The sequence below is a fragment of the Oncorhynchus mykiss genome, chromosome 32 (genome assembly GCF_013265735.2).
Source record: "Oncorhynchus mykiss isolate Arlee chromosome 32, USDA_OmykA_1.1, whole genome shotgun sequence".
NCBI lineage: Eukaryota > Metazoa > Chordata > Actinopteri > Salmoniformes > Salmonidae > Oncorhynchus > Oncorhynchus mykiss.
In genome coordinates, this window is record NC_050572.1 from 41,308,876 (window position 1) to 41,453,054 (window position 144,179).

The window sequence follows — 144,179 nt, forward strand, 5'->3', positions numbered from 1 at the left end:
CATCTTACAACCAGGCCAAGCTGAGTATGCATGACCGGGCTCTGAAGGTGTCAGCAGTGGTAGAAAGTCTGGAGAGGGAGATGGAGCTTCTGTGTTTGACTGGGGTTGAGGTCGACATCAGGCCAACCCTGGAGCTCCTCAGCAATGCTGGAATCAAACTGTGAACGTACTGTTCATGTTGGCTGCATTTATATTGTGCTGTTGTTTCCATGTACAGTATAATGTTAGCTGTGAAAAAGAGGCACTCCATAGAATTTGACTGGTCCTTGTATAATATGAAATGCTGCAAGATGGTCCTTTGCGGATACTCTGTCCCTGATTCCTTGTCATGGTTTTGTTTTCTGTTCAGATATGGATGCTTTACTGGGGATAAGCTGGAGACAGCTACTTGTATCACTAAAAGCTCCCATTTGGTGTCCAGAAATGAAGATTGGCACGTTTCTCTTTCTTTTTAATGTTAAAATAATAATCTCTCACTTTATGAGTGTTTAAAGGGATGAGGAAATGGTCTTGTATCTGTCCTTCCACTGATTGTGTTGCCGGGCTCTCGAGCAGGTCTCCAACGGTGGAGAGGCCCATCTGGAGCTCAATGCCTTCAGAAGGAAACACGACTGTGCTCTGGTCATCTCTGGAGACTCCTTGGCGGTACTACAACACAACACACTTCTCACAAGCCTCTCAAGATGGTACTGTAGATGCAGCCAAAAATATTCTGGTGTCAAAACTAAAACCTTTTGAGTCCAAAACCGCAAGAAGAGCAAAACAAACTACATTTTATCACTGTTGATCTGAAGAGATGGTACAGTAAGTAATATGTGAATGTGCTTGTGGGTCCAGATGTGTTTGCATTTTCCAAATCCATATGTTTATCTTCCCACATAGTCTGCGGGACTATGAGCATGAGTTTGTGGAACTGGCGTGTCAGTGTCCAGCGGTAGTCTGCTGTCGCTGCTCCCCCACTCAGAAAGCCCAGATCGTCCACCTGCTCAAGCAGCACACAGCCAACAGAACCTGCTCCACCTATGGCACAGGTTTTGTAACAACTAACCACTCTCATCCTTTGAGACACAGACCTGCTACAATGATCTGTGTACAATGAATGCCAAATTATAAAATAGATTGTAGAAAATGCCTACCAGTAATATACCTGTATCTCACTATTGACTACTTTGTTTTGAAAATGAAGAAACTAGACCCAGTATGAGAAGGTTAGAAGGCTATTATGTCCACAATCAAAGAGCATAAGCATCTCTGTTAACATTGTTTTGTCCTGGGGCATAAGCCTTATCTCCATATTGCTCTTTTACATGCTATTATTGAACCTGTGGCTGACATGTGGCTCTCTTTCTCTCCCATGTGATGGAGGTAATGATGTCAATATGATCCAGGCAGCAGACTGTGGTATTGGTATTGAAGGAAAGGTTAATAATCCATATTACGCCTCTTACCCAATCCATTTATTATTACATGAAATAGTAAAAACATTATATTTTTTTACAAAAATGCAAAACCTGTTACCCCATATTTAGTCTGATATGGGGTGTGTCCTTTCCTAGAATATGCTCTTATGCTTTTCCCATGCAGGAGGAGAAGCAGGCACCCCTGACTGAAGATTTCTTCATCACTCAGTTTTTAAGCACATTGGTCTGCTGCTCGTGGTCCACGGCAGGAACAGCTACAAGCGCTCAGCAGCCCTGGGCCAGTTTGACAAGCACAGAGGCATTTGTTAATCAGTATTTACCAGAGGGTTGACAGGATACTCCTGTAGCTTTCTGAGTTAGATTTCCTTAACACAGTTCTAATGATGAATACTAACACACAGGGAAGGGTGCTAAGAAACATAATGGATATTAGGAATATAACAGGTGTTGGCCAGGTGCACAAACTCTTATATCCAAAGGATCCATCCTCACAGTATGGCAGCTTTCCTGAAAGCAATCTGAATGACGCGCAGCATAGTGGCTAAACCACATTTTTATTACTCACTGTTTGTCCAGGCAACACACTTCTATTTCATCATTTTTACTATGTGCAAAACTTCAGTCCACTGTCCCCTGACTCTCAGACAGTCCTGTTTCTCAGTAGCTTAGGTTACCAAGAGTCATCCACAGTTACATCCAGACTTTTGTCTGTTCTGTAAATCAATATTTCTGTAATCACTAAGCCATGCAGCGTGTTGAAAAATATCTTATGTTCCTACTGAAGTGTACCTTCCTGACAGCTTTCGTTTTTTAATTAAAGGCCTAATACCATTGAAAAACAGGCCAACCCCGTGTCTCCAGACTTACTGGACTGTCTGGTGTCTCAATGAATAACAGACTTTCAGTGAGCATTGAAGGGGCAGCAGGTAGGGTAGGGACGTTGGGCCAGTAACCGAAAGGTTGCTGGATCGAATCCCTGTGCTGACAATGTAAAAATCTGTCCTTCTGCCCCAGAGCAAGGTAGTTAACCCACTGTTCCCTGGGCGCTGATGATGTGGATGTTAAGGCAGCCTCCCGCACCTCTGATTCAGAGGGGTTTGGTTAAATGCGGATGGCACATTTCAGTTAAATGCATTCAGTTGTACAACTGACTAGGTATCCCTCTTTCCCCATTGGGGATCAAAGTAACTTAAAATAAATAAACCAAAATGTACATATTTCGTCCCCTAAAAGAATAAACCAATTAATTGTATTTTTAGGTCTTATCATCATTAACTAGAAACAAATTGATTTTAGTTGATTACTAGAATACATTCTAGTTGAACCATTCTCTAGTTTCTTTCTCAAGCTGATTAAACAGTTACTCAACCGCTACTACGTCAATAACACTTCTTTGAGGCATCCCCAGGTGGCATCCTGATGTACGGTGCACTGCTGTTGTTTGAGTCGGAGCTTGTACACGTGGTGGCCATCTCCTTCACTGCGCTGATCCTCACCGAGCTGCTCATGATGGCGCTCAACATTTGTACCTGGCTCATGGTGCTAGCAGAGTTCCTCAGTCTAGGCTGCTACATAGCCTCGCTTGCCTTCCACAACGAGTACTTAGGTAAGCAAATATTCTTTACCTGAGGAGAAAAACAACTAAATTCAACTTTCTTTATCCCCCTTTATTTTTTTATTATGCTGTTTGCTATTGTGCTCAGAAGTATTGAGGGGAAATAATAATTTTGTTATGTTGCTTTTTGTTATGTCGAAGGCAGGTTTGCCGAACACTTGTAGTAACAATATCACCCTTTGCACTACACTACACTGCAGCTTTTGTGTTTTAGTTTGATGCACTTTGCACTTATGTTTTTGAGTTAACCCAATTAAACCTTGGAGGTTTGTGCTTAACTTTGCTTGTGTCTGCCGTCTTCTGTCTCTCTCCCTCGCTCTCTTTTGTATCTCTCGCTCCCTGTTTTCTCTCTCTCATGCTGGCACTCACCTTGAAAGTATGTGTACACCTGCTTGTCTAACATCTAATTCCAAAATCATGGGCATTAATAAGGAGATGGTCCCCCATTTGCTGCTATAACTCTTCTGGGAAGGCTTTCTACTAGATGTTGGAACATTGCTGTGGAGACTTCCATTCAGCCACATGAGCATTAGTGAGGTTGTCACTGATGCTGCCCGTTTAGGCCTGGCTTGCAGTGGGAATTCCAATTGATCCCAAAGATGTTTAATGGAGTTGAGGTCAGGGCTCTGTGCAGGCCAGGCAAGTTCTTCCACACCGATCTTCAACAAACCATTTCTGTATGGACCTCGCTTTGTGCACGGGGGCATTGTCATGCTGAAACAGGACAGGGCCTTCCCCAAATTGTTGCCACAAAGTTGGAAGCACAGAATCGTCTAGATTGTCATTATATGCTGTAGTGTTAAGATTTCCCTTGACTGGAACTAATGGGCCCGAGCCATGAAAAACAGCCCCTTCACCGAACTTTACAGTTGGCAATATGCATTCGGGCAGGTAGTGTTCTCCTGGCATCCGCCAAACCCAGATTTGTCCTTTGGCCTGCCAGATGTTGAAGTGTTATTCATCACTCCAGAGAACACATTTCCATTGCTCCAGAGTCCAATGGCGGCAAGCTTTACACCACTCCAGCCAACGCTTGGCATTGCGCATTGTGATCTTAGGCTTGTGTGTGGCTGCTCGGTCAAGGAAACCCATTTCATGAAGCTCCCGATGAACAGTTCTTGTGCTGACCTTGCTTCCAGAGGTAGTTTGGAACTCGGTAGTGAGTGTTGCAATTGAGGACAGACTATTTTTATGCACTTCAGCACTTGGCGGTCCCGTTCTGTGAGTTTGTGTGGCCTACTACTTCACGGCTGAGCTGTTGTTTCTCCTAGACGTTTCCACTTCACAATTGTTGGAAATGTGGCATCCTATGATGGTGTCACATTGAAAGTCGCTGAGCTCTCAGTAAAGCCATTCTACCAGTGGTGTAAAGTACTAAAGTAAAAATACTTTATACCACTACTTAAGTAGTTTTTGGGGGTATCTTTACTTTACTATTTATATTTAAATTTCAATTTACTAAAGAAAATAATTTTTACTTCTTACATTTTCCCTGACACAAAAAAGTACTCGTTACATTTTTAAGGTAAAAAATAGTCCAAATTCACTCACTTATCAAGAGAACATCCCTGGTCATCCCTACTGCCTCTGATCTGGCAGACCCACTAAACACAAATGCTTAGTTTGTAAATTTTGTCTGCGTGTTGAGACTGGAGTGCCCCTGGCTATTCGTAAACAATTTACAACAAGAAAATTGTGCTGTCTGGTTTGCTTAATACAAGCAATTTGAAATGACTTTTACTTTTGAAACTTAAGTATATTTAAAATCAAATACTTTTAGACTTTTACTCAAGTAGTATTTTACTGTGTGACTTTTACTTGAGTAATTTTGTATTAAGGTATCTTTACTTTTACTCAAGTATGACAATTGGCTACTTTTTCCACTGCGTTCTACTGCCAATGTTTGTCTATGGAGATTTCATGGCTGTGTGCTCGCTTTTATACACCTGTCAGCAACGGGTATGGCTGAAATAGCTGAGTCTGCTAATTTGAATGGCACACCAGTCTCAATGTCAACAGTGAAGAGGCGACTCCGGGATGCTGGCCTTCTAGGCAGAGTTCCTCTGTCCAGTGTCTGTGTTCTTTTGCCCATCTTAATATTTTATTGTTATTGGCCATTCTGAGATATTGCTTTTTCTTTGCAACTCTGCCTAGAAGGCCAGCATCCCGGAGTCGCCTCTTCACTGTTGACTTTGAGACTGGTGTTTTGCGAGTACTATTTAATGAAGCTGCCAGTTGAAGACTTGTGAGGCGTCTGTTTCTCAAACTAGACACTCTAATGTACTTGTCTTCTTGCACAGTTGTGCACCGGGGCCTCACACTCCTCTTTCTATTCTTGTTAGAGCCAGTTTGCTCTGTTCTGTGAAGGGAGTAGGTCACAGCGTTATACGAGATCTTCAGTATCTTGGCAATTTCTCGCATGGATAGCCTTCATTTCTCAGAACAAGAATAGACTGATGAGTTTCAGAAGAAAGTTCTTTGTTTCTGGCCATTTTGAGCCTGTAATCGAACCCACAAATGCTGATGCTCCAGATACTCAACTAGTCTAAAGGAGGCCAGTTTTATTGCTTCTTTAATCAGAACAACAGTTTTCAGCTGTGCTAACATAATTGCAAAAGGCTTTTCTAATGATCAATTAGCCTTTTAAATTGATAAACTTGGATTAGCTAACACAATATTCCATTGGAACACAGGAGGGATGGTTGCTGATAATGGTCCTCTGTACACCTATGCAGATATTCCATGAAGAAATCAGACGTTTCCAGCTACGACAGTCATTTACAACATTAACAATGTCTACACTGTATTTCTGATCAATTTTCTGTTATTTTGATGGACAAAAAATGTGCATTTCTTTCAATAACAAGGACATTTCTAAGTGACCCCAAACTTTTGAACGGTATTGTAAGTTATAACAAAATAATGTATATCAACATGTTAGTGTCTGTCACATATTGAATGTGCTGATATTTGGACAGATTTCTAACCTGTGTTGTTTTTTGTTTTTTGTGGCCTTCATCACAACGCCAGCCTTCCTGTGGAAGCTGTCAGTGATCCCCGTCGTCAGCTGTCTTCCTCTCTATATCATCAAATACCTGAAGCGCAAGTTCTCACCACCCAGCTACTCTAAGCTGTCCTCATAGCCATTTTAAGCTCTGTCCTACTTACACGCTTCCTCAAATTATTTTTCTTAGTCTCTCTACAATCCTTCTTTTCAGCGCTTCTTTCTGATCCACAGTAAAGGGAAACTAAAGAGGTCAAGGAACCACTAGAAGCAAAAACATGATGAGAAAATGTTCTGAATTTGTCACTGGAATGTGGTAATACTTGAAATGACTGTGTAAGCACAAAACCAAAAAGGGACTGAGGGAAGATGTAAAAACAGAACAAATTGCCCTTTGATGCACTGGACAGGATCGTTTGGGTCAATTTGCCTTCTGTTTTAAATTGTTTATAACTCGATGACTATGCTTTCCGCATTTAACTTTTTGTATGTTTTTTATTATTATTATTATTATTATTTTATTACATTGAACATTACTGAGTAGAGATACTAGTATGGTGGTTTAATTTGGATTTCTATTTGTGTTGTGATTCCCAAGCACTGTAAATACCAACTTAGCATGTACAGCGTTTTACTACTGTACCCTGACACTTAACTGTACTTACCTAGGGAAAAGTCCATGACTGGAACGAATTGCAAAAATCTCTGAAGCTGGAGACTCACATCTACCTCACTAGCGTTAAGCACCAGCTGTCAGAGCAGCTTACAGATCACTGCACCTGTACATAGCCCATCTGTAAACAGCCCATCTACCTACCTCATCCCCATACTGGTATTTATTTATTTATTTATTTTGCTCCTTTGCACCCCAGTATCTCTACTTGCAAATTCATCTTCTGCCGATCTACCTTTCCAGTGTTTAATTGCTATATTATAATTACTTCGCCACCATGGCCTATTTACTTCCTTAACTTACCTAATTTGCACTCACTGTATATTGACTTTTTGTTTTCTTTTGTTCTACTGTATTATTAACTGTGTGTTTTTGTTTATTCCACGTGTAACTCTGTGTTGTTGTATGTGTAAAATTGCTACGCTTTATCTTGGCCAGGTCGCAGTTGCAAATGAGAACTTGTTCTCAACTAGCCTAGCTGGTAAAATTTTTTTTTAAGTACATTAACCAAAATTAGCTACATTTCCCAAATCGTTTGTTCTGGGAACAACACCCAACTGGCTTAGGATGTTCCATCTTTGTACAACAAGTCCTTTACATTAAGTAAAATAAGTTGAATATCATATAAACTACCTCATAGTATGAAACCAGCATTCCATAGTTACTTTGATTTCAGCAATTGTGCTATGTGCATCCTGTTCTTGAGCGGTTTATTATGCCATAGCGCTTTTGTGCCTCATTGTTTTGATTGTTGCGTTTTGATATCGTCTCTCATAAATCCTGATGTCAATCAGAGGATTAGCTAGTGTGTCCTGTCTTTTATTTGGAAGATCTCCTGGGCCAGCAGTTTGACCACAGGGGATCTACCTTGCTGTAACCACTCACTTCTGACAATGTTTTACAATGACAATACTGTTCTCTCTCAATCACAAACAACCACGGAATATTAAGGCTGTAGTTTTGTAGTCATCCTCTGACAATTACTAATATGACAGTTTCTTTATTAAGCTCTGATCATGTCTTCTGGGCTTGAGATGAAACTACCTATGGATGCAAAGACGAAACCTGACAGCGGTTTGTAGGAATAAGTTGTATCATCCTTGCCATGTGAGTTTGCGTTTAGATATAGGTTCCTAGTCCAAACACAATTTAATAAATGTATCATCATGCTCACACATCTCTTTTCCTGATTGTTTTTGTCTGTACAGTAAGTTGAACTCAGGTAAATCATTCCTGAATAATCTGAATAGAAATGTGGCAACCATATGTACTGTACATGGCAATGCTGCATGAGGCAGACATGGCTGTTATGTTTATTTATGAAGGACGAATGGACATGGCTGTGTCACTTTAATAGAAGTTGGTAACTTGATCCCAATCGTCTGACAATGTGTTTTCTGTTGATACTTGTGCTCTGTTTGTATGGTGTTATACGTGTTTAATCTGTTGAGGACTTGCGTTCCATGCCACAGACTGCAATTTCTAAAAGTATGACTAATTATGGTATATCCAATGCAATAAACTGACATTTTACCAAATAATAGTATCATATGTTGTGATTGCTTAAAAAGGATTCCCCAAAGGCATGCTCAAGGAACTAAGTAGGTGTTTTATAGTTCAGTAATCTCTTCTGGTTAAATTGTTTCTGATTTGAGTGGTAAATGTTATATCAGAGTTTAGAAAGTACAGTAGCTAGGTTGTCTTTGTTTATAATACTGGTAACCCCCAGTATTGTTTGTATTCATGCAGCGGGAGAATAATTGTTGACCACAAGATGGTGGCAAAGACCTGACACTGAATATTTGATTAATTCAGGTAATAGTTACAAGGGAGAGGAATGAGCCAATTGGAAGCTGGGGATGATGAGGTGGACATTCACCAGGACAGCGGGGTTAACACCCCTACTCTTATGACGAGTACCATGGGATCTTTAGTGACCACAGAGAGTTAGGACACCCGTTTAAAGTTCCAGCTGAAGACTGCACCCTACACAGGGTAATGGCCTCAATTGCTGCCTGGGGCATTGGGATATATATTTTTAGACCAGAGGAAAGAGTGCCTCCTACTGGCCCTCCAAACCACATCCAGCAGCATCTGCTCTCCCATCCAGGGACCGAGCAGGATCCACCCTGCTTAGCTTCAGCCAGCAGCGGGATGCAGGGTGGTATGCTGAATCTAAGAAGGTTGGTTAAGAATCAAGTCTTGTAGAGTATATTCGTTTGATTACACATTTGAAGTGTTTGCTTCGTCCTGCAACGAGCCATTCTAAACCATGGCTTGTGGGATGAAGCAATTGAAAATGAAAATTAGTGGTGGAGTATAAGTTCTGCAACTATCTTTGTGGTATGGGCCTATCAGGTTGCCTCATGTTAGTCTGTGGGCTCATCTATTCCTCCTTAGGCACCTCCAGATAATCTGACTAACCTTCATCAATAAGTGCATCGATGATGTCGTCCATACAGTGACCATATGTACATCTCCCAACCAGCAGCCATCGATTACAGGCAACATTCACACTGAGCTAAAGGCTAGAGCTGCCATTTTCAAGGAGCGGGATACGCATAGTCACTTACCTACATGTACATACTACCTCAATAAGCCTGACTAACCGGTGTCTGTATATAGCCTTGCTACTGTTATTTTCTTTTAATTAGCCTTGCTACTGTTATTTTCTTTTTACTGTTGTTTTATTTCTTTACACACACACACACACACACACACGCGCACACACGCGCACACACACACACACACACACACACACACACACACACACACATACACACACACACACACACACACACCTTTTTTTTTGCACTATTGGTTAGAGCCTGTAAGTAAGCATTTCACTGTAAGGTCTACCTGTTGTATTCGGTGCACGTGACAAATAAACTTTGATTTTATTTGATTAACCTGGACACTTATAAGAAATCCCGCTATGCCCTCACGATTCATCAAACAGTGAAAGCGTCAATACAAGACTAAGATTGAGTCCTACTACACCGGTTCTGACGCGTGTCGGATGTGGCAGGGCTTGGAAACTATTACAGACCACAAAGGGAAACCGAGCTGCCCAGTGGCACGAGCCTACCAACGAGCTAAATGCCATTTATGCTCGCTTCGAGGCAAGCAACACTGAAGCATGCATGAGAGCACCAGCTGTTCCGGACGACTGTGTGATCAAGCTCTCCGTAGCCAGCCGATGTGAGCAAGACCTTAAAACAGGTCAACATTCACAAGGCCGCGGGGCCAGACGGATTACCAGGATGTGTACTGGTCAACCTCTCCAAGACAAAGTCTGTAATACGTACGTGTTTCAAGCAGACCACCATAGTCCCTGTGCTCAAGAAAGTGAAAGTAGTCTGCCTAAATGACTACCACCCCGAAGTGCTTTGAAAGGCTGGTCATCGCTCATCATTCCGGAAACCCTAGACCCACTCCAATTCGCATACCAACCCAAAAGATCCACAGATGACGCAAACTCAATCGCACTCCACACTGCTCCACACTGCCCACACTGCTTAATGTAAGTCTGGAAGAAGAGTTTACAGTCTAATCAAACACCTAGTTATTTGTAAATGTCCACATATTCTAAGTTAGAACTGCACAGAGTAGTGATGCTGGATGGGCGGGAGGGTGAGGGCAGCGATCGGTTGAAGAGCATGCATTTAGTTTTACTTGCATTTAAGAGCAGTTGGAGGCATTGAAGCTCGTCTGGAGGTTACTTAACACAGTGTCCAAAGAAGGGCCAGAAGTATACAGAATAGTGTCATCTGGTTTGAGGTGGATCAGAGAATCACCAGCAGCAAGAGCAACAACATTGATGTATACAGAGAAAAGAGTCGGACCGAGAATTGAACACTGTGGCACCCTCTTAAAGACTGCCAGAGTTCCGGACAACAGTCCCTTCGATTTGACACACTGAACTCTGTCTTAGAAGTAATTGGTGAACCAGACGAGGCAGTCGTTTAAGAAACCAAGGCGGTTGAGTCTGCTGATAAGAATGTGGTGATTGACAGAGTTGAAAGCCTTCGCCAAGTCGATGAATATGGCTGCACAGTACTGTCTTTTATCGATGGCGGTTATGATATTGTTTAGTACCTTGAGCGTGGCTGAGGTGCACCCATGACCAGCTCGGAAACAGATTGCATAGCGGAGAAGGTACGGTGGGATTCGAAATGGTCGGTGATCTGTTTGTTAACTTGGCTTTCGAAGACCTTAGAAAGGCAGGTTAGGATAGATATAGGTCTGTAACAGTTTGGGTCTAGAGTGTCTCCCCCTTTGAAGAGGGGAATGACCGCGGCAGCTTTCCAATCTTTGGGGATCTCAGACGATACGAAAGAGAGGTTGAACAGGCTAGTAATAGGGCTTGCAACTATTGCGGTGGATAATTTTAGAAAGTGGGTCCAGATTGTCTAGCCCAGCTGATTTATAGGGGTCCAGATTTTGCAGCTCTTTCAGAACATCAGCTATTTGGATTTGGGTGAAGGAGAAATGGGGGAGTTTTGGGCAAGTTGCTGTGGGGGTGCAGGGCTGTTGACCAGGGTAGGGGTGGCCAGGTGGAAAGCATGGGTAGGGGTGGCCAGGTGGAAAGCATGGCCAGCCGTAGAAAAATGCTTATTGAAATTCTCAATCATCCTCGATTTATAGGTGGTGACAGTGTTTCCTAGCCTCAGTGCAGTGGTCAGCTGGGAGGAGGTGCTCTTATTCTCTATGGACTTTACAGTGTCACAGAACTTTTTGGAGTTTGTGCTGCATGATGCAACTTTCTGTTTGAAAAAGCTAACCTTTGCTTTCCTGACTGCCTGTGTAAATTGGTTCATAACTTCCTGAAAAGTTTCATATCACGGGGGCTATTCGATGCTAAAGTAGTACGCCACAGGAAGTGTTTGTGCTTGTCAAGGGCAGTCAGGTCTGGAGTGAACCAAGGGCTATATCTGTTCCTGGTTCTAAAACTAAGCTAAGGACCCTGGGACTAAACACCTCCCTCTGCAACTGGATCTTGGACTTACTGATGACCGCCCCAGGTGGTAAGGGTAGGCAACAACACATCTGCCACTCTTATCCTCAACACGGGGGCCCCTCAGGGGTGTGTGCTTAGTCCACTCCAGTACTCCCTTTTCACCCACAACTGCGTGGCCAAGCACACCTCCAACACCATCATTAAGTTTGCTGACCACACAACAACAACGATGAGACAGCCTATAGGGATTTAAGATCACCCATGTGGTGCCAGGACAACGACCTCTCCCTCAATGTGAGCAAGACAAAGGAGATGATCGTGGACTACAGAAAAAGGGGGGCTGAACATGCCCTCATTCACATCGATGGGGTTGTAGTCGAGTGGGTTGAGAGTTTCAAGTTCCTTGGTGTCCACATCACCAACAAACTATCATGGTCTAGTCACACTAAGACATTTATGAAGAAGGCACGAAGGCATATTTTCCCCTCAGGAGACTGAACATTTTTGCATGTGTCCCCAAATCCACAAAAAGTTATACAGCCTCACCATCGAGAGCATCCTGACCGGTTGCATCACTGCCTGGTATGGCAACTGCTCATCATCCAAATGTACGGCACTACAGAGGGTAGTGTGTACGGCCCAGTACATCACTTGGGCCAAGCTTCCTGCCATCCAGGATCTATATACTAGGTGGTGTCAGAGGAAGGCCCCAAAAATTGCCAAAGACGCCAGTCATCCAAGTCATAGACTGTTCTCTCTGCTACCACACGGCAAGCGGTACCGGAGTGCAAAGTCTAGGTCCAAAAGGCTTCTTAACAGCTTCTACCCCCAAGCCATAAAACTGCTGAACAATTAATCAAATGGCCACGCGGACTATTTACACTGCTACTACTCAGTGTTTATTATCTATGCATAGTCACTTTACCACTACCTACATGTGCAAATTACCTCGACTAACCTGTACCCCCACACATTGACTCGGTACCGGAAAATATTTACAAAATAAATAATAAAATAAATAAAAAGTAACACAATAAAATAACAATACCGAGGCTATATACAGGGGGTATATAGCCTCGGTATTGTTATTTTATTGTGTTACTTTTTATTTATTTTATTATTTATTTAGTAAATATTTTCCTAACTCTATTTATTGAACTGCATTGTTGGTTAAGGGCTTTTAAATAAGCATTTCACCTGTTGTATTCGGCGCATGTGACAAATAAAATGATTTGTGTTGTGGAAAATCTACACAGGTGAGTGCCCTATGTCAAAGCTACTGTAAGCCCATTACACCCAATAATAGAGTTACCTTCATTAGAATGAAATAGAAGATCCTACGGAGCATCAGTAATTGGTCAGCACAGACTAAAAGGGAGCATTGGAGCAATTTATCAAAGAGCTGTAATAAGTGTCAAAATCAGATTTGACATTAAATTCACGTAATCAATATGTCAAGTCTATTTTCTGTATGATGGTTGTGAATGAGATCATTTTAAATGCTGCAGGATCATGTATCTATTTGACATTTCTTGACAAAATTATGTTAGCCATCCCCTGGGTGGAACACTAAAGCATTTATATCGCAGAAATGTTAGCTGTGTGGAAGAACATTTTGTCATTTGTATTTTCTACAACATTTTCAGATTTGTATATGTGTTGGAAAGACCTACCATTATGCTATTATGCTACTGTATCTTGTTAATAAATGGAGAAACGGCTTTTCTAGCCTAATTACATTTGACTGGGTTTGTTCTGGAATTCCAGTGCACCCTGTTTAAGTAGGAGTGACCAATGCAAATGAAATGACCAGCCATAATGGCCGGGCTTCTGGTTTAAAGATGTCTCCACAGTATTTCCACTATACTCTGTGCTCAAGGAAGATCTGCAAACACATAATAAAATGCTCACGCATGCTCTGTGTTTAGTGGAGATTGTTTTTGGTGCCACGTTAGCAAACTGTTGGTCAGTGTTGTGTTTGGGCTTCATGCTGGCTTTCGGGCCCATTAGCCCTATAAGCTGAACCCCACTCACTATGAGTGCTCTCTCAGCCTTGGGGGAATCGCTGCTTTAGGAAACTCCATCTCCACTGGAGGCCTGCCTTCGTTACCTGGCAACTGCCACACACAACAGGAAACAGACTGGGGGACTCTGTTACAACGCCAGAGAAAAAAGGAGCACATTGATGATGGGAGACAGGAAGGCTGAGTGGTAGGGAGGATAGAGTGTGGGTGGTGCACTTAAATGTACACAAAGAGCTAACATAAATGACATGCATATCATTCTCTACTGGGTCAAAGTAGAGGAGAGATTGACATCATCACTACTTGTCCTTGTGGTAGGCATTGACATGTTGAAAGCAACAAGCTGTCTGATTAAATGACTAGCACACAGCTCAGACACCCATGCATACCCCACAAGACATGCCAACAAGGGTCTCTTCACAGTCCCCAAAACCAGAACACATTTTCAATTGTTGTGAAGAAGGCTTCAGGGCACCCAAGAAAGTCCAGCAAGCACCAGGACCATCTCCTAAAGTTGATTCCGAAGCTGGATCGGGGCACCACCAGTACAGAGCTTGCTCAGGAAGTGAGGCAAATACTTTTGGAGGATGGCCTGGTGTCAAGAAGGGCAGGAAAGAAGCCACTTCTCTCCAGGAAAAACATCAGGGACAGACTGATATTCTGCATAAGGTACAGGGATTGGACTGCTGAGGACTGGGGTAAAGTCATTTTCTCTGATGAATCCCCTTTCCGATTGTTTGGGGCATCCGGCGCAAAAAGCTTGTCTGGAGAAGACAAGGTGAGCGCTACCATCGGTTCTGTGTCATGCCAACAGTAAAGCATCCTGAGACTGTTCAAGTGTGGGGTTGCTTCTCAGCCAAGGGAGTGGGCTCACTCACCATTTTGCCTAAGAACACAGCCATGAATAAAGAATGGTACCAACACATCTTCCCGAGAGCAACTTCTCCCAACCATCCAGGAACAGTTTGGTGACGAACAATGCCTTTTCCAGCATGATGGAGCACCTTGCCATAAGGCAAAAGTGATAACTAAGTGGCTTGGGGAACAAAACATAGATATTTTGGTTCCATGGCTAGGAAACTCCCCAGACCTTAATCCCATTGAGAACTTGTGGTCAATCCTCAAGAGGGCGGGTGGACAAACAAAAACCCACAAATTCTGACAAACTCCAAGCATTGATTAAGTAACAATGGGCTGCCATCAGTCAGGATGTGGCCCAGAAATTAATTGACAGCATGCCAGGGCTGATTGCAGAGGTCTTGAAAAAGAAGGGTCAACACAGCAAATATTGACTCTTTGCATCAACTTCATGTAATTGTCAATAAAAGCCTTTGACACGTATGAAATACTTGTAATTATACTTCAGTATTCCATAGTAACATCTGACACAAATATATAGACACTGAAGCAGCAAACTTTGTGGAAATTAATATTTGTGTCATTCTCAACACTTTTGGCCATGACTGTACACAGAGCCATTACTACATGGAACTCTATTCCACATTAAGTAACTCAGGCAAGCAGTACAATTAGATTAACCCCCCCCCCCCCCCCAGATAAAACTACACCTCATGGAACAATGCAAACTGTAAAGAGACACCCACACAGGCAGATATGTAGTGGTGTAATGATGTTATACACTCAAAAAATTAGGGGTTCAACAAGGGTTCTTCTTAGATCCTCAAAGATCTCCACGAAATATTCTTCCAAGAACCCATAGGAGGTGGAGTTCATCGAGGAACCTCGTTAGTTGGTGTGGGTACTTGCAGGAACTTCATTTCCCAACTGAAACATTTGGATTTGAAAGGACAGCAGGGGCAGGCACTTAACTGAACAATGTAAAGATCTCCTTAATTTAAGGTAAGGTTTGTCCCTTGTATGATCTACATTTATATTGTTTTCTGATGACACCATCTATCTTTTCGTATTTGTGCGAAACTTTCTAAAACACAATTCAATGGATATCATTCAACAAAGAGGTAAGAATATGTTGAAGGCTAGCTTTATTGGTGCAGATGACAGAACTGCTCACGTTTGTGTATGTGTCTGCAGGTATAAAGACAAGGAGGCATACAAATTGGTATTGGTATGTAATGCAGATCGGATTTACCATCCTCCTCCCTTACCTCGTCAGTGAATTTACCCTACCGGTCAAAAGTTTTAGAACACCTACTCATTCAAGGGTTTGAATGAAATAACACATATGGAATCATGTAGTAACCAAAAAAGGGTTAAACAAATCAAAATATATTTTATATTTGAGGTTCTTCAAAAAGCCACCCTTTGCCTCTATGATAGCTTTGCACAGTATTGGCATTCTCTCAACTAGCTTCACCTGGAATGCATTTCCAACAGTCTTGAAGGAATTCCCACATATGCTGAGCACTTGTTGGCTGCTTTTCCTTCATTATTTTTATTTTATTTATTTCACCTTTATTTAACCAGGTAGGCAAGTTGAGAACAAGTTCTCATTTACAATTGCGACCTGGCCAAGATAAAGCAAAGCAGTTCGACACATACAACGACACAGAGTTACACATGGAGTAAAACAAACATACAGTCAATAATATAGTATAAACAAGTCTATATACGATGTGAGCAAATGAGGTGAGATAAGGGAGGTAAAGGCAAAAAGGCCATGGTGGCAAAGTAGATACAATATAGCAAGTAAAACACTGGAACAGTAGATTTGTAATGGGAGAATGTGCAAAGTAGAAATAAAAATAATGGGGGTGCAAAGGAGCAAAATAAATAAATCAATTAAATACAGTAGGGAAAGAGGTAGTTGTTTGGGCTAAATTATAGGTGGGCTATGTACAGGTGCAGTAATCTGTGAGCTGCTCTGACAGTTGGTGCTTAAAGCTAGTGAGGGAGATAAGTGTTTCCAGTTTCAGAGATTTTTGTAGTTCGTTCCAGTCATTGGCAGCAGAGAACTGGAAGGAGAGGCGGCCAAAGAAAGAATTGGTTTTGGGGGTGACTAGAGAGATATACCTGCTGGAGCGTGTGCTACAGGTGGGAGATGCAATGGTGACCAGCGAGCTGAGATAAGGGGGGACTTTACCTAGCAGGGTCTTGTAGATGACATGGAGCCAGTGGGTTTGGCGACGAGTATGAAGCGAGGGCCAGCCAACGAGAGCGTACAGGTCGCAATGGTGGGTAGTATACGGGGCTTTGGTGACAAAACGGATTGCACTGTGATAGACTGCATCCAATTTGTTGAGTAGGGTATTGGAGGCTATTTTGTAAATGACATCGCCAAAGTCGAGGATTGGTAGGATGGTCAGTTTTACAAGGGTATGTTTGGCAGCATGAGTGAAGGATGCTTTGTTGCGAAATAGGAAGCCAATTCTAGATTTAACTTTGGATTGGAGATGTTTGATATGGGTCTGGAAGGAGAGTTTACAGTCTAACCAGACACCTAAGTATTTGTAGTTGTCCACGTATTCTAAGTCGGAGCCGTCCAGAGTAGTAATGTTGGACAGGCGGGTAGGTACAGGTAGCGATCGGTTGAAGAGCATGCATTTAGTTTTACTTGTATTTAAGAGCAATTGGAGGCCACGGAAGGAGAGTTGTATGGCATTGAAGCTTGCCTGGAGGGTTGTTAACACAGTGTCCAAAGAAGGGCCAGAAGTATACAGAATGGTGTCGTCTGCGTAGAGGTGGATCAGAGACTCACCAGCAGCAAGAGCGACCTCATTGATGTATACAGAGAAGAGAGTCGGTCCAAGAATTGAACCCTGTGGCACCCCCATAGAGACTGCCAGAGGTCCGGACAGCAGACCCTCCGATTTGACACACTGAACTCTATCAGAGAAGTAGTTGGTGAACCAGGCGAGGCAATCATTTGAGAAACCAAGGCTGTCGAGTCTGCCGATGAGGATGTGGTGATTGACAGAGTCGAAAGCCTTGGCCAGATCAATGAATATGGCTGCACAGTAATGTTTTTAATGGATGGCGGTTAAGATATCATTTAGGACCTTGAGCGTGGCTGAGGTGCACCCATGACCAGCTCTGAAACCAGATTGCATAGCAGAGAAGGTATGGTGAGATTCGAAATGGTCAGTAATCTGTTTGTTGACTTGGCTTTCGAAGACCTTAGAAAGGCATGGTAGGATAGATATAGGTCTGTAGCAGTTTGGGTCAAGAGTGTCACCCCCTTTGAAGAGGGGGATGACCGCAGCTGCTTTCCAATCTTTGGGAATCTCAGACGACACGAAAGAGAGGTTGAACAGGCTAGTAATAGGGGTGGCAACAATTTTGGCAGATAATTTTAGAAAGAAAGGGTCCAGATTGTCAAGCCCGGCTGATTTGTAGGGGTCCAGATTTTGCAGCTCATTCAGAACATCAGCTGAGCAGATTTGGGAGAAGGAGAAATGGTGGAGGCTTGGGCGAGTTGTTGTGGGGGGTGCAGTGCTGTTGACCGGGGTAGGAGTAGCCAGGTGGAAAGCATGGCCAGCCGTAGAAAAATGCTTATTGAATATCTCAATTATGGTGGATTTATCAGTGGTGACAGTGTTTCCTATCTTCAGTGCAGTGGGCAGCTGGGAGGAGGGGTTGTTATTCTCCATGGACTTTACAGTGTCCCAGAACTTTTTTGAGTTAGTGTTGCAGGAAGCAAATTTCTGCTTGAAAAAGCTAGCCTTGGCTTTTCTAACTGCCTGTGTATAATGGTTTCTAGCTTCCCTGAACAGCTGCATATCACGGGGGCTGTTCGATGCTAATGCAGAACGCCATAGGATGTTTTTTTGTTGGTTAAGGGCAGTCAGGTCTGGGGAGAACCAAGGGCTATATCTATTCCTGGTTCTAAATTTCTTGAATGGGGAATGTTTATTTAAGATGGTTAGGAAGGCATTTAAAAAAAATATCCAGGCATCCTCTACTGACGGGATGAGATCAATATCCTTCCAGGATACCCCGGCCAGGTCGATTAGAAAGGCCTGCTCGCTGAAGTGTTTCAGGGAGCGTTTTACAGTGATGAGTGGAGGTCGTTTGACCGCTGACCCATTACGGATGCAGACAATGAGGCAGTGATCGCTGAGATCTTGGTTGAAAACAGCAGAGGTGTATTTAGAGGGCAAGTTGGTTAAGATGATATCTATGAGGGTGCCCGTGTTTAAGGCTTTGGGGAGGTACCTGGTAGGTTCATTGATAATTTGTGTGAGGTTGAGGGCATCAAGTTTAGATTGTAGGATGGCTGGGGTGTTAAGCATGTTCCAATTTAGGTTGCCTAGCAGCACAAGCTCTGAAGATAGATGGGGGCAATCAGTTCACATATGGTGTCCAGAGCACAGCTGGGGGCAGAGGGTGGTCTATAGCAGGCGGCAACGGTGAGAGACTTGTTTTTAGAGAGGTGGATTTTTAAAAGTAGAAGTTCAAATTGTTTGGGTACAGACCTGGATAGTAGGACAGAACTCTGCAGGCTATCTTTGCAGTAGATTGCAACACTTTGGCAGTTCTATCTTGTCTGAAAATGTTGTAGTTTGGAATTAAAATGTCTGAATTTTTGGTGGTCTTCCTAAGCCAGGATTCAGACACAGCTAGAACATCCGGGTTGGCAGAGTGTGCTAAAGCAGTGAATAGAACAAACTTAGGGAGGAGGCTTCTAATGTTAACATGCATGAAACCAAGGCTATTACGGTTACAGAAGTCGTCAAAAGAGAGCGCCTGGGGAATAGGAGTGGAGCTAGGCACTGCAGGGCCTGGATTCACCTCTACATCGCTAGATGAACAGAGTAGGAGTAGAATAAGGGTGCGGCTAAAAGCAATAAGAATTGGTCGTTTAGAACGTCTGGAACAGAGAGTAAAAGGAGGTTTCTGGGGGCGATAAAATAGCATCAAGGTATAATGTACAGACAAAGGTAAGGTAGGATGTGAATACAGTGGAGGTAAACCTAGGTATTGAGTGATGAAGAGAGAGATTTTGTCTCTAGAAACATCATTGAAACCAGGAGATGTCATTGCATGTGTGGGTGGTGGAACTAATAGGTTGGACAAGGTACAATGAGTAGGACCAGAGGCTCTACAGTGAAATAAGCCAACAAACACCAACCAGAACAGCAATGGACAAGGCATATTGACATGAAGGAGAGGCATGCTCAGTCGAGTGATCAAAAGGGTCCAGTGAGTGGAGAGGTTGGTTGGGGGTCACGGCGATTTAGACAGCTAAATCGGTAGCAAGCTAGCATAGGAGCAAGCTAGCATAAGATGGAGGTCTGTTATTAGCCAACTCTTGCGTTCCGTCAGTAGATCAGTGGGTTTCCGTGTGGTAGAGGGGATGAATCCAAATCACACAACAACAACAAAAATAAAAACAATAGACATAGTTATAGAGGCCCAAGAAGAAAAATAAATAAATAAAAACAAAATAAAAATTGTCTGATTGTCTATTCAGATAGCAGCCGATAAGATAGCCAACGGCTAGCAGGCCGCAGATGGGCGGCTCGAATCATCCCAAACCATCTCAATTTGGTTGAGGTGGGTCTTCCAATCCTGTGGCAGTCCTCACGAGCGTCAGTTTCATCATAGCGCTTGATGGTTTTTGTAACTGCACTTGAAAAAACTTTCAGAGTTCTTGAAATGTTCCGTATTGACTGAACTTCATGTCTTAAACTAATGATGAACTGTAGTTTCTCTTTGCTTATTTGAGCTGTTCTTAACATAATATGGACTTGGTCTTTTGCCAAAGAGGGCTATCTTCTGTAAACCCCTCCTACCTTGTCACAACACAACTGATTGGCTCAAACACATTACAAAGGAAAGAAATTCCACAAATGAACTTTTATGAAGGCTCACCTTGTCACGCCCTGGCCATAGAGAGGCTTTTATTCTCTGTTTTGGGTATGCCAGGGTGTGACTAGGGTGGGCATTCTAGTTTCTTTATTTATATGCTTTCTATTTCTGTGTTTTAGCAGGGTATGGTTCTCAATCAGGGACAGCTGTCTATCGTTGTCTCTGACTGGGAATCACACTTAGGCAGCCTTTTTTCCTTTGTATTTTGTGGGTAGTTGACTTTGTTAGTGGCACTATAGCCCTACTAAGCTTCACGGTCGTTTCTTTGTTTCTTGTTTTGTTGGTGACATTTATATAAATTAAAGGAAAATGTATGCTCACCACACCGCACCTTGGTCCGGTCATTTCCACGACGACGTCCGTGACACACCTGTTAATTTAAATGCATTCCAGGTAACTACCTCATGAAGCTGGTTAAGAGAATGCCAAGAGTGTGCAAAGCTATCACCTAGGCAAAGGGTGGCTATTTGAAGAATCTCAAATTTAAAATATATTTAAAAAATGTAACCCTTTTTTGGTTACTACATTATTCTACATTGTAGAAAATAGTAAAAGTAAAGGAAAAACCCTTGAATGAGTAGATGTTCTAAAACGTTTGATCGGTACTGTATTTATTACATTTTTTATTAAACCTTTATTTAACTAGGCAAGTCAGATAAGAACAAATTCTTATTTACAATGATGGCCTATCCCAGCCAAACACTAACCCGGACGATGCTGAGCCAATTGTGCACCGCCCTATGAGACTCCCAGTCATGGCCAGTTGTGATACAGCCTGGAATCGAACCAGGGTCTGTAGTGACACTTCTAACACTGAGATGCAGTGCCTTAAACTGCTGCTCATCCCATAGGCTTCTACATTATTCACATTGACCACATTAACCAAGGTATGAATACTGTTGTGTGCATGTTTTGTTGATCATCTGTGTAACTACTATTTTTTTGGTTCACAGACTTCACCCTATCTACACTGAATATAACAGGAAAGCTGTTTGATCACCATGCACCCCAAAAGTCATTCTGGCTATGGATTGGGAGAACATCAACACATTAACATCAACATGTCAGAGGATATACACATTGGACTTGGGGCTCTGCTGGGTGTTTACCTCAAATTTGGTTTTTAATTCTGCTTTGCCACTAAAATCATAATAAACACTGAAAACTAAAATAGTGTGTTATTGTTATGCATATTATTATTAATAATAATAGGGGAGGGGGGGACTCCCAGTCATGGGGGGTAGTAAAAATGTTCCCCAAAAGGTTCTTCAAAAGGTTAGGTTCTTTGAGGAGCTATTAAAAGGGATTATTTGAAGAACATATATGGGTCCCCCCACAGTTTCAATTTGAAGAACCCCTAAGGATACTCCAGGAAGCTTTAATCTTTAGATTATAATTTTTTTGTAAATATGATTTTTTTGATAGGCCTTAATGTGTTTGAACCCCAGGAAGAGTAATAGGGATCCCAAAAAATACAAATACAAATGGCATATCCATTATCTGATCTTCCTTCTCATGCTCTTTACATGTAAATATTGCATTTCATTTTCCACTAGCCTGCAGCGCTCTCTGAACAGCAACTGTCGCTGCCAGCTCAGCTAATCAACCACGTGTTGAAGTAGCTGAAAACCCAGTGAGTGGAGTGAATCTCAATTAAACGTATCTGCTGGTCAGACATGGAGATGCATCACTGTCCAATGGGCGGTGCGCTTGCGCTGAAGGTGATCCCGGGTTTATATTCGCCAAGGAGCTCTCTGCAACACATGCCCAGACCAGCTAGGATCCCCTTCCACAAAATCAATCAAGTATCACAAATCAGTCGCTCAAATAATATTTACTCTCCATGGGAATCACACATTGAATCCCGTCCCTGCGTTTTATTTCTTTACTCTATCCAATTGTATCCAAAAGTGTTTCACTCTGCAGATACGATTTGTATTTTTCTACGAGTCGCTTTTAAAATAATCTACATTCATTTTTTTCTTTCTCAATTAAACAGATTTGCCATAGTTTTGAAGTTTTGTTAAAATATAGCGAGAGCGCCTCAACATCATCATTAGAGTCCTAAAGCGAAGCTTTATGGCTATTGGATAACGCAGACCTGTGGCTGTCTTCAAAGTTCGATTTCGGACGTGCGGTTTCCTTGTCTGTAGGAAAAAAATGAAATCTGCTGAAGAGGGTGAGTAGGCTCTTCCTTTTACTTTTGAATGTCAGACTGCGTTTTAGAGTAATATTGCATTCATAAACGATAATTCCATCGACATGGATGATTTTGCGTGTTGGATAGCTGCCTGTCTTGTCTAGTGCTGCACTTTCTCTTCGGGTGTCTGTGAATGGGTTTCTCCTCTGTTTCGATGGCCTACTATTATAAATGTATGACAATGTAGAAGCCTACTGAATACTGAGATGATTATACGATATGTTAACAATAATGACAGCTTAATTTACCCGATCAAAAATATAAACGCAACATACTACAATTTCAAGTTATAGTTCATATAAGTAAATCAGTCAATTGGAATAAATTCATTAGGTCCTAATCTGTGGATATCACATGACTGACAATACATTCATGTGAATTGAAATTGAATTTAAAAAATAGGTAGGAGCATGGATCAGAAAACCAGTCAGTATCTGGTGTGAACCCCATTCGTGACACGTCTCTTTCACATAGAGTTGATCAGGCTGTTGATTGTGGCCTGTGGAATGTTCACCCACTCCTCTTCAATGGTTGTGCAAAGTTGCTGGACATTGTCAGGAACTGGAACACGCTGTAGTACTCGTCGAAACAGACCATCCCAAACATGTTCAATGGGTGATATGTCTGGTGAGAATGCAGGCCATGCTGAAACATGAGGTGATAGCGGTGGATAAATGGTACAACAATGGGCCTCCAGGATCTCGTTACGGTATCTCAGTGCATTCAAATTGCCGTCAATAAAATGCAATTGTGATTGTTGTCTGTAGCTCATTCCTGCCCATAACATAACCCCACCCCCACCATTGGGCACTCTTGATAACGTTGGCATCAGCAAATTGCTGGCCCACACGACCCCATACACGCTGTCTGCCATCTGCCCGGTACAGTTGAAACCGGGGTTCATCCCTGAAGAGCACACTTCTCCAGCTTGCCAGTGGCCACTGAAGGTGAACATTTGCCCACTGAAGTGGGTTAAGACACCGAACTGCAGTCAGGTCAATACCCTGGTGAGGACAACAAGCATGCAGATGAGCTTCCCTGAGACGGTTTCTGACAGTTTGTGTGGAAATTCTTTGATTGTGCTAACCCACTGTCATCAGCTGCCTGGGTGGCTGGTCTAAGATGATCCCGCAGGTGAAGAAGCTGGATGTGGAGGTCCTTGGCTGGCATGGTTACACGTGGTCTGCGGTTATGAGGCCGGTTGGACGAACTTGGCCAAATTTTCAAAAATTAAGTTGGAGGTGGTTTATGGTAAAGAAATTAACATAACATTATCTGACAAAAGCTCTGGTGGACATACCTGCAGTCAGCATGCCAATTGCACACTCCCTCAACATCTGTTGCATTGTGTTGTGAGACTGCACATTTTAGAGTGGTGTTTTGTTGTCCGTCCCCAACACAAGGTGTACCTGTGTAATGATCATGCTGTTTAATCAGATTCTTGACAATCATCACCTGTCAGATGGATGGATTACCTTGGCAAAGGAGAAATGCTCACTAACAGGGATGTAAATAAATGTGTGCACAATTTGAGCTAAGTAATATTTTTGTGTGTGAAAAAAAATCATGGATCTTTTATTTCAGCTCATGAAACATGGGACCAACACTTCACATGTTGCGTGTATATTTTTGTTCAGTATATATCCATGGTAGCTACTTACGTTATGAAATAATTATTTGGTTTCATCAAAAGGTTTATATAGTACCCATTAAAATTGTATGTATTGAGGGGAAAAATGGTTTATACTGTACATATTGGGGATATGTTTATATTGCCTTAAGGAATGATGAACTTTGAAACACATGGGTCTTTATTATGAGAGCTACATTACATTATGAGGCACCCCTCATATGAGTAGGGAGTGGTGGGTGTGGCAGCGGTGGCACAAAAAGCTCTCATTCAGGATGGTTTACTCAAATTGGTAATCCATGCCTCTGTCTTTTCTTGCATGAGTAAACATTTGAAGAGAAATTGACCCAAAATGTACAGTGTTTCAGTGTGTAAGTCTAGATTTAATACAATTCAGTCAGAGAGCGCACACAACTACCAGTGGTTCTCTATGCAATCCAGTAAGAATTGACATGGAAACATTGCAAAGCTGTGACACCACTGTGATGTTAAGGTTGTTACATTGTGATTATGTTGTGGGAGTCATGTGGTGGTGCACTGATGTCATGTCTTTATGGTTGCCTCAGTAGTCTCTTAATTCACAGCAGACAGGAGCTCTGGCGACTGCATGCTGTCTGAGACTGGACTGGTCTTAAGAGCTGACTAGTAAGATTACTCAGGTCCGTGTACCCTTAACCACCTCTTCCCCCATTCTCCTCTGTCTGTGCCACATGGGTAGTCAGTCTGGCTCTTATTCCCTCATACCCAGTAAGGGAGCTGGCATCTTGAACCTCCCCTGTTGGGTACAGATTGCACCTTTAGTCATGCAAACTAGCCATGTGGCACCCCATCATGAGCAACACCATCACAGCAGCTTTCTTTGTAATTAACTGGCAACTACAGTATGTTTTTCAGTGTGTGAGCCAATGAGAGTATTTATGGACCCTAATTCTAACTCATTCTATGTATTTGCTTTTCAGATGCATACAGCCACACCCCCAACACCAGTCTCTCCCTGGGCAAATCCTGCCTGCCCTCCCAGTACCACAGTCTCCATTCTGGCCCCACCATCTCAGTGTCCATCAGCCAGCCTCCCAGCTACAGTGCCCAGAACAACATGAGGACAGTGGGTTACTACTCATCCCCTAGCATCCATCCAACCGAGGCCCCGGTCCTCGAGAGCCCTCGTATTGAGATCACAGCCTATGGGCAGTTTCCTGAGGAGGAGGTGGAAGAGAGCAACAACCTTCCTGTACCTAAACAGGTCAACTCCATTGTGACCCTGACGTTGCCCAACGCAGATGGCTACCGTGACCCCAGCTGCCTCAGCCCGGCCAGCAGTGTGTCGTCACGCAGCTGTCACTCCGAGGCCTCGTCCTACGAGTCGGGCTTCTCCTACAACTACGAAAACTCACCCCAGAACTCGCCCTGGCAGTCGCCCTGCGTCTCTCCCAAGGGCTCCTTCTCTCTCGCCCTGCCGGGTGAAGCTTGCACCCATGCGGGCTCCCCACATAACTCCCCCTCTACCTCCCCCCTTTCTAGTGTCATGGATGACAGCTGGATGGGCCAGCGGGGCTCCAGGCCCAACTCCCCTTGTGGTGGGAAGAGAAAATACAGCTTCAACGGAACCACAACCTCCAAGTCCCTATACTCCCCCAACCACTCCCCTGGGCCTTCCCCTCACACCTCCCCACGCCTCAGTGTCACAGACGAGTCCTGGATGCCTAACAACACCAACCAGTACACCAACTCAGCCATAGTTGCAGCCATCAATGCTCTGACCACAGACGGTGTGGCAGACCTGGGTGAGGGCATCCCTCTGAAGGCCCGGAAGACCAGCCTGGAGCCTGGGGCAGTTTGCCTGAAGGTCGAGCCTGGACGAGAGGATCTCAGCCCTGGGGAGCTTTGTCAGGATGAGTACTCCTCCTCCTGCCTGCCCTTAAAGAAGGAGAACTACTGTGGGGGGTTACTGGATGTGCCATCGCACCCATACTCATGGTCCAAGCTAAAGCAATATGTGAGGTAAGCTGAAGAAGACTTTGCCTGACTGAAATAATATTCATTATAAGGTTGACAGCTCCAGACAGCTAATGTTTATTGAGGTCAATATAAGTCAATTCAGAAATATCCATTATGAGGAAACATCCCAGCAAAGCACTGACAATCTACAGTTGTGTCTTGTTACATAGCAAACTTTAAATGTACCTTCTCCATCTTAGCCCATCTCTGCCAGCCCTTGACTGGCAGCTGCCATCCAGCTCCGGGCCATACAGCTTGCAGATCGAGGTGCAGCCCAAATCTCACCACCGTGCCCACTACGAGACTGAAGGGAGCAGAGGGGCAGTCAAGGCTCTGGCAGGAGGACACCCTGTGGTGCAGGTCTGCTATCCTCCTTATACTAACTGTACTGTAAACTAGAGTAGTCTACATGTAATACCATTAGCCCTATCACTTCTCGGGTTTACCATTTTCTCCAACTTATTTATACGATTACTTTCTCTCCAACTTATATCTCCAGCCCTTACATAGGTTAGTGGGTATGTGTTTTTTACATTTAAAAAAAATTATTACAAGTCTATAATGTTATTCGAAAGACGTCATAGTTCTGAATGAAATACCATAGGTATGCTATTAGACAGACCAGTCTGCTCAGTCAGTTCCTGTCCAGACGAGGGTGACTCAAACTTTTCCATTATGTCTCAAGTGCAGGCAGACAGTTGCAAAGCGAGGTAATGTGACCAGTAAAGCTTAGTCATGAGATTAAACCACAGTGACTTTGGTGGTCGAATCAGAAGTATTGAGTAATAGTAATTATTGGACTACAAGGCCGGTCTTCCCAATCATTTCACCACATCACTGACATGACTTCAACTTCTGAATAAACCACCGAATCTACTGTGAGAAGGGAAAGTAAGTCATCAAAGGTGTCTGCAGGCAAAGTTAGAATGTGTAGAGTGGTATCTACACAGTTGAACATCTCTCATATTCTTGTGCGGTGACACCCCAACGTTTGCGACCACCTTGAGATTCCAACCAGTAGGCTACAGTGGGGCTGAATGGGAACCTGGGTGACGTAGCTAGCTAAGTATATTGAACAATCCCATGTGTCTAAACACCAGCATGCACATCTCTGCTGGGTAGTTTTTCTCTGTGGTTAGGTGCTAATGTTTTAATGACATGGGGTCTAGGTTACTCTCATCATGAAATGGAGAGTGTGCTCTTTTGAAAACCTCCACCTCCCTCCTCTTCCCTCCCTCCCCCAGCTTCTGACCAAACACACAGACTTCCCTTTGTTTAGGAAAGTTCCCGTCTGTAATGCTGACATCATCCACAGTGGCGTCCTATGGAGACAGCCTGACGAGGCCAGGCTCAAACCACACGTTTCTGGCAGCCTGATGGAGATGTTAGAGGAAACCTCAGACAAGGCCGCTCAATCTCCCTACACTCTTAGAAAAAATGGTTCCAAAAGGGTTCTTCAGCTGTCCCCATTAGGATAACACTTTTTGGTTGCAGGTAGAACCGTTTTATGTTCCATATAGAATCCACTATGGAAAGGGTTTTTACTTGGAACCCAAACGGGTTCAGCGAGCACAGCTTTCTGTTCTTTTCGAATGCCACGGCTGCTGCTGCAAGTCACATGCGCCATTTCGCAGATGGCAGACAGAGTAATGCTCTTTTTATGGTGAAAATCATTAAGTGATGTAAAATATAGTGAGTGAAAATATCTAGAACTGGCCAAAGATAATACTGTAAATGAGGATGTGTATTGTGTAACCATCCCTTGGAGCTGGAGGGGTGGAGAGAGAAATAGAGGGTTGCCCTCTTCCCTCTCTCCTTATTTTCCTCCCTCTCTGGTGCCATGAGCGGCCAGTCTTGACATTCCTCTAGTGGGTGATAATACGATCGAGGGAGGGGAGACTGCACTGCCAGTGCCAAAACGATCTACCTCTAACTCCATCACACACTCCCTACAGCCTAAATAAACAGCATTGCTAGGCAGCAACCCATTTCCGTACACAAATATACAGAGCGTTTGCAGGCTCTTAACTTTCAAAGGGATGACATGTTTTGCTTATTGCTTTCCCAACCTAATCCTAGTTAGCGACCCTCTCCACATCCTCCAGTGATGGAGGTTTTAGGAAGGTCCATAGCTCCCTATAACATGTGGTGGTTGCAGAATCAAGGACCCCTGGAGCCCTGCTGTGATGGAGAAGCACCTGAATGCTCACACAGACAAGCCGGTTCTCATTTCCGGGCCTCTACCAACAATAGGTAATGGAACACACATTTTCCGGCAAGATAGAACTGCCAAAGGGGGCAGAGTTCTGTCTTACTATCCAGGTCTGTGCCCAAACAATTCAAGCTTCTACTTTTAAAAAGCCACCTTTCCAGAAACAAGTCTCTAACCATTGCCGCTTGCTATAGACCACCTTCTGCCCCCAGTTGTGCCCTGGACACCATATGTGAATTGATTGCCCCCCATCCATCTTCAGAGCTCATGCTGTTAGGTGACCTAAACTGAACCTACCAGGTACAACCCCAAATCTGTAAACACAGGCACCCCCATAGATATCATCCTAACCAACCTGCCCTACAAACACACCTTTGCTGTCTTTAACCAGGATCTCAGCAATCATTGCCTCATTGCTTGTGTCCGTAATGGGTCTGCGGTCAAACGACCACCCCTCATCACTGTCAAATGCTCCCTAAAACACAACAGAGAGCAGGCCTTTCTAATCGACCTGGCCCGGGTATCCTGGAAGGATATTGACCTTATTCCCTCAGTAGAGGATGCCTGGTTATTCTTTAAAAGTGCTTTCCTCACAATCTTAAATAGGCATGCCCCATTCAAATTTAGAACCAGGAACAGATACAGCCCGTGGTTCATTCCAGACCTGACTGCCCTTGACCGGCACAAAATCATCCTGTGGCGTACTGCATTAACATCGAATAACCCCCTCGATATGAAACTTTTCAGGGAAGTTAGGAATCAACATACACAGGCAGTTAGGAAAGGGAAGGCTAGCTTTTTCAAACAGAAATTTGCATCTTGCAGCACAAACTCCAAAAAGTTCTGGGACACTGTAAAGTCCATGGAGAATGAGAGCACCTCCTCCCAGCTGCTCACTGCACTGAGGCTAGGAAACACTGTCACCACCGATAACGCATTTTTCTATGAATGAACATACTTTCCACCTGGCCACCCCTGCCCTGGTCAACAGCCCTGCACCCCCCACAGCAACTTGCCCAAGCCCCCCCCATTTCTCCTTCACCCCAATCCAAATAGCTGATGTTCTGAAAGAGCTGCAAATTCTGGATCGCTACAAATCAGCAGGGCTAGAGAATCTGGACCCTCTCTTTCTAAAATTATCAGCCAAAATTGTTGCAACCCCTATTACTACCCTGTTCAACCTCATTTTTTTTTTGGATCACCTGAGATCCCCAAAGATTGGAAAGCTGCCGCAGTCATCCCCTCTTCAAAGGGGGAGACACTCTAGACCCAGACTTCCACAGACCTATATATATCCTACCCTGCCTTTCTAAGGTCTTCGAAAGCCAAGTTAACAAACAGATCACTGACCATTTTGAATCCCACCGTACCTTCTCCGCTATGCCATCTGTTTTCTGAGCTGGTCAGCCACTCTCAAGGTCCAAAACGATATCATAACCTCCATTGATCATCGATAAGAGACAGCACTGTGCAGCTGTATTCATAGACCTGGCCAAGGCTTTTTCGACTCTGTCAATCACCACATTCTTATCAGCAGACTCAACAGCCTTGGTCACTCAAATGACTGCCTCGCCTGGTTCACCAACTACTTATCAGACAGAGTTCAGTGTGACAAAATCGAAGGGCCTGTTGTCTTGACCTCTGGCAGTCTCTATGGGGGTGCCACAGGGTTAAATTCTCGGGTTGACACTTTTCGCTGTATACATCAATGATGTCACTCTTGCTGCTGGTGATTCTTTGTCCAACTCTACGCAGACGATACCATTCTGTACACCTCTGGCCCTTCTTTGGACACTGTGTTCTCCAGGCGATCTTCAATGCCATACGACGCTCCTTCCATGACCTCCAACTGCTCTTAAATGCAAGTAAAACTAAATGCATGCTCTTCAACCGATCGCTACCAGCACCTGCCCGTCCGTCCAGCATCACTACTCTGGACAGTTCTGACTTAGGTATTTATAGATGTCCACATATTCTGTCTGGTTAGACTGTAAACTCTCCTTCCAGACACATTACACATCTCCAATCCATAGTTAAATCTAGATTAGGCTTCCTATTTTGCAAAAAAAGCATCCTTCCCTCATGCTGCCAAACATACCCTTGTAAAACTGACTATCCTACCGATCCTTGACTTTGGCGATGTCATTTACAAAATAGCCTCCAACACTCTACTCAGCAAATTGCATGCAGTCTATCACCGTGCCATCTTTTTTTTGTCACCAAAGCCCCATCACTGCCCACCACTGCGACCTGTATGCTCTCGTTGGCTGGCCCCCGCTTCATATTCGTCACCAAACCCACTGGCTCCAGGTCATCTATAAGTCTTTGCTAGGTAAAGCCCCGCCTTATCTCAGCTCACTGGTCACCATAGCAGCACCCACCCGTAGCACGCGCTCCAGCAGGTAAATTTCACTGGTCACCCCCAAAGCCATTTCCTCCTTTGGCCACCTTTCCTTCCAGTTCTCTGCAGCCAATGACTAGAACGAATTGCAAAAATCACTGAAGCTGGAGACTCATATCTCCGTCACTAACTATAAGCATCAGCTGACAGAGAAGCTCACAGGTCACTGCACCTGTACATAGCCCATCTGCAAATAGCCCATCCAACTACCTCATCCCAATACTGTTTTTTTTAAATTTTTTTCTCCTTTGCACCCAGTATCTCTACTTGCACATTCATCTTCTGCACATCTATCACTCCAGTGTTTAATTGCAACATTTGACTTATATCGCCACTATGGCTTTTTTATTGCCTTACCTCCCTTTATCTTACCTCCTTTGCACACACTGTGTGTATATATATTTTTTTTACCTATTATGTTATTGAGTATGTTTTTTTTATTCCATGTGTAACTCTGTGTGTTTGTCGCTTTGCTTTATCTTGGCCAGGTCGCAGTTGTTAATGAGAACCTGTTCTCAACTAGCCTACCTTGTTAAATAAAGGTGAAATAAAAAATGAAATAAATATGGATACCCCCGCTGTTTTCAAATCAGGTAGAGGGCTTGGGCTATCACGTATAAACAAACAATTTTTTATGTCAAAGATCAACCTTCTTGATATCTGGGTGCATGAGCTTGGCTAAATAGCTCGATTTCGGATAAGGACATTGACATTGCTGATTACAACATCTTCAGGTGTGACTGACTGAACATCGGTGGCTATATATATGTGTATATGTGAAACGAACCCAACAAAAAAAGAAACATCCTCTCACTCTCAATTGCGTTTATTTTCAGCAAACTTGTGTATGAACATAAGATTCATCAACTGCGACATAAACTGAACAAGTTCCACAGACCTGTGACTAACACAAATGGGATAATGTGTCCATGAACAAAGGGGGGAGCAAAATCAAAAGTAAGTCAGTATCAGGTGTGGCCACCAGCTGCATTAAGTACTGCAGTGCATCTCCTCCTCCTGGACTGCACCGGATTTGCCCGTTCTTGCTGTGAGATGTTAACCCAGTCTTCCACCAAGGCACCTGCAAGTTCCCAGACATTTCTGTGGCGAATGGCCCTAGCCGTCACCCTCCGATCAAGCAGGTCCCAGACGTGCTCAATGGGATTGAGATCCGGGCTCTTTGCTGGCCATGGCAGAACACTGACATTCCTGTCTTGCAGGAAATCACGCACATAATGAGCAGTATGGCTGGTGGCATTGTCATGCTGGAAGGTCATGTCAGGATGAGCCTGCAGGAATGGTACCACTTGAGGGAGAAGGATGTGCTCCCAAACAGCTTACAGACTGTAGGCAACAGCGTTGATATTGCCTGAAATGATGGACCCTCCACCTCCAAATTGATCCCGCTCCAGAGTACAGGCCTCGGTGTAATGCTCATTCCTTTGACAATAAACTAATCTGACATTTCACCCCTGGTGAGACAAAACGGTGACTCGTCAGAGAAGAGCACTTTTTGCCAGTCCTGTCTGTTCCAGCGACGGTGGGTTTGTGCCCCTAGGTGACTTTGTGGCCGTTGATGTCTGGTGAGGACCTGCCTTATCACAGGCCTACAAGCCCTCAGTCCAGCCTCTCAGCCTGTTCCGGACAGTCTGAGCACTGATGGAAGGATTGTGCATTCCTGGTGTAACTCGGGCAGTGGTTGTTGCCATCCTGTACCTGTCCCGCAGGTGTGATGTTTGGATGTACCGATCCTGTTCAGGTGTTGTTACACGTGGTCTGCTCTGCGAGGACGATCGGCTGTCCATCCTGTCTCTCTATAACGCGGTCTTAAGCGTCTCACAGTACGGACATTGCAATTTATTGCCCTGGCCACATCTGCAGTCCTTATGCCTCCTTGCAGCATTCCTAAGGCACGTTCACGCAGATGAGCAGGGACCCAGGGTATCTTTTGATGTTTTTCAGAGTCACTTAGTGTCCTAAGTTTTCATAACTGTTACCTTAATTGCCTACAGTCTGTAAGCTGTTTGTGTCTTAACGACCGTTCCAATGTGCATGTTCATTAATTGTTTATAGCTCATTGAACACGCATGGGAAACCAGGGTTTAAACCCTCTTACAATGAACATCTGAAGTTATTTGGAGTTTTACTAATTATATTTGAAGGACAGGGTCCTGGACAAGGGACCTTTCATTTTTTCTGAGGTTATATAGACACCCATGGGGGGGGGTGGAATATGTGAAAGCAACACTTGTGGCATCACGTTCTCTAAATATCACCCTCCCAATTTTTTGGTTGTGCTTTTGGTTATAGAGTGCTTACATAAAGTATTCATACCTATGGACTTTGTTGTATTTCAGCCTGAATTCAAAATTGATCCGTTTCACCTGTCTTTGTGCTTGTCTCCACCCACCTCCAGGTGTTGCCCATCTTCCTAATTATCCCCAGTGTATTTATACCTGTGTTCTCTGTCTGTTGCCAGTTCATTTTGTTCATCAAGGCTACCAGTATTTTTCCCCTTGCTCCCGTCTTTGTTCTAGTTCCTGTTTTCAAGGTTTTGACAATTCTGCCTACCCTGAGTGTGCCTGCCGTTTCTGTACTTGTCACACCACCCTGGATTATTGACTTGTGCCTTCCCTGACCCCGAGACTGCCTGCCGTTCTGTACCTTTTGGACTCCCTTTTGGACTTTTGTCTGCCCACTGTTCTAGTAAATAACTTTTGTTACTTTGACACTCTCTGCATCTGGGTCTTCCCTAATATTTGAAATATAGACACACTATCTCATAATGACAAAGTAAATACATTTTTTTTTTGAAATCCTTGCATATTTTTTGTAAATGAAGTACATAACTATCTAATTTATGTAAGTATTCACAACCCTAGAAACACCTTTGGCAGCAATTAGAGCTGTGCGAATTTCTGGTTAAGTCTCTGAGCTTTGCACAATATTTGCACATTATTCTTTTAACAATTCTTCAAGCTCTGTGAAGTTGGTTGTTGATCATTGCTAGACATCCATTTTCAAGGCTTACCATAGCTTTTCAAGACGATTTGTCAGAACTGTAACTGAAAATGTACTACACCAGCTCCGACCCTCATCGGATATGGCAGGGCTTGCAAACAATTAGACTACAAAGGGAAGCACAGCCACGAGCTGCCCAGTGACACAAGCCTACCAGACGAGCAAAATTACTTCTATGCTTGCTTTGTGAGGCAAGTAACAATGAAACATGCATGAGAGCATCAGCTGTTCCGGACAACTGTGTGATCACGCTCTCCGCAGCAGATGTGAGTAAGACCTTTAAACAGGTCAACATTCACAAGGCCGCAGGGTCAGACAGATTTCTAGGACGTGTACTCCAAGCATGAGCTGACCATCTGGCAAGTGTCTTCACTGTCCTTTTCAACCACTCCCTGTCTGAGTTTGTAATACCAACATGTTTCAATCAGACCACCATAGTCCCTGTGCCCAAGAACACTAAGGTAACCTGCCTGAATGATGACCGACCTATAGCACTCATGTCTGTAGCAATGAAGTGCTTTGAAAGGCTGGTCATGGCTCACATCAGCAGCATCATCCCGGATTCCCTAGACCCATTCCAATTTGCGTACCGCCCAAACTGATCCACAGATGATGCAATCTCTATTGCGCTCCACACTGCCCTTTCACACCTGGACAAAGGGGACATCTATGTGAGAATGCTATTCATTGACAACAGCTCAGCGTTCAACACCATAGTGCCCTCAAAGCTCATCACTTAGCTAAGGACCCTGGACTAAACACCTCCCTCTGCAGCTGGACCCTGGACTTCTTGACGGGCAGCCCCCAGGGGGCAAGGGTAGGTAACAACACATCCGCCACGCTGATCCTCAACACGGGGGCCCCTCGGGTGCGTGCTCAGTCCCCTCCTGTACTCCCTGTTCACTCATGACTGCATAGCCAGGCACGACTCCAACACCATCATTAAGTTTGCCGATGACACAACCGTGGTAGGCCTGATCACCGACAATGACGAGACAGCCTATAGGGAGGAGCGGACAACAACCTCTCCCTCAACATGATCAAGACAAAGGAGATGATTGTGCACAACAGGAAAAGGAGGACCGAGCACGCCCCCATTATCATTGGCGGGGCTATAGGGGAGCAGGTTGAGAGCTTCAAGTTCTCTGGCGTCCACATCGCCAACAAACTAACATGGTCCAAGCCGATCAAGACAGTCTTGAAGAGGGCACGACAAAACCTATTTGGTGTGGGTCCTCAGATCCTCAATAGGTTCTACAGCTGCTCCATCGAGCGCATCCTGATGGGTTGCATCACATCCTAGTATGGCAACTGCTCAGCCGTCCGACCGCAAGGCAGTACTGAGGGTAATGCGTACGGGCCCATTACATCACCGGGGCCAAGCTTCCTGCCTTCCAGGACCTCTATACCAGACTGTGTCAGAGGAAGGCCCTAAAAATTGTCAAGGACTCCAGCCACCTTAGTCATAGACTGTTCTCTCTGCTACCGCAAGGCAAGCGGTACCGGAGTGCCAGTCTAGGTCCAAGAGGCTTCTAAACAGCTTCTACCACCAAGCCATAAGACTCCTGAACATCTAATAACATTGCTACCCCAGACTATTTGCATTGCCCCCCCTCACCCCTTTTACGCTGCTGCTACTCTGTTTATTATCTATGCATAGTCACTTTTACTCTAACTACATGTACATATCACCTCAATTACCTCGACTAACCAGTGCCCCACACTTTGACTCTGTACTTGTACCCCCTGTATATAGCCTCACTGTTATTTTACTGCTGCTCTTTAATTATTTGTTACTTTTATTTCGTACTTAACCAACAATGCAGTTAAAAAAAATGTTTAACCTCTTGAACCTCTGGGCGCAGTATTTCATTTTTGGATGAAAAACGCTCCCGTTTTAAGCGCAATATTTTGTCACGAAAAGATGGGCTTTACTTACAGTAAGCATTTCACTGTGAGGTCTACTACACTTGTTGTATTTGTGACGAATATGACGAATAAAATGTGTGACAAATAAAATGTGATTTGATTTTGATTAGTATTTTTGTAGACTGGCTGTATTGATACACCATTCAAAGTGTAATTAACTTCACCATGCTCAAGGATGATTTTGCGGGGCTTATTGACTCATGGCATGTCAGCTTTTTTAAATGATTTGTTAAAATTTCTTAACATAATTCCACTGAGACATTAAGGTGGTATTGTGTGTTGGCCAGTGAGACAACATGTCAATTTAATACATTTTACATGGTTTTTCCCCTCTTAAATTGCTTGTAAATATTGTGTGCTTTTATTGCGGTGTAATTGTAATATTGTGAATTTGTATGATTCTATGCAGGGCTCCTTTGAAAAAGAGGCCTTGGTCTCCATGGGATTCCCTGTTTTAAATACATTTAAATAGAATAAAGTAAATAATGAAATGAATGAATAATTAAATAAATAAAAGTAGCCCTCTATTTCCTATATACAGTAGTGCACTACTTTATTTTATTTAACCTTTATTTACCTAGACAAGTCAGTTAAGAACTAATTCTTATTTACAATGACGGCCTACCCTGGCCAAACCCGGACAACACTGGGCCAATTGTGCACCGCCCTATGGGACTCCCGATCACGGCCGGTTGTGATACAGCTCGGGATCGAAACAGGGCCTATAGTGACGCCTCTAGCACTGAGATGCAGTGCCTTAGACCACTGTGCCACTTGGGAGCCTAAAAGGGCTCTGGTCAAAAGAAGTGCACTATGTAGGGAATAGGATTCCATTTGGGACGTAAGCGTAACCTTTAGTACACTGTAACCCAGGCTTAGTCCTGTCAGTGAAATACCAGGGTTGTTTGTCTCAGCTGGTTAACTAGCTCTTGGGCAGACAGTGGGACCCTGGTGATGGAGATACTTACTGTAAGATCATGCTGTGCCTCAGCCCATCAATACAGACGGGAACTGATATTAATGGAGGAAATCTGTGAATGGGTTGTTGGCCTTGGATAAAGATTCCTCAGAAAAAATGTCAACTGTGTTTGAAAGGTATTTCTGGGTTTTTTAACCCGTTGTCAACAGTTTGTGTGTGTGTGTGTGTGGGGATACTTCGTTTTTGACTAGACATAAGTACTGGAGGAACAAATTCCTATCAACCATTGTTGATTGGCAATACATTTTTTAAATGTAATTATATGTCTTCCTTCCAGCTCCACGGCTACATGGAGACCAAGCCCCTGATCTTGCAGCTATTCATTGGCACGGCAGACGATCGTCTCTTGCGGCCCCATGCCTTCTACCAGGTCCACCGCATCACTGGCAAGACTGTCTCCACCCCCAGCCATGAGACCCTGCAGTCTAACACCAAGGTGCTGGAGATTCCACTGCTGCCCGAGAACAACATGCGCGCCATGTGAGTACTGTGTGTGTGTGTATTTCTTTAGCCTTTGTCTGTTTTTTTGTTGTGCAGTCAGTTAGACATTTAAGCTCCTCCTCAAGCAACTCAAATGATGAGTGAACATCTGTAGAGTTTTGGCCATGACGGCTGATCAGTACCAGCTGGATAGTGTGTGTGTGTGTGTAAGGCACCAATGCTGACATCTTAATTTGACTCAATTAGAGATCCATTCAACATGTGACAGCCCTCTTCCAATGTTTTTGTTACCAATGAGCAAATACACTCAAAAGCCAAACACTCTTTTTCTCCTGAGATTTGCATTGTGTTGATCCCTTGGCACAGCTGACTGAGACTTTATCTGTGTCCCAAATGGCATCCTAGTCCCTATATAGTGCACTACTTTTGACCAGAGCCTGGAGAGAGGGCTAACCAGCTGGGAATCCTTAGCCTCAAAACCTGATTGCCTCACCAGCGGCACATCCCCCAGTGTCTGACAAAGACATTTCGGGAGTGTTCAGTTAGTGAAACAATTGACATTAACTCCTTTATAAGCAATGCAGCGTCGAGGAGCACAGCCATGGAAAAACTTTGGTTGGAAAGGCTAATGCCATAAAAGTCTGACATGTTAGAAGTGAGTGCACAGCATAGATGGTAGGGGGTGAGAAATTAGATATTTATAAAGTCTGACGAAGACTCTGTAAAAAGCATAGTTACAGCCAATAGGTTGGCTGGTAGAGCCGTAGAGGGATCAAGGCTAGACCAGTATCCCATGGGTGTTCTCTTTTGGTCCATTTAAAAAGCTATTTATGAAACTAACATTCACAGCATTTGAGCTGCTGGATGGTTGGGATTAGACCTGTAAGCAGTAGTTGAGTACACAGGAAACCTTTCATTGGGGATACGTGTGATAATCTTCTGCTGAAATACTGTTGTCTGATGACTAGTCATTCTATACTGAAATCCCTTTGTGGTGCTAGAGAGAACTTAATAAGCTGAGTGTCTATGTATGTGGTAACTGTCACAGGGATAATGATTTGAGATCTCAATAATGATGGTGTCTATCGAATGTGTTTGTCTATGAGCCTCTCTAAGGTTTAACTAAGTTTCTTCTGTTTAATGTAGAATTGACTGCTCCGGCATCCTGAAACTTCGCAACTCGGACATCGAGCTGCGGAAGGGCGAGACAGACATCGGGCGTAAAAACACACGTGTGAGGATGGTGTTCCGGGTTCACATCAACCAGTCCACAGGTAGAACATTGTCCCTGCAGACTGCAACCAACCCCATGGAGTGCTGTGAGTACACCTTCACTATCAGGCGTGGGGGTGGTTTAACATGGCAGATCATTTTGACTTTGGTAGATAAGCACACATTGCACCAAAGCGCTAGATAGAAATCTGAGCAGATCTGCTAATTTAATGGGTTTCTGGCTGGAATCACACCACAAAGATCAAGTGCTATGAGGAAAATGAGCAATGTGGTTAAACCATGATCTCAGCTCTTAAGAATAGATCATTGTTGGTCGCTGATACACTGCCACAAAACTGTTATTGACCAAGCCTCTTTTTTTTCATTGTCAGAAACATTCTTTGCCAGATCTATTTTTCATTTGTAAACATCTGAGTTTTATTAAAGAATATCACACACTTTACGGCGGTTGACGTTAACCAGGAGGTGATAGCCAAGAATGATATTTTGTAAAAACAATAATTTGAGAAAATTATACAATAACAAATACTGAATGGATCCATTCCCTCACCGTTAGGTCAGAGGAATAATATGTCTCTAGAGCTAATGGCTCTTGGCATTGTTAGTGGTGAGGATTCTTTAAGAGTTGTCAAGCTCGTGAAAATGACTTTGTCTGGATGGTCGGGGCTGAAGGGAGAGTGGGTTTGTAATGATTCTGTAGTGAAGACAGTGCTGTCCCCCTCCTGCAGCCCAGAGATCAGCCCAGGAGTTGCCCCTAGTGGATAAGCAGACTCTGCAGACGTGCCCTGCTGCTGGGGGAGAGAAGATGCTCCTCAGCGGACACAACTTCCAGCACGACTCCAAAGTGGTGTTCATGGAGAAAGCCCAAGGTAGGAGCTGAAGCCAGAGCTGGAGCTGGATGCAGATGTGTGTGGCTTAGTGTACATATTTATGTGCGTGTGTGTGTTTGGTTTTACTATCCTTGTGGGGCCCAGAAGTCCTCACAAGGATAGTAAAACAAGGAAAAAGGCTATTTTAGGCTTAGGGATTCAATTTAGGGTTACAATTACGGTTAGAGCTAGATTCAGGTTAAGGGTTAGGGAAAATAGGATTTTGAATCAATTATTTTGATCCCCACAAGGATAGGAAAACGAGTGTGTGGGTGTGTGTGTTTGTGCTCTAACTTTCTCTCCCTCTTTGCCCCCCTGGGTTTGAGAAACCCCAGGGCTACTCCCTCCCTCCACTTCCCCAGCCATCAAAATATCCCCCATCCTGCCAGAGTGCCACATGTGGTGCACATTAATGCGCTGTATTTTTAACCCAGCAGATTTACATTTGCAGAAGTTTCCATTGCCTGTTCAGAATAGGAATGGATCACAAATGCACTATGTGCCATGTAGGCTGCTGTGCTGTCCCTCACAGTTCAGTATTTGTTTCCTCTCTTCTCTCTAAGCCCTCTCAGTTGGGAAGGAGGGAGGAACTGCTCCCAGATGTTGATGCTTAGGGTTTACTAACAGCAATTTCCTTGATTAGCTTTAGAAAAGCAACATGAGGTATGGTTTGGGCCAAGGTTGTGCAATGTAAACACATCTGATCATATGGTTCATGAGTCACTCAGATCAGAGGGGAACCTGTTGCCATTGTGTGAGGAGAGGAATTCTACGTGGGTTGGGTGGGGGCTCAAGCACCATTATCATACAATAGTAGTGTGAGAGCTATGCTATATCTCTTTCTACATCTCTTGATTTCTCCTAATCTCTATTGCTATCAATTTATGTATGTGAAATTCTAATTATTTTCAATATTTACCTTGCCCATAATTCTAGATAACTCTCTTTTTGGTTTATAGTTTTGTGTGGCGCAGCGGTCTAAGACACTGCGTCTCAGTCCAAGAGGTGTCACACTGCAGTCCCTGGTTCGAATCCAGGCTGCATCACATCTGTCCATGTTTGGGAGTCCCATGGGGCGGTGCACAACTTGGCCCATTGTTGTCCTGGTTTGTTCGGGGTAGGCCGTCATTATAAATAAGAATTTGTTCTTAACTGACTTGCCTAGTTAAATAAAGGTTAAATGTAAAAAAATATATATTTTTAAATTTGTGTCAGTTTGAAGAAGATCAGTAGCCCCCTCAGATCTGTTGAAGCTAAGAAGACTGTCTTTAGGTCCTGGCGCAGCTTCTGGGGTGGTGTTGATGCTCCCATGGAAACACCCTTCAGCCAGCCTTAAGAAATGACGGAGCAATTTCTGCCTAGTGCATCTTTAATTGTAATGTTTTTTTTATTATTGTTTTGTCCATGCCAAGGCCGAGGTCTAAAAACGGTTTAACAATCCTTCTCATAAATCTTGAATAGGGGATTCTGTTGCCACAGAAGGTTTACCCATTTTACCAATGGATAATTTTCCAAAAAACAACTCCCAGATTTTTGAGGCTCCTACACTTGAGAATAACTAGACTATATCGTGTGGGTCATGTGTGCAAGTGTGTGTGTATAACTTTGTGTATGTCAGTACGCATGTGTGTGCACACATTCGTGTGTGTGTGTGTGTGTGTGTGTGTGTACACAGGGGTAAGAGAGTGTTGTACTCAGTGACTCATAGCCTCCAACACTCTACTCAGCAAACTGGATGTAGTCTATCACAGTGCCATCCGTTTTGTCACCAAAGCCCCATATACTACCCACCACTGCGACCTGTATGCTCTCGTTGGCTGGCCCTCACTACATATTCGTCGCCAAACACACTGGCTCCAGGTCATCTATAAGTCTTTGCTAGATAAAGCCCGGCCTTATCTCAGCTCACTGGTCACCCCAAAATAAAAAAAAAACTCATACAGGAGGAATCCCTGTGTCCCTGTAGTGATGTACACTGACATTCACCTGCTTCTCAGAACCAGTCCAGCCCCATAAGCAGCACCTCATTATGACGACATAGTCCTGCCTCAGATCTCCTGTCCAGTTTGTTGCAGCACAGTTAGAGGGAGCAGAGAGAACATCAATGCAGTTGTCACCCGTGGTTACAGTGTAGAGCAGTGATGTTCAATGTTGGCATTCGTGGGGGAACTGCTGTGGGGTCGCCAATTAAATTATATCTTTTTTATTTTGGGGGGGAGAGGAAACAAAAAAATGAGGAGTACCGATTATGGTATGGGACAATATACAAATGTTTTTGAGAAAGATCATTTGACAAAGAAAAATGTATTGAGTAAATGTATTCAGATACAAATTCAATGAATTTAAAGTTTTGTTTGACTGATTTAAGGTTGTGCCATTAGATTTGGGTTGGGGTGGGGTCACAATAAATTCTTAGGGAAAAAATGGGGTCCTCTCTGAAAAAGTTTGAATACCGCTGGTGTAGAGCATGGAGATCCTTATAGGAGATTACACTACAGCCCTTAGATCTCCCAGACATCAGGCTGTAATCTGAAACTGCCTCAATCTGACCTTGCTTTCCATTCTCTCCAGCCTCAGCCTGCCCAGTGATGGGCTCTTTGATAAACCTCAGTACGTCTTAGAGAAATTATGAATCGCTTAGCCGTCACTTTGTCAAGGTTTTGCCCCTGAATTTGTTTTCAAATTGATGTTGGCGGCTGAAGTTTGTTGACTCCAAACACAACATTTATGTAAAGGTGTGAAAAATTGAGATTGCTTTTGTTTGGATTTGGATCTCCAGACCAACATTGATAGATTAAGGTTAGTCATCATTTGCACTTCTGACATTTTAATAAGTCATGCAGAATATTATCCTTCAAAATGGTAAAACCTTTTTTTTTTAAGCATGTGGAGTTGTGTGTCAAGTTGTGCTTGTGTTCACATTACAGTAAGACTATCTGCATGGTGTGTGTCTGTCTGCACATAAATTCCCAGACACCATGAGTTAAGGCTGAGCGAGAGTGAGAGCAAAGGAGCTTTTGAAGGAATCCTCCTAGCAGAAAAGAGACGTGGATAGAAAGTCCCTTTATAAAAAAAGAGTGCTTTCACATCTGGGACTGGCTGGCTGCCTAGTTTACTGTAGGCAGGCTAGCAGTAACCATGGATAATTTGTCACTGTGTCAGAGTCAGACACCCACAGACCTCCAGTTTCACCAGTTTCCCCTGCCTGAACCGACCGACTACTTTGTGACCCATGACCCAAAGTTCACCGTCTCCCTATGAGTCAGAGCCAATGAGGAGAGTCAGTCCAACCAGGTACTGTACAGACCTAGACAGGCCTGGTTGTTCTTGGCCAGAGGTGTCTATTATGTCTACAGTATGATTGAGGACCTCCAAATAGAATTTTGTGAGAATTATCAAACTTCAAGAACCTTGCCAGGTGGTGTCTGGAATTACCCAAGAAAATTATAGATAACCATCCGTCTATAGAGGGGAAATCTGAAAGTGCCCGAGGAGGCTGAAAGTGGAGTGAATCGTGTTTCTTTCGACAGAGATTAATTGTATTTTTTTTGGTTAGCGGTTTAAGGGGTCTTTCTCCGAGTAACAGTTAGCCGTGGGAGGGGTGCTCTACTCTGTTACATGACTGGTCAGTGCTTCTGGATCCAATTCATTGCATTTACAAAATAATGACTTTAACTTTGAAACCGTTCAGCAGTTTGGCCGGCCTCGAAAATTTCGGAGAACTGTGGCTGTTTTCATAAACAAATCAATTACGTGCACATGAACAGGGAGTTTACATTTTATAAATTACAGCGTACTGTTCATAAAAACATATTTGAGGAAAACCAGAAAACTGATGATGGCACAGAGTGTAAAGTGATATATTGTAATGTAAACTCAGCAAAAAATGAAACGTCATTTTTTCAGGACCCTGTCTTTCCTGTCTTTCAAAGATAATTGGTAAAAATCCAAATATCTTCACAGATCTTCATTGTAAACACTGTTTCCCATTCTTGTTCAATGAACCATAAACAATTAATGAACATGCACATGTGGAACGGTCGTTATGACACTAACAGCTTACAGACGGTAGGCAATTAAGATCAATGTTATGAAAACTTAGGACACTAAAGAGGCCTTTCTACTTACTGAACAACACCAAAAGAAGGAACACCAGGGTCCCTACTCATCTGCGTGAATGTGCCCTAGGCATGCTGCAAGGAGACATAAGAACTGCAGATGTGGCCAGGGCAATAAATTGCACTGTGAGACGCCTAAGACAGCGCTACAGGGAGAGAGGGTGATCATCTTCGCAGTGGCAGACCACGTGTAACAACACCTGAACAGGATTGGTACATCCGAACATCACACCTGCGAGACAGGTACAGGATGGAAACAACAACTGCCCGAGTTAGACCAGAGAGGCTGGACTGAGGTCTTGTAGGCCTGTTGTAAGGCAGGTCCTCACCAGATATCACCGGCAACAATGTCGCCTATGGGCACAAACCCACCGTCGCTGGACCAGACATGACTGCCAAAATGTGCTCTTCACTGATGAGTCACGGTTTTGTCTCACCATGGGTGATGATCAGATTTGTGTTTATCGTTGAAGGAATGACCGTTACACTGAGGCCTGTACTCTGGAGCGGGAACGATTTGGAGTTGGAGGGTCCATCATGGTCTGGGGTGGTGTGTCACAGCATCATCGGACTGAACTTGTTGTCATTGCAGGCAATATCAACGCTGTGCGTTACAGGGAACACATCCTTCTCCCTCATGTGGTACCCTTCCTGCAGGCTCATCATGACATGACCCTCCAGCATGACAATGCCACCAGCCTTACTGCTCATTATGTGCGTCATTTCCTGCAAGACAGGAATGTCAGTGTTCTGCCATGGCCAGCGAAGAGGCTGGATCTCAATCACATTGAGCACGTCTGGAACCTGTTGGATCGGAGGGTGAGGGCTAGGGCCATTCCCCCCAGAAATGTCCGGGAACTTGCAGGTGCCTTGGTGGAAGAGTGGGGAGATCTCACAGCAAGATCTGGCAAATCCGGTGCAGTCTATGAGGAGGAGATTCACTGCAGTACTTAATGCAGCTGGTGGCCACACCTGATACTGATTACTTTTGATTTTGAACCCCCCCCCCCACCCCCCCCCCCCCCTTTGTTCATTGACACATTATTCAATTTCTGTTAGTCACATGTCTGTGGAACTTGTTCAGTTTGTCTCAGTTGTTGAATCTTGTTATGTTCATACAAATATTTACACGTTAAGTTTGCTGAAAATAAACGCAGTTGACAGTGAGTGGGCTTTTCTTTTTTTGCTGAGTTTAGAAGACAGACGGTGTGCTGTGCTGAGATGCAGATTTCAAAACTGTGTTCTATTTAGTAGTGAACTTCACTTTAGCAGCCATTGATTGATTCAGTTTGAATAGATGGCTTGCCTCAATTACTGCCCTTCCCTGAGACAGTACGCTTGCATGCAATACCCACAATCCACGTGTTCTGGGGGTAGTGCTGGGAGGAAGAACTTAGTCATCAGACCAAGGGCAAGGGCTCTCTTTCATCATTCCACATGGGCATGGATAGCGCATGTGTTTATATTCACTGTACGTTATGCAGTACACTCTGCACAACACCTCTCACCATCAAAGTAAAGGTAAATGTGATTCTCTGTAGAAACATTTCCTGGCAGATGCTCAACAACAAATTGCTCAATTTAATGTTTTTTCTCTGCATGAATGTGTGGCCAGTGAAAAAAAATTGAGAGAGTGAGAGAGAGAGCAAGAGAAAAAAATAAAGTAGAAAAGGGGAGATGGGATCTGAAATGCAGTTTTTTTTATTTTTTTTATCTCTGGCGGCGGGTTGATGTAGCCTTCTAAGGATTCCCTTTTGGATTGGTTCCCAGAGCGAGAGAGTGGAGATGGAGCCGGAGAGGTTCCCTCCTGCCTCTAGTCTCCAGATATAATGGGAGGCATTGGGCATCAGTGTCAGCTTCAGGTTCTTCCTCTGCCACATCACAGCCCAAGCAGACCCAGGCCAAGTGTGCCCTGTCTGCAATGGGCTGTCTTCTTCCCAGCCTGTGTTTGTGTCTACCTCTCAGTTTCAATTCACAAGACCAGACAGACAGCCTTCAAGATAACCTGTCATAATATAGACCTAATCAAGAGTGCTTCTATATGTGATGTTAAAGCTGCAATCCTTAATGGTGAAACTGCCACGTCCGTTTGCAATATTACAACAACAACAAAAGTTACTGCAAGCAACGAACGCAGTTTTTTCCCCTCGGACACCATTACACATGCAATAGAAGAGCGCAATATGTACAGTGGTTGCTCCACGAAAAGTTTTGCGATTTATAAACGTAAATAGAACCTGATAATTGTGCATGACTTCAGTATTACTTACTAAAACTGTTGTTACACTTAGGTTTCTGTTATTTTATTTTGTTAGAATTATTTTGCTCTTACTGTAGCTCACTCCCGACCGTCATGTTGTACTGAGTGGTGCAAGACACTGCATAGCAGTTCAAACCGTGTTGCTACAGATGCTGGTTCAATACCTGTGCCGGCCTCGACTGGGAGACCCATGAGATGACTGTAGGTTTTTGGTTTCTCTCCCTCTAAAAACAGAAATAAATTATTATAAATAACAAACTGGCTTTATTTACAAATTAGTAACAATATCTCACCCCATGTTCAATAATTACCTTTTTTCTCACTCATTTTACGTTATTTGAAAATCTTCAAAATATTGTTATTTTTTAAACAAAGCTTTTTTTAATTATTGTTATTATTAATTTAGAAATATATTAAAGCCTGTTGGATATTGTCATATTATTAACCCTGTTATTAGCAGGACAATATATATTGGTCATGGCTCCCGAGTGGCACACAATGCAGTTCTCCAGCTGTATCCACTGAAAGCACACGAGGTTCAAGGCACAAGGGCAGGCGGCACGGGATGAGTCACAGAGCCTCGCACACAACACAGACCTAGCCCGTGGGGAAGGAAGGAGGAGGAAGGGGGGTGGACCCCCACCCCGCCACACTGGGTAGCACAGAGCAACACTTTAAGGGGCATTGCACTAACAATGACGCTGACTAGGGAAACGTTCCCACTGTTCTTGGTGCCAGTCTGCACGTTCAAACTAAAACAATGTAACTAATAATGCCATCTTTATGCTTTCGTTAATAAAATAATGATAAAAATACTCTTTCAAAATGCCAACGTTTATTTAGTTATGGAGCCATAACTGATTACTATGGGAATAAATGTCACTGAATTACAGAAATATCCTCCAATCCTCTATATGTAATTATTGGCGGAGAGTCACATCGTGTTTTTCAATTTGCTGTAGGCCTACCGTAGACGACATGAATCTCACTAGTGTTGAGTAATGTGCTGTTAAAAGTGGTGTGTCTTGTTTATTTAAAGAGCATATTGAAGTTAGAAGCAATAGGATTTGAAGCAATAGCCTACAACTATTTTAGCACTGTTTTACACTGCTCTGAGACGAGCATAGGGACTGGTCTTGATAAATCAATTAGATTTTTATTTTCACTGAATCTCCGTTTGGGTATTGGTTAGACTACAATTAGGGTGTAGAAATGTTATGCTCTTAGTGTAAACTTAATTTAACTAGGCAAGTCAGTTTAGAACAAATTATTATATACAAGGACAGCCTACTCCTTCCTCCCCGTCGGGGAATTGATTGGTTTCACAGATCTCAGCTTTAAGAATGGTCAGAATTGTTAGCATGGCACTTCTTAGAAAGTTGAATTCTCACCAATAATTTTTTTTATGTGATTTCATTTCTATTTCAGGTTTTGTTAACGAGTCATTGGTGTAAGAGAAAATAGTGCGGTGCTTACCCTTTTTCTTATAAACTATGTGAAAATTACTTTTTGTTGATGTCTCATAGAAGAATAGCAAAATAGGATATTTTTTAGGACCCATGTTTTCAACAGCTGTGATGCCCTATTTTATTGCCTGATGGGTAGCCAGTTTGTTACGACAACTTAAAATAAGTGCATTAACAGAATATAAAACATTTAATAATACTTTAATAAGCATGACAAAAGGGCCGATATTTAAATATGAGCTATTTGAAAAGACTGACGGTGGCTTAGGGAGGGAGACTATGCCAAGGCTTCACTTTCCAGTTATTCACAGCCCACGGGTTAAAGGAACCCCGGATTTTTAACTTTATTAACAAGCCCGCGAGTCACAATTGGTCATTACATTTGGGATTCCACAAAGGAATGAAGTCAGGGTTTCTCTCATCGACCAAAGACGTTACTCATCCCTTTGGTATGGCCTATGGATTGGGTCTCGGAGTTGCATCAGATCGGCCCCCTCGGCCTGAGTGGGTTAGCCTAGACTGAGACTGAATATATGAGCTCATCATCAGACTCAACTGATGTTGGTGAAAACCTTGGTTCTGTTGCAGCTGTTTTATAGATCACTGATGTCAGACAGAGCTAACAATAACACTGTTAACAGCATCATGGCTAATGATGTCAACATTGACATGAATGGGGATCTCATTAGTCTAGCGATTTATGGTGGTTACTCATTTGTGCAAGTCTGAATACTGGTACTTTTCTCACATAATTTTTTCACATGATCACCCTCACTCTTCTCTACTCTCCCTTCTATAGATGGTCATCATCTATGGGAGACAGAGGCCAAGGTTGACAAGGACTCCTCCAAATCTGTAAGTCTTATAAGCATGACATTCTGCATTTTTATAGGTATTTCACAGCAATGTTTTATTAGTTGGAAGACACTCTGTTGTGTCTCTCTCTCTCTCTCTCTTGACCGGGTGAGTCACCAAGAGCACTCTGTTCTTCTGGGTAACTGGGTCTGAGACTGGGGGATTAGAGAGTATTTATATGTGAGGTACTGCACCTGCTCCCCATATCCTCCCCTGCACATACACACACAGATGCGCACACACACAGATGCAAGCACACATGTGCGCACACACTCTTACTCTCTCTTTCTGACACACACACTCGTACACACAAACACTACCGTTCAAAAGTTTGGGTTCACTTAGAAATGTCCTTGTTTTTGAAATAAAAGCAAATTTTTGGTCCATTTAAAATACATAAAATTGATCAGAAATACAGTGTTAATGTTGTATATGACTATTGTAGCTGGAAACGGCCGATTTTTAATGGAAGGGATATTTATTCCTTATATGTGAATGTATGAAACCTATGCCGGTGGAAAAATATTTAGATGTTGGGCGCATGGCATGTTTTCGCTATAATAGCTACTGTAAATCGGACAGTGCAGTTAGACTAACATGAATTTAAACAGCCGATATAAGACACTTTCAGTTGAAGACGGAAGTTTACATACACCTTAGCCAAGTACATTTAAGCTCAGTTTTTCACAATTCCTGACATTTAATCCTAGTAGCAATTCCCTGTCTTAGGTCAGTTAGGATCACCAATTTATTTTAAGAATGTGAAATGTCAGAATAATAGTAGAGAGAATGATTAATTTCAGTTTTTATTTCTTTCATCACATTCTCAGTGGGTCAAAAGTTTACATACACTCAATTAGTATTTGGCAGCATTGCCTTAAACAATTTAAACTTGGGTCAAACGTTTCAAGTAGCCTTCCACAAGCTTCCCACAATAAGTTGGGTGAATTTTGGCCCATTCCTCCTGACAGAGCTGGTATAACTGAGTCAGGTTTGTAGGCCTCCTTGCTTCCACATGCTTTTTCAGTTCTGCCCACAAATTTTCTATACGATTTGAGGTCAGAGCTTTGTGATGGCCACTCCAATACCTTGACTTTATTGTCCTTAAGCCATTTTGCCTCAACTTTGGAAGTTTGCTTGGGGTCATTGTTCATTTGTAAGACCCATTTGCAACCAAGCTTTAACTTCTTGATGGATGTCTTGAGATGTTGCTTCAATATATCCACATAATTTTCCTCCCTCATGATGACATTTATTTTGTGGTGTGCTCCAGTCCCTCTTGCAGCAAAGCAAATCCACAACATGATGCTGCCACCCCCGTGCTTCACGGTTGGGATGGTGTTCTTCGGCTTGCAAGCCTTCCCCTTTTTCCTCCAAACATAACAATGCTCGTTATGTCCAAACAGTTCTATTTTTGTTTCATCAGACCTGAGGACATTTCTCCAAAAAGTACAATCTTTGTCCCCATGTGCAGTTGCAAACCGTAGCCTGGCCTTTTTTTTGGCGGTTTTGAGCAGTGTTGTCTTCCTTGCTAAGCGTCCTTTCAGGTTATGTCGATATAGGACTTGTTTTACTGTGGATATAGATACTTTTGTACCTGTTTCCTCCAGCATCTTCACAAGGTCCTTTGCGGTTGTTCTGGGATTGATTTGCAGTTTTCGCACCAAAGTACGTTCATCTCTAGGAGACAGAACGCGTCTCCTTCCTGAGTGGTCCCATGGTGTTTATACTTGCGTACTATTGTATGTACAGATTAATGTGGCACCTTCAGGCGTTTGGAAACTGCTCCCAAGGATGTCCAGACTTTGTGGGAGGTCTACAATTTTTTTCTGAGGTCTTGGCGGATATTTTTTAGATTTTCCCATGATGTCAATCAAAGAAGGTAGGCCTTGAATACATCCACAGGTACACCTTAAATCGACTCCAATGATGTCAATTAGCCTATCAGAAGCTTCTAAAGGTTTCACAGTCCACTTATTGTATGTAAATGTCTGACCCACTGGAATTGTGATACAGTGAATTATAAGTGAAATAATCTGTCTGTAAACAATTGTTGTAAAAATTACTTGTCAAGCAAGTAGATGTCCTAACCGACTTGCCAAAACTATAGTTTGTTAACAAGAAATTTGTGGAGTGGTTGAAAAACAAGTTTTAATGACTCCTACCTAAGTGTATGTAAACTTCTGACTTCAAATATATGTGTACCTAAATGTTTAAAATCAAAAAATATTATAATTTTTTTGAATTGTGCCTTCTCCAGTTTCACCGAAAGTTGTCCCGCTAGCGGGACCCCGATGTAATGTGAAGGTACCTGTGTGTACCTTTGACCTTTTTGTACCCTAGGGAACAACACTGTACCCTAATTTTGAGATTGTATGATATACTGTATGTTATTGGTAATAAAGAGTACCTGGTGGCACTGCTGAAACATTCATGCACATCTGCCCAAAAGCTTGCAAGTTCAAATCCCGAAAGCATTTATTTACTTTTAATTAATCAAGGAATTAACATTGAGACCAGTGTCTCTTTTACAAGGGAGCCCTGCATATACAATTTCATAAAATACTTAAAAAATACAATATAAACTGTATCAAATGCAACACATATTGCACAGACAAACATAAATATACACAAAACAGTCAACTAAAACAAACACATTCTTCATTATAAAAAATCCTCTGTTTGTTGACTGAACTGTCCTAGGGACACACCCATCTATTCTAAATGTATTGTGGAGGTCATCCCAAACGTGTGGAGTATGAAAACAAAATGCTGAATTTCCTAACTCTGTAGACACCAAAGGATTCTCCAGAGTTAACCAACCCTGTGATGTGGTTTGATAACTTGTAATTTTAAATCTTAACAGTGAAGTTAGGTAACTCAGAAGCTTGTGGAGCAGGGATTTATAAACAAAAAAAGCGTAATGATGTGATCAACGTGACTTCAAAGTGGTCCAGCCATAAAACTGTCTCCTGTGATAAAACGAAGGGCGCTATGAAAAACGGCTTCCAGTGATTTAAGAGTAGATGCAGCTGCACTTTGATAAATAGTATCACTGTTATGTGCCTCCTAAGAGGAGGGAGGTGCAGGAGAGCAAAGAAGTCCCAGTAGCAAAATAATTTATGAGAAGTCCCAAACTACACTACACAACAGGTGGAGGAACACGCCCAAACGAAGTCGCCACACACAGGGAAAAGACGCAACACACGAAGGAGAAACCTCTGCTCCTAAACAGTCCAAAACGGTACACCGACCGTGAGAAAAAAAACCTGTGGTGCAAAAACGCACTTCTAACCGCAACAATAGCAAATAATCCCGCAAAAGAATAGCAGGCAGCGGAGGTTACTAAACCCACTGAATTAAACTAATAGGACACAGGTGTAAAGAAAAACCAGACATACACAAACGAAAAGGAAAAATGGATTGGTGGCAGCTAGTCGGCCGGCGACAACGACCGCCGAGCACCGCCCGAACAGGGAGAGGAGCCATCTTCGGTGGAAGTTGTGACAGTGACATCGCACTGTGTACGCCGGGGCCCCTTCGATGTCCATGGGGGGCAGAGGGACCTCCAATACCTCAGCTTCTTGAAGCGGACCAGCTACCACCGGCCTGAGGAGAGACCCATGAAACGAGGGGTTAATACGGTAATAAGGGGGAGCTGTAACCTATAACACACCTTGTTTATTCTCCTGAGGACTTTAAATGGCCCCACAAACCGCGGACCCAGCTTCCGGCAGGGCAGGCGGAGGGGCAGGTTTCGGGTTGAGAGCCAGACCCGGTGCGAACACGGCCCGTTTCAGGTGCCTGTGGACGGCCTCCCAGGTCTCTCTCTCGAGCGCTTCACCCATTCCTCCACCACCGGAGCCTCGGTCTGGCTCTGATGCCACAATACCAGGACCGGCTGATACCCCAATACGCACTGAAAGGGCGAAAGGTTAGTTGAGGAGTGGCGGAGTGAGTTCAAACCCTAAAAACCGCTGTACCTCCTTTACCGTGGTGGGAGTCGGCCAATTACGCAATGGCTGCAATGCGGTCACACTCCATCACCAACCCTGATGTGGAAATGCGATACCCCAGGAAGGAGACAGCCTTTTGAGAGAACAAGCATTTCTCAGCCTTGACGTATAGGTCATGCTCCAACAGTTGCCCAAGTACCCTGCGCACCAGAGACACATGCGCGGGCACGTGTGGCGGAATATATCAGAATGTCATCATTATAAGCCACCACACCCTGCCCTGAGAATCTCATCTACAAAGGATTGGAAGATGGCTGGATCATTCTTCAACCCATACGGCATGACGAGGTACTCATAATGGCCAATTGTGGTACTAAACGCCGTCTTCCACTCATCTCCCTCCCGGATACGCACCAAGTTATACGCGCTCCTGAGATCCAGTTTTGTGAAGAAGCGTGCTCCGTGAAATGACTCAATCGCCGAATGTAATTTAGACCTCTATAGTCAATGCACGGATGCAGACCTCCCTCCTTCTTCACAAAAAATAAACTCTAGGAGGCGGGTGACATGGAGGGCCGAATGTACCCCTGCCTCAGAGATTCAGAGACATATGTTTCCATAGCCACCGTCTCCTCCTGTGACGGGATACACGTGACTCCTGGGAAGTGCAGCGTACACCAGGATGTTTATCGCACAATCCCCTCGTCGATGAGGTGGTAATTGGGTCGCCCTCTTTTTACAGAAGGCGATAGCCAAATTGGCATATTTTGGGGGAATGCACACGGTGGAGATTTGGTCTGGACTCTCCACCGTCGTTGCACCGATGGAGACTCCCACACACCTACCTGAGCACTCCTCTGACCACCCCTTTTAGAGCCCTCTGATGCCACGAAATAGTGGGGTTGTGAAAGGCCAACCAGGGAATCCCCAGTACCACCGGAAACGCAGGAGAATAAAGGAGGAAGAGACCAATTCTCTCCTCATGACCCCCCTGCGTAACCATGTCCAGTGGAGCCGTGGCCTCCCTGACCACCCCTGACCCTAATGGTTGACTATCTAGGGAGTGCACACAGAAGGGTTTGTCCATCTGAACCAGGGGAATCCCTAATCTATGCGTGAAACCGCTGTCCATAAAATTCCCCGCTGCGCCTGAATCTACTAGCGCGTTATGCTGGGAATGAGGGGAAAACTCAGGGAAAGAAATCAACACATACATGTGACCAACAGGGGGCTCTGTGTGAGCCTGGTGCTGACTCACCTAGGGTGTCCGAACAATGCTCGGCCTGCCGTCTCGACTCCCAGACGAGCTCCTCCAGCAACGGTCGTCAGTGTGCCCTCTCTGACCACACCTAGTTAAGGAAGAGGCTCCTCCTATCGCCCTCGCTGCAGCACCCCTTATCTCCATGGGGGTTGGAGCGGAGGCGCTGGGAGGTGGAACCAACAGGACCTGATCCGGGTGCCCGTGCATAGCCAGCAAGTTGTCCAACCTTATGGACCCTCCAGGGTGAGGGTAGCGTCTCTGCATGCTAGCTCCCTGCGGACGTCCTCACATAAACTGCACTGATAGTGGTCAATCAGTGTCCTGTAATTCCACCCAGCACCGGCTGCCAAGGTGCTGAACTCCAGAGCGAAGTCTTGTGCACTCCTCGTCTCCTGCCGTAAATGGAATAGACGTTCACCCGCCGCTCGACCCTCGGGTGGATGGTCGAACACGGCCCGGAAGCGGTGCGTGAACTCTGGATAGTGGTCCCTCGCCGAGTCTGGTCCAACCCAGACCGCGTTGGCCCACTCCAGAGCTTACCTGACAGGCAGGAGACAAGGCCGTTCACGCTCTCACCTCCCGAAGGAGCCGGTGAACGGTTGCCAGGTAAAACTCCAGCTGAAGCAGGAACCCCTTGCACCCGGCAGCCGTCCCATCATACTTTCTAAGGAGCGCGAGCTGAATACCGCTGGGGCTGGACGACACCGGAGAAAGTGGTGGTGCTGGTTTGAGTGTGGCTGGTGGGGAGGGGTAGGGAGGCCACCCATCTCTCCATCGTCGCCATCACTAGATCCATGGCGGTCCCCGGACGGTGGAGAACGGTGGTGTGGTGTTGCATGCGCTCCTCCATGGAAGTGGAGAGCGTGTCAGCTCCTGCTGACTCCATTTTGCGGTGCGGGATTCTGTTATAAGCCTCCTAAGAGGAGGTGCAGGAGTCAGGATCATAATCATTTATTAGAAGTCCCAAACTACAGAACAACAGGTGTAGGAACACCCCAAATGAAGTCGCCACACACAGGGAATAAATGCAACACACGGAGGAGAAACCGCTACTCCTAAACAGTCCAAAACGGTACAACGACCGTGAGGGAAAAAAACCTGTGGCGCAAACACACACCTCTATCCGCAACAGCAAATAATCCCGCACAAAGAATAGCAGGCAGCGGAGGTTAATAAACCCACCGAATTAAACTAATAGGACACAGGTGTGAAGAAAAACCAGACAGACACAAACGAAAAGGAAAAATGGATCTGTGGCAGCTAGTCGGCCGGCGATGACGACCACCGCCCGAACAGGGAGAGGAGCCACCTTCGATGGAAGTCGCGACAATCACGATAATCAAAAACAGGTAGAAAGGTTGACTGCAAAATCTGCTTCCTGCTGACTAGAGAGAGACAAGATCTGTTTCTGTAAAAAAAAAAGCCCACTTTAAAATCTTAGTTTCTTAAACAACCTTTTATGTTTTTTAAACTTTAAATCACTATAAATCAAAATACAAAGGTATTTGTACGCAGGGACTTGTTCTATGATAGAACCATCCAATGAGCGAAGATGTAATCCATCTGAAACAATCTTACAAGAACTTGAAAACAACATTTTATTTAGTTTGCCGTATTAAGCACAAGTTTTAAATCAGTAAAGGTTTCCTGCACAACTACAAAATCAGACTATCCAGCCAGGTCAGCACTTGTTTACATAATAGTATCATCCACATAGTATATGTTAAATATTTTTTTCAACAGATTGACCAATAGCATGTAAATAAATAATGAAAAAAAACAGGTCTAAGTATCGACACCTGCAGAACATCTTTGTATTTCAACAAATTCAGACTTAACCCCATCAATCACGGTGGCCTGAGTTCGGTCACTAGGATAATCATGAACTATCAAAATAAAGAAAGTCGCACACTCATATACAGTATATAACTCCCAGCAATTTAATGGGTATTTACCAACGTTTCGGCATCACTGTGCCTTCCTCAGGGTCAGTGATGCCGAAATGTTGGTAAATACCCATTCAATTGCTGGGAGTTTATATATAGAGTATGCAACTTTATTTATTTTGATAGTTTATTCGCCGTTAATCAGCACCTCCACACAAACACATTTTTCTGGGTGTGCTCCAGCTCATGTTTTTTAATCTACTAAAATAATCATGAAAACAAGAGCAGATGTAAGAGCCCAGACCAATCGAGGACAACTAGTTCAATAAAATAGCATGATCAAACGCTTTTGACAGGTCCAAAAACAAGGCAGCACAATAAATTTTATCATCTAAAGCATTGACAATATCATTAACAACCAATACGGTTGCTGTGCCCTGGCCTAAGCCCAGATTGATTTATATAAAAAAATGAAGATAATAAAAAAGCGATGTTGCTTATTTACCAAAATTTTGAGAATCTTGGCTAGACATGGAAGCCTGGAGATGGAACGATGTGTTTTGAAGGGGGCACGGTTATCTACAATAGTATTGAAGACATTACAAAAAACCTTAAAGCTAAATCACATTCCGAGACGGCTAAGATATAATCAATATAAAGATCATGTAAAAAAGCTTGTTCACTAAAGTTCCTCTTAGTGATGACATGACGCTTAGATGTATGCATTTTCACATCGCTGACACTGACAACTGGGCAGTGGTTACTAAAATTCAGTGGGAAAAACCCCACTCGCAATGTATTTGTCAACATAAAATCAGTAGATTTCGATGGATATTTAGGATTCAGACGTGTTGGCTCAGCTGAGACAGGTTTAGTTTAGAGCAAATATCTTTCAGTGTATCACTAGCGGCATGCCTGATAGGGCCTAAAATAATTTCCGGCCATGTTCACTGGCTTCCTCCAATCAATATTAAAATCGCCCTTAATAAATAGTTCAGATTTACCAGACTTAGTAATTTACCAGACTTAGATAGTAATTCAGATAAATTGTTACGTGCATATGAGGGAGCAGAAGGAGAGTGATACACTCCTTCTAGTCTCAGCTGGTTATTATGACCAAGGCCCACATTAAGAACGCTTTACATCAAGTGTCCCTGAGCACTGCAATTTTTTATGTTGGTGTTGTCAGATAATCTGACAATTATTTACTTGATTCTGGGCAACTTTTAGCAAAGTGTAGACATTTATTTTTACCATTAAATCTGTGGCCAATCTCTGTTATGCCCACAGACCTGGTGGCGTAGGAGGACATTCAGGACATTAGCAACCAAGAGGTTTTGAATTCAAATCCTAAGTGAGGTATAGTTTCAAGTAACCAGCATTCAGCGGCATACTGCCTTTTACAGAAATAACACATGAATTCAGCTGTAAAAATTCAGTAATGTGTTTTCCATACTTTCACTGTAACCAAATAGCCTGTGGTATACCCTAAAAATACAGGAATGTTTTAAGTGTAGCATTTTATTGTATAAAAGGAAAACATAGAGGAGAGGGAAAGCACAGGATGGTTCTTCACAACCATCAAAGCAGTAAAGAACCTTTACTGAAATGCAAATAAAAAATTGTTACACATATCACCCTCACCCCTGACCAGGACCCCTCAATAACCTTTTATTTGTGTTAATTTTTTTTATGCTAAGTGTATGCTTTTCCAGCATGGTCTGGTCAAACTGGTCTGCAAAACCACGCCCATTATTATCGTATTTCTCAGCACGCTCTATTGAAGTTTGACTTTTAGAATTGTTTATGTCAATATCTATGTTTTGGCATGTACATTGATTGATTAATTCATCAATGAATATCTTATGCCACAAAAAGATAGATAACATACATTTTTCTAAACTAATCCAATCTGTTAGTTGCTTCCGTTACTGAAATGTTTTTTCCAGTTTAGATGGTTTAGCTAGTCTCATTAATTTATCTGTCGAACCCTGGCAATCATTCTGATTGCAACTTGCCAGTGGTTTCTTTGAATGCGCTAGAGGAATTTGAGCGCAGTTGTTCTTGTGAGGAGAAAGATGATGAAGTAGATTCTGAATCTAATGGTGGTAGAATCAAGGAGAATTAGAATATTGTCCAAAAGAATGGAAAACAGAGAAAAGTAGTGTACAATGTCCCTTCGTATCTTGTAGGAGTATTTTTTTTAATGAGGAACATCTGATCGGATTACCAATACTAACGAATCCATTTGAGATATCCAAACTGGTGGAGCGAGTGCTGGGTAAAGTGAAGGCTGTGAGGATCACGAGAGGCGGGCTTGTTTAGATATTTTGTGCTTCTGCAGATCAGAAGGAACGTGTGTTGCGTCTCACCTGATTTGATATGTTTGAAGTGTTGTGTGTGTGTCTCTTTGAAGCAGAGCACCCACCAATGGACTTATATCTGGCATCTCGCGGGAAGTTGATGTTGAAGAAATTATACATATTCCTAGAGTGATTGACGCAAGTTGGATGAATCGTGTGGTGAATGAAGACAAAGTGAAGTCTATCTGTCTCTCCCTACTCAAGTGCAGTTGAGGTATATAAATTACAGATTCAGAGCATTTATCCTAAGACCAATACAGTGTGATCATTGTAAAGCTTTTGATCATGTTTCAAGTGTTTGCAGAAGGGAGAAGCCGAGACATTTTAAAGGGTAAGAAGGTGGACTTTGTGGCCTTTATAGCTATAGTGATTAATGGCACTGCCAAGGTGGAGAGAAGGTCCAGGAAGATGGATGTCATTGTGGATGCGGCGGAGCGGTTCCTGGGACTGAAAGATTTCTCAGCTGAGGAGTTAGAGCCTGAGACCCTTGTTGATGCGGCGGAGCGGTTCCTGGGACTGAAAGATTTCTCAGCTGAGGAGTTAGAGCCTGAGACCCTAGAGCCCTTAGAGCCTGAGGCCCTAGAGCCTGAGAAGGGAGATATGGAGATTTGAAAGAAGGAAGAAGTGAGTTTTGGTTCGGTTTTTTCAATGTACTATTTTTATTTGGGTGTATTAAGTTCGTTTCCCTATCACGTATGGGTTTTTTTTTTTTCAACCCATCCAGTTGGTGGCGGCAATATACCTTTTTGGGTTGTAGTCAGCCATAAAACCCACCGAAGAAGAATAATCATTCTGATTGTAGATTGTCGGTGAATAAATGTTCCAATTGTTGAATATTTCCACTCAGGCTTGATTCAAATAGGAATTAGCCATCACTTTGCAAGCCAGTGTTGTGCTGTATGTTAGTTTGTTTTTGTACTATATCTGATTTAGATTTGATGTTATCTTGTGAAATGTATGGGCAGGGCTCCCTTCTGAAAATGGTGACTCCGTTAAATAAAGGGAAAAATGATAATTATGTGACTTGATGCTGGTTTTGCAGGTGAAGGCTGGTCTCCAGCTAAAACATAATGAAGGCTGGTCACCAGAGAAAACACAGTGAAGTCTTGTCACCAGCCTATGCTTGTTTATGCAGTTTTTTTCAGTAGGGCACACACTCACTGTTGCTGTTGGGACACATCTGTGTGAATCTCAAATAAACAAGTGTATTTCGTTACAGGCCAAACTGCTGGATCAGTCCCATTCTAAACATCGACAAACCCCTGGCCAGGTTTAACCTAGCCTATTGTGCTACGAAATGGCACATTCAGCACTGAGGAATTTTAAACACGGTGACGCATCAGTCGATGTCCTGCCTTCCCCCTAAGGAAAGACTCAAAGAGGAGAATAAACCATAATTTAGACGTGTTACTTGTGATTAATTGTATGATCAGGCCTATTTTAACTTCTCCAACTCAGCTATATCACTGTTTAGTCTAGGGTTAGTCATATAGACAATTTTCTTTTGTGACGGGAGTTACACAAATTAGGTATAAGGTGTGCAATTGAACATGTCATTGCAGATTAACTCAAAAGTTTTTTGACAAATGGAAAAGTAGTGGTTGTAGCACAATAGCAATCTGGTAGGAATTAAAAAAATATGAATTAATGTGTATGTTTTTGTTTCTCTCAATACCTACCTCCCTGTTAACTTTCTTATTGTTTTCCCCCCTCACTATAATAGAAATGTTGTCCACGGTCCCTAGCATCCCAGACACAGTTCACGACTGAAAGTATGATAGATTAAAACAGTAAACTCTGTTTTGAACCTTTTTCATTAACTAATCCTCTGATGTATTATCAGGGTGGACCAGGCTAGAGTGGAGTGAAGCCGGAGCATGCTATGCAACACCTCACCTGAACCTGTCAGGGCCAGCCTTCCTCCAAAGCCTAATGCCAAGATAAATAACTTCCAGTCTGGCTATTGCTCAGCACCTCCATCAGTCTGCAATAGATTGAGTTAAACTCCAGACATGGGTTCAAATTATATTCAAAATTAATTTCAAATACTTGAGCTGGGCTTGACTGAGCTTTCCTGGTGCAATAGATCCAATAAAATAGTCTCAAAACTGCACCAGCACGAGTCCCACCCATTAGGCATTCCAGGCAGGTTAAAGTGAACACAAAGTATTTTAATGATTCCAAATAGTATTTGAACCCAGGTCTGTAAAACTCCATGCAGCGCAGCACTGTTGTCTCGTCACAGACTGAGCTGAACCCAATCACACACGTTCAGTTCTGGCCTGCATTCACTTCGTAGACAGCAGGAAGCAGTGTTGGGGGAAATTAAACATCTGGATACTCCCTGGATGAATTTATAGTTACTCACCATAAAAACAACCGTGGTTTACTGTATAAGCTTACCTCACCTACGGGCTGCCACAGTATTCCCCATCTGGACTGGAGTATCACATGCACTCCATGAATGGCATATAAAATGACATGGCAGAATAAAGTGGCTGTTGTGCCAACACAAATAAAAGCATGATTTAAAGACAGATACCTGATGGCTATCCTGTGACATATCTCAGATGTGTCCTTGGTTCACCAAATACATCTTTTAAAATATTTGATAATTTTTGTGTGTCTGAATGTATGTGTAACTAACAGTCTCTGTTTGCATCTCTGTGCATGTGTATGGGTCTCAGTTGTGTCTCACTATGGCTGGCATTGCCCTTGACTTTGCATTGCAGACATCTCTTCGCATTGAAATCCCTCCTTATCGGAACCAGAGGATATCCAGTCCTGTTCAGGTGAACTTCTATGTGAGCAATGGCAAGAGGAAAAGGAGCCAGTACCAGGGATTCACCTATGTACCTGCAAATGGTAAACTCTCATTCATTCCCTCTGTCTCCGTCTCTCTCGCTCTGTCTCTACCCATCACCCTATCACCTACTCCTCTTTTGTCTATCCTTGTTCTTTCATATCCCAGACCAATAATAAAACTTTAAGCACAATTTTTACATCTGAAGAAAAGAACACAAACATTCTGTATTCCCTCTTTGTCTGGTGGTGTTCAAGGGTGGAACAAAGCGATGGTTTGATTGATTCTCATTGTAAAAAGGCACCTCAATAAAATCTATTATTGTCCATACCTGTAGCTATAAGAACACATGGAGTGGACTGCACCAGGGTGGAGAAGGGATATGGGAACGCTGTGTTATTTGACTAGCCAACCTGTTGCCAGACTAAATGAAAAAAGCCACACCAGCTCAAATGTAAAAAAAAAATAACAATAAAACACTTGGAGCTAGCTATCATCCAGTGGGTGGTTCAAAGCTCTGATTTAACTGCGGAACCAGCCCTGTATGTGGGCACTGATGTGGCTCAGTCTCTGTCCCCTCTGAAAGTGCAACATTGTCCTCAGCCTCCCGTGAGAGTCATAGAGGGGAGAGAGAGGTGACATTGGGCCTGGTCAGTATCTCTTAAAGGGTTAGACTCTAGAGTCTCTTCACGACACAAGCAGTGTGGTCTGTCACGTTTGAAGGAGCACAGCACTATGTTGTATATTGAGTAAAAATGTTTTTGTGTGTTTTTGAGAGCGCAGTCATTTATTTCAAGTTGTAGATCTTAGTGAGGTACAGTATGAAGCTTCTGCAGCAGCAACATATTTCATAATGCACATTTGTGCAGCTGTACACAGCCCATCTGTAAATATCCCATCCAACTACCTACCTATTCCCCATATTGTTTTTATTTACTTTTTTTGCACACCAGTATTTCTACTTGCACATCCTCATCTGCACATCTATCACTCCAGTGTTAATTTGCTAAATTGAAATTACTTTTCTACTATTGGCCTATTTATTGCCTTACCTCCTTTCTCCATTTGCACACAGTGTGTATAGATTTTTCTATTGTGTTATTGACTGTACTTTTGTTTATCCCATGTGTAACTCTGTTGTTTTTGTCACACTGCTTTGCTTTATCTTGGACAGGTCGCAGTTGTAAATGAGAACTTGTTCTCACAACTGGCCTACCTGGTTGAATAAACGTGAAATAAAATGTTTAAAAATATATCTTTAAACTAATGGCAACCATGGCATCCGTAACAGAAAGGGAGTAGCATATTCAATGTTTAGCTAGCTAGCTACCTACTTGTCTTAACAAAAGACTCCACTATGCAAGTAACCATTTCAATAGAATGTTCATGATGTCACTTGGACAACTGTTGATAGCCAGAGCAAATTTACCAGCTACGTCTATCTACTCTGATTTCAAAACCCTCTTGTCTGAATGTGCCAGAGCACAGAATAACTGACAAATTTACGAATGCTCAACGTCCGTTGAATATAGCCAGTGTGAATAAACTTTGGCAAAAAGCATAATTCAATTGTTGCCAGCAGCACAGTTGCAGTCACCAATGCTCTGGATAATGTAGAAAACAGCATAACCAGCTCTGCTAGTGTGAGTAAAATGGTCAGAGTGAGCTGTTCTCTCATTTGTGTCTGGAAGTAGCTAGCAAGCTAGCCAACATTAGCCAGTTAGCTTGGGTGATTGACTGCTGTTGTTAGGACAGAATGCTCAGATCAACCCTACTCCTCAGCCAGAGCGTCCGACAGCGAAATGCTCTAAATTTACAAACGGACAATCTGACAACGCTGTGATACGAATGTCCAGAGCACACTCGGACACTTCAGATTAAATTTACGAACACACCCGTAGACTGTGGTGATTTTAGCATGTAAATCTCGCTGGGGCAAATATTTTTAAATGTGGGATGCATACCAGCAAATTCACTACACAACACTAAACAATACATTGATTGCACTATACCACTGCTACACCTGGCTATCAGCAGAGCCGTCTGGCAGCGAAACTGTTCATTCAGTCTTGTTTACTGCCTTTTCAAAAAAACATAGTTGATATGTCTGACTTGCTTAAATAAATGTGGTTTCTAATGACAATTGAGATGTACAAACTTTGGCATAAGAGGACGACAAGCGGGTAAGTGGCAATCCGTAATTAAGATTATTATTATTAAGATTATCGATTAAGACGTTAATGAGCGAGCTAGGACGGAAGTAGTCATTAACTATTTATTCAGCGCATTTGAAATGTACAGAGACAGAATTCAGAACATGGGTCGTTCTTAGTGTTCTGCCTGTACACCAAGTCAGAACCGCAGAATAAATAAAGGGGGCATAGAAACAGACGATGAAAGCTCTTACAATATTCAATGATTACATTTCACAAAAACATGTGCACCACCAAGTCAGAACAGTAGGTGAAATTAAGAGGTAGACCAAATTATTAGGGTCGGCTACTAACAGCTTACTACACAACATACACTTAGTGTTACTTTCTTAGCTACAGTATACATATCTCCCTGGCATATTACATTTATGCAGCAGCATTTTTTAACTCATCCTGTTGTGCTCTGCTCACTTGAAGGTTGCGCGGCGGTCCTTCGTGGGCAAACTTTGTCATCAAAGTCTGGCATTCTTTGGATGTATGGTACTTTCAAGACAACTGAAAAAAGGTTGAATCATGATGTTGTCAGTGATCTTCAGGTCGTACCTCTAGAAAGAGGCAAGAGGTCCCAGTTGTCTTGAACTCACTAAAGTCCGATATTGCAGTTCCGAGTTAACAGTTGTTTTGAGCACGGCACAAATCATGCTCATTGACAATGGCCAATGTTGAATGCTTATAATTTTAAACTAGGAAAAGAGACCCTTAATCTTAGACTTGGGACCACACAGCATCTCCACTGAATAGCAGGTTAATAATTGCTTTGCAAAGCTTGCAATTAGCCACTGATTCCTTCCAAATCAGTCAGTTGAATTTGCAATTTCCAACTTGTTGTGTAATGTTGATGTCCAATGGATGATGAGCACCAATACGTTGTATCTATAATTTCTCTTCATTATGTCTCTTCATATGACAAGGATTAACAAGGATTTGCCAGTAGATTGTCAACTTGATTCATGATGACGACTGCTATAACGGTAGCTACCGTGATTTGACGTAATTGATCTGTGACCAATGACCTTGAGCCTTCTTGGATGGGCACTTCTATTTTAACTCTATGGCAGCACCCAAGGGGCTTGAATTTTCAAGCTCTACCCGTTAGACTTGGCGGAGATGTAGTGTCCCTATGAGTGACAGAACACTGAGCCTGCTGACTTGCCCTACCACCACAGAAAGCACTGAGGTAGGCTGAAACACCTGTATTTTAGAACTGCCTTACTCAACAAAAAAAAGAGACTATGTTTGTATGAGGCTTTATTAACTCAGTGATATATATATATATATATATATATTGTTTGCAAACTGATATGTGATCTGTATTAATGCCAAAATAACATGCAAAACAGGCAAGCCCATTTCTTGCAAAAAATGTGGGGCTCAAAATTGTTGGGGCTCTGCCCCACCTACCCGGAATGACGGGTCGCCACTGCCGTAGTGTAAACCAGCCTTTAGTCTTGAAATCTTTGGTTGTTTAGTATATGTCATCACATCTGAATCCTTAAAGGGAGCGTTAGAGATTAAGCGGGTGTGAACGATGCTGAATAGGCGTAGACAAAGTGGAGCTCTCCATTAGGTTTACCAAAACATTCTTTGGCCATTTTTTCAAAATTGATGTTACTTGAGTTTATTAACATTCAAAGCAAAATTACTTTCCTATTGTTCCTCAACTGTACTGTATGATATACAATGTTCTAGCTCTGACTATATTTTTATCCAATGTAAAAAAAAACACAATTTCAAATTTTGCTACATAATACCGAATCAAGCCGATCGGTCACATTTACAGGATAGTAGTGCTTGGGTCAGATCCAAGGAAAATAGGCCTTTTTATTATAGAACCAGCTTGGAAGCCTCTTGTGGTGATGATTCATCCCTTTTTTCTCTTTTTAAAATATTTTCAGCAGGGTGGGAGTGCTTAGGCCCAGACACAGAGTCTCATTGATGAGAGTGTTTGTTTGTCTGTGGGTATCCTAGCCACAAACCCACTCACTCACTCACTGACACTTGCTCACTCTCTCACCCGCTCACACTCGACAGGAGATCGAACCACATGTTTATACATTTTTCTCCTTTTCTTCTAATTTTTCTCATTTGTTCAGTTCCAATGATAAAAATGGAGCCACATGATGACTGCGACCCCCCTCAGGTATGTCCCAAGCATTGTTCTGGCCTGGCGCTACACCCCAAGCCCTACTACACTCCACAGGTGATGACCTCCATGATACCCACAGAACTCCGACCGTGGATGGGGGGTGCCTACCCCGCTTGCCAACAGAGACTGGGAGGGAAGCCTTCCTCACTGTCCTGCTCATCCTCCCCCAGCACCAGTCCCAAACTGCATGACCTGTCACCCACCACGCCCTTCTCCATGTGCCTGCCAGCAGGCCCATCCCAGTCTCCGATCCCACATGTCTCCATTATACAGGAGACTCCTGGACGCTACCAGCCACAATCTGTCCTCTGCCCACCCAGTAGTGCCTCATCCTCCCCAGGCTCGCAGCCCTCCACCCCTGGCACCAGCGGCCCAGAAGCCCCATTCTCCCCCACCCACTGCCTGACGCCGCCCCAGCCCATCAGTGGCAGCTCTAGCCCAGTGACCGAACAGTTACCCAAAGTGCCAGAGAGAGGCGGCCGCTCGTCGAGCCCCACGCTGGCTAACAACATCAAACAGGAGCCACAGGAACTGGACCAGATGTACCTAGATGATGGTGAGTTATTAATCATACACCTCTCCAGATGATCCTATTGCATTGTGGATCACTGTGACAATCAAAGCCACCATTGAAACATACAGTAAGTCATATTCTTGTCATATGGTAAATTATTTATTGTATAGCCAGGTGCTTAGAAGTTACCTAAATGCACACTTGATATACAATACTATGTTATTCTACTCTCTGTCACTATTTACAGTAATTGCCTTCTCATGAACTTGGTGAGGCAGTATTTTATGATTAACACCCTCTGGTCCTTGTCCTCCCACTGCTATCAGCTGACTAAAACAGGGATTTACAGTTAAATCATAGAACCCTGGTAGGTCTGTGGTGGAAATATTGTACTTTGAAGCCCATGAATAATGGCCAGGCCTTTTAAAAGCCCTGATAAAATAAACATATCTCCTCCTCCACCTCTTGTATTCCTCCCAATTAGACTGCAAGCTGGGGATTTTTAGAAACCCAGTATTATAATCTCACTGGTCTAGGATTCCAGCATTCACCACCTCTAAGGGTTCTGGGCTGTGTGCTGCTGATTTGAAATAAATGGGATACATTCTCTACCCTGGGGTTAGCTAGACAACAGTGCTGCCTGTCCCAATATCAATCACAAGGAGGAAACCATCCTTCAGAGCTGGAGATGTGAAGTCGCTAACCAGCAGCGATCAGCAGCATTGAAATTAGAGTTCTTTGACCAGACCCCAACCCACACTGAACTGAGCTCAAATTTTGGGGTGGGGCTTCCTGGCCCTGGATTGGTTATTATGCTGGCACTACGGTCCAACCATTCTCATGGTCCCCTTCCTGCTAACAGTCTGGATAAATAACACACTGACTGAAGCTCTGTTAGGCTGCTGTCTGGGGGAAATCAAGCAGCAGAGCTCATGCTGTGGTAGGTTATTTACATTGCTCATCTAATATTTTTTTATATTTTTTTTATTTGACCTTTATTTAATTAGGCAAGTCAGTTAAGAACAAATTCTTATTTTCAATGACGGCCTAGGAACAGTGGGTTAACTGCCTGTTCAGGGGCATAACGACAGATTTGTACCTTGTCAGCTCGGGGATTTGAACTTGCAACCTTCCGGTTACTACTTGGACAGGATGTGAGAACAGGATGTGAGTTTCTGAGGAGAACGGCCTCCCAATTACACAGTGTATTTTGGCAAATAGGATTTTTAGAAACACTAGGCGTTCCAATCAAATGTGACTTCTCACTTCAGTAAATGTTTTTGGCACGGTTACATGTGGATTTGTATTTTATAGATTCACTCAGGTGTGGTGTTATGTTAATTAATTGTCAACCATACATGTTAAAGCCCACATAAACAAATAGAAAGTGTTTTATTTTGTGCAAAGAATCCTACTGTCCAATGGTTTGTAACTTATTCGATTCAGCACTAAGAGGAAATTTGATTTGTGAAAATTCTCATTAGGGTTGGCTGCTGAAGTCATGCTTCCTGGATTTGTATTAGTTTAAAATGGTGAGATACTGTAGATTAAAGCATGGGCTCTCAAGTGTTTTACTTGGGCCCCCCATCCAGCATTGGGGAACACGCACACACTGCACGTCTATTTCTATGGGCACAAGCATTGTTCCTTACACAAACTGTTCACACCCCTTTGTTGGTGGAAAGAATTTTGCAGGTTTAAAGTTTATTTCCTGTAATTATACACATTTTGTCATGGGGTACAAAGAACATCTTGCAGTTTTACAAAACATTCCGTTCTATACATTTAGCTATGTCTAATGTCTAATTTCAGCTAAATCTATGGGCTAAGTTATTATTTTTTTTTTTTTAATGTTTTTAAAGTTATTTAACTGATATGGGCTTGCTGATCTGGACATTTTTAACAGATTATAAATAGCTCTCAATGACTAACATGACGAGGAATTGATGATGCGCTACCCAATTTCGAAATTGAAACTTGTGCGTTCTAACTATTACAACTTTCAAGAGTAAGTTTAATACCGGACTGCGTGCCTTCAGAAAAAAAATATATATACACTACCAGACAAATGTTTTAGAACACCTACTCATTCAAGGGTTTTTCTTTATTTTTACTATTTTCTACATTGTATAATAATAGTGAAGACATCAAAACTATGAAATAACCCATACGGAATCATGTAGTAACCAAAAAGTGTTAAACAAATCAACATATATTTTATGTTTGAGATTCTTCAAATAGCCACCTTTTGCCTTGATGACTGCTTTGCACAATCTTGGCATTCTCTCAACCAGCTTCCCCTGGAATGCTTTTCCAACAGTCTTGAAGGAGTACGCCTATGTAGATATTTCATAAAAATTCAGCCATTTCCAGCTACAATAGTCCTTTATTTCTGATCTATTTTATGTTATTTTAATGGACAAAACAGGCTTTTCTTTAAAAAACAAGGACATTTCTAAGTGACCCCAAACTTCTGAATGGTAGTGTATATATGAAAAAAATGTGGGGGTGGGGGGGCCCGTGCCGACCCCTTGTTCCCCCACTGGGTTAGAGTATGTTTGTGAATATATTAATGGAATGCCCATACATTCAACTTTAGTCTGAAGGAAAGATGTATACCATAGAGCTCTGATATTTGGACCTCCATACTTGCTTAATATCTGTCATACCACACCATTAAGAGGTATCCCTGTCTTCCATCATCCCAGTATCTCCCTCACCGTGCTTCCTTCTAACATGCAGTCCCCCGTCTGTTTACTATTTATCATGGAAACTCTGAGTGACTAGACTAGTCTGGCCCAGTGCCTGGGCTATAGGTCTACTCTTCCAGAGACTGTGTGATAGAGGGACCCCACCGGCTATAAAAGCTGCTGACTGGAGATAGAGCGGTCTGGATGCTGCATGAGCCTGCTGGCACTGTGGCCCTGAGGAGTAGAGGACCAGGGCGAACAGTGTACTGTTACTGTAAAGTCACGCCTGAGAGGCAGGTGTAGTAGATGAAAGAGACCTGAGATGGAAAGGAAGGAAGGAAGGGAGGGAGATTAGGTTTTTACCTTGAGATTGTGCTTCCCTCAACCTTTTCTAGATATTCTTAACTTAATGAAGGAGACAAAACCTACTTTACAGTTTTGGTTAGGAGGTGTGATGTGGTCACAAAGTGCTTTTGGATTACCATGATCCAATATTGAATGCCTATACATTTTAGAGCATCTGGAAGTTGAAATCAAGATATATTTAATTTTTCCATTGGCAATTATTGACTTTGCATGTCTTGTGCAATGCTGGATAGCTATTTAAGTGCAAGAAATGCATCAACCCATACGCTGACAAGTATTACATAACATATTTGTCACACATGAAAGTATTCAGACACCTAGACTTTATTTCACATTTTGTCAGGTTATAGCCTTATTCCAAAATTGATTAAATTGTTTTTTCCCCTCATCAATCTACAAACAATACCCCATAATGACAAAGCAAAAACAGATTTATTGAAATTTTGGCAAATTTATAAAAATATGAAACTGAAATATTACCTTTACATAAGTATTCAGACCCTTTACTCAGTACTTTGTTGAAGCACATTTGGCAATGATTACATTATAGAGTCTTCTTGGGTTCTGCTTTTCTTTTCTTAATCAACTTTGTGTTCTTTTTCTTTGTGTTCTTGAACGTAGCCCTGTTACTTTGTGTTCTGGAACGTAGCCCTGTCTTTCATTTTTGTTCATTGATTTCACCTGTGTTCGTTTCTCACCTGGTCTCATCAGCTCCCTATTTAGTTCAGTTCCTTCTGTTTGTATGGTTGTGAGGTATTGTTTGATTTTGACTGCTACCTGTGTTTGACCATTGCCTGCATGTTACCACGATTCCTGCATTCTGCGAAGGCTTAATAAACATCTGCGCTTGAATCTCCACCTTTTTCTCCCTGAGTATTCATTACAGGTATGACGCTATAAGCTTGGCGCACCGGTATTTGGGGAGTTTCTCCCATTCTTTTCTGCAGATCCTCTCAAGCTCTGTCAGGTTGGATGGGGAGAGTTGTTGCACAGCTATTTTCAGGTCTCTCCAGAGATGTTCGATCAGGTTTAAGCTCTGGCTGTGCCACTCGAGGACAATTAGAGACTTGTCCCGAAGCCACACCTGCATTGTCTTGGCTATGTGCTTAGGGTCGTTGTCCTGTTAGAAGGTGAACCTTCACCCCAGTCTGAGGTCCTGAGATCTCTGGAGCAGATTTTCATCAAGGATCTCACTGTACTTTGTTCCGTTCATCTTTGCCTCTGGTCTCCCAGTTGCTGCCGCTCTGCCACCACCATGTTTCATGTTTTAAGTTCCTCAGTGTGCGTATCAGCGTCAAATTGAAATGGTCCACTCACACAGACAGTGTGGTGAAAAAATGTGGCTTGTCACCAAAAACCCTCACTAACTTTTACAGGTGCACAATCGAGAGCATCCTGTCGGGCTGTATCACCGCCTGGTACGGCAACTGCACTGCCCACAACCAAAGGGCTCTCCAGAGGGTGGTGTGGTCTGCACAATGCATCACTGGTGGCAAACTACCTGCCCTCCAGGGCACCTACAACACCCGATGTCACAGGAAGGCAAAAAAGATCATCAAAGACAATAACCACCTGAGCATGTTCACACCGCTTCCATCCAGAAGGTGAGGTCAGTACAGGTGCATCAGAGCTGGGACAGACAGAAAAACAGCTTCTATCTCAAGGCCATCAGATTGTTAAACAGCCACCACTAGCATAGAGAGGTGGCTGCCAACCTACAGACTTGATATCATTGGCCACTTTAATAAATGGAACACTAGTCACTTTAATAATGCCACTTTAAGAATGTTTACATATCTCGCATTACTCATCTCATATGTATATACTGTATCCTTCACTATCTATTCTTTACTATCTATTGCATCTTAGCCTCTCTGTCACTGCTCATCCATGTATTTTATACTTATATATTCTCATCCCATTCCTTTACTAGATTGTGTGTATTAGGTTTTGTGGTGGAATTTGTTAGATATTAGGTTTTCCTATGCTATATTGTGTATGTATTAGGTTTTGTTGTGGAATTGTTAGATATTACCTGTTAGATACTGCTGCACTGTTGGATCTAGAAGCATAAGCATTTCGCTACACTCGCATAACATCTGCTAACCATGTGTGACCAATACATTTTTTATTTTATTTTATAGGGATGGTGCCAGGTTTCCTCCAGACGTGATGCTTGGCATTCAGGCCAAAGACTTCAATCTTGGTTTCATCAGACCAGAGAATCTTGTTTCTCACGCATTTAGAATAGTGTGTCATGCTTTATAAAGGGTTCATAAATGTGGCATAACTGTGTGACATAACCACAAATGTAAAATGTGACATAACCCACTCTTTTGAATATGATATTAACATGTGCTTCATAAAGGGTGACTTGTTGTGCTGAAGGATTGGTTAAGCATAAAGGCTTGTGCTCCTTTTTTTCGTGTTGCGCTGTTGGCGGTAGGTGCACTTGATTTGTAAACCCTGCGCAGCCGGGTAGGCAAAGGGTTTTCATTTTGAACCATTTCATTTGTTTGAAAGACAAACTCCGCTTAGCCGGGAGATCTGTGGCTAAATCGAGTGCTCTTACTGAGCTGGCCAATCTGATAGCTAAAATCACTGTGCCTCCCTACAGCTTCCACGACCCCAGTCAGAGCAAAGTTTGATACTAGCCTACGTGAGATTTCATAACTTTTAAAACCATAGATACACTATCATGACCAGAGATACACTATCAGAGAATACAGCAAAAACCTGATGCTTCTCTCTACTTCCACTCTCACTGCAGCTGCAATTAATGAGTAGCCAACTGTATCGATAGCCCTGCATTTTTTATTATTATTAGCAGCTCATCTGGTCTATTTTAACATCGAGAAGTATTTCACTTTCTCTGGTCATAGGAACAACATGAATTTGTTCCAGAGGCAGATGAAATGAAACTTTGTCACGTGTAGACCTTACCGTGAAATGCTTACTTACAAGCCCTTAACTAACAGTCAGTGTGCGGGGTACAGGTTAGTTGAAGTAATTTGTACATGTAGGTAGGGGTGAAGTGACAAATGGGGGGGGTGTCAATGTAAATAGTCCGGTGGCCATTTGATTCATTGTTCAGCAGTCTTATGGCTTTGGGGTAGAAGCTGTTAAGGAGCCTTTTGGTCCTAGAAAAGAGTCTATGACTTGGGTGACTGAAGTCTCTGACAATTGTATGGACTTTTCTATGACACTGCATATTATAAGGTCCTGGATGGCAGGACGCTCGGGAACCAGATGCGGTGCGACTTGAGTTTCGCCATTAGGTTCCCTCAGCAGGGACAGTCTTCCACATCCCTCCCTCCACTAAGACTAATGCCATGTCCAAAACAACTGGGAACTCGTAAATTTCCGACTTCAGTGCGTTCAAGATAATTGGGAACTATATCAGTCTGGGGAAAATCATTGTCAAAGGCAATCCAACTCAGAAACTCAGGCATCTTTCTAAAGTTTAGACCTCCGTACCTAAAGTTCACTGACGTCCTTATTTGACCTCGTTTTTTCCGAGTTCCCACTTGTCTTGGTCAGCACCAGTACCATCAATCCAGTAAAATATTAAATACAATTTTTATTTCAATTTATGCTCAGCTGTGCCTCGCAAGTGCTACACCAACTGATCTATGCTGAACAGAAATATAAATGCAACATGCAACAATTTAAAAGATTTTACTGAGTTACAATTCATAGAAGGAAATCTGTCAATTGGCTGACCCACTGGGGAGCCAGGCCCAGCCAATCGGAAATAGTTATTCACTTCAATAGGGCTTTATTCCACCCAGACTATGCCGCAGGTGAAGATGCCAGATGTGGAGGTCCTGGGCTAGTGTGATTACAAGTAGTTTGCTGTTGTGAGGCCGGTTGGATGTACTACCAAATTCTCTAAAACAACGTTTGAAGTGGCTTATGGTAGAGAAATTAATATTCAACTCTCTGTCAACAGCTTTGTTGGACATTCCTGCAGTCAGTAGGCCAATTGCACGCTCCCTCAATACTTGAGACATCTGTAGCATTGTGTGACAAAACTACACATTTTAGAGTGGCCTTTCATTGTCCACAGCACTAGGTGCACCCGTGTAATGATCATGCTGTTTAATCAGCTTCTTGATGTGCCACACCTGTCAACTAGATGGATTATCTTGGCAAATGAGAAATGCTCACTAGCAGGGATGTAAACAAATTTATGTTCAACATTTGAGAAATAATATTTTTGTGCCTATGGAACATTTCTGGGATCTTTTATTTCAGCTCATGAACATTGGACTAGCACTTAACATGTTGCATTTATATTTTTGTTCAGTATATTTAGTTATCAAAACTCGAGTTTTGAAATACAATATAGTCTGAAAAGGACAATATTGTCAGGCCAGGCATATAGCCAATATTCTGTGATAATATGCAGTGGTTCGTCTTTTAAAAGTTGCAGCGTACTGCGGCACAGCTTGCATAGTGCTGCAGAATTGTATGGCACAGTTATTTAAGTGTGAACCACTGATACCATTAATGCTAGTTTGATCACAAGAGGGCATCTTTGAGAAGCATTTGATAGCTTTTAATAGTGGCTGTACTAAAGTATTTAAAACCTTTTTTTGGAAGAACGTAGTATATGGGACTGATTTTAAGAAATGTTGCTTAATTAATTTGATTCATTTTATGGTGTTTCTATTCCAAGAAAAACAAAACACCCTCTGGGTTTCCGTAAGGATGGAACGAAAAATATGGCGCAGTACAACATGACCGTCGGGAGTACAGTACTGGGCTATTTAGCTAAAGTATTCCCATGTCGTGTGGGCATGCGGAGGCCAGGGTTCAATTCCCCGATGGGGAGGAAGGAGTAGGCTGTCCTTGTAAATAAGAATTTGTTCTTAGCTGACTTGCCTAGTTAAATATAGGTTTCACTAAGAGCATAACATTTCTACACCCTAATTGTGTAATTGTAGTCTAACCAATACCCAAACAGAGATTCAGTCAAATTAAAAATCTCATTGATTTATCAAGACCAGTCCCAATGCTTGTCTCAGAGCAGTACGAAATGGTGCTATAATAGTTGTAGGCTATTGCATCAAATCCTATTGCTTCTAACTTCAATATACTCTTTAAATAAATAAGACCTACACCGCTTTTAACAGCACATTACTCAACACTAGTGAGTCTCATGTTGCCTACAGTATATCGAAAAATATGACGTGACTTTCCGGCAATAATTGCATATAGAGGATTGGAGGATATTTCTGTAATTCAGTGATAGTGATTCGTTATGAATTCATAACTAAATAAACATCAGCATTTTGAAAGAGTATTTTTATCTTTATTTTATTAACGAAAGCATAAAGATGCCAATATTAGTTACATTGTTTTAGTTTGAACGTGCAGACTGGCACTAAGAACAGAACAGCGGGAACGTTACCCTGGTCAGTGCCATTATTAGTGCAATGCCACTTAGTGTTGCTCTGTGCTACCCAGTGTAGTGGGGTGGGGGTCCACCCCCCTTCCTCCTCCTGCCTTTTCCATGGGCTAGGTCTATCTTCTGTGCACGGCTCTGCGGCTCATCCCGTGCCCCCTGCCCTCGTGCCTTGAACTTGCGCGCTTTCAGTGGATACAGCTGGAGAATTGCAAGGCAATTCCATTGTGCGCCACTCGGGAGCCATGACCAATATATATTGTCCTGCTAATATCAGGGTTAATAATATATCTGTGAGAACATCCAATGGGCTTTTATATAATACTAAATTAACAATAACAATAATTCTAATAATCATCGCTTTGTTTAAAAAATAACATTTTGGAGTTGATTTTGTTTTCAAATAGCGTAAAATTAGCAAGGAAAAAGTCAAGACCAGCACAGGTATTGAACCAGCATCTGTAGCAACACAGCTTGCACTACTATCCAGTATCTTAGACCATTGCACCACTCAGACGCTGTACAATGTGAGTGGTCGGGAGTGGGCTACAGTTCTACTGTAAGAGCAAAATAATCCTGACACAATTAAATAATAAAAACCTTAGTGTAACAACACTTTTAGTAAGTAATACTGAAGTAAATTATCAGTTTCTATTTAGGTAGGACCCAAAAGCATTGTCACGTTCTGACCATAGTTCTTTTGTGTTTTCCTTGTTTTAGTGTTGATCAGAACGTGAGCTGGGTGGGCATTCTATGTTGTGTGTCTAGTTTGGCCGTTTCTATGTATGGCCTGATATAGTTCTCAATCAGAGGCAGGTGTTAGTAATTGTCTCTGATTGGGAACCATATTTAGGTAGCTTGTTTTGTGTTGGGGTTTGTGGGTGGTTGTTTCCGTGTCTGTGTTTTTCACCACACGGTACTGTTTCGGTTTTGTCATTTCACGTATTCGTTTATTGTTTTTGTATTTCATAGTGTTCAGTGTTTTTGTTATTAAAAACGATATGGACACTTACCACGCCGCAGATTGGTCCTCCGATCCTTCTCGCCTCTCCTCTTCAGACGAAGAGGAAGAAAACCATTACAGAACCACCCACCACAACAGGACCAAGCAGTGTGGTGACAGGCAGCGGCAGCAGGAGCAGCGCAAGGAGGAATGGACATGGGAGGACGAGTTTGACGGAAAAGGACCCTGGGCTCAGCCTGGAGAATATTGCCGCCCCAAAGAAGAGCTGGAGGCAGCGAAGGCGGAGAGGCGGTGGTATGAGGAGGCAGCACGGCGGCGCGGATGGAAGCCCGAGAGTCAGCCCCAAAAATGTTTTGGGGGAAGGCACACAGGGAGTGTGGCGAAGCCAGGTAGGAGACCTGCGCCAACTTCCTGTGCTTTACCGGAGGGCGAGAGAGACCGGGCAGGCACCATGTAATGCTGTGGAGCGCACGGTGTCCCCAGTGCGGGTGCATAGCCCGGTGCGGTACATACCAGCTCCTCATATCGGCCGGGCTAGAGTGGGCATCGAGCCAGGTGCCATGAAGCCGGGTCTATGCATCTGGTCTCCAGTGCGTCTCCTTGGGCCGGCGTACATGGCACCAGCCTTTTCTGAGCCAAGATCACTTTCGCAGTCAAAAAGAAAACCAAGATCTACCGCTCAGATTTTTTTTTTAAATGACTTAAAAATAACATTAACCTATTAAAAACTGTTCTGTAGGAATGAGGTTTGTGCATTAGGCCCAATAAAGTGGTTGCTCCACTAAAAGTTGTGTGATTATGCTGCGGGATTTAGAGGTAATTTGTGGTTTAGTACAGTACACTGCGTCACCACTTCATTGCTCCAGACTAGCGCAATGGGGAGCTAGAGCACAGATTATGCTTGTAACGGCTGATTTCCTCCTCTTCGTCTGAAGAGCATGTTGTCCCCGGTTCGCCTGCACAGCCCAGTGCGGGCTATTCCACCTCGCCGCACTGGCAGGGCGACCGGGAGCAACCTGCCCAACCAGGTAAGGTTGGGCAGGTTCGGTGACCAAGGATCAAAAGTTAGTCATGTTAATCACTTTACACCTAATCTCGTTCCCAGACACTTCCGCCCAAATGGGTGGAAGGTCTGGCGGACCAACGCAACAACTTGGCCTTCTAGGTTTCTCCCATAAAATTATATCGTCACACCAACTAAAGCCAACTTTCAATGGTTAATATCCCAGGCTTAGATGTGCTGTGTGCGTAATAGCCGGGGGGCGACATTACACCAAGAAATACTTACCTTGATAAAAGCCCCCAACATAAGGAGATTGAAAGTGGCTTTCTTTTGGAAGTTACATGTTCCTCAGTAAACACACACACACACACACAACAACAAAAATAACGAGCTATACCGTGCGGTGCTGGCTCCACCCACTTCCCTGCTGAAAATATTAATATTCATGAAATCACAAGTGAAATATAGCGAAACACAGCCTAGCCTTTTGTTAATCACCCTGTCGTCTCAGATTTTGAAGTTATGCTTTACAACAAAAGCAATACAAGCGTTTGTGTACGTTTATCGATAGCATAACAAAACAATAAGTACACCTAGCATCAGGTAACTTGGTAACGAAAATCAGAAAAGCATTCAAATTAATCGTTTACCTTTGATGATCTTCGGATGTTTTCACTCACGAGACTCCCAGTTAGACAACAAATGTTCCTTTTGTTCCATAAAGATATTTTTAATATCCAAATACCTCTGTTAGTTTGGTGCGTTATGACCAGGAATCCACCGGAAAGAGCGGTCATGACAACGCAGACAAAAATTCCAAATTATATCCATAATGTACACGGAAACATGTCAAACATTTTTTATAATCAATCCTCAAGGTGTTTTTCAAATATCTATTCGATAATATATCAACCGGGGCAGTTGGCTTTTCACTCGGACTGGGAGTAACAATGGCCGCCTCTCTCTTTTGCGCACAAATCACTCAGAGCCCCCACCTGTACACTTACGCAATGTGGTCGTTCATGCTCATTCTTCAAAATAAAAGCCTGAAACTATGTCTAAAGGCTGTTGACACCTTTGGGAAGCTATAGAAAAGGAATCTGGTTGATGTCCCTTTCAATGGGCAATAGGGATGCATAGAAACACAGGGTTTCAAAATAAGAGTCACTTCCTGATTGGATTTTTCTCAGGCTTTCGCCTGCAATATCAATTCTGTTATACTCACAGACAATATTTTTTACAGTTTTGGAAACTTTAGAGTGTTTTCTATCCTAAGCTGTCAATTATATGCATATTCTAGCATCTGATCCTGAGAAATAGGCTGTTTACTTTGTGGAGGTTATTTTTCCAAACATAAAAATAGTGCCCCCTAGCTTAAAAAAAATAGATAAGTTAAAAATAGCAAATAGTTAAAGAGCAGCAGTAAAATAACAGTAGCAAGGCAAGATACAGAGGGTACCGGCACAGGAGTCAATGTGCGTGGGCACAGGTTAGTCAAAATAATTGAGGTAATATGTACAGTCGTGGGCAAAAGTTTTGAGAATGGCACAAATATTAATTTCCACAACGTTTGCTGCTTCAGTGTCTTTAGATATGTTTGTCAGATGTTACTATGGAATACTGAAGTATACAAGCATTTCATAAGTGTCAAAGGCTTTTATTGACAATTACATGAAGTTGATGCAAAGAGGCAATATTTGCAGTGTTGACACTTCGTTTTCAAGACCTCTGCAATCCGCCATGGCACGCTGTCAATGAACTTCTGGGCCACATCCTGACTGATGGCAGCAAATTCTTGCATAATCAATGCTTGGAGTTTGTCAGAATTTGTGGGGTTTTGTTTGTCCACCTGCCTCTTGAGGATTGACCAAAAGTTCTCAATAGGATTAAGGTCTGGGGAGTTTCCTGCCCATGGACCCAAAATATCGATGTTTTGCTCCCCGAGCCATTTAGTTATCACTTTTGCCTTATGGCAAGGTGCTCCATCAAGGCAAAATGTTCCTGGGTGGTTGGGAAAAGTTGCTCTTGGAGGATGTTTTGGTACCATTCTTTATTCATGGATGTGTTCTTAGGCAAAATTGTGAGTGAGCCCACTCCCTTGGCTGAGAAGCAACCCCACACATGAATGGTCTCAGGATGCTTTACTGTTGGCATGACACAGGACTGATGGTAGCGCTCACCTTGTCTTCTCCAGACAAGCTTTTTTCCGGATGCCCCAAACAATTGGAAAGGGGGGTAAAGTAATCAGAGAAAATTACTTTACCCCAGTCCTCAGCAGTCCAATCTCTGTACCTTTTGCAGAATATCAGTCCCGGATGTTTCACAGTGGAATCAGCTTTAGGAGACGTTCCTGGCTCTTGCTGGACTTACTTGGGCGCCCTCAAGCCTTCTTCACAACAATTTAACTGCTCTCCTTGAATTTCTTGATGATCCGATAAATGGTTGATTTAGGTGCAATCTTACTGGCAGCAATATCCTTGCCTATGAAGCCCTTTTTGTGCAAAGCAATGATGATGGCACGTGTTTCCTTGCAGGTAACCATGGTTGACAGAGGAATACCAATGATTCCAAGCACCACCCTCCTTTTGAAGCTTCCAGTCTGTTATTCGAATTCAATCAGCATGACAGAGTGCTGACACTCACACCTGTGTTAACGAGAGAATCACTGACATGGTGTCAGCTGGTCCTTTTGTGGCAGGGCTGAAATACAGTAGAAATGTTTTTTTTATGATTCAGTTCAAAGAGGGACTTTGCAATTAATTGCATTTCCTCTGATCACTCTTCATAACATTCTGGAGTATATGCTAATTGCCATCAAACAAATTGAGGCAGCAGACTTTGTGAAAATTAATATTTGTGTCATTCTCAAAACGTTTGGCCACGATTGTACATGTAGGTAGAGTTAAAGTGACTATGCACAGATAATAACCAGAGTAGTAGCAGCAGCGTAAAAGAGGGTATCGGGGGGAGGGGACAATGCAAATAGTTTGGGCAGCCATTTGATTAGCTGTTCGGGAGTCTTATGGCTTGGGGGTAGAAGCTGTTAATAAGAATAGTTTTGGACCTAGACTTGGCGCCCCGGTACCGCTTCCCATGCGGTAGCAGAGAGAATTTTGGACAATTTTTAGGGCCTTCTTCTGACACCGCCTGTTATAGAGGTCCTGGATGGCAGGGAGCTTGGCCCCAGTGATATTCTGTGCAGTACGCATTACCCTCTGTAGTGCCTTGCGGTCGGAGGCCAAGCAGTTTCTGTACCAGGCAGTGATGCAACCAGTTAGGATGCTCTCAATGGTGCAGCTGGAGAACCTTTTGAGGATCTGAGGACCCATGCCATATATTTTCGGTCTCTTGATGGGGAATAGGTTTTGTCATGCCCTCTTCACGACTGTCTTGGATTGTTTGGACCATGGTAGTTTGTTGGTGATGTGGACACCAAGGATCTTGAAGCTCTCAACCTGCTCCACTACAGCTCCGTCAATGAGAATGGGGCGTGCTTGGTCCTCCTTTCCCTGTAGTCCACAATCATATCCTTTGTCTTGATTACGTTGAGGAAGTTTGTTGTCCTGGCACCACACGGCCAGGTCTCTGACCTCCTCCCTATAGTCTGTCTCATCGTTGTCGGCTGTACTTGGTATAAGTCAGACACCTTTGTTCATTCATAACCTTTACATAAACACCTTTTATCATATGCTGCTGTACTTACTATAAAGTCAGACACCTTTAGTCATTCATAACACATACATAAAGGCTTAATGATGTGAACACAAATGTATTAACACTTAATTAAGGAATGATCACTAACAGCTAAAACAAATTAACATTAAAGACATGTTTAAACCATTTCATTTTTGTTTTAACATTTTTAAAACAATACACATACAAATTCAGTTGAAAAAAGTATAGTAATGCAATTACATTGTACTGTAGCTTGTCCCTGAGCTGGCGGATCAATGATAGATCAACATAGAAAGTAGGAAATTCCTTTGTCATACAATCTGGATAAGGGCATTCCTGTGCTGCGTCAGAAATACTCTAAATGGGGAATTGGGAAACTCTGTTTGATTTGTATTATTACATTCCTCTTTCATTTACAAATATTATGACGTGACTATGAGATGTGACTGTATCTAGAGGGATTTATATTTAGATGAGCCTGCTAACTAGCTAAATTTCTTTATTTCTGTGAAGTCACAAATTATTTCAAATAAGGATTGAGGTAACTATGTAATCTAACTCAACTATTTCAAATTAATATAAATTACAATAAATAAAGGTTCAGTTGTTTTTCACTTTCCAGTGACACATCAAGTGGGCATTTGAGTTGCGAACTCATCCTGTTTGCTTACTGCATTACAGAAACACAGCTAATCAAACAACAGTGCAGGGCATGCTGAATTAAAGGGCAACTACACAAAAAATCCAAGTTTCTTAGATTTTTCCAAGAACTTTAAAGTCCTCCCCTGATGTGGTTTAAGCGTTGTTGTGGACACGGAAAATGTATTTCTGTTTTTTTTTCTATAACAAATTTGCGACAAATATGTGGGAAATCCAGAAAAAATTGGGGGAAATCCGAAGCAACGAAAAAACTGAATTTAGGAAAACTGAATTACGAAGATTTTAAAATGCCTTCCAATTTGGGGAAAGCTGAGGTCAGGTCCAATATGGACTATGCACCCAAGAGGGAAAGAGGTTGCATCATCCTAGAAATGTTTTAGAGTAGTATAATATATACAATTTAGCAGATGCTTTCATCCAAAGCGTCATATGTGCATACATTTCTACATATGGGTGGTCCCGACAATTGAAACCACTGTCCTGGCGTTCCAAAATGCTTTGTGAAGCCTCAATTTAATATGATTTATAAAGCCTTTATTAAGCATTGCTTATGCCACCCTTTTATATAGCACAGGTTTATTATATTTGAAATAGTGGGTTATGTCACTGTCACACCCTGACCTTAGTTATCTTTGTTTTCTTTATTATTTTTGTTAGGTCAGGGTGTGACGAGGGTGGTATTTTGTATTTCTATGGGGTTTTGGTATTGTCTAGGTAATGTAGGTCTATGGTGGCCTGAATTGGTTCCCAATCAGAGACAGCTGTTTATCGTTGTCTCTGATTGGGGATCGTATTTAGGTTGCCATTTTCCATTTTGGTTTTGTGGGTTATTGTCTATGTGTAGTTGCATGTCAGCACTCGTGCTTCACGTTAGTTTTGTTTGTTTAGTGTTTGTGTAATAAAAGAAGAATGTATTCTTATCACGCTGCGCCTTGGTCTCCTCGTTATGACGAATGTGACAGTCACACAGTTATGCCACATTTCTGAACTCTTTATAGTGCATAACATACGGTTATAGATGATTTGTGACACTTATGTAGTGTTTGAAGCCTTTAAACGCTGCACGTCATTTAAGGTGGCCCTTCATATTAAATTGTCAAACATTGTGTCGTCTTGATAATGTTGTCTTGAAAATGCATTGGGGCCTGTTAAACAAGACTGAAAACATTCATACATGTTTCTATGATTTGGTGTTTCACATTGTGTAAGGATCGACGTTGGAGATGAGAAGCAGGTACAGGGAGTGAACATTTAATGACCACGGACAGGAACAGAATACGGACAGCGTCTGAACAGGGGAAACGGAAACAACAATAATGCTGACACGGGGATGAAACAGAGGAAACAGATAGATATAGGGAAGGCAATCAAACCATGAAGGAGTCCAGGTGAGTCCAATGAGCGCTGATGCGCATAATGATGGCGACAGGTGTGCTTAATGAAAGGCAGCCTGGCGCCCTCGAGCACCAAGGAGGGAGAGCGGGAGTAGGCATGACAGTATACTCCCTCCCCTAGGTGAGCCTGGGCGGGCTTGATGGGCCGGCCCAGGCATGGGCACTGGACAAGCCGACTGGGGCGTAGAAGCCCGACAGGCTGGCTGGGATGTGGGAGCCTGACGAGCTGACTGAGGCATGGGAGCCTGACGATCCCGTTGAGGCGTGGGAGCTCGACAGGCCGGCTGAGGCGTGGGTGGCTGATGAGCCGGCTGAGGGATGACATGGGATGGGAGTCCGCTGATGCGTAGTAGCCTGACGAGCCGGCTAAGACATGACGTGGGATGGGAGCCTGCTGACCCAACCGGGGAAAGGAAAGTTCTCGAGCCAGCTAAGGCGTGAAAGCCCGACGAGCCAGTTAAGGCACCATTTGCGGCGGCAGCACCCGGACCCGACGTCACCAACAAAACAAAAACCTCCCTGATGCTTCGTATAGTGGTGTCAGCATTCTGTAAGGATCGACACTGGAGACGAGAAGCAGGTTCAGGGAGTGAACATTTAATAACCAAAATAATCCAAACGTGAAAGAGTCCAATTGAGTCCAATGATCGCTGATGCGCGTAATGATGGTGACAGCTGTGCGTAATGAAAGGCAGCCTGGCGCGCCCTTGAGCTTCAGAGAGGTAGAGCAGGAGCAGGTGTGACAAATTGTGAATAGTGTGACTGACTTAGTTTCTCTAGCCATGCAGAGTCATCGTTTTGCACCATTCCTTCAATAGTGGTCCTTGCCATTCACACAATAAGTTCCCATCTGGGGTGTTTGGACAACACATTGTTTTTCTAAATGTCTCTATCGCCAGATTCTGTATTGAACATCATCAAAGTAATCAGATCCACATGCTACTGATGTTTGTTTTACGAGAGGCAATTTTTTGTGTTATGCTGAGCCTGAGTCATCCGTAAACATACACAGATCAATGGCTAGCGTTTTTTAATTAGATCCCTCACATGAAATGTGGCAACAGAATGAAATGTAGTCCATGGCAACGTACAGTGCCTTGCGAAAGTATTCGGCCCCCTTGAACTTTACGACCTTTTGCCACATTTCAGGCTTCAAACATAAAGATATAAAACTGTATTTTTTTGTGAAGAATCAACAACAAGTGGGACACAATCATGAAGTGGAATGACATTTATTGGATATTTCAAACTTTTTTAACAAATCAAAAACTGAAAAATTGGGCGTGCAAAATTATTCAGCCCCTTTACTTTCAGTGCAGCAAACTCTCTCCAGAAGTTCAGTGAGGATCTCTGAATGATCCAATGTTGACCTAAATTACTAATGATGATAAATACAATCCACCTGTGTGTAATCAAGTCTCTGTATAAATGCACCTGCACTGTGATAGTCTCAGAGGTCCGTTAAAAGCGCAGAGAGCATCATGAAGAACAAGGAACACACCAGGCAGGTCCGAGATACTGTTGTGAAGAAGTTTAAAGCCGGGTTTGGATACAAAAATATTTCCCAAGCTTTAAACATCCCAAGGAGCACTGTGCAAGCGATAATATTGAAATGGAAGGAGTATCAGACCACTGCAAATCTACCAAGACCTGGCCGTCCCTCTAAACTTCCAGCTCATACAAGGAGAAGACTGATCAGAGATGCAGCCAAGAGGCCCATGATCACTCTGGATGAACTGCAGAGATCTACAGCTGAGGTGGGAGACTCTGTCCATAGGACAACAATCAGTCGTATATTGCACAAATCTGGCCTTTATGGAAGAGTGGCAAGAAGAAAGCCATTTCTTAAAGATCTCCATAAAAAGTGTAGTTTAAAGTTTGCCACAAGCCACCTGGGAGACACACCAAACATGTGGAAGAAGGTGCTCTGGTCAGATGAAACCAAAATTGAACTTTTTGGCAGCAATGCAAGACGTTATGTTTGGTGTAAAAGCAACACAGCTCATCACCCTGAACACACCATACCCACTGTCAAACATGGTGGTGGCAGCATCATGGTTTGGGCCTGCTTTTCTTCAGCAGGGACAGGGAAGATGGTTAAAATTGATGGGAAGATGGATGGAGCCAAATACAGGACCATTCTGGAAGTTAACCTGATGGAGTCTGCAAAAGACCTGAGACTGGGACGGAGATTTGTCTTCCAACAAGACAATGATCCAAAACATAAAGCAAAATCTACAATGGAATGGTTCAAAAATAAACATATCCAGGTGTTAGAATGGCCAAGTCAAAGTCCAGACCTGAATCCAATCGAGAATCTGTGGAAAGAACTGAAAACTGCTGTTCACAAATGCTCTCCATCCAACCTCACTGAGCTCGAGCTGTTTTGCAAGGAGGAATGGGAAAAAATGTCAGTCTCTCGATGTGCAAAACTGATAGAGACATACCCCAAGCGACTTACAGCTGTAATCGCAGCAAAAGGTGGCGCTACAAAGTATTAACTTAAGGGGGCTGAATAATTTTGCACTCCCAATTTTTCAGTTTTTGATTTGTTAAAAAAGTTTGAAATATCCAATAAATGTCGTTCCACTTCATGATTGTGTCCCACTTGTTGTTGATTCTTCACAAAAAAATACAGTTTTATATCTTTATGTTTGAAGCCTGAAATGTGGCAAAAGGTCGCAAAGTTCAAGGGGGCCGAATACTTTCGCAAGGCACTGTAAGTAAATAGACAACATTATGGGCTCACTGGGGGTAACCAATGTTTTCTGCTTGTAGTCAGTAGGTCAGCTTGATTTTGCAGGGAAGGGGACATTGTACTTGCTACAGCACTGTAGAGTGTTAGTGTTAAACTCAACACTTACTCTTAAATAATCAATCCCAGATTTTGATTCATGTAAACTTTTGTCAATGTGTCTTTACAGATTTAATCAACTTTCTTTCTACACTGAACAAAAATATAATGTAATGTGTTGGTCCCATTTTTCATTAGCTGAAATACAAAATCCCAGAAATGTCCATATGCCCAAAAAACATATTTCTCCCAAATGTTGTGAACAAATTTGTTTGCATCCGTGTAAGTGAGCATTTCTCCTTTGCCAAGATAATCCATCCACCTGATAGGTGTGGCATATCATTAAACAGCATGATCATCACAAAGGTGCACCTTGTGCTGGGGACACCTTTCTTGCTGACAAAGACTAAGAAACTTAATGTGGTGCTCTCAATTTAAGATTATGCTAAAAGTAAACTATGCACCTTGTATGTATCAGAAAATGCCATGATGTATATTGTACCTATACCTCAATAGAGTTAGATGTTAATCAAATTGAAGCTGAGTCCTAATATGGTACATTATCCACACTGAAGCACAGAGCTTCAATCTTATTGATTTGGAATACTCCAAGGTCTCTTTCATCAGACAGTCTTCACAAAAGCCCCAGCTCTCATAGCACATACCTTATTCATATCTGAAAGATGGGCTTGGACACCGTCTGTTGGTGATGTACTGTATTACACAGATTAAACTGTAGCACTGAGGTGAACCTTTGGAAACTGAATAGCCATCCATTTTTTTCTAAATACCCTATTATGACAGATCAAGAAAAGGTGATTTAATGCAGCTGAATATAAATATTATAACTCTAATGACAAGTATCTGCTCTTGCCAAGTTACTCATGAAGTCGTATCACATTGAAATACACCCCTGTCCTCAAAGACACATTATAGGTTCAGTGTGTCTGTGTTTCTATGACACACACGTGTGAGAACTCTACTCCTTCATTTAGCCAACACTCAGATCCTATTTCTTTATTAATAGCAGTCAATCAGCTGGCCAAACACATTAACTTTGTCTCGACAACTTAATGGCTCAGATTCAGAGGGAAGTTTGGTACTGTACTCTAGCCAAAATAAAATAGCTTCACTATTTTCAAAATTCTAGTGATTTGTCTTCGAGATCCCTGTACATGTTATGGAATACCTCTTTAGTTATTTAGTTTAGTTTATTGGTTGCTTATGTGGAATGAAGTTTTAATGTTTCACATTCAGCTGTGGCGACCACTTCAAATTAGTTGGACCTGCACATGATTTGGACCACAAAGACTTCCATGTTAACACCTCCGGGGTTTGTCCTCTGAGACCAGCCAAACACTGCAAGGCACACCCAGTCACTCTTCTTTTGGAGGGAACTGAAGGAAAAACACTGAGTGGAAGTGACTGTGTCAGTGCTCGTTCACACAGGGAAGGGTTGCACCGCACAACCTCAAATGAACAAGCACCACTCCATTGTTTGGAGGAAATCTCACATTTCCAGGTTGCTTTTCCAGGCCCCAGCTCCTGGCTGTGGCGGGAGCGAGCTAACACCGCAGATCCAGTGTTCGGTCAGAGGGAATTCCTCTGTAAGATTGTGTGCTTGGCTTCCGCTGCCAGGCTCCAGGGGTCTACCCCTCACCCATTTCCTATATGGCTGATCTCTGGTGGAGCAGTGAGACATCCTGGGCCTGTTGCTAGATCTGAGTCATGGAGGACCCGCTGCCCAGGCAGTTAGATGCTTAGTACCAAATATTACCCTATTCCCAATATAGTGTAATACTTTTGACCAGGGCCCCAAAAAATAAATCAAGACATTTTAGAGCTCCTCAATCAGCCGTCTGTCTAAATTTAAAAAGTGCCTTGTACCATTGACCCATTACCCTATCATCGTCATAGGAAAATAATGTATTGTTTTTATTCAGATACTGAAGCTATAACTATAACACAGATGAAGGAATGTGGTCTTATAAGTAATAAAGGGGAATTGCTTATTATAATACAAAGGAGACCCTTTCTTACTACAAACTCTTGGTTTTTCCGATGTTACCAAATTGTGAAATATTGCCAGACTCCTCTATAGAGCTGATGAGGCTTGCCAAAAAACAGCACTGTAAGGGTGAGCGGTTCATGGTGGACTCCTCAATCCCGATGGCTGCCTTTGCCATCTTCTTCTTGATCAGAAGGCCCACACTGGCACATTATTGTTTATTTATCTCCAGTTAGTCCCTTTGGTGTTTGGTCACTTCCTCCCATCAGCCAAAGAACACAGCTGATTAAAGGGGACAGGGCTCTTCAAGTGTGGGAACACTGAAAGAGTGGCAGTAGGCAGGAAAAGGGGAGAGAAGTGCATTTAGATCTTTTGTAGAGGGCAAGAAGCTGTATCCCCTCCAAACCAAACAGTCTGAGACTGCTGTTCATCTGTGTTAACATGGCTCCATTTATTTTCCGCTGTTTGAACAAATGACTTTTTCACACTGAAAGTATTATGACGTATTACCTGTTAAAACACATAGCTCTCAAATACTATGAACTCTACCGGAGATGCTTTGATGTAGATTGTGAGATATTGACATCTTCCTTCTCCTTTCTTCACAGTTAATGAGATCATCAGGAACGATCTCTCAAGCATCTCTGTCCACAGTCATGCGTAACACTATTTCATTAAGGACACAGAAGGACTGAGGGGGAAGAAAGAGGAAAATACCATACCAATAATTTTTACAACATCTGCATGCAGTCTGCCCAAAAAAAATGTGGAACATACAAGAGATTCAGCATCCTGAAGATCAGAATCCAATGTGTGCCTTTCAGAAGGTTCCGTTTCAGAGGATTTTCCAATGTACAGAAATGGAAAATTAAATTAAATGGCTGACCTCTAAGAAAAAAATGTATGTAGCACCACCCCTTCCAGGCTCAATCCCAAGAAGTATGCTTTTCAGTTGACCAAGGAGTGTTTTTTAACTTCTGTCTGCAGATATTGTAAATTATTGAATGCCTAAGTGTTTGTTTTGTGTACAGAGCTTCAGATTGCATTCTTGGCTTTACAATGAGATAATTTCAAACAAAAGAAGTGCCTTTGACTGGAAATAAATAAGAGTATAGGGAAACTAACCAAATTTGAGGTCACGATTTTTCATTCATGGTGAGAATTAAACACTCATTCACACTCACCACTGATAGCTTTACTTGCATGTTACATTTGACTTTGGATCTGTTTTGTACCGCTTTGTATGTTTGTGACTTGAGTCATCTCTTCAAGTGGCCTAAGGACTGAGAAATGGCATCTACATTGAGTCCTTGAGTATAGTGAATTAAAAGCACATGCCTTGAAAAGAGACCTCAATCTGTGCAGCTGTATATTTATTTTAAGGAAATAAAACTATGGAAATGCGTTGCTAAGACGATTTTGAAGATATTCAACCAAGCTAGTGCCTTTTGGAAAGCCACAATTTCATCTAAAGTACCAGTGCTGCCTCTGTCCTGTTAGAACAATGGAATGTTTGCATTTCATATTCTTGATTAGCTAATGGTCAGTTTGTGATTGCAACACTGTTGCTTACAGGCTAATGCTTGATTTGCAGAATGTATTGCCTTTACATAGTTGTTACATAGTTCTGTAGTTATTGTCTACAAGATACTAAAAATAATTATGCTTGAAAAATAAGTGAATGGGAAAGAGCAACTGCAGCAGGTTTTCTCCACCCTGAAACTCGGTTTTGTTAGGTTTGTTTTGCTTGTACAGACAGTGGGGGGAGCTGATAATACGTACATTAGCAATAATGATTTTTCATTGATATGAACGGAAGGAATCATCACACTTTGGTTAAATTGTCAATTAAATTGTCAATAAAATAATACCTTGATACCTATGCAATATGCAGGTATAGTGTTTATCTCTCAAAGAATGTATGCATTTAAGATTGTAATAGGAAAAGCTTTGTCTCTTCTGCACAACTATTTAATCCAAAGAATAGGTAACAATTGTGAAAAACAATACATTCTCATGTTGGAGATCAAAAACCTCCAAGATGAATGTATGTATTTATTCTTATAGAATGTACTCTGTTTATTCAAGTGTGTCATGTTGCTCCTCATATAACTAAATGGTTAACTGTATAATACACTACAATACCAATATTCTGTTTGTAGAATGCTAGACTTCCTTTTTTGCTTTATACTTCCAGCTTTGATTGTATCTTTAGCTAGCAGAAGTTCCCTTATTAGAACTGCATATGTTTATGTGTATTTATTTTAAGTCTTAATCCACAAACTTAAAAGCCATGTTTACTGAAAAATGACTATTATATTGTTCAGATATGTAGATTCATTGTTCAAAGCTTTTTTTGTGGGCTCCTATTCTGCTTCATGTACTGTCAATAAATAGTATTTTTTTTAATTATACGACTATAGACTCAATTATTTGCATCAAATAATGTGCATTCGTGTAGTTTAGCTTTTACAAAGTTATATTTAGTTAATTCATTATGCACTCATAGTCATATTTAGTATAGAGTACCAGTCAAAGGTGTGGACACACCTACTCATTCAAGGGTTGTTCTTTATTTGTACTTTTTTCTACATTGTAGAATAATAATGAAGACATCAAACCTATGCAATAACACATATGGAATCATGTAGTAACCAAAAAAGTCTTAAATATTGGCAGCTTCCTTAAATTGTACCTGCAAAACACAAGTCTCAATTTCAACAGTGAAGAGGCGACTCCGGGATGCTGGCCTTCTTGGCAGAGTTCCTCTGTCCGGTGTCTGTGTTCTTTTGCCCATCTTAATCTTTTATTTTTATTGGCCAGTCTGAGATATGTATTTTTCTTTGCAACTTTACCTAGAAGGCCAGCATCCCGGAGTCGCCTCTTCACTGTTGACGTTGAGACTGGTGTTTTGCATGTACTATTTAATGAAGCTGCCAGTTGAGGACAGTTGAGGGCATCTGTTTCTCAAACTAAACACTCCAGTGTACTTGTCCTCTTGCTCAATTGTGCAACGGGGCCTCCCACTCCTCTTTCTATACTACACAATGTTGCACAAGATCTTCAGTTTCTTGGAAATTTCTCACATGTAAATAGCCTTCATTTCTCAAAACAAGAATAGACTGATGATTTTCAGAAGAAAGTTATTTATTTCTGGCCAATTTGAGCCTGAACCCACAAATGCTGATGCTCCAGATATTCTAAAGAATGCCAGTTTTATTGCTTCTTTAATCAGAACAAAAGTTTTCAGCTGTTTTAACATAATTGCAAAAAGATTTTCTAATGATTAATTAGTCTTTTTTAAATTATACACTTTGATTAGCTAACACAACAGGGAGTAATGGTTGCTGATAATGGGCATTTGTATGCCTTTGTATAGTAGATATCCCATAAAAATCTGATGTTTCGAGCTACAATAGTAATTTAAAACATTAACAATGGCTACACTGTATTTCTGATCAATTTGCTGTTGTTTAAATGTAGATTTATTTTGCCTTTCTTAAAAAATAAGGATATTTCTAAGTGACACCAAACTTTTAAACAGCAGTCAAAAGTTTGGACATCCATTGCCTTGATGACAGCTTTGCACACTATTGGAATTCTCTCAACCAGATTTTCCAATAGTCTTGAATGAGTTCCCACATATGCTGAGCACTTGTTGGCTGTTGGCTGCTTTTCTTTCACTCTGCGGTCCAAGTCATCCCAAACCATCTCAATTGGGTTGAGGTCAGGTGATTGTGGAGGCCAGGTCATCTCATCCAGCACTCCACTCTCCTTGGTCAAATAGCCCTTACACAGCCTGGAGGTGTGTTTTGGTTCATTGTCCTGTTGAAAAACAAATGATAGTCCAACTAAGTGCAAACCAGATGGGATGGCGTATCGCTGCAGAATGCTGTGTTAGCCATGCTGTTTAAGTGTGCCTTGAATTCAAAATAAATCACTTACAGTGTCACCAACAAAGCACCCCCACACTTTCACACCTCCTCCTTCATGCTTCATGGTGTGAACCACACATGCGAAGATCATCCATTCACCTACTCTGCGTCTCACAAAGACACGGCCGTTGGAACCAAAGATCTCAAATTCAGGCTCCAAAGGACAGATGGTCCTCATAAGAGTCAGTTTCATCATAGCACTTGATGTTTTTTGCCACTGCACTTGAAGAAACTTTAAAAGCTCCTGAATTGTTCCGTATTGACTGACCTTCGTGTCTCAAAGTAATGATGGACTGTCGTTTCTCTTTGCTTATTTGAGCTGTTCTTGCCATAATAAGGACTTAGCCCTATTTGGTAAAAGACAATCTTCTGTGTACCATCCAGTGGCGTAAAGTACTTAAAAATACTTTGAAGTACTACTTAAGTAGTTTTTTGTGGCAGCTCTACTTTACTATTTAGATATTTTTATTTTACTCCGCTACATTCCTGAAGAAAATACATTTCGAGTGCTTATTAGGACAGGAAAATAGTAATTCACACACTTATCAAGAGAGCACCCCTGTTCATCCCTACTGGCTCTGATCTGGCGGACTCACTAAACACAAATGCTTCGCTTGGAAATTAGTCTGGATTGCATATAAGGAATGAGAAAGTGTTTATATTTGTACTTTTACTATACTGTATTGACTGACCTTCATGTCTTAAAGGGACCTTCATGACTGTTGTGTCTCTTTGCTCATTTGAGCTGTTCTTGACAGAATATGGACTTGGTCTTTTACCAAATAGGGCTATTTCTTGTACATACCCCTAGCTTGTCGCAACACAACATATTGGCTCAAAAGCTTTAAGGAGGAAAGAAATTCCACAAATTAGCACATGCATTTCAAGGTGTCCTTCCAAGTGACTACCACATGAATCTGTTTGAGAGGATGTCAAGAGTGTGCAAAGCTGTCAAGGCAGTTTAATATTTTTTGGGTTACTACATGATTCCATATGTATTATTTCATAGTTTTGATGTATTCACTATTATTTTACAATGTAGAAAATATTTAAAATATATAAAAACCATTGTGTCCAAAGTTGACTGGTACTGCATATAATATGTAGGCTATATTATCATGACACAAGGCGAGACCCAGATGCAGACACAGGAGGCAGATGGTTAGTCTTACAATATTTATTAATCCAATAGGGTAAAGCAAGAGAATGGTTGTAGACAGGCAAAAGTGTCAAAACCAGTACAGATTCAAAAGGTACCGAAGGGCAGGGAGAATCAAGGTCAGAGTAGGCAGGATGATCAGGCAGGCAGGAAAGTAGTTCAGAGTCAGGCAGGGGTCAAAACTGGGAATTCTATCAAAAAGAGAACAGCAAAAGGAGTATGGGAAAAACACACTGGTTGACTTGACTAACATACAAGACGAACTGGCACAGAGAAGGGAAAAATACACTGGGGAAAATAAGCGACACCTGGAGGGGTGGAGACAATCAAAGGAACAGGGGAAACAGATCAGGGCGTGACATACCTTAAGGGAACATTTTGACATTTCGTGTATGGTTAGTGAGAAAGTCCATATTGCAAATGTACGGTCCCTTACTAGATGTCCGAAAACATTTGTAAAATTTGTGGTCGGCGTCGGGCCGTGCGGTAGGGCCGGACCTACCGGGAAGTCATCGAATGAACTTTGTCGGACATTCGGTTTCCGTTTTATAAAATAAACAAGTTTTGGACCATTTTTCCGCTATCCCGGAAATTCCCACAAGAGGGCATAAGGAATCATATGGCAATTTGGCAAAACATCACGAATCACGACGGGGCCTTATCTCGAAAACTGAAAATATTTTGAAGCCGAAACTTGGTGAGCGTAGGTTTGGCATAATGGGCAGTTGGCCCCGAACAAGATGGCGTCTAGGCCTCAACGGTTTTTGAGTTATGGCCATTTTTCTGGGATTAAAGGTCCAAAATGGAAATAGAGAAATTATTTTTCCACTTCAGGTCAAAGTCAAGGAGCCTCCGGTGTCAATAAAAAAAGAACCAGCCATTTATCTATCGTCATTTAAGAGAAACGGAACAATGACAAATTGGTGATGTTCACAAATAGGCGGTTTTTTTTTTCAACGGTTACAGATCCAGTTGCAGGGTGTTCATACGAATCGTTTTAAAGTGTGCTGCGGAGCTCTGCGAGATTTCTGTGATTTTCTATGATTTTCTGAAATAACACACACATACTAAACCCTCCGTAATTAACTCAGTTCTTAACGTAATGACTTAAAACTCAGGATTATGTAAAGGCATACCCCAATCAGGATATGAGTTTATTTATAGCTTCCTGTGCCAACCAGAAGTGCCTTAAATGGTGTCATAGTGGCTGTTTCCAAGGGTTAAAAAGGTCAGATCTTTTCAAAACTTCATATGTGTGATTAGGCAATCCCCCATAAACTGTAAGTCAGTCATTTCTCCCAACAGATGTCAAAGAAAAGCTCTCACACACACACACACAGCAAGGATGGAGTGACAAAGTGCGGTGCTTAAAGACACAGAAAGCAGGCATTACCATAATCCCTAGGCCGTGCCGAGTTCAACGAGATATCCCGCTTGACCGTAGCTCGCTCGGTCTAGGCGCAGCGTCCATTAGAATAGTAGGCCCAAAATGAAGCCTGCCCCACAATGTCATTTGGTTTTGGGTGACAGTGAAAGAACCGTTAGGGTGAGAAGAAAAATTCCACCACAGGAATGTTCCTAAGGTCCTCCCGATCTGTACAAGCCTAACCTTGACCGTGTGGCATTAACCCTTAACAGTAAAACAGGGTTTTTTGATCTCACAGATTACAGTGACATCTCTCCCCATAGGAATACATTGCCTGCACCCCTAAATTCAACCTGAAGCCTATATGGGTTATGAATGCCGTATGAACCTGTCTTCGGTACCAGTCCATCAGGCCACTATGAGGTCTACCTGTGTTGATTCTAAGCTTCCTGGACCAACCGGAAGTGGTTAAAAACAACCTAAAAGTGTATATCCATACCCTGCCTGCAGTTTGACAGACATAGTGCATTCGACCCTGTGTAAATCAGTCAATTCTTAACGTAAAGACTTAAAACTCAGGATTCTGTAAAAGCATACCCCAATGAGGATATGTGCTGACTTATAGCTTCCTGTGCCAACCGGAAGTGCCATAATTGGTGTCTCAGGGGCTGTTTCGAAGGGTTAAAAAAGTCAGATCCGTCCAAAACTTCATATATGTGATTAGGCAACCCCCATGAACTGTAAATCAGTCATTTTTCCCCAAAAAATTAAAAGGAAAAAAAAATCACACTAAAACACAACTTGGAAGGAGGGACGTATTGGGGTGCGTAGAGACAGACAGTGGCTGCAATAGTTAGCTTTGTTCGAGCTAAAAAAGAACCGTCAGACCTAGAGTTCCGAAACATTAGAAACCTGTTCTAGACCTCCGGTCGATGGTGCGTGGTGAGTTACGTGGCTCTAGAAGGTTCTCCGACCGAGAAACAGCCTCGTACATTTGTAATACCTTCAATTCATTTTGACCATTACGAAAATGACGACGTTTAGAGACTCAGACTCAGACTCAGACTCAGACTTTAGAGAGCTCAGAGACGCAAGGCGCTGAAACCGGCTCGGCCCATAGAGACGGACCCCAATGTTTCTGTCCGATAGCTCGTTCAAGGACCCCGTAGCAAGGCATGGAAAAAAGTGGATTTTCAGCACCAATTAGGGTTTTGCTCGGACACCAAATGACCTATCGAGCCGAAACTCGGGACTCAGCGCCTCACATAGGCCTTCACATAATGTCCGAACTGGACCCGCAGCTAGAACGTAACTATGTGTTTTACCTTTTTATCATGTTTTAAACTGAAGGCGCTGTGAATTATGAGCCTGCTCTGACATATGTGATAGTTGGCTTCTAAATGAGTAGGAAAAAGTGGGTTTGGTGTCAATTGATATCAGTTTGGTGTCATAATGACATCTAATTGACTGATGGACACTGACTTGCTAGACTGACTTGTGCATTTGCAATATGTTTAAACGGAGAGGGACCATCACCAAAATGGCATTCTGAAATCAACACAAAAAATGGCATCACCATAGTCTCCAGACTGTGCCGAGTTCAACGAGACGCCCCGCTTGACCGTAGCTCGTTCTGAGTGCAGCGAACTTGAAAAAAAGAAGGCTAAAACACAACTTAGGGTTTTTCTCGGACACCAAATGACCTATCGAGCCGAAACTTGGGATTCGCGGGCGCCTCAGCTAGGCCAACACATAACATAAGAAATGGACCCGCAGCTAGAACGTAACTACGTGTTTTATGTTTTTTTTTATGGTTTGAACCGAAGGCGTTGTGAATTTTGGGCCAGCTCTGAAGTATGTAATAGTTGGCTACTAAACGAGTTGGAAAAAGTGGGTTTGGTGTCAGTTTGTATCAGTTTGGTGTCAGAATGATATCTAATTGACTGATGGACTCTTGTCCACTTGACTCTTGTCCATTTGCAATATGTTTAAACAGTGAGGTACCATCACCAAAAGCGACATTCTGAAATCTACCCTAACGAGCGATTGAGATGAACCAGAATCACTGCAAAGCCATCCCGAGTTCATCGGGCAAGTCAATTTCACATTCCTGCAGGATTTTTATAGCATGACAAATTCGTGATGGTACCTGCCCATTAAAACATATTGCAAATGCACAGTGACTTTGAAAAAGTAAGTAAACATAAACAAATGGACATAAGGAAATCACCATATTTTTATTTTTGGGTTACCAGTTGCACATTTCAGATCACCAGTTGCACGGAGGAAAATCACAATCTGCGACGGCCCCCATGGATAGAGGGCCGTAGTAGGGTACTCCCATAGCGGGCATGGACAATAGGAGTCCCGGCAAATGCATTTACAACCATATTTTTTATTTTTGGGTTACCAGTTGCACAACAATGCACGTGCAATTGCAATATGATTCTATAGTGAAAAAACATCACCAAAGTGACATTCTGAAATCAACCCTAACGAACGATTGAGATGAACCAGAATCACTGCAAAGAGTTCATCGGGCCAGTCAATTTCACATTCCTGCAGGATTTTTATAGCATGACAAATTCGTGATGGTAAATGCCCATTGAAACATATTGCAAATGCACGTGCATTTGCAATGTGATTCTATAGTGAAAAAACATCACCAAATGGACATGATGAAATCAACACAACGAGTGATGGAAATGAACAACTATCACTGCCCGGCCATCCCGAGTTCATCAGTTCAGTCAATTTTGTCCCTAAAAAAATTGACTTTTGACTTTGACTTTTGACTTCCTATGAAATCATATTGCAAATGGACAAATCATGTTCCTTATGCACAAGTTTTAAAAAAAATTATGATAATAACATTTTACAAAAGTATATTCATACAGTTCTTACACATGATTGTTACACATGATTACACATGATTAAAGTTTTTTTTTAAAAACACATTTTCGACTTTTGCCTTCCTATTAAATCATATTGCAAATGGACAAAACATATGCCTTATGCACAAGTAAAAAAAATTATAATAATAATGATAATAAAATACGAATAAAGTATGTTGATACAGTTCTTAAACGTGTGTAATTGACACAAAATTCGAAAGAATTTTGAAAAACGGTCCAGAAAGCACTTTTTTAAGGGTGTGTGAAGTTTTTTATAAAATTTTGACATTTTTGACTTTTTACTTCCTATGAAATCATATTCCAAATAGAGAAAACATATGCCTTATGCACATTTAAAAAAAAATAATATATATGATAATAAAGTATGACTAAAGTATGTTGAAAAAGTTCTTATACATGTGTAATTGACACAAAAATCGAAAGAATTTTGAAAAACGGTCCAGAAAGCACTTTTTTAAGGATGTGTGAAGTTTTTTACCAAATTTTGACATTTTTGACTTTTGACTTTTGACTTCCTATGAAATCATATTGCAAATGGACAAAACATATGCCTTATGCGCATGTAATTTTAAAAAAAACAAACAATTATGATAACAAAATTGGACAAAAGTATATTCATACAGTTCTTACACATGTGTAATTGACACAAAATTCGAAAGAATTTTGAAAAACGGTCCAGAAAGCACTTTTTTAAGGGGTGATAAGTTTTTGACAAAAAAATAATTTTTTCAAAATGTTGCTTTTGGATGTTGACTTGGGTTGCATTTCCAATATGAAAAACCCCGGTGGAGCGCACTGTTGGATTTTTGAAGTGTTACAACTGGCAATTGCCATATGGCATTTGCAATATACTTTGCATGAATCAACGCCACATTGGGTGGTATTGGACATCGTGTATATGGTTTGTCCAATGCCAATATGTTGCCATTCATTTTTGTCCATTTCAGGGGGGTATTCCCTTACATATATAGATATACAATTGAAGTCAAAAGTGACCATACACTTAGGTTGGAGTCATTAACTTCTTGATGCTACCCATCCCTTAAACGGGATAATTGTCATCAGCAACCGCTGAATAGCATAGCGCGTCAGTCAAATGATATTACTAAAAATATTCATATTTATGAAATCACAAGTGCAATATTGCAAAACACAGCTTAGCCTTTTGTTAATCCACCCTGTCGTCTCAGATATTGAAATGATGCTTTACAGCGAAAGCAATCCAAGCGTTTGTGTAAGTTTATCGATCGCATAACAAAACATTAAGTACACTTAGCATCAGGTAGCTTGGTCACGAAAATCAGAAAAGCAATCAAATTAATCGTTTACCTTTGATGATCTTCGGATGTTTTCACTCACGAGACTCCCAGTTACACAACAAATGTTCCTTTTGTTCCATAAAGATTATTTTTATATCCAAAATACCTCCGTTTGTTTGGCGCATTATGTTCAGAAATCCACAGGAAGAGCGGTCACGACAACGCAGACAAATTCCAAATAATATCCGTAATGTCCACAGAAACATGTCACATTTTTTTTATAATCAATCCTCAGGTTGTTTTTAAAATATATAATAGATAATATATCAACCGCAAATGTCTTTCACAGTAGGAGAGGGAAAAGCGATGCCTATCCAAACTCTGTTGCGCAAGCAAAACTCATGTGACCACTTGACGGGATGTTATCGTTCTGGCTCATTTTTCAAAATAAAAGCCTGAAACTATGTCTGAAGACTGTTGACACCTTGAGGAAGCGATAGGAAAAGGAATCTTTAGTGCTTTAGTGGAAATCACTTTGAAATCATGCTTCTAATACCGAAAGACATGCCCAAAATACTTTGTGGCTTAAAAGGATCCGTCCCTTTTTTTACATTTCGCCTGAAAATACATATCCAAATCTAACTGCCTGTAGCTCAGGACCTAAAGCAAGGATATGTATATTATTGATACCATTTGAAAGGAAATGTTAAATTAATATAGAAAAATATAACACATTTGATCTGGTAAAAGATAATACAAAGGAAAAAATTGTGTTTTGTTGTATTTGTTTGTACAATCATCTTTGAAATGCAAGAGATAGGCCATAACGTATTATTCCAGCCCAGGCACAATTTAGATTTTGGCCACTAGATGGCAGCAGTGTATGTCTACAATTGTAGACTGAACCAATGAACCATTGCATTTCTGTTCAAAATGTTGTATCAAGACTGCCCAAATGTGCCGAATTGGTTTATTAACACATTTTCAAGTTCATAACTGTGCACTCATGGTATTCTTTTACTGTAATAGCTACTGGAAATTGGACAGTGCAGTTAGATTAACAAGAATTTAAGCTTTCTGCCATTATCAGATATGTCTATGTCCTTGGAAATGTTCTTGTTACTTTCAACCTCATGCTAATCACATTAGCCAATGTTAGCTCAACCGTCCCACGGGGGACCCACCAAGCCTGTAGAGGTTCAAGTTAATTGTACACTGTCAGGGTTGCATTTCCTTACTTTACTTAAAATGTCACCATGAAGCAGCCAAAAGACAACATTGGTTACTTATATAAGTATTGTATAACTACTAGGAAACATCTTAGCAGGATATTGTTCTGATCTGGTACAAAACAACATTTATGGAAAACAATAGGAAATTCTACTCAAAAGTACAAAAAAACTACATCACACATATCGAATACGTAAAAGGACTTGACCATATGCATATATCATAATCCAAAATAAAAATATGTATTTCTAAATATATTCCATCTCTTTGAATTATATTTCACGCCTTTGCATTGTGCTCAAAATAAATCATAAGAAAATAGATTGTGCACTTATTTTTAAAAATTAACAGTAAGAAGAGGAAAGCATGCATCTGTGCACATAGATGCATGCTGTGCACATAGACAGCAGGGAGTTCAGTCAGAGGTTCAGCAGAGCAGAGACGCCAAAGTCCTATGTATGAGTCTTGCGGTGAGGGATTATTCTGAGGGAACCTGGGGATTATAGCCCCATTCCTTGATGGGTGTGCAATTGATAACCAACCAAGGCACATATTTCATCCACAGTGAATATGCACATTTGCGGACATCACATGTAATTATTCACAAGAATCACACCACCAACAATTTAAATGTTTCATTTCAACTTGTTATAGCTCAATCAACACATTCTTGTATGTAAACATCTCTGTAATTCTATCTAAGGAGCTAAAGGGGACTAGCTAAACTGGAAGACGGACATTTAGTTTTGTTTTTCCATATACACAAACAAATTCCATTCATTTCTCCAGAGCTCAAATTCGTTTTTTAAGTGGTTTGATCTTTAACTTTTGTTGAGGTAATACTGAATTACTTTACTCATTTCACTTTTTCTTTAGTTCACAAACTGCTTTGCAGAGGAAGTTTAATTGGTGATGGATCTTGAAATGTAATTCATAAACACGTGAAAAATGTACCAAATCAATAAAGCAAGCCAGGCAGTGCTTTAACTTTATCTATATAGCGCTATCTCCTGGAATGTTGACTAAACTACACTAAGGACTAGGCAAAACTTTTCTGAATGTAGTAACAAAAGATCTAGAAAAAACAAATTCTTAGGAAAACATTATACATAGTGAATGACTCAAAGAAATATCATTAAGGCAAAAATACCATCCTGCTTAACTTGCACATGCAACATTTCATTCATATGATATCTTGATAACAACTCTTCTGTAACATTTCCTAAGAATGCATAGCAACAACATAGTGAGACCTGTGCTTCGCATTAGGGCTTTGTTCATTCATGTCTAAGAAACAACAATGCAACTTTAGATCATAGAAGGAAACTCCTGTGGTGAGGAGTAATAATGAGTCTCAAGAGGCAACAGAAAGCCTGCTACCTCCACCCTTCCTGTCATCTGAGCCAAGTAATAACTACCATGCCAGATGGTCAAAGCTTACAAAACAAGTAGCTACCGTAATTTCCGGACTATAAGCCGCTACTTTTTTTCCACGCTTTGAACCTCGCGGTTAATTTATGGATTTTTCCCGCTTTCACAAGATTCATGCCGACAAAAAACTGAGCACCATCACATAATGTGACGTAAATCGACCGCGCTTAAACTTCCCATCATTCTGATTACGGTAGTCATTTGGCAAAAACGTTACGTTTATTGTTTTGTATTGTTTTGTATTGTTTGTGTTTATCGTTTATTAAAGATGTATCGAAATAACCACGCTGCATTTTGGTCCTCCTCTCCTTTGACAAAAGAAAACCTTAACAAGAATTCAAAATTACAATGCTTGTCTTTCATAATCATAAATTGGCCAGGTATATTTTGATGTGTAGTGTCATCATTTGTTGCTGGCATAACATGCCTAAGTTTGCTAATCTTGCATATTAAAGAAAAACTTTAAATTAGTTGGCAATATCAGTCGGCTTTGTGATGAATGAGCCATGTGATTGATGGAGCCTTTTTTCCAAAAATGTAATTTAAGGTGCTTCAAAGTTTTTACGTAATTTATCTTTGTTTCATAGTGTAGTTTCTTCTTTTTATTAAGTTTAGTCACATGATTTCTCAATTTGCAATATGTTTGCCAATCGGTTGTGTAACCAGACTTATTTGCCATTCCTTTTGCCTCATCCCTCTCAACCACACAATTTTTCATCAATTTTCTCATCAATCCACGGGGATTTAATATACTTTGACATATGACAATGTTATGAGGTTGACTTAGAAATAATATTTTAATGAAATATCTCCTACTGTAGATGTACATGTGGTGTCAGTAGACGCAAGTTACTTCCCAAGTCACTTAAGGACGTTGAAATGAAGGGGGCCTCTGAATGTCTAATGACATAAGACATGTCATTTAATCTACCCTGAACGTATCATGTCGGTAGGTGTCCACTGACAAAGTATACAAAATTCCAGACAATAATTTTTTATTTTTTTTTATTTTTAGAAACTATCACAATAGATAGGGAAACAAAATCACAGCAATAAGCTAACAAAACAAGTCAGTAAAAACATCAACACTGCACTCCAATCAAGAAGTGTAAAACTGCTTGAAGCTAAAAGTTAACTATGTAATGTTTATTCAGGCGCTGCTGCTGCTCCGTCCTCATCCACAGTCGCTTCCTCGAATCGCACCCGGAAGTCACAAAAGCACAAATTGTTCATTATTTTCAGTAAACAAATTATCAAAATGCCGGTTTAACATACTGCATTCCTTTTGTACCAGCACAATAATTTAGCTATACTGACCGACTGAATTAAAGTGAAGTAAAAAAATGTATAATCTTATTTTTAATCATACTCTTGAGCCGAGCTTGTGCAAGTTTGAGAGTGTCTGCTATTTTGTCATCTAACTCTTAGTATGTAGCCTTGTGGTGTGCTTTCAGGAACGCTCCTATGTTGTGAATTGTTTTTTGACATGGTATATTCCATGTCATATCACTACTTTTCCACCTATGCTGGCTGAGACAGAGGTTAGGTATTGTCCTGCTCTTCCCTCATAGGCAGTTTTGGCCATGAGATCTCTCTCCTTTGTCCTCTCTCCGGTCTTAACAGGTGGTAGGATTTCACATTTAGTTAGTAACTGCCTTGTTACTACTTTAATTCATTTGAAATTGTAATAAGTACACATTTGACTTACCATCACTTGACCAATAATACTATGTACTAAATAATAATAAATAAACTATCTAAACCTGTGCATTTACTTACTTTGATGGTTCGTCGCAGGGCATAGCAGGTGTCTTCAGTGACATTTTCAACATGTGCCTGATTGAGTCTGTAATACCAACATGTTTCAAGCAGACCATCATAGTCCCTGTGCCCAAGAACACGAAGGCAACATGTCTAAATGACTAAAGACACGTAGCACTCACGTCTGTAGATTTGCCTACCGCCAAAACAGATCCACAACCGCCCAAACCACCCAAACAACCACCCAAACAGATGATGCAATCTCTATTGCACTCCACACTGCCCTTTCCCACCTGGACAAAATAAACACTTATGTGAGAATGCTATTCATTGACTACAGCTCAGCGTTCAACACCATAGTTAGTCCCCTCAAAGCTCATCACTAAGCTAAGGATCCTGGGACTAAACACCTAACCTAGCAACACATCTGCCACGCTAATCCTTAACACTGGAGCTCCCCAGGGGTGCATGCTCAGTGCCCTCCTGTACTCCCTGTTCACACACGACTGCATGGCCAGGCATTACTCCAACACCATCATTAAGTTTGCAGACGACACAACAGTGGTAGGCCTGGTCACCGACAACGACGAGACAGCCTATAGGGAGGAGGTCAAAGACCTGGCCAGGTGGTGCCAGAATAACAACCTATCCCTCAACGTAACCAAGACTATTGAGATGATTGTGGACTACAGGAAAAGGAGGACCGAGCACACCCCCATTCTCATCGATGGGACTGTAGTGGAGCAGGTTGAGAGCTTCAAGTTCCTTGGTGTCCACATCAACAACAAACTAGATTGGTCCAAACACACCAAGACAGCCGTGAAGAGGGCACAACAAAGTCTATTCCTCCTCAGGAAACAAAACTTTGGCATGGGCCCTGAGATCCTCAAAAGGTTCTACAGCTGCAACATCAAGAGGATTGTATCACTGCCTGGTATGGCAATGCTCGGCCTCTGACCGCAAGGCACTACAGAGGGTAGTGCGTACGCCCCAGTACACCACTGGGGCTTAGCTGCCTGCCATCCAGGACCTCTACACTAGGCGGTGTCAGAGGAAGGCCCTAAAAAAAACAGCCACCCCAGTCATAGACTGTTCTCTCTACTATCGCATGGCAAGCACTACCAAGTCTAGGACAAAAAGGTTTCTCAACAGTTTTTACCCCCAAGCCATAAGACTCCTGAACAGGTAATCGAATGGCTACCCGGACTATTTGCATTGTGTGCTCCCCTAACCCACCCATCCCCTCTTTTTACTCTGCTGCTACTCTCTGTTTATCATATAAGCATAGTCACTTTAACTATAGATTCATGTACATTCTATCTCAATTGGGCTGACCAACCAGTGCTCCCGCACATTGGCTAACCGGGCTATCTGCATTGTGTCCCACCCGCCAACCCCCTCTTTTACGCTACTCTGTTATATATGCATAGTCACTTTAACCACATCTACATGTACATGCTACCTTAATCAGCCTGACTAACCGTTGTACTGATAACAAGTTCAAACAGGTGCCATGAATACAGGTAATGAGTGGAGGACAGAGGAGCCTCTTACAGAGGTCTGTGAGAGTCAGAAATCTTGCTTGTAGGTGACCAAATACTTATTTTCCACCATCATTTGCAAATAAATTCATAAAAAATCCTACAATGTGATTTTCTGGATTTTTTTCCCTCATTTTATCTGTCATGGTTGAAGTGTACCTATGATGTAAATTACAGGCCTCTCTCATCTTTTTAAGTGGGAGAACTGTCACAATTGGTGGCTGACTAAATACTTTTTTGCCCCACTGTATGTGATATACAGTAGATTTAAAAACAAATACAAACATTTTAAATGGCCATCCCTACCATTTTCTTTCGATAGTGGGAGTATTTTTATAAAAAAATGTATTATTTATTTTTATTTCACCTCTATTTAACCATGTAGGGCAGTTGAGGACAAGTTCTCATTTACAACTGCAACATGGCCAAGCACAGCAGTTTGACACATACAACAACACAGAGTTACATATGGAATAAACAAACAACACACAATAGAAGAAGTCTATATACAGTGAGTGCAAATGAGGTACGATGTGGGAGGTAAGGGAATAAATAGGCCATAGAGGCAAAATGATTACAATATAGCAATTAAACACTGGAGTGATAGATGTGCAGAAGATGAATGTGCAAGTAGAGATACTGGGGTGCAAAGGAGCAAAAATAAAAATAACAGTATGAGAATGAGGTAGTTGGATGGGCTATTTACAGATGGGCTACGTACAGGTGCAGTAATATGTGAGCTGCTCTGACAGCTGGTGCTTAAAGGTAGAGAGGGAGATATGAGTCTCCAGCTTCAATGGTTTTTGCAATTTGTTCCAGTCATTGGCAGCAGAGAACTGAAAGGAAAGGCGGCCAAAAGAGGAATTTGGTTTTGGGGGTGACCAGTGAAATGTACCTACTGGAGCGCATGCTACGGGTAGTTGCTGCTATCGTGACCAGTGAGCTGAGATAAGGCGGGGCTTTACCTAGCAGAGACTTGTAAATGACCTGGAGCCAGTGGGTTTGTTGACAAATATGAAGCGAGGGCCAGTCAATGAGAGCATACAGGTCGCAGTGGTGGGTAGTATATTGGGATTTGGTGACAAAACAGATGGCACAGCATCCAATTTGCTGAGTAGAGTGTTGGAGGCTATTTTATAAATGACATCGCAGAAGTCAAGGATTGCTAGGATAGTCAGTTTTACGAGGGTATTTTTGGCAGCATGAGTGTAGGATGCTGTTGCGAAATAGGAAGCCGATTCTAGATTTAATTTTGGATTGGAGATGCTTAATGTGAGTCTGGAAAGACAGTTTACAATCTAACCAGACACCTATGTATTTGTAGTTGTCCACATATTCTAAGTCAGAACCGTCCAGAGTAATGATGCTGGATGGGCAGGCAGGTGCTGGCAGCAATCGGTTGAAGACCACACATTTAGTTTAACTTGAATTTAAGAGCCACAGAAGGAGAGTTGAATGGCATTGAAGCTCATCTTGACATTAGTTAACACAGTGTCCAAAGAAGGTCCAGGGGCGGCAGGATACCCTAGTGGTTAGAGGGTTGGACTAGTAACCGAAAGGTTGCAAGTTCAAATCCCCTAGCTGACAAGGTACAAATCTGTTGTTCTGCCCCTGAACAGGCAGTTAACCCACTGTTCCTAGGCTGTCATTGAAAATAAGAATTTGTTCTTAATTAACTGACTTGCCTAGTTAAATAATGTTTTTTTTTTAAGTATACAGAATGGTGTCGTCTGGTTTGAGGTGGATTAGAGAATCACCAGCAAAAAGAGCGACATCATTGATGTATACAGAGAGAAGAGTCGGCCCGAGAATTGAACCCTGTGGCACCCCTATATAGAGACTGCCAGAGGTCAAGACAACAGGCCCAATTTGACACACTGAACTCTGTCTGAGAAGTAGTTGGTGAACCAGCGAGGCAGTCACTTGAGAAACCAAAGCTGTTGAGTCCACCATGTGGTTGACGGAGTCAAAAGCCCTGGCCAGGTCGATGAATACAACTGCACGGTATTGTCTCTTATCGATGGCGGTTATGATATGGTTTAGGACCTTGAGCGTGCCTGAGGTGCACCCAGATTCACTGAAACCAGATTGCATAGCGGAGTAGGTACGGTTGGCTTTCGAAGACCTAGAAAGGCAGGGTAGGATAAATATAGGTCTGTAGCAGTTTGGATCTAGAGTGTCTCCCCCTTGAAGAGGGGGATGACCGCGGCAGCTTTCCAATCTTTGGGGATCTCAAACTATACGAAAGAGAGGTTGAACGGTTGTAACAATTTCGGCGGATAATTTTAGAAAGAGAAGGTTCAGATTGTATAGCCCAGCTGATTTGGAGGGATCCAGATTTGCAGCTCTTCCAGAACATCAGCTGTCTGGATTTGGGTGAATGAGAAATGGGGATGCTTGGGTAATTTGCTGTGGGGGGTGCAGGGCTGCCTGTGTATATTGGTTCCTAACTTCCCTGAAAAGTTGCATATCGCGGGGGCTATTTAATGCTAATGCAATACACCACAGGATGTATTTGTGCTGGTCAATGGCAGTCAAGTCTGGAGTGAACCAAGGGCTATATCTGTTCCTGGTTCTAAATGTTTCTTGCTTATTTAAGATGGTGAGGAAAGCACTTTTAAAGAATAACCAGGCCTCCTCTACTGACGGAATGAGGTCAATATCCTTCCAGGATACCCGGGCCAGGTCGATTAGAAAGGCCTGCTCTCTCAAGTCTTTTAGGGAGCGTTTGACAGTGATGAGGGGTGGACGTTTGACCGCGGACCCATTATGGACGCAGGCAATAAGGCAGTGATCGCTGAGATCCTGGTTGAAGACAGCAGAGGTGTATTTGGAGGGCAGGTTGGTTAGGATCATATCTATGAGGGTGCCCGTGTTTACGGGTATGGGGTTGCACCTGGTAGGTTCATTGATAATTTGTGTGAGATTGAGGGCATCTAGCTTAGATTGTAGGACTGCCGGAGTGTTAAGCATGTCCCATTTCAGGTCACCTAACAGTACGAGCTTTGATGATAGATGGGGGGCAATCAATTCACATGTGGTATCCAGGGCACAGCTGGGGGCAGAAGGTGGTCTACAGCAAGTGGAAAATGTCAGAGACTTGTTTCTGGAAAGGTGGATTTTTAAAAGTGTACACTCAAATTGTTTGGGCACACATCTGGATAGTATGAATGAACTTTTCAGGCAATCTCTGCTGTAGATTGCAACTCCGCCCCCTTTAGCAGTTCTATTTTATCTTAATCTTATCTTAATGTTATAGTTAGGGATGGAATTGTCAGGGTTTTTGGTGGCCTTCCTAAGCCAGGATTCAGACAAGGTCTAGGTCTAGGACATCCGGGTTGGCAGAGTGTTCTAAAACAGTAAATAAAACAAACTTAGGGATGAGGCTTCTCTTGTTAACATACATGAAACCAAGGTTTTTACTGTTACAGAAGTCAACAAACAAGAGCACCTGGGGAATGGGATTGGAGCTAGGTGCTGCAGGGCCTTGATTAACCTCTACATCACCAGAGGAACAGAGGAGGAGTAGGGTATTGATGGGATTGATTGGAGCAGTGGCTATTGAAGCAGTGGCTTCTTCCTTGCTGAGCGGCCTTTCAGGTTATGTCGATATAGGGCTCGTTTTACTGTGGAAATAGATACTTTTGTACCTGTTTCCTCCAGCATCTTCACAAGGTCCTTTGCTGTTGTTCTGCGATTGATTTTCACTTTTCACACCAAAGTACATTTATCTCTAGGAGACAGCACGTGTCTCCTTCCTGAGCGGCATGACGGCTGCGTGGTCCCATGGTGTCTATACTTGCGTACTATTGTTTGTACAGATGAACGTGGTACCTTCAGGTGTTTGGAAATTGCTCCCAATGATGAACCAGACTTGTGGAGGTCTACAATTTTTTTCTTGGCTGATATCTTTTGATTTTCCCATGATGTCAAGCAAAGAGGCACTGAGTTTGAAGGTTGGCCTTGAAATACATCCACAGGTACACCTCCAATTGACTCAAATGTTGTCAATTATCCTATCAGAAGCTTCTAAATCCATGACATCATTTTCTGGAATGTTCCAAGCTGTTTAAAGGCACATTCAACTTAGTGTATGTAAACTTCTGACCCACTGGAATTATGATACAGTGAAATAATCTGTCTGTTTACAATTGTTGGAAAAATGACTTGTATCATGCTTTAAGTATATGTCCTAACTGACTTGCCAAACTATAGTTTGTTAACAAGACATTTGTGGAGTGGTTGAAAATTAGTTTTAATGACTCCAACCTAAGTGTATATTACTTCCGACTTCAACTGTATATTTATTGTATTATTATTACTAATTGTATAACACTTTCTTTTTTTTTATGAAATGTATAAAATGCATATTCATCGTTACCATGTATTCAATGCAGATATTTGTATAATGTAATGTGTTTTATAATAAATTTGCATCGATTATTGAGAGTGGTGTACATCATTGGGGTTCATTACTGTGTGGAAAGATACTGATAATAAGAACGGTGGACAGACCGTGGACCGCCAACAAACACTTATTATGAACCAGCGGCCCAGTAGTTAATATGAAATTAGCAGAAGTTATTATTTTCTGTTGAAGTCTGATTGCATTTCAGGTTCTCATTATCATCAACATCCCACTGTAAACCGATAGTGCCCCAGTCCTGCCCTCATCTCCGCTCACTCAAGCTGTCATACTGTACAGGCGTGACGGAGATGGCCTTTCAGAGCCTTAGTGGCAGCTGTAGGTAACTGTATAGTATTTAACATCCACTACTCTTATGTAGGCCAAAGAGCATGTCAATAGACATGATGATGGTTCACTCACACTATAGCACACAAAAGTCCAAATACTGCACCATAGTAGGCCAGATGATGATTATTGTGTGTAGATTGTTGCAAAATCTCAATTTAATTTATATTAAATTCAGGGTGTAACCCAACAAAATGTGGAAAAATTCAAGGGCTGTGAATACTTTCTGAAGTGCCTTCAGAAATGTTTCCACATTTTGTTTTGTTATGCCTGAATTGAATATAGATTAAATTGAGATTATGTGTCACACAATATCCCATCATGTCAAAGTGCAATTTGGTTTTTAGAAATGCATAAAAATGTATACAAAATTAAAAGCCGAAATGTCTGGAGTCAATAACAATTCACAACAATACACAAATCTAAAAGTCAAAGAATAGATTTAAGAAATATATAAAAATTAGGACGAGCAATGTCAGAGTCCGGAGTATAAATATATACTAGATAGATACTGTATATCTATCTGTGATGGGATGTGTATACATTGTCTATACATAGAATATTTATTATGTCTGTAGAATACGTAGGATAGAATAGCATATATACAGCAATAGTTGAATAGGATGGCATTGACAAGAATACAGTATACAGTGCCTTCAGAAAGTAGTCAGACTTTTTGTTATGTTACAGCCTCATTCTAAAATTGATTAAATACGTTTTTTTGGCAACAATCTACACATAATACCCCATAATGACAAGGCAAAAAAAATAAACAGAAATATCTTATTTACAGACCCTTTTATTTTCAGACCCTTTGCTAGAGATTCAAAATTGAGCTCAGATTCATCCTGTTACCATTAATAATCCTTGTTTCTACAAATTGATTGGAGACCACATGTGGTATATTCAATTAATTGGACATGATTTGGAAAGGCACACACCTGTTTATATAAGGTCCCACAGTTGACAGTGCATGTCAGAGCAAAAACCAAGCCATGAGGTTCGAAGAAATTGTCCATAGAGCTCCGAGACAGGATTGTGTAGAGGTACAGATCTGGGAAAGGGTACCAAAACATATCTGCAGCATTGAAAGTCGACGAGAACAAAGGGGCCTCCATCATTCTTAAATGGAAGAAGTTTGGAACCACCAAGATTCTTCCTAGAGCTGCCGCCTAGCCAAACTGAGCAATCATGGGACTTGGGAGGTGACCAAGAACCCGAGGGTCACACTGACAGAGCTCTAGAGTTCCTCTGTGGAGATGGGAGAACCTTCCAGAAAGACAACCATCTCTGCACCAATCAGGCCTTTATGATGGAGTGTCCAGACGGAAGCCACTCCTCAGTAAAAGGCACATGACAGCCCACTTGGAGTTTGCCAAAAGGCACCTAAAGACTCTAAGACCATGAGAAACAAGATTCGCTGGTCTAATGAAACCAAGATTGAGCATTTTGGCCTGAATGCCAAGCGTCACGTCTGGAGGAAACCTGGCATAATTTCTACGGTGAAGCACGGTGGTGGCAGCATCATCATGTGGGGGTGTTCTTCAGTGGCAGGGACTGGGAGACTAGTCAGGATCAAGGCAATGATGAACGGAGCATAGTATAGAGAGCTCCTTGATGAAAACCTGCTCCAGTTCGTTCAGGACCTCAGACTGGGGCGACGGTTCACCTTCCAACAGGACAACAACCCTAAGCACATATCCAAGACAACTCAGGAGTGGCTTCGGGAAAAATCTTTGAATGTCCTTGAGTGGCCCAGCCAGAACCCGGACTTGAACCCATTCGAACGTCTTTGGAGAGACCTGAAAATAGCTGTGCAGCAACGCTCCCCATCCAACCCTACAGATCTTGAGAAGATTTAAGGTTACTATCGCTGACAAAAGATCTTCAAAAAAGTATTGAGTAAAGGGACTGAAAATGTATGGAAATTTTATTTTTAAGTTTTGTGTTATTTTTAAGATGTAAAAAAAAAAATGTTTTGCTTTGTCATTATGGGGTATATTGTGTATATTTATGAGGGGAAAAAAGATTTAATACATTGTAGAATAAACGTCAAGAGGTGTGAAAACTTTCCAAAGGCACTGTACAATATAATTGTGGATAACTTCACAACAAAATTCACTTAAAAAATGGCATTTTATTATATTCAATTCAGAATAATTCGCCAAACATCAACAAAGAAAGCATTTATATGTGATAAAATAAAGATAAAATATCTGCACATCTTTGATAACAATTTTACGAAAAATCAGTATGAGCTCATTTATTCAGAGACAGAAAGCTAAGACCAGTGTCTGGGTCCCTCACACACCTCTCCAGAAGCTGCAAGTAGGTGAGGTTCTCTTGTGTGTTGGGGTCAAAAAAGCCCTTGGTGTCATCGTCAGGGTCATTGAGGATATGGTTCATTTCCTCATCAAGGTATCCTCTCTGGTACGCCACCTCTACTGGCACTCTATGACTGTACACTGGATCAATGATTCCACCAGTTGCAATCTGTGCCTCAAGAAGGCGAATTCCATGGTCCTTGACAATTAGATCCTTTTTCAAGGCCTGGAACAAGGAAATTGTGTTTCCTGTGTAGGGATCCTTGTATCCAGTGACTGCCCTCTCTGCCGAAAGCACTTTGTTCTTCCACTCGTTCCCAACCACACCTTGAGCGGCTGCCTCTTCTACAGAGAGCTTCTTGTTCTTCACTGGGTCAATGACAAATCCAGTGGCAGCTTGAGCCTCCAGCAGAACCAGAGAGGTTCCAGGAGTTAGAAGACCTTTGGATTTGGCCTCGTAGATGCTCATGGTCTGTTTGGTGGACTGAACATATACACCTGCAATGCTATTAGTTCCCTCCAAGTACTTGTGTACTGAGTCCATTTCACTCACTTGGTTCACTGTGACTTTTCCTGTGTTGAGGTCTTCATAGAGTTTCTTGTCAATAATTTTTGAGGCAAGCAGCTCGCCAGCGGTGACATTCTTCCTGATACCATGGAAGCTTGTCTCTGTGGTTGTTGTGGTAATGGTTGTTTCCTCTGACTTGGTCTCAGGTGGTGGTGTGCATGTTGACACTGAAGATGTTGTGGTTATTGTGGTGGTAGTCTTTTGTTGAATACTTGCTAGGACAATCTCCATGAAGCGTTCAATCGTGATTGCTCCAGATTTATACTGCTGCACAAGCTCTCTCCTTCTCTCCTCTGTGATGTATTTTGAGTAGAGGAGATCCCATAGAGACACTTTCTGTCCTTGAAACTTGCCTCCGGCCTTAGTTGTTGTCATAGCCTTTAGAATGTTCTTGGTTTGCTCATCAATGAAGAAGTAAAACTCTCCTTTTTTGACAATTACGAGTAAGCTAAGGCCAGTATCTGGGTCTGTCACACACCTCTCCACAAGCTGCAGGTAGGTGAGGTTTTCTTGTGTGTTGGGGTCAAAAAAGCCCTTTGTGTCATCGTCAGGGTCATCGAGGATCTGGTTCATTTCCTCATCAAAGTATCCTCTCTGGTACGCCACCTCTACTGGCACTCTATGACTGTACACTGGATCGATGATTCCACCAGTTGCAATCTGTGCCTCAAGAAGGCGAATTCCATGGTCCTTGACAATTAGATCCTTTTTCAAGGCCTGGAACAAGGAAATTGTGTTTCCTGTGTAGGGATCCTTGTATCCAGTGACTGCCCTCTCTGCCGAAAGCAGTTTGTTCTTCCACTCGTTCCCAACCACACCTTGAGCGGCTGCCTCTTCTACAGAGAGCTTCTTGTTCTTCACTGGGTCAATGACAAATCCAGTGGCAGCTTGAGCCTCCAGCAGAACCAGAGAGGTTCCAGGAGTTAGAAGACCTTTGGATTTGGCTTCGTAGATGCTCATGGTCTGTTTGGTGGACTGAACATATACACCTGCAATGCTATTAGTTCCCTCCAAGTACTTGTGTACTGAGTCCATTTCACTCACTTGGTTCACTGTGACTTTTCCTGTGTTGAGGTCTTCATAGAGTTTCTTGTCAATAATTTTTGAGGCAAGCAGCTCGCCAGCGGTGACATTCTTCCTGATACCATGGAAGCTTGTCTCTGTGGTTGTTGTGGTAATGGTTGTTTTCTCTGACTTGGTCTCAGGTGGTGGTGTGCATGTTGACACTGAAGATGTTGTGGTTATTGTGGTGGTAGTCTTTTGTTGAATACTTGCTAGGATAATCTCCATGAAGCGTTCAATAGTGATTGCTCCAGATTTATACTGCTGCACAAGCTCTCTCCTTCTCTCCTCTGTGATGTATTTTGAGTAGAGGAGATCCCATAGAGACACTTTCTGTCCTTGAAATTTGCCTCCGGCCTTAGTTGTTGTCATAGCCTTTAGAATGTTCTTGGTTTGCTCATCAATGAAGAAGTAAAACTCTCCTTTTTTGACAATTACGAGTAAGCTAAGGCCAGTATCTGGGTCTGTCACACACCTCTCCACAAGCTGCAGGTAGGTGAGGTTTTCTTGTGTGTTGGGGTCAAAAAAGCCCTTTGTGTCATCGTCAGGGTCATCGAGGATCTGGTTCATTTCCTCATCAAAGTATCCTCTCTGGTACGCCACCTCTACTGGCACTCTATGACTGTACACTGGATCGATGATTCCACCAGTTGCAATCTGTGCCTCAAGAAGGCGAATTCCATGGTCCTTGACAATTAGATCCTTTTTCAAGGCCTGGAACAAGGAAATTGTGTTTCCTGTGTAGGGATCCTTGTATCCAGTGACTGCCCTCTCTGCCGAAAGCAGTTTGTTCTTCCACTCGTTCCCAACCACACCTTGAGCGGCTGCCTCTTCTACAGAGAGCTTCTTGTTCTTCACTGGGTCAATGACAAATCCAGTGGCAGCTTGAGCCTCCAGCAGAACCAGAGAGGTTCCAGGAGTTAGAAGACCTTTGGATTTGGCTTCGTAGATGCTCATGGTCTGTTTGGTGGACTGAACATATACACCTGCAATGCTATTAGTTCCCTCCAAGTACTTGTGTACTGAGTCCATTTCACTCACTTGGTTCACTGTGACTTTTCCTGTGTTGAGGTCTTCATAGAGTTTCTTGTCAATAATTTTTGAGGCAAGCAGCTCGCCAGCGGTGACATTCTTCCTGATACCATGGAAGCTTGTCTCTGTGGTTGTTGTGGTAATGGTTGTTTTCTCTGACTTGGTCTCAGGTGGTGGTGTGCATGTTGACACTGAAGATGTTGTGGTTATTGTGGTGGTAGTCTTTTGTTGAATACTTGCTAGGATAATCTCCATGAAGCGTTCAATAGTGATTGCTCCAGATTTATACTGCTGCACAAGCTCTCTCCTTCTCTCCTCTGTGATGTATTTTGAGTAGAGGAGATCCCATAGAGACACTTTCTGTCCTTGAAATTTGCCTCCGGCCTTAGTTGTTGTCATAGCCTTTAGAATGTTCTTGGTTTGCTCATCAATGAAGAAGTAAAACTCTCCTTTTTTGACAATTACGAGTAAGCTAAGGCCAGTATCTGGGTCTGTCACACACCTCTCCACAAGCTGCAGGTAGGTGAGGTTTTCTTGTGTGTTGGGGTCAAAAAAGCCCTTTGTGTCATCGTCAGGGTCATCGAGGATCTGGTTCATTTCCTCATCAAAGTATCCTCTCTGGTACGCCACCTCTACTGGCACTCTATGACTGTACACTGGATCGATGATTCCACCAGTTGCAATCTGTGCCTCAAGAAGGCGAATTCCATGGTCCTTGACAATTAGATCCTTTTTCAAGGCCTGGAACAAGGAAATTGTGTTTCCTGTGTAGGGATCCTTGTATCCAGTGACTGCCCTCTCTGCTGAAAGCAGTTTGTTCTTCCACTCGTTCCCAACCACACCTTGAGCGGCTGCCTCTTCTACAGAGAGCTTCTTGTTCTTCACTGGGTCAATGACAAATCCAGTGGCAGCTTGAGCCTCCAGCAGAACCAGAGAGGTTCCAGGAGTTAGAAGACCTTTGGATTTGGCCTCGTAGATGCTAATGGTCTGTTTGGTGGACTGAACATATACACCTGCAATGCTATTAGTTCCCTCCAAGTACTTGTGTACTGAGTCCATTTCACTCACTTGGTTCACTGTGACTTTTCCTGTGTTGAGGTCTTCATAGAGTTTCTTGTCAATAATTTTTGAGGCAAGCAGCTCGCCAGCGGTGACATTCTTCCTGATACCATGGAAGCTTGTCTCTGTGGTTGTTGTGGTAATGGTTGTTTTCTCTGACTTGGTCTCAGGTGGTGGTGTGCATGTTGACACTGAAGATGTTGTGGTTATTGTGGTGGTAGTCTTTTGTTGAATACTTGCTAGGATAATCTCCATGAAGCGTTCAATAGTGATTGCTCCAGATTTATACTGCTGCACAAGCTCTCTCCTTCTCTCCTCTGTGATGTATTTTGAGTAGAGGAGATCCCATAGAGACACTTTCTGTCCTTGAAATTTGCCTCCGGCCTTAGTTGTTGTCATAGCCTTTAGAATGTTCTTGGTTTGCTCATCAATGAAGAAGTAAAACTCTCCTTTTTTGACAATTACGAGTAAGCTAAGGCCAGTATCTGGGTCTGTCACACACCTCTCCACAAGCTGCAGGTAGGTGAGGTTTTCTTGTGTGTTGGGGTCAAAAAAGCCCTTTGTGTCATCGTCAGGGTCATCGAGGATCTGGTTCATTTCCTCATCAAAGTATCCTCTCTGGTACGCCACCTCTACTGGCACTCTATGACTGTACACTGGATCGATGATTCCACCAGTTGCAATCTGTGCCTCAAGAAGGCGAATTCCATGGTCCTTGACAATTAGATCCTTTTTCAAGGCCTGGAACAAGGAAATTGTGTTTCCTGTGTAGGGATCCTTGTATCCAGTGACTGCCCTCTCTGCCGAAAGCAGTTTGTTCTTCCACTCGTTCCCAACCACACCTTGAGCGGCTGCCTCTTCTACAGAGAGCTTCTTGTTCTTCACTGGGTCAATGACAAATCCAGTGGCAGCTTGAGCCTCCAGCAGAACCAGAGAGGTTCCAGGAGTTAGAAGACCTTTGGATTTGGCTTCGTAGATGCTCATGGTCTGTTTGGTGGACTGAACATATACACCTGCAATGCTATTAGTTCCCTCCAAGTACTTGTGTACTGAGTCCATTTCACTCACTTGGTTCACTGTGACTTTTCCTGTGTTGAGGTCTTCATAGAGTTTCTTGTCAATAATTTTTGAGGCAAGCAGCTCGCCAGCGGTGACATTCTTCCTGATACCATGGAAGCTTGTCTCTGTGGTTGTTGTGGTAATGGTTGTTTTCTCTGACTTGGTCTCAGGTGGTGGTGTGCATGTTGACACTGAAGATGTTGTGGTTATTGTGGTGGTAGTCTTTTGTTGAATACTTGCTAGGATAATCTCCATGAAGCGTTCAATAGTGATTGCTCCAGATTTATACTGCTGCACAAGCTCTCTCCTTCTCTCCTCTGTGATGTATTTTGAGTAGAGGAGATCCCATAGAGACACTTTCTGTCCTTGAAATTTGCCTCCGGCCTTAGTTGTTGTCATAGCCTTTAGAATGTTCTTGGTTTGCTCATCAATGAAGAAGTAAAACTCTCCTTTTTTGACAATTACGAGTAAGCTAAGGCCAGTATCTGGGTCTGTCACACACCTCTCCACAAGCTGCAGGTAGGTGAGGTTTTCTTGTGTGTTGGGGTCAAAAAAGCCCTTTGTGTCATCGTCAGGGTCATCGAGGATCTGGTTCATTTCCTCATCAAAGTATCCTCTCTGGTACGCCACCTCTACTGGCACTCTATGACTGTACACTGGATCGATGATTCCACCAGTTGCAATCTGTGCCTCAAGAAGGCGAATTCCATGGTCCTTGACAATTAGATCCTTTTTCAAGGCCTGGAACAAGGAAATTGTGTTTCCTGTGTAGGGATCCTTGTATCCAGTGACTGCCCTCTCTGCCGAAAGCAGTTTGTTCTTCCACTCGTTCCCAACCACACCTTGAGCGGCTGCCTCTTCTACAGAGAGCTTCTTGTTCTTCACTGGGTCAATGACAAATCCAGTGGCAGCTTGAGCCTCCAGCAGAACCAGAGAGGTTCCAGGAGTTAGAAGACCTTTGGATTTGGCTTCGTAGATGCTCATGGTCTGTTTGGTGGACTGAACATATACACCTGCAATGCTATTAGTTCCCTCCAAGTACTTGTGTACTGAGTCCATTTCACTCACTTGGTTCACTGTGACTTTTCCTGTGTTGAGGTCTTCATAGAGTTTCTTGTCAATAATTTTTGAGGCAAGCAGCTCGCCAGCGGTGACATTCTTCCTGATACCATGGAAGCTTGTCTCTGTGGTTGTTGTGGTAATGGTTGTTTTCTCTGACTTGGTCTCAGGTGGTGGTGTGCATGTTGACACTGAAGATGTTGTGGTTATTGTGGTGGTAGTCTTTTGTTGAATACTTGCTAGGATAATCTCCATGAAGCGTTCAATAGTGATTGCTCCAGATTTATACTGCTGCACAAGCTCTCTCCTTCTCTCCTCTGTGATGTATTTTGAGTAGAGGAGATCCCATAGAGACACTTTCTGTCCTTGAAATTTGCCTCCGGCCTTAGTTGTTGTCATAGCCTTTAGAATGTTCTTGGTTTGCTCATCAATGAAGAAGTAAAACTCTCCTTTTTTGACAATTACGAGTAAGCTAAGGCCAGTATCTGGGTCTGTCACACACCTCTCCACAAGCTGCAGGTAGGTGAGGTTTTCTTGTGTGTTGGGGTCAAAAAAGCCCTTTGTGTCATCGTCAGGGTCATCGAGGATCTGGTTCATTTCCTCATCAAAGTATCCTCTCTGGTACGCCACCTCTACTGGCACTCTATGACTGTACACTGGATCGATGATTCCACCAGTTGCAATCTGTGCCTCAAGAAGGCGAATTCCATGGTCCTTGACAATTAGATCCTTTTTCAAGGCCTGGAACAAGGAAATTGTGTTTCCTGTGTAGGGATCCTTGTATCCAGTGACTGCCCTCTCTGCCGAAAGCAGTTTGTTCTTCCACTCGTTCCCAACCACACCTTGAGCGGCTGCCTCTTCTACAGAGAGCTTCTTGTTCTTCACTGGGTCAATGACAAATCCAGTGGCAGCTTGAGCCTCCAGCAGAACCAGAGAGGTTCCAGGAGTTAGAAGACCTTTGGATTTGGCTTCGTAGATGCTCATGGTCTGTTTGGTGGACTGAACATATACACCTGCAATGCTATTAGTTCCCTCCAAGTACTTGTGTACTGAGTCCATTTCACTCACTTGGTTCACTGTGACTTTTCCTGTGTTGAGGTCTTCATAGAGTTTCTTGTCAATAATTTTTGAGGCAAGCAGCTCGCCAGCGGTGACATTCTTCCTGATACCATGGAAGCTTGTCTCTGTGGTTGTTGTGGTAATGGTTGTTTTCTCTGACTTGGTCTCAGGTGGTGGTGTGCATGTTGACACTGAAGATGTTGTGGTTATTGTGGTGGTAGTCTTTTGTTGAATACTTGCTAGGATAATCTCCATGAAGCGTTCAATAGTGATTGCTCCAGATTTATACTGCTGCACAAGCTCTCTCCTTCTCTCCTCTGTGATGTATTTTGAGTAGAGGAGATCCCATAGAGACACTTTCTGTCCTTGAAATTTGCCTCCGGCCTTAGTTGTTGTCATAGCCTTTAGAATGTTCTTGGTTTGCTCATCAATGAAGAAGTAAAACTCTCCTTTTTTGACAATTACGAGTAAGCTAAGGCCAGTATCTGGGTCTGTCACACACCTCTCCACAAGCTGCAGGTAGGTGAGGTTTTCTTGTGTGTTGGGGTCAAAAAAGCCCTTTGTGTCATCGTCAGGGTCATCGAGGATCTGGTTCATTTCCTCATCAAAGTATCCTCTCTGGTACGCCACCTCTACTGGCACTCTATGACTGTACACTGGATCGATGATTCCACCAGTTGCAATCTGTGCCTCAAGAAGGCGAATTCCATGGTCCTTGACAATTAGATCCTTTTTCAAGGCCTGGAACAAGGAAATTGTGTTTCCTGTGTAGGGATCCTTGTATCCAGTGACTGCCCTCTCTGCTGAAAGCAGTTTGTTCTTCCACTCGTTCCCAACCACACCTTGAGCGGCTGCCTCTTCTACAGAGAGCTTCTTGTTCTTCACTGGGTCAATGACAAATCCAGTGGCAGCTTGAGCCTCCAGCAGAACCAGAGAGGTTCCAGGAGTTAGAAGACCTTTGGATTTGGCTTCGTAGATGCTCATGGTCTGTTTGGTGGACTGAACATATACACCTGCAATGCTATTAGTTCCCTCCAAGTACTTGTGTACTGAGTCCATTTCACTCACTTGGTTCACTGTGACTTTTCCTGTGTTGAGGTCTTCATAGAGTTTCTTGTCAATAATTTTTGAGGCAAGCAGCTCGCCAGCGGTGACATTCTTCCTGATACCATGGAAGCTTGTCTCTGTGGTTGTTGTGGTAATGGTTGTTTTCTCTGACTTGGTCTCAGGTGGTGGTGTGCATGTTGACACTGAAGATGTTGTGGTTATTGTGGTGGTAGTCTTTTGTTGAATACTTGCTAGGATAATCTCCATGAAGCGTTCAATAGTGATTGCTCCAGATTTATACTGCTGCACAAGCTCTCTCCTTCTCTCCTCTGTGATGTATTTTGAGTAGAGGAGATCCCATAGAGACACTTTCTGTCCTTGAAACTTGCCTCCGGCCTTAGTTGTTGTCATAGCCTTTAGAATGTTCTTGGTTTGCTCATCAATGAAGAAGTAAAACTCTCCTTTTTTGACAATTACGAGTAAGCTAAGGCCAGTATCTGGGTCTGTCACACACCTCTCCACAAGCTGCAGGTAGGTGAGGTTTTCTTGTGTGTTGGGGTCAAAAAAGCCCTTTGTGTCATCATCAGGGTCATCGAGGATCTGGTTCATTTCCTCATCAAAGTATCCTCTCTGGTACGCCACCTCTACTGGCACTCTATGACTGTACACTGGATCGATGATTCCACCAGTTGCAATCTGTGCCTCAAGAAGACGAATTCCATGGTCCTTGACAATTAGATCCTTTTTCAAGGCCTGGAACAAGGAAATTGTGTTTCCTGTGTAGGGATCCTTGTATCCAGTGACTGCCCTCTCTGCCGAAAGCAGTTTGTTCTTCCACTCGTTCCCAACCACACCTTGAGCGGCTGCCTCTTCTACAGAGAGCTTCTTGTTCTTCACTGGGTCAATGACAAATCCAGTGGCAGCTTGAGCCTCCAGCAGAACCAGAGAGGTTCCAGGAGTTAGAAGACCTTTGGATTTGGCCTCGTAGATGCTCATGGTCTGTTTGGTGGACTGAACATATACACCTGCAATGCTATTAGTTCCCTCCAAGTACTTGTGTACTGAGTCCATTTCACTCACTTGGTTCACTGTGACTTTTCCTGTGTTGAGGTCTTCATAGAGTTTCTTGTCAATAATTTTTGAGGCAAGCAGCTCGCCAGCGGTGACATTCTTCCTGATACCATGGAAGCTTGTCTCTGTGGTTGTTGTGGTAATGGTTGTTTTCTCTGACTTGGTCTCAGGTGGTGGTGTGCATGTTGACACTGAAGATGTTGTGGTTATTGTGGTGGTAGTCTTTTGTTGAATACTTGCTAGGATAATCTCCATGAAGCGTTCAATAGTGATTGCTCCAGATTTATACTGCTGCACAAGCTCTCTCCTTCTCTCCTCTGTGATGTATTTTGAGTAGAGGAGATCCCATAGAGACACTTTCTGTCCTTGAAATTTGCCTCCGGCCTTAGTTGTTGTCATAGCCTTTAGAATGTTCTTGGTTTGCTCATCAATGAAGAAGTAAAACTCTCCTTTTTTGACAATTACGAGTAAGCTAAGGCCAGTATCTGGGTCTGTCACACACCTCTCCACAAGCTGCAGGTAGGTGAGGTTTTCTTGTGTGTTGGGGTCAAAAAAGCCCTTTGTGTCATCGTCAGGGTCATCGAGGATCTGGTTCATTTCCTCATCAAAGTATCCTCTCTGGTACGCCACCTCTACTGGCACTCTATGACTGTACACTGGATCGATGATTCCACCAGTTGCAATCTGTGCCTCAAGAAGGCGAATTCCATGGTCCTTGACAATTAGATCCTTTTTCAAGGCCTGGAACAAGGAAATTGTGTTTCCTGTGTAGGGATCCTTGTATCCAGTGACTGCCCTCTCTGCTGAAAGCAGTTTGTTCTTCCACTCGTTCCCAACCACACCTTGAGCGGCTGCCTCTTCTACAGAGAGCTTCTTGTTCTTCACTGGGTCAATGACAAATCCAGTGGCAGCTTGAGCCTCCAGCAGAACCAGAGAGGTTCCAGGAGTTAGAAGACCTTTGGATTTGGCTTCGTAGATGCTCATGGTCTGTTTGGTGGACTGAACATATACACCTGCAATGCTATTAGTTCCCTCCAAGTACTTGTGTACTGAGTCCATTTCACTCACTTGGTTCACTGTGACTTTTCCTGTGTTGAGGTCTTCATAGAGTTTCTTGTCAATAATTTTTGAGGCAAGCAGCTCGCCAGCGGTGACATTCTTCCTGATACCATGGAAGCTTGTCTCTGTGGTTGTTGTGGTAATGGTTGTTTTCTCTGACTTGGTCTCAGGTGGTGGTGTGCATGTTGACACTGAAGATGTTGTGGTTATTGTGGTGGTAGTCTTTTGTTGAATACTTGCTAGGATAATCTCCATGAAGCGTTCAATAGTGATTGCTCCAGATTTATACTGCTGCACAAGCTCTCTCCTTCTCTCCTCTGTGATGTATTTTGAGTAGAGGAGATCCCATAGAGACACTTTCTGTCCTTGAAACTTGCCTCCGGCCTTACTTGTTGTCATAGCCTTTAGAATGTTCTTGGTTTGCTCATCAATGAAGAAGTAAAACTCTCCTTTTTTGACAATTACGAGTAAGCTAAGGCCAGTATCTGGGTCTGTCACACACCTCTCCACAAGCTGCAGGTAGGTGAGGTTTTCTTGTGTGTTGGGGTCAAAAAAGCCCTTTGTGTCATCGTCAGGGTCATCGAGGATCTGGTTCATTTCCTCATCAAAGTATCCTCTCTGGTACGCCACCTCTACTGGCACTCTATGACTGTACACTGGATCGATGATTCCACCAGTTGCAATCTGTGCCTCAAGAAGGCGAATTCCATGGTCCTTGACAATTAGATCCTTTTTCAAGGCCTGGAACAAGGAAATTGTGTTTCCTGTGTAGGGATCCTTGTATCCAGTGACTGCCCTCTCTGCCGAAAGCAGTTTGTTCTTCCACTCGTTCCCAACCACACCTTGAGCGGCTGCCTCTTCTACAGAGAGCTTCTTGTTCTTCACTGGGTCAATGACAAATCCAGTGGCAGCTTGAGCCTCCAGCAGAACCAGAGAGGTTCCAGGAGTTAGAAGACCTTTGGATTTGGCCTCATAGATGCTCATGGTCTGTTTGGTGGACTGAACATATACACCTGCAATGCTATTAGTTCCCTCCAAGTACTTGTGTACTGAGTCCATTTCACTCACTTGGTTCACTGTGACTTTTCCTGTGTTGAGGTCTTCATAGAGTTTCTTGTCAATAATTTTTGAGGCAAGCAGCTCGCCAGCGGTGACATTCTTCCTGATACCATGGAAGCTTGTCTCTGTGGTTGTTGTGGTAATGGTTGTTTTCTCTGACTTGGTCTCAGGTGGTGGTGTGCATGTTGACACTGAAGATGTTGTGGTTATTGTGGTGGTAGTCTTTTGTTGAATACTTGCTAGGATAATCTCCATGAAGCGTTCAATAGTGATTGCTCCAGATTTATACTGCTGCACAAGCTCTCTCCTTCTCTCCTCTGTGATGTATTTTGAGTAGAGGAGATCCCATAGAGACACTTTCTGTCCTTGAAACTTGCCTCCGGCCTTACTTGTTGTCATAGCCTTTAGAATGTTCTTGGTTTGCTCATCAATGAAGAAGTAAAACTCTCCTTTTTTGACAATTACGAGTAAGCTAAGGCCAGTATCTGGGTCTGTCACACACCTCTCCACAAGCTGCAGGTAGGTGAGGTTTTCTTGTGTGTTGGGGTCAAAAAAGCCCTTTGTGTCATCGTCAGGGTCATCGAGGATCTGGTTCATTTCCTCATCAAAGTATCCTCTCTGGTACGCCACCTCTACTGGCACTCTATGACTGTACACTGGATCGATGATTCCACCAGTTGCAATCTGTGCCTCAAGAAGACGAATTCCATGGTCCTTGACAATTAGATCCTTTTTCAAGGCCTGGAACAAGGAAATTGTGTTTCCTGTGTAGGGATCCTTGTATCCAGTGACTGCCCTCTCTGCCGAAAGCAGTTTGTTCTTCCACTCGTTCCCAACCACACCTTGAGCGGCTGCCTCTTCTACAGAGAGCTTCTTGTTCTTCACTGGGTCAATGACAAATCCAGTGGCAGCTTGAGCCTCCAGCAGAACCAGAGAGGTTCCAGGAGTTAGAAGACCTTTGGATTTGGCCTCATAGATGCTCATGGTCTGTTTGGTGGACTGAACATATACACCTGCAATGCTATTAGTTCCCTCCAAGTACTTGTGTACTGAGTCCATTTCACTCACTTGGTTCACTGTGACTTTTCCTGTGTTGAGGTCTTCATAGAGTTTCTTGTCAATAATTTTTGAGGCAAGCAGCTCGCCAGCGGTGACATTCTTCCTGATACCATGGAAGCTTGTCTCTGTGGTTGTTGTGGTAATGGTTGTTTTCTCTGACTTGGTCTCAGGTGGTGGTGTGCATGTTGACACTGAAGATGTTGTGGTTATTGTGGTGGTAGTCTTTTGTTGAATACTTGCTAGGATAATCTCCATGAAGCGTTCAATAGTGATTGCTCCAGATTTATACTGCTGCACAAGCTCTCTCCTTCTCTCCTCTGTGATGTATTTTGAGTAGAGGAGATCCCATAGAGACACTTTCTGTCCTTGAAACTTGCCTCCGGCCTTACTTGTTGTCATAGCCTTTAGAATGTTCTTGGTTTGCTCATCAATGAAGAAGTAAAACTCTCCTTTTTTGACAATTACGAGTAAGCTAAGGCCAGTATCTGGGTCTGTCACACACCTCTCCACAAGCTGCAGGTAGGTGAGGTTTTCTTGTGTGTTGGGGTCAAAAAAGCCCTTTGTGTCATCGTCAGGGTCATCGAGGATCTGGTTCATTTCCTCATCAAAGTATCCTCTCTGGTACGCCACCTCTACTGGCACTCTATGACTGTACACTGGATCGATGATTCCACCAGTTGCAATCTGTGCCTCAAGAAGGCGAATTCCATGGTCCTTGACAATTAGATCCTTTTTCAAGGCCTGGAACAAGGAAATTGTGTTTCCTGTGTAGGGATCCTTGTATCCAGTGACTGCCCTCTCTGCCGAAAGCAGTTTGTTCTTCCACTCGTTCCCAACCACACCTTGAGCGGCTGCCTCTTCTACAGAGAGCTTCTTGTTCTTCACTGGGTCAATGACAAATCCAGTGGCAGCTTGAGCCTCCAGCAGAACCAGAGAGGTTCCAGGAGTTAGAAGACCTTTGGATTTGGCCTCATAGATGCTCATGGTCTGTTTGGTGGACTGAACATATACACCTGCAATGCTATTAGTTCCCTCCAAGTACTTGTGTACTGAGTCCATTTCACTCACTTGGTTCACTGTGACTTTTCCTGTGTTGAGGTCTTCATAGAGTTTCTTGTCAATAATTTTTGAGGCAAGCAGCTCGCCAGCGGTGACATTCTTCCTGATACCATGGAAGCTTGTCTCTGTGGTTGTTGTGGTAATGGTTGTTTTCTCTGACTTGGTCTCAGGTGGTGGTGTGCATGTTGACACTGAAGATGTTGTGGTTATTGTGGTGGTAGTCTTTTGTTGAATACTTGCTAGGATAATCTCCATGAAGCGTTCAATAGTGATTGCTCCAGATTTATACTGCTGCACAAGCTCTCTCCTTCTCTCCTCTGTGATGTATTTTGAGTAGAGGAGATCCCATAGAGACACTTTCTGTCCTTGAAACTTGCCTCCGGCCTTACTTGTTGTCATAGCCTTTAGAATGTTCTTGGTTTGCTCATCAATGAAGAAGTAAAACTCTCCTTTTTTGACAATTACGAGTAAGCTAAGGCCAGTATCTGGGTCTGTCACACACCTCTCCACAAGCTGCAGGTAGGTGAGGTTTTCTTGTGTGTTGGGGTCAAAAAAGCCCTTTGTGTCATCGTCAGGGTCATCGAGGATCTGGTTCATTTCCTCATCAAAGTATCCTCTCTGGTACGCCACCTCTACTGGCACTCTATGACTGTACACTGGATCGATGATTCCACCAGTTGCAATCTGTGCCTCAAGAAGGCGAATTCCATGGTCCTTGACAATTAGATCCTTTTTCAAGGCCTGGAACAAGGAAATTGTGTTTCCTGTGTAGGGATCCTTGTATCCAGTGACTGCCCTCTCTGCCGAAAGCAGTTTGTTCTTCCACTCGTTCCCAACCACACCTTGAGCGGCTGCCTCTTCTACAGAGAGCTTCTTGTTCTTCACTGGGTCAATGACAAATCCAGTGGCAGCTTGAGCCTCCAGCAGAACCAGAGAGGTTCCAGGAGTTAGAAGACCTTTGGATTTGGCCTCATAGATGCTCATGGTCTGTTTGGTGGACTGAACATATACACCTGCAATGCTATTAGTTCCCTCCAAGTACTTGTGTACTGAGTCCATTTCACTCACTTGGTTCACTGTGACTTTTCCTGTGTTGAGGTCTTCATAGAGTTTCTTGTCAATAATTTTTGAGGCAAGCAGCTCGCCAGCGGTGACATTCTTCCTGATACCATGGAAGCTTGTCTCTGTGGTTGTTGTGGTAATGGTTGTTTTCTCTGACTTGGTCTCAGGTGGTGGTGTGCATGTTGACACTGAAGATGTTGTGGTTATTGTGGTGGTAGTCTTTTGTTGAATACTTGCTAGGATAATCTCCATGAAGCGTTCAATAGTGATTGCTCCAGATTTATACTGCTGCACAAGCTCTCTCCTTCTCTCCTCTGTGATGTATTTTGAGTAGAGGAGATCCCATAGAGACACTTTCTGTCCTTGAAATTTGCCTCCGGCCTTAGTTGTTGTCATAGCCTTTAGAATGTTCTTGGTTTGCTCATCAATGAAGAAGTAAAACTCTCCTTTTTTGACAATTACGAGTAAGCTAAGGCCAGTATCTGGGTCTGTCACACACCTCTCCACAAGCTGCAGGTAGGTGAGGTTTTCTTGTGTGTTGGGGTCAAAAAAGCCCTTTGTGTCATCGTCAGGGTCATCGAGGATCTGGTTCATTTCCTCATCAAAGTATCCTCTCTGGTACGCCACCTCTACTGGCACTCTATGACTGTACACTGGATCGATGATTCCACCAGTTGCAATCTGTGCCTCAAGAAGGCGAATTCCATGGTCCTTGACAATTAGATCCTTTTTCAAGGCCTGGAACAAGGAAATTGTGTTTCCTGTGTAGGGATCCTTGTATCCAGTGACTGCCCTCTCTGCCGAAAGCAGTTTGTTCTTCCACTCGTTCCCAACCACACCTTGAGCGGCTGCCTCTTCTACAGAGAGCTTCTTGTTCTTCACTGGGTCAATGACAAATCCAGTGGCAGCTTGAGCCTCCAGCAGAACCAGAGAGGTTCCAGGAGTTAGAAGACCTTTGGATTTGGCCTCATAGATGCTCATGGTCTGTTTGGTGGACTGAACATATACACCTGCAATGCTATTAGTTCCCTCCAAGTACTTGTGTACTGAGTCCATTTCACTCACTTGGTTCACTGTGACTTTTCCTGTGTTGAGGTCTTCATAGAGTTTCTTGTCAATAATTTTTGAGGCAAGCAGCTCGCCAGCGGTGACATTCTTCCTGATACCATGGAAGCTTGTCTCTGTGGTTGTTGTGGTAATGGTTGTTTTCTCTGACTTGGTCTCAGGTGGTGGTGTGCATGTTGACACTGAAGATGTTGTGGTTATTGTGGTGGTAGTCTTTTGTTGAATACTTGCTAGGATAATCTCCATGAAGCGTTCAATAGTGATTGCTCCAGATTTATACTGCTGCACAAGCTCTCTCCTTCTCTCCTCTGTGATGTATTTTGAGTAGAGGAGATCCCATAGAGACACTTTCTGTCCTTGAAATTTGCCTCCGGCCTTAGTTGTTGTCATAGCCTTTAGAATGTTCTTGGTTTGCTCATCAATGAAGAAGTAAAACTCTCCTTTTTTGACAATTACGAGTAAGCTAAGGCCAGTATCTGGGTCTGTCACACACCTCTCCACAAGCTGCAGGTAGGTGAGGTTTTCTTGTGTGTTGGGGTCAAAAAAGCCCTTTGTGTCATCGTCAGGGTCATCGAGGATCTGGTTCATTTCCTCATCAAAGTATCCTCTCTGGTACGCCACCTCTACTGGCACTCTATGACTGTACACTGGATCGATGATTCCACCAGTTGCAATCTGTGCCTCAAGAAGGCGAATTCCATGGTCCTTGACAATTAGATCCTTTTTCAAGGCCTGGAACAAGGAAATTGTGTTTCCTGTGTAGGGATCCTTGTATCCAGTGACTGCCCTCTCTGCCGAAAGCAGTTTGTTCTTCCACTCGTTCCCAACCACACCTTGAGCGGCTGCCTCTTCTACAGAGAGCTTCTTGTTCTTCACTGGGTCAATGACAAATCCAGTGGCAGCTTGAGCCTCCAGCAGAACCAGAGAGGTTCCAGGAGTTAGAAGACCTTTGGATTTGGCCTCGTAGATGCCCATGGTCTGTTTGGTGGACTGAACATATACACCTGCAATGCTATTAGTTCCCTCCAAGTACTTGTGTACTGAGTCCATTTCACTCACTTGGTTCACTGTGACTTTTCCTGTGTTGAGGTCTTCATAGAGTTTCTTGTCAATAATTTTTGAGGCAAGCAGCTCGCCAGCGGTGACATTCTTCCTGATACCATGGAAGCTTGTCTCTGTGGTTGTTGTGGTAATGGTTGTTTTCTCTGACTTGGTCTCAGGTGGTGGTGTGCATGTTGACACTGAAGATGTTGTGGTTATTGTGGTGGTAGTCTTTTGTTGAATACTTGCTAGGACAATCTCCATGAAGCGTTCAATCGTGATTGCTCCAGATTTATACTGCTGCACAAGCTCTCTCCTTCTCTCCTCTGTGATGTATTTTGAGTAGAGGAGATCCCATAGAGACACTTTCTGTCCTTGAAACTTGCCTCCGGCCTTACTTGTTGTCATAGCCTTTAGAATGTTCTTGGTTTGCTCATCAATGAAGAAGTAAAACTCTCCTTTTTTGACAATTACGAGTAAGCTAAGGCCAGTATCTGGGTCTGTCACACACCTCTCCACAAGCTGCAGGTAGGTGAGGTTTTCTTGTGTGTTGGGGTCAAAAAAGCCCTTTGTGTCATCATCAGGGTCATCGAGGATCTGGTTCATTTCCTCATCAAAGTATCCTCTCTGGTACGCCACCTCTACTGGCACTCTATGACTGTACACTGGATCGATGATTCCACCAGTTGCAATCTGTGCCTCAAGAAGACGAATTCCATGGTCCTTGACAATTAGATCCTTTTTCAAGGCCTGGAACAAGGAAATTGTGTTTCCTGTGTAGGGATCCTTGTATCCAGTGACTGCCCTCTCTGCCGAAAGCAGTTTGTTCTTCCACTCGTTCCCAACCACACCTTGAGCGGCTGCCTCTTCTACAGAGAGCTTCTTGTTCTTCACTGGGTCAATGACAAATCCAGTGGCAGCTTGAGCCTCCAGCAGAACCAGAGAGGTTCCAGGAGTTAGAAGACCTTTGGATTTGGCCTCGTAGATGCTCATGGTCTGTTTGGTGGACTGAACATATACACCTGCAATGCTATTAGTTCCCTCCAAGTACTTGTGTACTGAGTCCATTTCACTCACTTGGTTCACTGTGACTTTTCCTGTGTTGAGGTCTTCATAGAGTTTCTTGTCAATAATTTTTGAGGCAAGCAGCTCGCCAGCGGTGACATTCTTCCTGATACCATGGAAGCTTGTCTCTGTGGTTGTTGTGGTAATGGTTGTTTTCTCTGACTTGGTCTCAGGTGGTGGTGTGCATGTTGACACTGAAGATGTTGTGGTTATTGTGGTGGTAGTCTTTTGTTGAATACTTGCTAGGACAATCTCCATGAAGCGTTCAATCGTGATTGCTCCAGATTTATACTGCTGCACAAGCTCTCTCCTTCTCTCCTCTGTGATGTATTTTGAGTAGAGGAGATCCCATAGAGACACTTTCTGTCCTTGAAACTTGCCTCCGGCCTTACTTGTTGTCATAGCCTTTAGAATGTTCTTGGTTTGCTCATCAATGAAGAAGTAAAACTCTCCTTTTTTGACAATTACGAGTAAGCTAAGGCCAGTATCTGGGTCTGTCACACACCTCTCCACAAGCTGCAGGTAGGTGAGGTTTTCTTGTGTGTTGGGGTCAAAAAAGCCCTTTGTGTCATCATCAGGGTCATCGAGGATCTGGTTCATTTCCTCATCAAAGTATCCTCTCTGGTACGCCACCTCTACTGGCACTCTATGACTGTACACTGGATCGATGATTCCACCAGTTGCAATCTGTGCCTCAAGAAGACGAATTCCATGGTCCTTGACAATTAGATCCTTTTTCAAGGCCTGGAACAAGGAAATTGTGTTTCCTGTGTAGGGATCCTTGTATCCAGTGACTGCCCTCTCTGCCGAAAGCAGTTTGTTCTTCCACTCGTTCCCAACCACACCTTGAGCGGCTGCCTCTTCTACAGAGAGCTTCTTGTTCTTCACTGGGTCAATGACAAATCCAGTGGCAGCTTGAGCCTCCAGCAGAACCAGAGAGGTTCCAGGAGTTAGAAGACCTTTGGATTTGGCCTCGTAGATGCTCATGGTCTGTTTGGTGGACTGAACATATACACCTGCAATGCTATTAGTTCCCTCCAAGTACTTGTGTACTGAGTCCATTTCACTCACTTGGTTCACTGTGACTTTTCCTGTGTTGAGGTCTTCATAGAGTTTCTTGTCAATAATTTTTGAGGCAAGCAGCTCGCCAGCGGTGACATTCTTCCTGATACCATGGAAGCTTGTCTCTGTGGTTGTTGTGGTAATGGTTGTTTTCTCTGACTTGGTCTCAGGTGGTGGTGTGCATGTTGACACTGAAGATGTTGTGGTTATTGTGGTGGTAGTCTTTTGTTGAATACTTGCTAGGATAATCTCCATGAAGCGTTCAATAGTGATTGCTCCAGATTTATACTGCTGCACAAGCTCTCTCCTTCTCTCCTCTGTGATGTATTTTGAGTAGAGGAGATCCCATAGAGACACTTTCTGTCCTTGAAATTTGCCTCCGGCCTTAGTTGTTGTCATAGCCTTTAGAATGTTCTTGGTTTGCTCATCAATGAAGAAGTAAAACTCTCCTTTTTTGACAATTACGAGTAAGCTAAGGCCAGTATCTGGGTCTGTCACACACCTCTCCACAAGCTGCAGGTAGGTGAGGTTTTCTTGTGTGTTGGGGTCAAAAAAGCCCTTTGTGTCATCGTCAGGGTCATCGAGGATCTGGTTCATTTCCTCATCAAAGTATCCTCTCTGGTACGCCACCTCTACTGGCACTCTATGACTGTACACTGGATCGATGATTCCACCAGTTGCAATCTGTGCCTCAAGAAGGCGAATTCCATGGTCCTTGACAATTAGATCCTTTTTCAAGGCCTGGAACAAGGAAATTGTGTTTCCTGTGTAGGGATCCTTGTATCCAGTGACTGCCCTCTCTGCCGAAAGCAGTTTGTTCTTCCACTCGTTCCCAACCACACCTTGAGCGGCTGCCTCTTCTACAGAGAGCTTCTTGTTCTTCACTGGGTCAATGACAAATCCAGTGGCAGCTTGAGCCTCCAGCAGAACCAGAGAGGTTCCAGGAGTTAGAAGACCTTTGGATTTGGCCTCGTAGATGCTCATGGTCTGTTTGGTGGACTGAACATATACACCTGCAATGCTATTAGTTCCCTCCAAGTACTTGTGTACTGAGTCCATTTCACTCACTTGGTTCACTGTGACTTTTCCTGTGTTGAGGTCTTCATAGAGTTTCTTGTCAATAATTTTTGAGGCAAGCAGCTCGCCAGCGGTGACATTCTTCCTGATACCATGGAAGCTTGTCTCTGTGGTTGTTGTGGTAATGGTTGTTTTCTCTGACTTGGTCTCAGGTGGTGGTGTGCATGTTGACACTGAAGATGTTGTGGTTATTGTGGTGGTAGTCTTTTGTTGAATACTTGCTAGGATAATCTCCATGAAGCGTTCAATAGTGATTGCTCCAGATTTATACTGCTGCACAAGCTCTCTCCTTCTCTCCTCTGTGATGTATTTTGAGTAGAGGAGATCCCATAGAGACACTTTCTGTCCTTGAAATTTGCCTCCGGCCTTAGTTGTTGTCATAGCCTTTAGAATGTTCTTGGTTTGCTCATCAATGAAGAAGTAAAACTCTCCTTTTTTGACAATTACGAGTAAGCTAAGGCCAGTATCTGGGTCTGTCACACACCTCTCCACAAGCTGCAGGTAGGTGAGGTTTTCTTGTGTGTTGGGGTCAAAAAAGCCCTTTGTGTCATCGTCAGGGTCATCGAGGATCTGGTTCATTTCCTCATCAAAGTATCCTCTCTGGTACGCCACCTCTACTGGCACTCTATGACTGTACACTGGATCGATGATTCCACCAGTTGCAATCTGTGCCTCAAGAAGGCGAATTCCATGGTCCTTGACAATTAGATCCTTTTTCAAGGCCTGGAACAAGGAAATTGTGTTTCCTGTGTAGGGATCCTTGTATCCAGTGACTGCCCTCTCTGCCGAAAGCAGTTTGTTCTTCCACTCGTTCCCAACCACACCTTGAGCGGCTGCCTCTTCTACAGAGAGCTTCTTGTTCTTCACTGGGTCAATGACAAATCCAGTGGCAGCTTGAGCCTCCAGCAGAACCAGAGAGGTTCCAGGAGTTAGAAGACCTTTGGATTTGGCCTCGTAGATGCTCATGGTCTGTTTGGTGGACTGAACATATACACCTGCAATGCTATTAGTTCCCTCCAAGTACTTGTGTACTGAGTCCATTTCACTCACTTGGTTCACTGTGACTTTTCCTGTGTTGAGGTCTTCATAGAGTTTCTTGTCAATAATTTTTGAGGCAAGCAGCTCGCCAGCGGTGACATTCTTCCTGATACCATGGAAGCTTGTCTCTGTGGTTGTTGTGGTAATGGTTGTTTTCTCTGACTTGGTCTCAGGTGGTGGTGTGCATGTTGACACTGAAGATGTTGTGGTTATTGTGGTGGTAGTCTTTTGTTGAATACTTGCTAGGATAATCTCCATGAAGCCTTCAATAGTGATTGCTCCAGATTTATACTGCTGCACAAGCGCTCTCCTTCTCTCCTCTGTGATGTATTTTGAGTAGAGGAGATCCCATAGAGACACTTTCTGTCCTTGAAATTTGCCTCCGGCCTTAGTTGTTGTCATAGCCTTTAGAATGTTCTTGGTTTGCTCATCAATGAAGAAGTAAAACTCTCCTTTTTTGACAATTACGAGTAAGCTAAGGCCAGTATCTGGGTCTGTCACACACCTCTCCACAAGCTGCAGGTAGGTGAGGTTTTCTTGTGTGTTGGGGTCAAAAAAGCCCTTTGTGTCATCGTCAGGGTCATCGAGGATCTGGTTCATTTCCTCATCAAAGTATCCTCTCTGGTACGCCACCTCTACTGGCACTCTATGACTGTACACTGGATCGATGATTCCACCAGTTGCAATCTGTGCCTCAAGAAGGCGAATTCCATGGTCCTTGACAATTAGATCCTTTTTCAAGGCCTGGAACAAGGAAATTGTGTTTCCTGTGTAGGGATCCTTGTATCCAGTGACTGCCCTCTCTGCTGAAAGCAGTTTGTTCTTCCACTCGTTCCCAACGACACCTTGAGCGGCTGCCTCTTCTACAGAGAGCTTCTTGTTCTTCACTGGGTCAATGACAAATCCAGTGGCAGCTTGAGCCTCCAGCAGAACCAGAGAGGTTCCAGGAGTTAGAAGACCTTTGGATTTGGCCTCATAGATGCTCATTATCTCTTTGGTGGATTCAATTCTTACTCCTGCAATGGAATTTGTTGCCCCAAGGTACTTTTGAATAGATTCCATTTCCCCTACAGTCTCTTCAGTAATTTCTCCATGGATAATCTGAGTGAAGAGTTCCTTTGATATGATTTGTGACTCATAAAGCTCACTTGCTGATACCTGCTTCCTCAGTCCTTTGAACTTTATTTGTTTTGATGTCACTTCCTGTATTATTATGATGACTATTTCTATTATATCTTTCATTGTCAATGATCTTGTCTTGTACTGTTTCAAGAGCTGCTCTCTCTTCAGTTTTGAAATGTATTCAGAGATTAACACATCCCACATTGACACTTGTTTGTCTTCAAATTTACCTGCATTGATGACCACAATTTTGTCTTTGAATTCCTGCTCTGTTTGTTCATCTGTGTGAAAGTCACCTCCAGCTACTACATGTAATGGTAGGAGTAAAAGTCCTGTATGAGAATCCTTTTCACATCTCTCTCTTAACTGAAGGTATGTTAGGTTTTCCTTGGTGCTGGGGTCAAAGAATCCTTTTGTGTCATCATTTGGATTAGACATTACTTCACTTGTTTCTTCATCAAGGTAGCCATTTTTCTTGGCGACATGAGAAGGTATCCTGTAGCTGTTGACTGGGTCAATTATTCCCCCTGTTGCAATTTGTGCTTCTAGCAGATGTATCCCATGGCCTTTCTCGATCAGATCTTTTTTCATGGCTTCAAATAAAGATATTGTGTCATCTGTGTATGGATCTACATATCCAGTGACTGCTCGTTCAGCTGAGAGTAGTTTTTCATGTATATCTAGTCCAATTAGTCGTTCTCTTGCGGCCTCATCAACAGATAGATATTTGTTCTTGATTGGATCGATGACAAACCCTGTTGCAGCCTGAGCCTCAAGCAGTTTCAGTGCAGTACCAGGTTTTAGCAAACCTTGTGTCTTTGCCTCATAAATGCTCATTACTTTTTTGGATGGAAGAATCTGGACGCCAGCAACACTTCCTGTACCCCTTAGGTATTGCTTCACAGATTCCAGTTTGGTCACTTGTTCAAGAGTTACTTTTCCTTCCTCCAAACTCCTGAAGGTATTGGCATCGATTATGCTTGATTTCAATAGTTGTTTTGCAGAGACCGGCTTTCTCAAACCTATTGTTGTTTTCAGAGTTTTGTTCTCTTCCAGTTTTGTAATGGTGGAAATGACCAAAGTGATTATTACTTGTATGGTTATCTTCTTTGTTCTGTATTTTTCAAGGAACTGGAGTCTCTGATCATCAGTAAAGTATCCAGAGTGAATCAAATACCAAAGAGAGACCGTCTTTCCTGAATAACGCCCTACTGATATGCTAACAGTTGTCTTTTCAAACTCCTGTTTAATCTCAGCGTCTGAGTACATTTTTTCAGTTTCATCCTGTGTTTTAGTTTTGTCCATCAGTGGCAGAAGAAACAGACCCGTCTCTGGGTCCTTTATGCACTGCTCCATCATTTCCATGTAGGTCAAGTTTGCTTGTGTCCTTGGGTCAAAAAATCCCTTGGTGTCATCACTGGGATCTGTCAGGATTTGATTAAGCTCTACATCAAAGTATCCCTTTCTGTAAGCAACTTCAAGGGGCAAATGCAGACACTTCAATGGGTCAATGATGCCACCTGTTGCAATCTGGGCTTCAAGTAAACGAATGCCATGCTGCTGCAGGATCAGATCTTTCTTCATGGCTTGAAATAGTGAGATCTTTTTGTCAGTATAGGGGTCTGTGTAGCCAGTTACTGCCTTCTCTGCTGATAAGAGCTTTTCGTACAGTTCTGGGCCAATTATCTTCTCTTTCAGAGCATGATCCACAGTCAGTTTCTGGTTGTGGAGAGGGTCAATGATAAAGCCTGTGGCAGCTTGTGCTTCCAGAAGAGACAGCGCAGTACCAGGAGTCAGGATGCCCTTTTTCTTGGCCTCATAGATGCTCAGTTTTTGACTGGAGGGTTGGAGTATCACCCCGGCTACACAGCTGTTTCCTCTCAGATAGGTTCTAACTGTGTCTATCTTCAGTATATCCTTGTTGGTCAGTTTCCCTTCAATCAGACTTTTGTATGTCTTTTCATCCACAATTTCCAACCTCAAAAGGTCCACAACAGAAACATTCCCCCTCAGACCCTCAAAGTTAAGACCAGCTTGCCACTTTATCTCCTTGCATTCAATGATTTCCAGGATAATTACAATGATTTCCTTGATTGTGATCATCCTTGACTTGTACAGTTTGAATAACTCCTGCCTTTTGTCCTCACACAGATATTCAGAGTTGATGAGATCCCAGAGCGTTACATGCTTGCAGCTGAACCTGCCATACTTAACAGTGACATCTGTAGCTTGGAATGTCTCCTTTATGTGATCTTGTATGTTGACTCTGTTGCTTTTGCCTTTGAGGGGCAGAAGACAAAGGCCTGTGCTTGGATCAGTGACACACCTAGCCATGAGCTTCAGGTATGTGAGGTTTTCATGAGTGTTGGGGTCAAAGAAGCCCTTAGTGTCATCACTTGGATCATCAAGAATCTGATTCATTTCCTCATTGAAATATCCCCTCTTGTATGCTACATGGACAGGAATACGATGGCTGTTAAGAGGGTCAATGATTCCTCCAGTGGCAATCTGTGCCTCCAGCAGACGAATTCCATGGTCTTGTAAGATGAGGTCTTTCTGCATGGCTTGGAACAGAGAAATGGTTTTGCCAGTGTATGGATCAGTGTAACCAGTCACTGCTTTCTCCGCTGAACGCAGCTTTCCATGAAGGTCAGGTCCCACTATGTTTGCCTTCACTGCCTCATCCACTGAAAACTTTCTATTGGCAATAGGGTCAATGATGAAGCCTGTTGCTGCTTGAGCTTCCAGTAGAATCAGTGCAGTTCCTGGCATTAGCTTTCCCTTTTGTCTGGCCTGGTAGATTGTCATGATCTGAGAATCAGGAAGCAAAACACCTGCAATGCTGTCTTTCCCTTGTAAGTACATTTGAACAGTTTCATCCTCTGTGACCTCCTTCACTGTCTTCTTCCCCTTGTTGAGTTCCTCCAGGATATTCTCACTAATGATATCTGCCTCTACCAGCTGCTTTGCTGTGACAGTCTCCCGGATTCCTTCAAAGACGACGTTGGTTCTTTTCACTGATTGCTCTATAACCTCCATAATTTTTCTGATAATCATCTTCATTGTAAGGTGTCCCTGTGTGTATTGCCGAATGATGTCTTGCCTCTGATGTTCATTGAAGTATTCTGACATCAGCAATTCCCAAAGGGATACAATCATTCCCATGTACTTCCCACAAGTCACACTCACTCTCACTTCTTTGAAGTTAAGTTTGGTTTGATAGTCGATGAAATTATGATTCCGACCACCTGACTGTTCCATAAGAGGAAGCAGGCAGAGTCCAGTGGCTGGGTCGATGACACATCGTCCCATCAGCTGAAGGTATGTCAGATTTTCCTTTGTGTTTGGATCAAAGAATCCTTTGGTGTCATCTCCTGAGTCTGCAAGTATTGCATTCATGTTTTCATCAAAGAAACCTCGCTTGTAGGCCACATCCACAGGAAGTCTGTGACTGTTGATGGGATCAATTATTCCTCCCGTGGCGATTTGAGCTTCCAGTAAGCGAATTCCATGCTCCTTCACGATTAGGTCCTTTGACAATGCCTGAAACAGGGATATTGTTTCACTTGTGTAGGGGTCTTTGTATCCTGTGACTGCCCGCTCAGCCGAAAGCAGTTTAGCATGGTAGTCAGGGCCCACAACTTTGTTTTTAATAGCCTCGTCCACGCTGAATTTCTTGTTCTGAACAGGGTCAATCATAAAACCAGTGGCAGCCTGTGCCTCAAGAAGAACTAGAGCTGTTCCAGGCATAAGAATGCCCTGCTTCATGGCTTGATAGATACTCATTCTCTGATTGGACGAGAGCATAGCTACACCAGAGATACCTCCTTTACCTTCCAGGTACTCTTTCACAGTCTCCATGAGCATCACATCCTGAGTGGTTGTTTTGCCTTCCTGCAAGTCGGCATAGGTCTCTTTGTCAATGATGTTTGCTGCCAGGAGCTCAGTGGAGGACACCCCCCTTCGCAGGCCTTTGAAGGTGATGCATACTGGGAGCAGCAGTAAGCCAGTGTCAGGATCCACTATGCATTTCTCTATCAGATGTGAGTAGTTAAGATTTTCTTGTGAGTTTGGATCATAGAAAACTTTGAGGTCTTCCATCTGGTCAGAGAGTAAACCTTTTTCATAGTGTCCCTTCTCAATCGCTGAGTACACTGAAACATGTTTTTTTTCAACTGGGTCAAATAGGCCTTTTGTGGATATCTGTGCCTCAAGCAACCGGGATCCGTAATTTTTTGGAATCACCTCCTTTTGTATGGCTTGGAATACAGACATTTTTCCATTTGTATAAGGATCTATGTAACCATCAATGGCTCTCTCAGCAACAAGGAGTTTTTCTCTCATCTCAGGTCCAATTATTCCTTCCTTGACAGCTTCTTCTACTGGAAGTTTCCGGTTGTTGATAAGGTCTATGATTCCCTCAGTGGCAGCCTGGGCCTCCAACAGGGCCAATGCTGTGCCAGGCTTCAGTAGACGTTTCTTCATGGCCTGATATATTGTTATTTTCTGCTTTGTCTTCTCCAGGAAGACTCCAGCTACTGCACCGGTGCCTTGTGCCTGGCCATTTTCATTCCCTTCCATATCTTTAGTGATCGGCTCAATCTTGACTTTCAAATCTGTGTAAAGATACAGAGAAAAACAAATGTAAATAGGAAAAGCACTTGCACATTTGAGTTTGCTTGTTGCTGGTGAATGGGAATAATTGGATGATAAGGCCAAACAGCCAACACATAATCTTAAACAAAGTGATACTGTCAAGAGCAGGTTTTCCTTTTCTTTTACAATATCAGGTTGCAAAGGTTCATTTTCACGTAGAAATCTTTAGTAATAGTTTTATGTTTTATCAATGATTTACTCTGAAGAATGGCTTCAATTTATTTGTTTGCTTGTACTGTATTATTTCATATCAGTTTCATGGCATTAACTTTCAAAAAAATCTTGCCTGGGCTCATATGCCTGATGTTGCAGTTGTTTGCAGGTATAAATAAACACCATTTTAAATCAGTTCAATCTAATGTAATTTCAGTAATGAAGTGAAAACAATTGTCTGGTTGATTGTGGATTTTAAGATGTAATATGATTTTAGTTCATTTCCTGCAATAACTAGAAATTAAATGGACCACAATCAGTGTAACATTGTGAAATGTCTTTATTTGTTTAGGCATGCTAAAGCAACTGTTGGAAAGGTGTAGACTTAAAATGGAAATATGGGGGAACTATAAAACCTAAGAGCACTTAAATGTAACCTGAAACATTATTGTAACTCAACATATTTTTGAGAGAAGACACTGATCATGAATATATAATTCTTAATTACACTAGATTAGGTTTATTTTGTTGAATGTTATCAATAAATGCACTTCTGCATGTTAAGACATAAGACAACAATGGGTAAATGAGCCAGAAAAGCACACAGCTCGACTAAAAAACATATATTTCATCTACAGTGACATAATTCTTAAAAAGTTGAGCAGAAATATGTTGCATTCACTAGGCCCCATGCTCATCAAAACATAAGATCAAATGTTTTTGGGGTAGCACAATAACGGTAGCTAGCAAACTCACATACATTGCAGTGTTTCGTACACTTGACCTTATTTTAGCGCCCAAAACATTTAATATGAATACCATTGTAAAGCACAATTTCTCCCCTTTCCAGCAAAATCAATGATGAGACCTTCATGCTGCCCGTCTCTGCATGATTGAAGAAAGCAATGGAGCTCACCCGGGTCTTTTCAAAAATCACCTATAAAATGTAAATAAAACACTATAAAGACTTTATATAATGTCTCATTACATACCGATAGTATTTGAAGGTTTGTGTTGAATTTGAATTTGAATAGGGTTTTTAGGGCAGCGCTAAAGTTATCTTCACAAGTAAACTGCGGCTGTCGCATTTGTCATGATGGCTCGCAGTGATGACGCAATTTTTTTTACTATTGTTTGAATTAACTTCTGATGAATCCACGAGTAATTAACTTTACACTCATTATTTCACTCACCATTGATCATTTCTTGTTTTTAATCTGCGAGAGAAGTGCTACCCCTGGTGGAAAGAGGCTGTACAACACACAATGAGTTGCAAAATGCAACATTTAGTTTACACTCCGGATTTTGATGCTAACACAGTCGCTGCAGTCCTATTAGTTTTCATTGCAGCGTCGTTTGAATGCCACAGTTGGGCAAAATGTGTACAAAACAGTGTTATAGTTACCAGTATTTACTATCGATCTGATCAAAATCTTGACATTACTGTCTCATTGTTTGGAAGACATAATGTGCTTAACATCAAGCAAAGTCTTGTCAGACATGTTCTAAGTCATAAGGAAGTAAAAAAGATAGAAACCAAAGGTATTTGGGCTTCATCCCAAATGGCACCCTATTCCCTATGTAGTGCACACATTATTTTGTGCACTATATAGGGCAGGGGTATTCAACTCTTACTCTACAAGGTACGGAGCCTGCTGGTTTTCTGTTGTACCTGATAAGGAATTGCGCACACCTGGTGTTCCAGGTCTAAATCAGTCCCTGATTAGAGGGGAACAATGAAAAAATGCAGTGGAACTGGTTTCGAGGTCCAGAGTTGAGTTTGAAGGACAGGGATTAGGGTTCCATTTCGGACACACCCTTGACATACTGCCAGAGGTCTATTTATCTCTAAAGGGGTAGCTAGATTGTGTGCCGGATGACATCACTACAACATGTGGGAGTAGAGAGGGTGTGATTATATTGTTTTTCATGCAGGGTGTGGATAAATATTTACAATATTCAAAATGTGGTCTCCATGCTATTTCCATGAATGCATTAGACTATAAATTATTATCTACGAATATTAGCTATCAAGACAAAATATTTACCAAAGCTGTGTCTTGCATGATTAAGCAGCAGGTTAACTGTTATGTAGTAGGCTCTGTAACATGAGGACACAATGGGTATTATTAAGGGTAAGTTTACTCGTCAAGCTTAACATGCCATCACAGCATACATCATCATCACATGCATACTCTTCTCCATAACTAAAGTCCTGTTTTCCTTGTAATTCCATTCTGTGTCAGAATCGGAGTATGTGAGCGGAGTGGAGCTGGAGCGGAGCGACAAGCGACTAGGAGAACATGCCCAATTTGACTGGAGCGTGTCAATTTCACTCCAGTAGCCCTCATATCACGAGGTCAGGGTATGCCCGCCCCAGCATGCATTTGTAGTCTACTTGTGTGCTTGCTTTAGGAACTTTAATGGAGTTCGCTAAATATTTTCATAAAGAAACTCATAAAACACACAAGTGTTTTTTCAGACAAAGAGGAAGAGAGGGATTGCAGTGATTTAGTGTCCACAACTAAACAATCATAAAAGACACATATCCCAAAAGCATGCTACGTACACATGCTAAAAGAAAGGAACGAGGTGGGTAGATAACTAAGTGTATAGCTAAGTATTTATAAACAAAAAAATCTGATCTCTTAAACGTTTTGTTCATTTTCGCTCTATTATCTATTAATAGGCCATAACTGATTTTGACCCAATAGGCCTGGCATTTAAGGAGCTTTCCGTTTTGATTGGGTTATTTTGCCTAAAAACCTTTAGAACTACTAAAATTAATTTTTTAAAAACAACTCTGCATCTCTGCCTAGCCTGGCAAGAGTGGCTAAAAGGGTGTTTAGCATCCCCAGTGGTTTTGCAAGTGTGAAGAGGATATTCTCCTCTGCTGGCCGGCTCTCCAGGAGCCATCGCATGAGCCTGAAGACACGGACTGGCCAAACTCATATTTCTAAAAATGAAATCAAAGGCACTAATGAGTTTTTTGTTTAATTTGTATTTAATTCTAAATAAGTCACTGCCTATATGTACAATTTATAGAATATAATGATTTAATACAAGTAAATTTTGTTAAAACGCTGAGGGCTTTATGTCCATCCTATTTTGTCGCACTCATAAATCCCTTGAAATAATAGAATTGAATTGATTCACTCCAGTAGCCCTCATATGACGAGCTCAGGGTATAATATAGCCTAAATAATACATTTTTGTTCCTTGTTAGGCTCTCTGTCTGGCTCCTGACCTATTTAGAGTGTTTATATGCTGTTTAAAATAAAATGTAGTCTATTTGAGATTCAACTCTTTGGCCTGAATGACAAGTGTTACGTTTGGAGAAAACCTGGCACCATCAGTACGGTGAAGCATGGTGGTGACAGCATCATGCTGTGTGGATGTTTTTCAGCGTCAGGGACTGGAAAACTAGTCAGGATCGAGGTAAAGATAAACAGAGCAAAGACTTGAACCCGATTGAACATCTCTGGAGAGACCTGAAAATAGCTGTGCAGCAACACTCCCCATTCAACCTGACAGAGCTTGAGTGGATCTGCAGAGAAGAATGGGAGAAACTCTCCAAAAACAGGTGTGCCAAGCTTGTAGCGTCATACCCATGAAGACTCAAAGCTGTAATCGCTGCAAAAGGTGCTTTGACAAAGTACTGAGTAAAGGGTCTGAATACTTATGTAAATATAATATAACATATATGTTTTTTAAATACATTTGCAAACATTTCTAAAAACTTGTTTTTGCTTTGTCATTATCGGGTCTTGTTTGTAAATTGATGAGGGAAAAAAATAACAATACATTTTAGAATAAGGCGGTAAAGTTAACAATGTGGAAAAAGTAAAGGGTTCTGAACACTTTCTGAATGCTCTGTACTCTACTGTATTTTAGTCAATGCCACTCAGACCTTCGTTTCGAACCTATGCCGACACTCTAGATGTGTGTCAGAGGCTGTGTCATTACCACCAGATCAGCTAGGCCTCTATATCTGTTATCTGAAGTAGCTATGAGAAACACCTGGTTGCAAAAACTGGTTGCAATAACATCATTACAAACAGATTTCGACCATTTGTAATGACATCATTTCAACTAGCTTTGCCTGCTGGAACTTGTCTGACAGAAACCACAACACACTCTTATGTGTGAAATATAACCAGTACCTACCAAAGTGAGGTTACATTTTATTGAATGGGCTCTTCATTGCAGCAATTATTTAAATGTGTTATCGTTCTTCATTCAAACAATTTAATTTGCCATACACTATTGGACGTTCAAAACCATTTTATTGCATTAGCTTATCATGCCATTAAGCAATACATCATAAAACTGTAATGTTTGAAATAGGGATATTTAACACAAGTTAATGTTTAGTTTAGAGTAATCTGCTTAGCATATTTGTAGTTTCTGTAATACACAATTTCTATTTGTGATACTCAAGGTGCGGGTTAATTCCTATGAGGTAATTTGGTAAAAGGCTATTTGCATGTACTGTAGGTTGGAAATCTAAAGCATTGTCATTCCCTTCACTGTCCTGTTTTAAAATCATCCTAGTAGCACACGGAAGAAGTATACAATTGTGAATGTCCTGGGTTTTGGTTGGTCCCGTGTACAGTACTAGTCTAGACTCGTAATAATGTCACAAAGGATGGTTCCCTGAGTAGGTGTAATTAAAATGTTTGCACAGAACATTTCAGTAACACTTTACTTGCCATGTAATTCATGTTTATGTTTTAGGAATATCCTGTGTGATGCAATTTCCCCTGATGTTGTGCACAATTTCTTTATTACTTGGCACAGAACTGCACATTTAGATATCAGGAAGGTGAGGATGATGTTTTGAAAGCAATCATTGCTCTGCTGCAAAAGTGACTAGTCCTTGTAAACTAAATGAAGGCTTCCATCATGTAAAACCAACACTATACCGCCCCACCATTGTTCTTAATGTTTTGAGAGTTAAACAATGGCTTAGGTTGTGTTCATTAGGCACAAAACAGAAGAAAGTGGATTGAAACAGGGGAGGACTTCCTGGACTTGTCCAATAAGAAATGCTCATTTTCATTTTCAATTTTTTTTTTTCTTTCAGTGAGCTAATAAACACGATCCTGATTTCACTCTATAAATCCAACAAAGAAAAATCAATTTCCATTTATCACCAAATTACACACTTTGTGGTTATAGTTTTAGGTAAACTTCTCTTTTTGCAATAATACAACATTAAAAACTAAAATGTATGTTTTTTTGCCAATAAAGTATGTAAAAAGGTTCACTCTTGCTATTAAACTTTATTGTTCTTGGTAAACAAAATGGGATTTGATCATTGACACATTGTACAGATTGTAGCCTACACTTCTTTTAAAGCTATTTGTTCACAGAACTCAATGCTGTAATAACCTCAGAGTCTCTGAACCAATAGAACATTTTATTGGTGACAATCCCCCTGGCTCCAATCCATCTACTGTGTTCCATACCAAGAAGTTCTAATCCAGACTTTGAATGCCTCCCCAGGCCCTGAGATAGCTGAGCACACTTTGAATAGTGTTACAGAGCGGTCAAAGGTGATGTGTGCCTGGGAATGTTTGCTCTTCCACTTTATTTCAAGGAAGTTGTCTTGCAGTGCAGGATTTGCAGTGCTGTCTTTCTTTACACATCGCCTCCAGCAAATGAAAAACTATTACCTCTTAATAATTAAAAAGGAATTGAAACCAAGTAGGCTCAGCCCTAATTTATGTGCTTTCTGTCAACTGGAGAAGCATGGACAATTATCCAGGAACAAGGAAAGCACAAAGGACAACGCCCAAGGACTAGTCAGCCCTTCCCCCTCTGAGGGGCCAAAATGTAACTCTCTCTAGTGTCCAGAGGACTGACTATTGAATGTGTGATAGAATAATGCTCTAGTATCCATGTTTGGTATCTATCTGAAACTTGATCCCTGAGGATAACTCTGATGCTCTCTATATGGATGTATGATCTCTGTGGTAACTTATATCTGTACAGGGTGAACTCTGAAATACTCTATGCAAAGGGTTTTAAGGTCCTCTCAGGAATTCTGTCTTATTTACATTGGTCGAATCCTCCTCACAAGCCTTTAAATGCGATATAGACAATTCTCAGATAAATTCTTGCTAGTCAACTCATTGCCTAATGCTTGCTTGCATATTTGTATTATATTTATGGATTGAGATAAATATTTGAATAGGTTAATTGTGTAGTCTTATTGCGGAGCGCATGTAAGGTATATATAATATGCATACATATCAAATATTACCCAACTACAACCAAAGTCAATTAGATGTGCATATTTAGACTTATTTTCCCTGAAACCACACTAACCCACTAATAGTACAGCATAGATGACAGCCTGCAAAAAACAGTATATTCATGAGAGTTGTACTTACTAAGCCTCCTGGATATGCGAGGCACCACTGTGTGTCAGGCAGAAGAGTAGAGACAGACGTGAGGATCACTGTGTGCTGCTAACTCCTCAGGATCGGAGCCACACTCCTCTTATTCATATACAGGTCCAACATGACAAGCCACACCCATTACTCTGGAAAATATTCTACTGTTGCTGAGCCCAGATGTCAGGAATTCCACTTCATTTCCTCAAATTGGTTCCCATTGGACATTACCTAACAATCAGTTGCGATTTTTTGGATTGATTGAACCACAATGTCATATCATTTATTGTGAAATGTATTCACACCTTATATATGGTGAGTTGCTGTAATTTGCTTTTCAAGAGCGTTGCATGTGAACAAAGTTAACAAATGTATACATACGTTAGCTAAACCAACTCAGATGATTATTTTCAAACACGCAACGGTACCCCCTTTAAGCCCTTTATGTTATTAATTTGAAAAGCATATACATATTGACAGTGTACATACTGTAAATAAACTGTAAGCAAAGGGTTATTAAGTTTGCTGATCCAGGTTGTGCCCGGAAATGCCCCCTCCCCTAAGCGTAAAGCATTGTCTTTGTGTGGGAGCGAGCGGCAAACACCCAAATGTGCATAACTGAGTATACCAGATAAGGCGGTTTTGTGACACGGACTTTCACAGTCACAGTCAATTGCATCACTAAAGAGAGACACTCCTTTTAGAAACATCTGTCTGTCTGTTACATGTGTGCAAAAAAACTGATGGTGAAAGACTACTCATTGCTAAGACACATTAAATGTAATGATGTTAAATTACTGAGTGATGATGGTCACAGGATGTCGGGCTTGATACTACAAGTTAACAATGTGCTTATGCAAAACAGCAATGGGTTTGCGCAAAACATTAAAGAAAATATTTAAACCAGGTAATTTGGAAGATGGTAATGTATGTACAGTGCATTCGGAAAGAATTCAGACCCCTTCCCTTTTTACATATTTTGTTACGATACATCCTTATTCTAAAATTGAATAAATAGAAGAAAGTCTTCATCAATCTACACACAATACCCCATAATGACAAAGTGATAATTTTTTCAATTTTTTTTTAGCAAATGTATTAAAAATTAAAAATGTATATACGTTATTTACATAAGTATTCAGACCCTTGGATTTATGACTCAAAATTGAGCTCAGGTGCATCCTGTTTCTATTGATCATCCTTGAGATGTTTCTACAACTTGATTGGAGTCCACCTGTGGTAAATTCAATTGATTGGATATAATTTGGAAAGGTACACAACTGATGTTTTTCAGCGGCAGGGACTGG

The 144,179-nt window shown here is 42.4% G+C and overlaps 2 protein-coding genes and 1 long non-coding RNA gene across 6 annotated transcripts in view; 2 read left to right on the plus strand and 1 right to left on the minus strand.

The window, feature by feature from the left end:
• LOC110496092 overlaps positions 1 to 6,798 on the plus strand; it is a 6,911-nt gene extending 113 nt beyond the window's left edge. The window contains exons 1-3 of the long non-coding RNA XR_005041375.1: positions 1 to 1,421; positions 1,585 to 3,027; positions 6,067 to 6,798. The exon at positions 1 to 1,421 is cut by the window's left edge and continues 113 nt beyond it. This is a non-coding gene — a long non-coding RNA (uncharacterized LOC110496092). The remainder of the gene's footprint in view (positions 1,422 to 1,584; positions 3,028 to 6,066) is intronic.
• A 15,428-nt stretch (positions 6,799 to 22,226) lies between these two features.
• On the plus strand, positions 22,227 to 88,613 carry LOC110496087 (nuclear factor of activated T-cells, cytoplasmic 1). Of its 4 annotated transcripts, none has more exons than XM_036971311.1 (11): positions 22,229 to 22,665; positions 24,901 to 24,975; positions 25,276 to 26,317; positions 26,515 to 26,674; positions 37,134 to 37,336; positions 38,444 to 38,616; positions 39,259 to 39,399; positions 48,043 to 48,098; positions 60,297 to 60,429; positions 64,674 to 65,282; positions 86,813 to 88,613. In XM_036971311.1, exons 3-11 carry the CDS (start codon positions 25,413 to 25,415, stop codon positions 86,866 to 86,868), a joined length of 2,436 nt encoding a protein of 811 aa, XP_036827206.1. In that variant the 5' UTR covers positions 22,229 to 22,665; positions 24,901 to 24,975; positions 25,276 to 25,412; the 3' UTR covers positions 86,869 to 88,613. The 4 variants fall into 4 exon arrangements, with proteins under 4 accessions (XP_036827208.1, XP_036827204.1, XP_036827206.1 ...); XM_036971310.1 differs by having other exon boundaries at positions 24,904 to 24,975; XM_036971313.1 differs by lacking the exons at positions 24,901 to 24,975; positions 86,813 to 88,613 and having other exon boundaries at positions 22,227 to 22,665; positions 64,674 to 64,720; positions 64,806 to 65,271.
• A 21,058-nt stretch (positions 88,614 to 109,671) lies between these two features.
• On the minus strand, positions 109,672 to 136,258 carry eppk1 (epiplakin 1). Its single transcript, XM_021561997.2, has one exon. The coding sequence runs from the start codon at positions 136,241 to 136,243 to the stop codon at positions 109,814 to 109,816; it is 26,430 nt and encodes an 8,809-aa protein (XP_021417672.2). The 5' UTR covers positions 136,244 to 136,258; the 3' UTR covers positions 109,672 to 109,813.
• Between the last annotated feature and the right edge of the window lie 7,921 nt (positions 136,259 to 144,179).

Coding starts and splice junctions, on each gene's coding strand:
- eppk1 (XM_021561997.2), bottom strand. CDS start 136,243: ATGGAAGGGAATGAAAATGGCCAGGCACAAGGCACCGGTGCAGTAGCT.
- LOC110496087 (XM_036971309.1), top strand. Junction 26,318..26,514: donor AAGCTAAAGCAATATGTGAG/GTAAGCTGAAGA, acceptor TCTCCATCTTAG/CCCATCTCTGCCAGCCCTTG. Junction 37,337..38,443: donor GAGAACAACATGCGCGCCAT/GTGAGTACTGTG, acceptor TGTTTAATGTAG/AATTGACTGCTCCGGCATCC.